The 139,947-nt window shown below is 53.4% G+C and overlaps 6 protein-coding genes across 10 annotated transcripts in view; 2 read left to right on the forward strand and 4 right to left on the reverse strand.

The window, feature by feature from the left end:
• Positions 1–6,085: 6,085 nt before the first annotated feature.
• KCNT1 (potassium sodium-activated channel subfamily T member 1) lies at positions 6,086–83,769 on the reverse strand. 4 transcript variants are annotated; one of them, XM_086625079.1, is made up of 32 exons: positions 83,624–83,769; positions 68,813–68,992; positions 27,584–27,663; positions 26,318–26,417; positions 25,119–25,175; positions 24,708–24,756; positions 24,216–24,275; positions 23,308–23,382; positions 22,867–22,950; positions 22,278–22,372; positions 21,391–21,571; positions 21,137–21,301; positions 20,209–20,345; positions 19,911–19,974; positions 19,397–19,505; positions 19,102–19,210; positions 18,821–18,970; positions 18,424–18,662; positions 17,069–17,285; positions 16,054–16,159; positions 15,785–15,957; positions 15,175–15,246; positions 14,755–14,889; positions 14,379–14,490; positions 13,714–13,815; positions 13,511–13,594; positions 12,988–13,116; positions 12,633–12,653; positions 11,617–11,920; positions 9,638–9,700; positions 6,635–6,719; positions 6,086–6,206 (listed from the first exon to the last, which is right to left on the reverse strand). In XM_086625079.1, the coding sequence occupies exons 1-32, from the start codon at positions 83,767–83,769 to the stop codon at positions 6,086–6,088; spliced, it is 3,804 nt and encodes a 1,267-aa protein (XP_086481205.1). The 4 variants fall into 4 exon arrangements, with proteins under 4 accessions (XP_086481205.1, XP_086481206.1, XP_086481207.1 ...); XM_086625080.1 differs by lacking the exons at positions 9,638–9,700; positions 83,624–83,769 and having other exon boundaries at positions 68,813–68,907; XM_086625081.1 differs by lacking the exons at positions 9,638–9,700; positions 12,633–12,653; positions 25,119–25,175; positions 83,624–83,769 and having other exon boundaries at positions 68,813–68,907.
• A 9,312-nt stretch (positions 83,770–93,081) lies between these two features.
• Positions 93,082–94,667, forward strand: B3GALT9 (beta-1,3-galactosyltransferase 9). The gene is made up of 2 exons (XM_009985240.2): positions 93,082–93,087; positions 93,567–94,667. Exons 1-2 carry the CDS (start codon positions 93,082–93,084, stop codon positions 94,665–94,667), a joined length of 1,107 nt encoding a protein of 368 aa, XP_009983542.2.
• A 1,433-nt stretch (positions 94,668–96,100) lies between these two features.
• On the reverse strand, positions 96,101–104,427 carry PSMD5 (proteasome 26S subunit, non-ATPase 5). Its single transcript, XM_086625069.1, has 10 exons — positions 104,240–104,427; positions 103,908–104,052; positions 103,127–103,240; positions 102,542–102,670; positions 101,689–101,798; positions 101,097–101,239; positions 100,430–100,621; positions 99,491–99,600; positions 98,676–98,816; positions 96,101–98,175 (listed from the first exon to the last, which is right to left on the reverse strand). Exons 1-10 carry the CDS (start codon positions 104,410–104,412, stop codon positions 97,918–97,920), a joined length of 1,515 nt encoding a protein of 504 aa, XP_086481195.1. The 5' UTR covers positions 104,413–104,427; the 3' UTR covers positions 96,101–97,917.
• Positions 104,428–106,074: 1,647 nt separating this feature from the next.
• On the forward strand, positions 106,075–114,377 carry CUTA (cutA divalent cation tolerance homolog). The gene is made up of 6 exons (XM_086625329.1): positions 106,075–106,155; positions 108,725–108,873; positions 111,980–112,039; positions 113,268–113,313; positions 113,678–113,727; positions 114,275–114,377. The coding sequence occupies exons 1-6, from the start codon at positions 106,075–106,077 to the stop codon at positions 114,375–114,377; spliced, it is 489 nt and encodes a 162-aa protein (XP_086481455.1).
• A 4,048-nt stretch (positions 114,378–118,425) lies between these two features.
• PHF19 (PHD finger protein 19) lies at positions 118,426–123,940 on the reverse strand. 2 transcript variants are annotated; one of them, XM_086625125.1, is made up of 14 exons: positions 123,749–123,940; positions 123,375–123,456; positions 123,166–123,261; positions 122,991–123,091; positions 122,727–122,875; positions 122,312–122,407; positions 121,971–122,039; positions 120,940–121,060; positions 120,288–120,355; positions 119,871–120,041; positions 119,690–119,777; positions 119,316–119,401; positions 119,096–119,191; positions 118,426–118,777 (listed from the first exon to the last, which is right to left on the reverse strand). In XM_086625125.1, the coding sequence occupies exons 1-14, from the start codon at positions 123,938–123,940 to the stop codon at positions 118,426–118,428; spliced, it is 1,767 nt and encodes a 588-aa protein (XP_086481251.1). The 2 variants fall into 2 exon arrangements, with proteins under 2 accessions (XP_086481251.1, XP_086481253.1); XM_086625127.1 differs by lacking the exons at positions 122,727–122,875; positions 122,991–123,091; positions 123,166–123,261; positions 123,375–123,456; positions 123,749–123,940 and having other exon boundaries at positions 118,426–118,772; positions 119,094–119,191; positions 122,312–122,394.
• A 9,626-nt stretch (positions 123,941–133,566) lies between these two features.
• Positions 133,567–139,947, reverse strand: part of TRAF1 (TNF receptor associated factor 1) — a 16,197-nt gene continuing 9,816 nt past the window's right edge. The window contains exons 5-10 of the mRNA XM_086625254.1: positions 138,566–138,637; positions 137,593–137,658; positions 136,422–136,859; positions 135,747–135,924; positions 135,003–135,151; positions 133,567–133,855 (exon numbers count right to left, since the gene is read on the reverse strand). Coding sequence (XP_086481380.1) covers positions 133,640–133,855; positions 135,003–135,151; positions 135,747–135,924; positions 136,422–136,859; positions 137,593–137,658; positions 138,566–138,637 — 1,119 coding nt within the window. The 3' untranslated portion in view covers positions 133,567–133,639. The remainder of the gene's footprint in view (positions 133,856–135,002; positions 135,152–135,746; positions 135,925–136,421; positions 136,860–137,592; positions 137,659–138,565; positions 138,638–139,947) is intronic.

Here is a 139,947-nt window from a genome sequence, read left to right on the forward strand (position 1 = left end):
CCTTTCTTATAATTCTGGTCTGTATGTAACCAATTGTTCAGTACTTAGATTAGAATTGGGAAAATTTTGCTATTAAAAAAAAATAAGCTTGTGCATTCGTACCAAGAGCTTAACTTTTCATGTTCGTGTTCACGTTTCACAATCCGGCCGGGACGTCTTTAGTCTCTTGTCTTTAAAACTGTCGGGACATTAAATCCTGCTACATGAAAAGAAACGATCTGGCTGTGTTCATGCAAGCATGTCTTTGCCTTGTTCCCTGGATTTCCCAGGAAGCCTGACCTCGGATGGAATTCTTGCAACCAAGACTGGAGTTTCCAATCCTACCGCCCTCCGAGCCCTCGTCTGCCGCCCGCCACGAGCCTCCCTCCAGCAAACACCGGCGTCGTGGGAACGGAGCGTGGAACCTTCCCTCCTCCAGAACCCCGACAAAGCTCAGTTTGCATCAAAACGACTCGACTGGAATTTCTGCTTCGTGGCTTTCCGAGCGGGAACGGTCAGAAAACTCTTTGGTAGCTCAGAATGTCGTTCAGGACGTGAATGTGTTCAGTGGAAGATCGCCAACAGTGACACTACAGTCCAAGGAACTATGGATGTCATCTTCAGGATTTGGGATTCTTCTGCTGGATAATAAATAGTGCAAGTTCAGTTTTCTGAAATGAACAGGAAACACGAAGTAACTTCAGATAATGAAAATTCACAAGAGTTACAGAACATTTTATAACAGTGCTTATGATCGATCTGAACACTATAAAGATTTGGGTATTACAGACATTCCAACTTCATTTATAATTTTATATGTTGATGCCTCATGTAATTTTAAATGATTTCTGATGATGTTACTGTGTACAGCACTGCCATTGCCACTACAGATGGCAATATATTCTAGATAGGGTATCACAGACCTGCTTCCATACGTAGTGTATTTCCCAGGATAATATTGAGCGTAAGAGGAGGATGTGACTGAGCTTATACTGTAAAAAGCACAGCAAAATGCCTGGGTTTTGTTTTAAATTGAGAGATTGACTGTCAAAAGTCCATAATATAAAGTCATCCAAAGAGAACTGCTGTTGTAACTCTGGATCTTCATATGAAGGAAATGGAATTGTCCCTTCTGCATGAAGGTCAAATTAACTGAAAAGATTAGATAATTAAAATGCTGCTTTTTTTTTTTTTTCAATTCATAAATGATCTCAAATCTTATGATTAGCTATTCTTGTCCTCTAGAATGCAGAGAGAAAATTGCTTAATGCTTGGATAGAATAAATGACAAAAATAGGCTAATATTTTGGTAGTTGAACTGCATTAAATACAGAACGTGTGGCAAAAGGATAAACTTCAGAAATCCAAAGATTCATTATGAATGAAATGTGTGATGAAAATTGAGTTACCTTTAGCCTGTTCCCCTGCAAGGTGATACTGGGTTGTCTTAAACCATACTTAGCCATTTAAGTGAGAGATTAGAATTGTAGAATCACAGAATCCTAGAATGGTTGGGTTGGAAGGGACCTTAAAGATCATCCAGTTCCAACCCCCCTGCCATGGGCAGGGACACCTTCCACTACACCAGGTTGCCCAAAGCCTCATCCAACCTGGCCTTGAACACTGCCAGGGATGGGGCATCCACTGGGATTGTTCCAGTGATCTGCTTTCTGGTTTCCCAGAGCTGCTGGATGCTTCCCTCCTGGAAAGGCTCTCGTCGTACATCTCAAAGCTCACCAGCAGCGAAAGGAATGGCTCTTGGGAACGTTTCTGACTTTCAGCTGTCCTCGGGAAGATGCTACTGCTCAGGCAGATTCCGTGAAGGTTTAGTACATTATTTCTTACTGCATTTTTGTGCCCACCAGGATGGCTGTGATATTTGATGCACCTTCCTTCACTCCCCAGCCTGCCTTTTCAGGGGAATGCTGGTGTGGGCAATGAAGGCTGGAGCCCATCATGTTTCTGTTGCAAAATTACACGATGGATTTATTTGCTTGTCTGTGCTAAATATAAATGTACTTTCAAATTACATCTTGGTACTGAAATGCTGTCATAGTTTTCTGATACATCTGTCTGGACTGGTTCAGAAATAACATATATTTATTATACTGGAGGGAAGAATCTCCAGGGAAAGCTTCTTAAACTGATGTGTGCAGCAGGGATGATTAAATATTCAATATACAGCGTTTGTTAAAATTCAAATGAGGCACTTGAAAGAATGGTTTGAAGCAACAAAACCCCCAGAATTACCATGGCATTACATGGAAACCTTATCAAAGAAAAAACTTCTTTTGAATGTATGTCTTTCAGGGAATAACAATAAAAACTGAATTTACAGTAAAATTAAAAAATCTTTTATGGTTTTGGCTTCCTTCCATCCTGATCCTTCCAAATCAATACTCTTCTTTTTTTTTTTTTTCCTTCTATTGTATATTTTGGTGCTCTAGATTTTTCTCTTCTAAAAGAAATTTTCAGTGTTAGAAGCTAATTTTTCTCAACTGGGGCAAAGTTTTAAATGAATTTTGGTTCCCTTTGCAGTATTATTTCCTCCTCTTCTACTGCTTCTCAGTGAAAAATTCTGGAGTAGAATTTGGAGGTAGAAGAACACGAACTGAATCCTGGCTCAACATCAGTAAAACAAAAAATTCCATTAAATAGTCACAAAATTGAAGGCATTTTTTGAATCACAGAAAATAAGGATCAAATAAATGAATTAACCTTTAAATACCATGTTGGAGTTGTACTGCTACTGTAACAGTACTACATTCATACACAAAGAATTTTGAAAGCTGAGGTTAAAAAAAAAAAGTTTTCATGTGTCCCAGCTTTGGAGGAGATGACTTAAGCCTTACAAGCCCATGTTTTGGGACTTTGACACCAAAGCCACGTCTTGCAGTGGATTTTAAAATAAAAGTTTACACCCAGAAAAAATCAAGGCAGCAGGCTTTTATTTTCATTTTTCTTTACAGAAATGTGGAGCATCTTCACAATAATTGTACAAAACCATCTCCAGTTGGCTGTCTGCAGCGCATCCCAGCAGAACATGTCCCAAAAGTGGGTCTCGGAGAGGGAAAGACGGGAGGCTCAGCTGCTGCTGCGATACAAACCCAGGCTGGAGCTGACCTTGGGAGGTGACGGTCGCTCACTCGGGGGAAAGAAAACCATCGTGTCCTGGACAGATTGAAGTAAAAAGGGGTATAATGGGAAATAAATATACTCTAACATTTGTTTGGTTATTTGGTTTTACTTTAATGCACGATACGAACTAAATCCATCTATTCAGTGCACGAAGCCATCAGTGGGCACGTGACATGCGATGGAGCCGTTTGCTGGTAAACCCAAAACTACGGCAGCCCCCGGGGCACGTCACCTCCCTGCGTGGAAACGCAACCGGTTCCTTCAGAAAAATGTATTTTTTCAAAGTTTACTGTCAGGAGTTGGAAGCAATTGCTTTCCTCTCCCCCTGCGAAGAGCAGGGCAGGGTTGCACCTGCCCCAGGCAGCTCCCGGGGAGAGTCCTCCTTGTCCCCGCTCCACGACAGCCCTTTCAGAAGCAGAAATAACTCTTTTTTGGTGCATCAACGTTTCCAGGACCGTTACAAAAATAAAATACTTTTGTTTTTACATTAGTATTGTAACCGAGCTTATAGAATTAGAAAATTTAAATGTTTGTTCTTAGACTTGCATTGACCACAGGTTAAGTATCTACAGTATTTATTTCAACATCCCAGTAGAATGTCTGCTATAAATTTACACCAGAGAAAGAACGTACGCAAAACGGGGATGGTTTATACACACAGCCTTCTTTTTAAATACATAGATTTATACATGAAACAAACAGAAGCGTTGTCAAAACACAGTAATATGGAGGATTGTTTTTTTAATAGTATCACAAACTGTGTGTAATCTGTTACTTCTTTTGCTACGTGTTTCCTCTTGCATTAATTATCCCCTCGAATTAAGGGAACGCTGCGGCGTTTGGCACGTCGTGCTCAGGGGCTGGGGGGGGGGGGTTGAGCTGAGAAACATGGCTCTGTGCTTGCTGACCCACTGCTGACCGAGTCCCTTAGCCCAGCAGCCAGGCAAATGCAAAAAAAAAAAAAAATACTAAAAAGTTAAGTTCTGAGTAGTTAAACACATGTGGATAATCACATCACCCCCACCGCTTGGGTTTTGGTCTCTTTAATTTAATTTTTGTTTAACCTCTGACACTGCTTTGTTGCACTCTCTCTTGAAAGCTCAGTGGGGATTGGAAAATCACCTGTCTGAAATCTAGAAAAATCAAATATATTAACACTTGATGAGGCATTTCTGGAGTTGTCTGAGCATCTCGAGGCTCTGAAGAGGCACAGACCCAACGTGTGCTTTGGTACCTCAACAGCACCCGCTCTTTAGCCTACAAGAAGGTCTCTCTTTTATTCTTTTAAATGATACTTTTGGCATGCTAAGTTACAAATGGAAATAAACAAAACATGTATCTGCCTTAACCAAACAGATAAAAAGTTAATAATTTAAAAAAATCCCCAAACAACCCAAAAAAAAAAGCCTCAGAGATGGTTCTGTTTGTGCCCACATGGAAGGGTCGGGCTGCGGTTGTAGCCCGTGACGTACAGTTGGCTGATGGTGCCCGGTGTGGGTCACCCAGGGGACCAGCACAAGGAAAAAATAACAATAAAAATAAAAACCAGAGTGGCCCCAAACCCCATCCAGGCACAGAAGGTCTTTCCCAACACCCCCCCTCTGCCCTGGGGGATCCTCCTTCCTCGCACACACCTTTCTCCCCATCACTGCTCTTCCCACGGAGTGGGACAGGCTGGGGCAGCCCCGGGGCACCTCATCAGCTGTTTAAAACTGCCATTTTAAACAGCTCTTTTTTATTTTTTTTTTATTTTTTTTATGTAAACAACTTTTGTTGGGGGTGTCATGGGGAACGAACGGGGAATGTCAATGGCAATAAACCGTTCAGCGGCAGCAAGTCCGGGGTGGCTGATGGGATTTCACGGCGACGTTGTGCTTTACAGGCTTCTCATTAAAAAAAAAAAAAAAAAAAAAAAAATCACATTGTAGTTTAAATATATGAATGTAAAAGTATATAAAGTTATCAACTCGGTTATTCACTTGGCAGTCAAAGAAAACCTTTACACGTCAATGTCGTAAAGTGTGCAAAAATAGATGGAAAATACATCTCGTGTTTCGGCTATCGCAAGGTCTCTACTGGCCGGTGGCCACGGAGTGGCACGGGGCCACGTACAGCTGAGTGAGGATGGACAGAGCTGCTGGGGGGCACAGGGACCCCCAAGTCCCTCATCACCCCCGGGCAGCTCCGACAGCAGCGATGGGGGACGCGCTCGGCAGGGACACAAACCCGGGGGCACCTGGAGCTGACACGTGTGACGGCAGAGTTTGGGGTGTTTTGGTTGGTGAGGTGGTGAGACACGCTGGAGGCAACACAGCTCGTGCCCTGGAATGTGAGGGCTGCACCGCCCCATCCCATCCGTCCCATCCACCTCGTTGGTCCCACGGCCACCGGCACGTCCGTCCCCACCTCCCGGCGCAGCTCCGAGCGCTCCTCGCGTCGCCGCCCGTAACAGAAAACCAACAGAGGATGAAGAACATGAGTTGCGTGAAAGAGCAGAAGTTTGGGTACCCCGGGGGATACCTGGCGAGGGAGGAGGAGGAGGAGGAAGGTTTCGGTGCAGTTTTGCTCCTGTAGTGACAAGCCCCATCAAACGCCATGACCCGCATCATCTGGGGACGCGTTTTGACGCGGCGCCGCTCACCCAGGGGCACTTCTCGTCGGGGCTCAGCCACGTCCCACCAGCACCAGCGAAGACTTTCTCACTAGTTGCGGTATTCGTATAAAAAGTTAAAAGCCACAAGGCATACGACCACCAGCTGTCAGTCTGTCCGGCTGTCCCGTCCCTCCGGGGGGGGCCGGGCATCCCTCCCGCAGCACAAAGCCAGGCCGGTCATCGCCTCCCCCTGGGGCAACGGGCACCGGCGGGTGGCAGCAGCCTTCCCCTCCAGCTGGCCATCCTCTTCTTCATCGCCTCCCCCCGGAGCCCGTCGGCCCCGGCGGGGATGCGGGGTGGGGGGGGGGTCACCGCTCACAGCTGGGTCTCGTCGCGCGTTTCGGGGTTGCAGGGGCCCAGCTTGTTGCTGCAGCTGCTCTTGCGGCTGTGGCCATCGTTGGCCACGTGGGCCAGTGGGTCGGAGCGGATCAGGTACCTGCGGAGCAGAGCCCGGTTACGCCACTGGCATCTCTCCCCCACCTCAGTCCCCCCCATGGCAAGAGGGAGCTGGACAAACCCTAAAATGGGATAAAAATTATTGTGATTATTTCTCCCGGCGCTGCGCAGCAGCAAAAGCCACGGGAAAAACTCCGGGCTGCCTGTCGGAGCAGGGATGAGCGAAGCTGATGCCGGGGCGGGGGGTTTGGGCACCACTCAGGAACACGGGGAGGGGGATCGGCCTCAAAAGGCGGCAAAAACCACAGCTCATTAGGAGAAATCATGGACAGTAACACGCCGGGGGCAGCCCACGGCGATGGGGCAGGGCTGGGGGCACCCGGAGCGCTCCTGCCCAGGGCAGGGGGAAGCTCAGCCGAGCGGCTCCATGTCCCGGGGGCCATGGGTGGGTGGGGGGGCAGCACCTACACAATGTCGTTGAGCTCCAGCCGTGTGTCCGGAGGGGGATTGATCAGGACGTAGGACAAGGTGTTCTGGTGGTCATTCATCTCATCTGCGAGAGGGGGGGAAGGGGCTGGTGAGGGACATCCCAACGGACACCCCAGTGACCCTCACTCCCGCAGCCCCACTGCAGTGTCCCCCAGCACCCAAGTGAATCCCTTTATGGGAGGAGGCCACAGGCAATGGTGTTGCCACTGGGAGAGCACTGACAGCACCACCGCCACCTCCCTCCGTGCCTCCCCAGCTGCTCGCCCACCGTGCCACAGCCCATGGGACTGGCAGACATTAACTCTTCAAAGTCCCCACGCCCCTCCTCCCCAAAAAAGTAAGCTGTCTTACCTTGGTTTAATGCAAAAAAGGGAACAGGTTAGTCTTGTCATGTTAGGTACAGCACGACGACTCCAACCACGGGCTCAGGGCAGCCAAACCCGCCCCGGGCCGCTTGAACGCTCTGCCCACCTCTCCCCGTCTTCAATGACTTAATTTAGCATCATCCAGCAACAGGATTTAGCTCCTTTCTCCTGCCCGAGGGAAACCACATCCGCGGAGTTTCCGAGCCGTTGACGCCATTCGGAGACGGCTCTAAACTACGGCGACCTCCCGGGAGAGGGGGCTCGGGGCCACCGAGAGCTGCACCCACGGGTGCCACGCCGGGCGACCTGGCAGCCTCGAGGCCAGGGGGGGCCCTTTGCTTTCCGAAATAGTTGAGAACAAGATCATGGGTGGAATGAATGGGAGTGCGAGGCTGCGGGCGGCCGGGGAGGGGGTGGAAGCGGCGACAAGTAACACCATCACAGACTGAGCGAGCGGCTGCGGATGGACAGGATGGAGGGGACGGACAGACGGACGGCGGGGCAGCGGGACGAGCGCGGCGGGACACCAGCTCGCTGCAAGGCTTCTCACTGGGACACCTCCCCGGGCTCTCGGAAAGCAGCACCAGTGCACAGCGGCTGTTTGCCAATGTGGGACAAACGGAGCGCGGTTTGGCGGGGAGCGGGATGGGGGAGTGGGAACGAGGGAGTGGGACAGGGAAGCGGCTGCTGGAACAGGCTTTAACTCAGGGCTTCTCCCTGCAGCCTGTCCTGACCCAGCTGCCCCCGGGCCATGGCCATGAGCCAGAGGCTGCCCTGGCACACAGCAGGACACGGGCTGAGTCTCCTGCCATAGCAGTGCCCACGGGCGCACGATTGCCCTGGGCACGAGGTGGATGGTCAAGCCAGCCCATGGACAAGGAGTACCCTTGCTCTTCGGCCTGGGGAGGAGGGTGAAACCTCTGAATTGGGGCTTTTCTCCAGCTGTGAGATGAGCCACAGCAGCTCAAGCCACTGCAGCCACCTGGCTTGGCACCCTGGCAGGGTTAGCGAACAGGACCCCTGGGCAGCACAGAGGTGCTGGTGAGGGGACACAGCCCCTTGGCTTGTTGCTCAGACACCTCCCTGGCACCTCTGAGGCCGCAGAAGGTGCCGCAGCCAGTGGAAGACTGGGACCACCCGTGGGCAGATGCTGTGCGGGTCCCCCCCCCATGCTGGGGTGCCCAGCCCCAGGCACGGCTGGTGCCTCGAGCTGCCGGAGCGTTCGGGCCATCCCAGTGCTCAGCCTTACAGCGAGGCGGGGACAGGGTGGCGATGCTGGGGCGCGGGTGGCACACAGACTTGTGGACACGAGGTTTGCCATGACGGGGGAGGCGGGGAAGGACCCTGGCTCGCAGCAGGTTTCCCTGCTCCATGGAAGCACCTTTTCCTGACCCCCCATGCAGCCGAGCTGGGTGCTGCCGAACCCACCAAGTATATTGCCACTCCATCCCCAGTGGCACGGCCACAGGGCTCAGCCCAGCACCACCCTCCACGAATTTTTTTTTTTTTTTTTGGGGGGGAAGCCAGTGCTGAGCTCCAGCGCCAGCCCCCACGCAGCCCCTGGCAGCGATGCCACCACGTCAGCTGTTCATCCATGGGGTCTCCTGGCTTAGCGGGTGGCCAGGGCGCGTTCCCGGTGCCGGGCGCATCCCTGGTGCTGGGCCCATCCGCGGCAGGACACGGGCTCTCGCTCAGCCCCAGCTCTTCTGCAGGAGGGAGAGATACCAGTGAGGTCTGAGCTCTGCCCAGCACCCGCCAACCAGCTGGCAATATACTCTGCCGGTGTGGGGCTTCCATGAGCCCCAGCTGGGGCTGCTTCTCTGATGGAGGACACACTTGGTAGGAAAATGCCAACTTTTCACCTTAAGTGTGGGCTAGTGAAGCCTAAAACACAGCTAGGGTGGGCTATCACTGATCTCTAGGCTGCTGCAGTAAAAAGGGGCTTTTCCAGCGCACTTTACATCCCTGCATAAAGGTGTAAATGGTGCAAGAACCCTGAAACCCCCCCCGAGGATGCCAACGTGGTGCCCTGGGGCTGCGGGCAGCACTTGGGGTGGTGGCTGCTGCCCCATGCCCAGCCTGGCACTGTCCCGCTGAGCAAACAGGGTCTGCTGATGCCAGAGAGGTGCCCGCTGACACAAAGCAGGGATTGGGAAGGGCTTTCCGAGCACCGCCCGGGCTCTGAGCTACGGTGACCCACCTGCGGTGGGGGGCGAAGGGGCCGGGGCTGGAGCTCCAGCATTGCCCAGCAGCACCCACAGCCCTGCTGCGCTCGGCCTCCCGTGAAGCCCCCTCCTCCAATTGCCACTGGCTTTACACACCAAAATCAAAGCAAAGGAGGGAGGTTTGGGGTTTCTTTTAACAGCAGGGCTGTGATTTCCCTGCAAGAATTCAGCTGGAAAAGGGTCCCTCAGGTGTTTCTCTCCATGGCTCTGCGTTTGCACCACCGTCGCAGGACGGTCTTTTGGTTTCCAACGCCACCCAACAAATGAGTGCTCGAGAGGCTCGGGTATCTAAGGTGAAAACTGGCAAGGGTGCGGGTCGGGCTGAGCTGGCATGATCTTGTTGTACGCTGCACGCCGTGAGTCACGCGGGACTCCCAGGGAGAGGGAATTACCTTGCAAATATCCCAGGTTTACCCGATTCATCACATCACTGGCTGTTAAATTTGCTACATCCTCTACAGAACATACAGGGAAAGGCACAGACATAAACAGAGAGAGAGAGAGAGGTCAGCAAGCCAGGATTCAGCAAATATCAGAGACGAGCTCCTGCACTGCAGCAATAAAATGAGCAAAAGCAAAAGGAAAGGGGGAGAAGGCAGAGCGATGTGTTCTTCCAAAACACCATGGGGGTCCAGACACTGACGGTGACACACAGTGACAACACGCTGTCCCGGGCACCGCCGGCCGCGGACGTGCTGCAGGGGCCAGGGAGCTGCTGGTCCCCCCAGTCCCAGCCAGGCATTGCCCTCCCGCCCCGGTGGGTCCCGCACCCCCCCGCTGCCTCTTCACTTGCCAAACCTCCGGCGGTTTTCTCCAGCCAAAATGTGCCAGCTCAGCCAGGAGAAGGACGCAGATTGATACCAACTCTGCCCACGGTGCCCTCAGCATCCCGGCAGGCTGGCAGTAGAGCAGCCCCTTGGGACCCCCGGCCGGGGCCGCGCAGGCAGGGAAACCACCTCTGCCTCAACCTCTGCCCCTGTCGAGGCTTTGCCGGGACATCACCCGGCAGCTCTTGCTTTGGGTGCATCCCGTTTCCCCGCTTCCCGTGCCTGGCAGCTGTGTAAAACAGCTGGTTTTAAGGCAGCGAATGCCACCAGCCGCACTCCGGACTCCACAACACAGCTACGGGGAGCTGGAACCCCCCAGGAGAACCAGCAAAAATTTTTAGGACTAGGAATGTGGAAAAGAAGAGAGGAGGATTCTGCACCGCAGCAAGCCCTTGCCCTGCGTGCCCTGTGCCCCCTCCATCCCTGGGGAGACCGGCCGGTGGCTGCAGCCGGCTCGTTGGCCCTCCAGCTCCAAGGCCCTGAAGGGCTGCGAGGGAAAAGCCAAGATGGGAGAGATGCAATTCCCCCCCCCACTCCCACTGTCTCCCAAAATCAGCTCCCGTCCCAGCCGGGGCACGGTGTCAGCCTGTGTGTGGGCAGGGGCCGGTGTGGGATGGACGGACGGACGGACGCTCTTTGAGGATGGAGCAAACAGGCAGCAGCACAGGATGGCTTAAAAGAAAGAAAGAAAAAAAAAAAAAAAAACCAAAAAAAAAACCCCAAAACAGCAAACAAACCAAGGAAGCTGTGAGCTACAGACAGCATCGTACCCAAGGGCTGGGAATTGTCCGGGGAGGACACAGATGCCAGCACCGACGGGCGCGGAAGAAGCTTCACGAGAAACACGGCTGCACGGAGGGACCCTGAGCGCTGCGGGCACCCCGGGCTCATCCCGGCCAGAGATGCCAGTTCCACACGCAATGAAGCAAACACTCAGCCCTGCAGCTACCGAAGTGTTTTCCAGGGAAGAGTTTTACGAAGGATTAAAGCCTGTCACAAAAGGGGTCTGTGCCAGCTGACGGGGCTTTACCTCTCCCTGCCATGCTACGGGGGGGCTCTCGGGCAGAAGGGCTTCGCTGGAGTCAGTGTGTCCTGACCCACCGCTTCTGCATGGCCAGAAAGCGGGGGGCAAGTGGGGCATCGCACCCAGGGCTGCATGGTGGCACTCAGTCCCGCCGCGGGCAGACGGGCGAGAGGTACTCTGCCTCTGCCAACTCCTGTCCGGACCCATCCCAGAGCCCCGAAATGGGGATGGCTGCCTGGAGCTGGGCGGGGGGGTGCAGGCAAGGGGGCTCTGTGCCGCGGGCCCCCAGCCTTGGACGCGCTCGTCTGCAGAAGCACAAGCAAGCCGGGGCACCAGGCGCTGCTCGGGGCCAGGCCTGGCAGCGCCTGCGGGGTTAGGCTTGGCACGGCGTTAGGCTTGGCACAGGGTTAGGCTCGGCACGGGGTTAGGCTTGGCATGGGTTAGGCTCGGCAGGGGGTTACCTGGGGAGCCCGCGAGCGAGATGCACCACCGCAGAGAAGCGCAACCGAACGGCACTTACCGTACCCGGTGGTGGGCAAGCCCAGGTGCTTCATACGGTTTTTGACGAGCTCGGAAAGCTCCTGCCTCTCGGAGCGGCGGTACAGGCTGAGGCGCTGCTGGCTGATCCACTCGGCCGTCTTGCCCGAGTGCTTGTTGCCCTTCCGGCTCAGCCGGCGTGCCCACTGCATGCTCTTGCGCCGCAGCAGCGGGTGCTCGGACTGGTCGCTGGAGCAGGAGTTCCTGTGGTGGCCGGTCTTGATGCCCCAGTGCTCCTTGACATCCTTCGTGTCCTCGCAGTCCTCCACGTTGATTGAGATCTGTGACTGGAAGCCCAGCAGGTCACGGGGGGCGAGGGAGGGGGATGCCTGTCCTGTCTCTGACGGGTGGGATCTCTCCCACGGGATGGGATCCTTCCTCCGATCCCCATGCGCTCTCCCAAAACATCATCTCCACCCTGCTAAAGCCACTGGACCAGCAGATTTGGGACAAGCCCTGTTGGGTAGAGTCTAACGGTGCCTGACATCTGCTCTGACACCGCCGTCCCCGGGCTGCCCCAGGCCCCGCGTGCCCCCGTCCCCCTCTCTCATCTCACCGCGTCTCCAGTACGGCAATCCCACTGGGGAGTGGGAATTCATCAACAAAGTGGTTTAAAGCATCTCTAAGAAAGAGGTGGATGGCATTTAATTAAATGGCAACTTTCAGCTCCCTGCAGCTCCTTCCTACAAAGCTGAAAACTTTAGAATGGAGCCCGGCTCCCCCCACTCCATATCCCAGTTTGTGACACTCAGGGCACCGCGGGCACCACGGGCTTTTGCCCTCCCCGGCTGCAGAAGCTCAGCCACCATCGCCCTTCCATGGGGACTGGCAGTGTTGGCACCAGGGTGACAGCCGGCACACGGTGGCTCACAGCGGCTGGAGGAGCCGCTGGCACAAGCCAGCCCAGGGGGAGCTGGGGGGTGCTGGAGGCAGCGCTGGCAGCCAGGGTAATGCCCAATCCCAGCAAGCGCCGGGCAGCTGGATGCGAGCGGCACTCACCTGCGCTCTGATGTCGTGAGGCTGCAGCGGGGGAAAAGGAAGGAAAAATCAAGCGTCAGCCCAGCGAACGGGCAGCCCTGCTGTGCCACGTCCCCCACCTCCCCGGGGACCCGGTGTCACGCGGCACTGCGGAGCTGTGCCCAGGAAATGCCCCCGCCTGCCAGGCCGCTGCCCAGAGACATGGGCGTTGACACCCTGGGAACCAGGACACGGGCACCGGAACGCAAAGCGGAGGCAGAGCTTCCCCTCCCCACCGCTGCTGCAACCAGCTCCGAGGGGCCTCCCGGACCCGTCAGCCCCACAGACCATGTCTCTGCCAGGTAGATGCCCGGCTGCGACCACCAGCAGCCCCTACCTCGGAGGTTGCGAACATGTGTGACTCCGTCCTGTAAATCCCGATGGGAATCTCCGCGCTGGAGGAGCAGAGCTTCTGGAAGAGGCGGCCGTACGTCCGGATCCACAGGTCATCTTCAGTGATCTTCATCTGAGCAACAGAGGATGAACATCAACCACCCTGCACCATGCAGAGCCCGCGGAGGAGCTGAGCACCTCGGGGCTGCTCCTGAGCTTCACCCAGCTCAGCCACGTTGATCCCACAAGCTGGAGGGACTTCACAAAAAGACCAGGGGCAATTTCTGACCCCGGTCTTCAGAAGGGAGACTTTGGTCCTTGGTAGCTCTTGGGCTCTTGGTAGTGCTGAGGCTCCCCGCGCACAATGCAGAGGAGCGATGATCTGGCACGTTCTACCCCACATTGCCTCCCCATCCCAATTCCCCAGAAGTGGAGAATCCTTTACCCCATGAGCTGGGTGACAAGATCCCACCAGTTCCATGATGACTTGACCCAATGGTTTCAACCCAGAGGGACTTGGCACCTACCGCGCAGAGGTAGCCGGAGCCCGGCGTGGTGTCGAGACCCAGCAGCAACCGCGTGATGGTGATCATGTAGTCCTTCACGAACGACTGCGGGGAGACATTTGGGCAGGAATTCAGAGAAAAGGTTTGCCCCGTTATTCACTGGGAGATGCAAAGGGGCGGCCGCAGCTGAGGGGGGCTTCGCCCAGAGCCCGTCGGGCTCTCACCTGGTAGAGCAGTGTGTCCAGCATGCTGATGCTGAAGACCCTCCCGGCCGCGAAGGGCAGCCGGAACATGAAGGCCAGATTGGAGCCGTTCTCTCGCTCTTTCTGGAAGAGGAAGGGGAGATGTGAGCTCCTGCGGGCAAACACCGTTGGCAGGGGCTTGTTCACGTCCTTCCAGGGCACTTAGAAAAGCAAAACCACGCAGTCTCCCCCACACGCCGGCTGCACAGGAACTAGGTGACTCATGAAAATGGGACGACACCAGGGTAGCGTTCCTGGTGGGTGTGCTGGGAGGGAACCAGGGCAGCATCCTTACACCAGGTGAAAGAGGGTTTCTTCTCCATGGAAATGTGTGAGACATGGTTGGGTTTTTTTGACATGGGCTGGATGGGGCCCGTTCGCATGCCCCAGTGTATGGTTCAGGGGCACTTTCCCCCTGGTCAGAAGATCTGGCTCAGCACAGGGAGGTAGATCTGTCTCAGAGGGAGGTAGCCAGTCCAAAGATTGCCGATCCACACATCCGTTTGCTGCAGGCGATCTCAGGTCGATGCACACTAACTATGGGAGCTGCAGCACGCAGAAGAGCACAGGACCTTCAGGAGCCCAAATGCAGCCACTCTCAGCATTGACCTCCCAAGCCCCACGTGCAGGGGAAGACCTTCTCTTACCTTTTCTAGCTTGGAAAGGGCTAAGGAGTAACTGTCCTTTGCTCTGAACTGCATGAACCTCATGTTGGAGGGGTGGGTCAGCTCTGTGATAATGCTGAGGCTGGGGAAGAGCCTGCAACAGAAAGAGACCTGTTGTCCTGCAGCTCACTCAGAAGTGAAGGCACTCCCTGCATTTAAGGTCTGAGGAAGACCAAAACCATCCTTGTGCCTGTCTGAGGTCAGAAGCAGCCTATTCGATGGGCTTGCTCTAGGAAACAGCAATCACATATGTGTCCCACTGCCCACAGCCACCACCACAGCCACTGGCATCCCTCCTGGTCTTGTCTCCAGCAGAGGTAAGTGGCCATGATGGAGCCGAGGCAGCGGCCACTCTCACCTGAACATGGTCTGGACATTGACAATCGTCTTTGCATCTGCCATGTAGTCCTCCTCGGCGCTCATCGTGCTCTCCTTGTCCACAACCACCAGGTTGTCCGCATAGATGATGCCGCACTGCAGCAAGCTGTCCAGGCTGGGCAGTTCCCAAAGAGAAGAGCGCAGGGTCAGCCCTTGGAAACGACACAGGGAAGCAGCACGCTGCGACGTGCAGCGCTACAGCAAGCCCAGGCTGCTCCCAACCACCGGCTCTTCACTTGCTCCCGTCTACCAGGGGGGTTCGACAACTCGAGAAGCCAAGGGTGGGCTCAGTTCTACGGTACCAACCCTGGGGCTTCTCATGGGATGACCCAAAAGTCTGGGCTGGGGCAAACGCAACACAATTAGGCATCACTGTACAGCCACACGCGGAAACACCTACTTGTCAATCGTGCCCTCCATGTAGTAAACCATGGGGAAACAACAGATGGCTTCCAGAAAGTGGTGCTCGGGCCTGGAGGAAGAGCAACAGAGAGCGAGGGGGTTCACAAAGTCCGTGGGGCAAAGACAGACACAAAACCCACACAGGAGTCCCCAGGGCCAACAACAGCTGAGGTACCCAACAGTGGCACTGACATTCCTTGTAGGAGGCCTACAAGAAAGCTGGAGAGGGACTTTTGGCAAGGGCATGTAGTGACAGGACAAGGGGCAATGGCTTTAAACTGAAAGAGGGCAGATTTTGATTAGATCTAAGAAGAAATTCTTCCCTCTGAGGGTGGTGAGGCACTGGAACAGGTTGCCCAGAGAAGTTGCGGCTGTCTCATCCCTGGCAGTGTTCAAGGCCAGGTTGGATGAGGCTTTGAGCAACCTGGTGTAGTGGAGGGTGTCCCTGCCCATGGCGGGGGGGTTGGAACAAGATGATCTTGAAGGTCCCTTCCAACCCAAACCATTCCATGATTTCCCCCCCACTCCCATCCCCACAGCACGAGATGCCCATGAAAACACAGGGGAGGGCTCGGCGCGATGGGAAACACCCGCAGAAAAGTACTTGCTTGTTGTCCAGCAGCAACACAATTGGGTTCAACTCTTTGCGGGACCGATAGTAGGCACGAAGGGGCACAATGAAGTTGTACAGCCCGTTCCCGGCCGTCTCCGCCGAAACGATAATCAGTTTGTTCTTAAACCCGTAGGCTTTGGCGTCTTCAAAGCTGTTGTGCTTGCAGCCCTGCGCGGTGGAAGGCAGCGCAGGGGCTCAGCGCGGCGATCGGTCGCCCACCCCCATCCCGCAGCCCCCGGGCAGCCCCCGGTGTCCCCGCCGTACCTTGTCCAGCCTCAGGCAGCAGAACGGGGCTTTCTCGGGTAAAAGGTGGCACAGAGTCGGGGAGCTGCCAATGTAGGGGGAGTTGGGTGGGTAGCCCTTCACGTACCTGCGGCGGAGAGAAAATCCAGCAGCGTGAGGACCCGGGCAGAGCCTTCCACAGACACAACGCTCGGGCGCTGCGAGGCAGAGGCAGGGCTCGAGCACATCCCTGGCAGATGCTTTGCAAAACTCTCCCACAGCAGTTGGAAATTTCACAGAACTGACATATTTAGGAATCGATTTTGCTACGCAAAAAGGGTCAGGAGACTGCAAACACGCAGTGTGCCCAGCGCGGGTGGAGAAGGCAGCAGGACCACTGAGCACAGCTGAAGGGAGACGGGGCAGTGAGCTCCAGGAGCGGGAGGTGATGCTGAGCCATATAAAGCAGCAAAAAACCTCATGGTCCAGTTTTAGAGTTTGTTTTGGTGAATAGATATTTAAAAAAAATGACCATTTGTGTTTTTGATGGAATCAGAAGCCAAAATTGTCATTTAAGAGCAGCTACAAGTGGGCGTAAATTAAAAGCCAATTTGTGAGTTTGCAGACACCCGGTGAGCTCCTCACGTCGCAAACAGGTAACAGTGAAGCGAGTGCTTATCTGGCGTCATAAACCAACAGCTTTAAAGCTGCAGTAAACATCTATTCTGCACTTTTTATTTATGTGCAATGGAGAAGAGGTTCCTCTCCACGTGGGTGAGTGAAGAGAGGCGAGAGGACCGACCAGACAACCCTGCCAGTCCCAAAGTGCTGTCTGGGGACACCAACTTCGCTGATACCCAGAGGAGACTTCTCCAAAGCAGCCCACGAGGCTTATGGCCAAGCAGTGGTTGCCCGTGTTACAGATGCCAGTGTGCTCAGAAAAAGCTAGGAGGGGCCCAGGCTGGGCATCTCCTGGGCACCACCGCTCGCCCATCCTTTACGAGGCTCCCCGTCTCTCTGAGACGAGGGACGGCTCGACCGAAGGCGGGTGACTCACTCCGCAACCGCTGACCCCTCCTCATCCGACTGCGTCATCTCGTCTTCCGACTGGTCGCTGAGCAGGTCGCAGGGCAGCAGGGACGAGGTGTCAGCCAGCTCGAGGACGGGCGCGATGCTGGGCCGGCGGTTGCCCGAGCCGTTCTCGGCTGGCAGCGACAGCTTGCTGCTGTTCGCGGGGCGGCACTCCGTGTTCTGCAGGTCCATGGCCACTGTACCTGGACACGGCGGGAGGGAAGCACAGCAAACACGCTATAAGGAGGTGCAGAGAGCTGTGTCGGAAAAGCGTCATGGAAAGGAATCATGCCCAGGTGGTCCAGCACGGGGACGAGGTGGAGCAGGCAGGACGGGGCATCGTGCCTGTTGAACACAACCCGTACGAAGCTAACCCGTTCGTGGGCATGGGGAGCGCTGACACAGCCCTCACCAGTGATCTCCACCTGGGCAGCACTGCGTGGAGCATCTTCCCAGGGCACGGCTCGGGCTGCTCCCATGGAGGGGGGTGTGGGCTGCCGGCCCCAGCAGCATCACCGTGCCCCTGCCGTGGCCACCTCCTGAGGGTCTCATCTGAGCCTCGGCCAAACAGTCAGTTTTAGACTTTGAGGACAGCACGGAGCTTCCCAGCAAGCCAAGGCCGGGCGCTGGGCTCACCGAGCACCACTGCCCTGCACCCGCGCCGTTCCTCTCCCTCTCGTTACTCTTGGCCAACGGTCCCTCTGCGAACCGGCCGCGTAACGAGAACACTGACAAATGCTGTTGAGCAAAGCGCTCTGCGGCTTGCTGGGGGATAATCTATGCAAATTGCAGCTCGTGAGTACAAACGCATAAATTATTTGCCTGAAACACAATCTGCTGGCGTAGCGCAGCCTCCCCAGGCGGCCCCAGAACTCGCCTTCCCCAGACACACGCTGGAAGTAATGACTCATGGTGGTTTTTACTGGTGGAAATGCACCGCTCGCTGCGGAGCGAACTCCGCTCCTCGTCGGGCTGTGAATCACAAACGTGATTTAGGATGCGGCCAACGGAGCTTATTCTTCCAGCCAGGGCTTGGGGGATTTATGCAAATACTGATAATGATAACGGATGTCACGAGCTTTAATAACGACACTTGAGGTTGCCGAGGGCAGGCAGGGTGCGAGGAGCAGTGTGGATTTTACTGGTGAGCCCACTGGGACAAGGGATGGGAAGGGATTTTCGGTGGCCCCCAGGGACAGCCATGTGGGGAACTGCCAAGGAGTTTGCAAAAGCAAATTAAAACCAAACCTGGGGATGGAGCCAGGCTGGTGTGTGCAGGATCCCACTCTGCCCTCCTGGGCAGTCCGGCTGTCCCCTGCCCCACCAGGCCCCCCGGCTCACCCATGCTGGCGATGATGCTGTGCACGGGCAGGCGGGACGGGCCATCGTAGGTGCCTCTTCCTGCAAAGCCCTTCTTCTTCTGCTTCTCCTCCTGCTTGAAGATGAAGGCAGAGTTCTCCTCCTTGGTGATGTTGATGTAGAAGCAGGTGTCGGACGCCGTCATGATGTGCCGCGGGCCAGGGTTCAGCAGGATGCTCTTGTTCTCCTCCCTCCGGATGCCGATCAGGCAGACGCCGTACCTGTGCCAGGAGCACAACGTGGGCATTCGCAGCCCCTTTGGGGCTTTGTCCCTGCACGAAGGACCTCCCAGGACCCTCCAGCCCTGGCCCTGACCCCTCAGGGATGCAGACTGGCAGATACGTCCTGCCCACCCCTGCCCGTCCCCCCCCGCCCTCACTTCTTGTGCGCGTGGAAGGCGGCGTAGGTGAAGCTCTTCCCCTCATACTCCATGAAGAACTTGCTGTCGCCCATCCGGATGTGGTAGACCTCGTTGCCCGAGCAGCGCCCGTACATCCGCTGCCACTGCTCCGGGGACTCCTGGCCCTCCCTGCAATGGCAGCAGTAGCATGATGGAACAGGACCCCCCCATGGTGCTGGGACCCCCCCATGGTGGTGGGACGGGATCCTGGTTCTGCTGTCCCTCCACGCTCAGGCAGGGGCAGGCAGGGCAGCACTCACTGGCCGCGGGAGGTGTGCACCAGCAGCGTGATGAGGGTGGAGGTGGCGGGGCAGACGCAGTTCAGCGCCAGCATGGCGTATTTGCACTCCTCTTCACAGACGACGTGATCTGAAAGGCAGAGGGGACCGTCACAGCACGGAGTGGGATGGATGGGCCCCCCGGCCGGTAGTGCCTGAGGATGGGATAATTTTGGGTCTCCAAGATGGAAACACCACTGGAAACATCTGTGGCAGCAGGTAGGACAGTCTGGAGCAGCAACATGAGCAGAGCTGCCACACAGCCCCGCTGACTCACCGGCAAACTTGACATGAAATTTGTTTTCAGGCTTTAAGATCTGAACGTAGAGAGGACAGTTCGGAGCAAAATCCTTCACAGCCCAGGCTCTCAGGATGGTCTGGTGGTCCTGGTCAAGGAGAAGAGCAAGAGGGACTTGTCTGATGCCTTATTTTCCCCAAAGTTTCTACCCCCAGGTTGAAGAGCAAAGCACTTGGCCACCGTGGAGATGTACAGCACCGGCCGGCAGTGCGGGCTGTCACCGCTGCCACCCCGTCCCTCTGCCAGGGCTCCCAAACTGAGACCTTCCCAGCAAAGTCAGGCCAGGATAAGATGGCACTGGATGAGGTTTTGGGGTGAGCTGCCCCAGGGCACGCGAGGCACACAGCCTGCGCAGGCATCCAGAGGAGCGAGCTCAGCTCCCACGCTGGTGCCCTCCTGTGCCGTGCGGAGGCGAGATGCAGCAATTGCCCCCGTCCCCTCCTGCTCGATACACAGATAATCTCCCCTCGTGCCACCCCTCGGCCCGGCTCACCGCCGCGGTGCGGTCCACCTCATTCCGGCTGCTGAGAATGAAGCAGGCTTCTCCATTGTCCATCCTGCAAACAGAGAGCAGCGACCCCGTGAATCGTACGGGCCAGCAAAGTCAGGTGGGCATCTGCCCGTACCAGCCCCCTCCAACAGCCCAGCAAAGGCATGCGGGGATGCCCATCCTCCTGCATCTGGGCTGCCATTACTAGGGACCCTCCTCCGCAGCTCCGAGGCCCACGGGTGCCTCAGCACCACAGCAGGACCTGCCTCACCGCGGGCACGTGGCACATCCCTCTGCTCACTTGGCTCTCATGAGGTCCTGGTCCTTCAGTGCGGAGCCCTGGAGGTAGATCACCCGCTGCGACCACAGAGGGATCTGCAGGACCCGCCGCACCTGGATATCCATCTCTGTCGGGCAAAGTATCACCACGTAGTAATCCTGAAAAAGAGAGGCTGGCGTGGGTGGGGGGCCGTGCCCGGCTGCCACAGCGAGCTGAGACACGGGGGTTTGGTGCCTCCTCTGGGGCTTCTGTGTGACACCCCCTGCCCCAGCACCAGAGTCCTGGGAAACACATTGGCAGCTTCTCCGCCCCGTTCTGCATAACGAAGCCAACGGAGCATATCTGACTATGGAATTAGGGAATTGCCGCGTGCCCACAGCAAAGCGGAGCCCCGTGCAGTTACTGCCACGAGCAGGATTTTAAAGCTTGACTGCGTGGAGTCAAGGCTGGGCAGTGGTAACGAAGTGTATGTGAGCGGTGGAAGGAAATGCAAATCTGAGACACGTCTGTGGTGGTCTCGTCCTGGGGAGATGGGATGGCACAGTCACCTGCGAGATCACGCATTGCGTGGGGATACTCCAGTCAGAGCTGGGTAAATCCCACCGAGGTTCAGCAATTACACATTTGTCTCTGTTTGAGAGTCTTCATTTAGCAAAGACATCCTTACACTTGGCAAAGTCCCTCTGGTCCCTCTCCATGTGTTCACACGGTGCTCTAGGAGGTGGCAAAGTGAGGTGGCCTCAGGGTACCACCCATCACCTCTCCTTGGCCAGTGCAGCACGCGCTTCCCAGCGCTGGGCTGGATGGTTTTGACCTTATTCTTTGCCACATCCACCGTAGCTGGGCAGAGCGCTCACCACCACAGCGACCTGGCCGTGCCCAGCAAGGCTGCGAGGGTGGCAAGGACACGTGTTGACCGAGCCCAGCGTGGAACACGCCTGGTCCTCACCTGCAGGCGCGGGTGGGCGTAAAACTCGTTGAGAAAGTCCATGAGGAGGTCGATCTTGAGGGAGCTGACACAAAGGACGACGTGTTTCTCCGTCTGGGCACGGTGACGGCTGTAATTGCCTCCCGACTTCTGCCGCTCCATCCACAGGTAGACAAGCTCCTCAAACTGCAAACAGAGAGCGGATGTCCCCATCAGCAGGGCTGCGCGGGGTCGGGCCCTGCACCCTTCTCCATCCTTGACCGCGCAGGTCTAACCTGGAGCGGCAGCACCACCAAGGCGACACAAATCATTATCACGACAAGGAGCTGGGAAGGCCAGATCTTCGGTGTCACGTCGCCGTAGCCCACGGTGGAAAAGGTGACGATGCAGAAGTAGAAGGACTTGAAGAGGGAGAGCTTCTCACCTGCTCTTTCTAAATGCTGGATGCCACAGGTCCTGAAGGGAGAAAGCACACATCATTGTGGGTAAAGGGGGCTACAAGAAAGCTGGAGAGGGACTTTTGACAAGGGAGTGTAGTGACAGGACAAGGGACAATGGCATCACCCATCTCCCTCCGACAACGCCCTGGTCCTCACATGCGCCTGTTCAAAACTTTCTGTTAAAATCATATGATTTGGGGGGATAATTAGTTTCTACAATAGGAATCGATCTTCCCAGTGGTCAGTGTGCTTGGTGGTGGAGCAAGGCGGGGAGGAGCCTGGCGCCGGGGACTGGAGGTGGAGGGGGTCCTCCCAGACCTCCAGCAGACATGGCTGTGCCCCAGCCAAAGCCCATGAATGCATGTGGAAATTCGGGGCACAACCCCCACCATGGCTCCCCCAATTCCAAAACTCAGCCCAAGTGACCAAGACTTGTCCCGTTAGCCAAGGAAGGATGCCAAAGGCTCAGGAGGTCAACCTGATCAGCAGCCCTGAACAGTTACACTTTCTTCAGCGTGTACAAACCTGTCAGGCCGAAAAATCAAGCTAGAAGACACCACTTAAAGGCAGAACCTCCTCCAGCTTCCCAGATCACCCCATTAGGTCCTGGCAGTGCCACCCCACCACAGCTGGGAAGGTCTCACCCCAGCCACCCCTGGCCGTGCACAGCTGATTTCCTGAGATGAAGAAAGTGCTTTAGTGAAACGAAGAGCAACACTCACCCCGTGAAGACGAGACACAGGAGGGTGCAGATCAGAATGAGCACCTGGTTGAACATCGCAGACTGGGTCCTCTGTATGGCTCGGTGCAGGTCGTTCTGGGGAGAGAGGAGAGGACTCATCAACTCCTCCAAGTACCAACTGCTGTCCCGCTGGCTCCAGCAAGGCCCCCAGTGTCTCCCAGACAGAAGTCAGGCCAGAATTTGGCCCTTGAGAAGGGATGTGTGTTCCTGTGAGCAGGTCTGGGCTCTGCTGCCAGGAGAGGCAGCTCAAGGGGGCACGTGGGAACAGCTGGAATATCTCTTCCTGCTGTAACGCCACATCCTGGCACAACCAGTGGCCGTTCTGGTCCATACACAGCCAACGTGGCTCAGACACAGACAGGCTCCAGCGCCGTAGCAGGTCAGAGCCCAGCATCACCAGCTGGCAGAGCCTCACCTCCTGCCAGCCCTGGCACAGTCGCACACACCGAGCACCCAAAACCCACCCGCGAGCTGGCAGCGCGCAAGGGCCCAGCTCCCATCACACCGCCCTTGGCATCCCCAGGGCAGAGGAGCCGGGCAAAAGGGGTGGGATGTGTCTGGTCACTCACGATCATGTTCTCCAGGGCGTACTTGGCAAGCCAGCAGTTCAGAAACACAGGAATGAACAAATTCCGCAAAGGAGGCCAGAATATCTACAAAAGCAAGAGTTACTGGCAGAAAAATCCATGCTTTTTATCAAAAAAAAGCTATAAACAGCCAACTTGAGCCTTGTCAGGAAGGATCCATCTCCTCTGCAGAGGTTGCCACCGAAAGCGGCCCCGCTCCCCTGGCTGCAGCGGAGCGGCTGGAAAGGGAGGATGGAAAGGGAGGATGGTTTTTGGGATAATGCTCCAGAGAAAGTCATTATGTCAAAAAATATTGAAGAAAAAAATTTCCTGCCAGCTTTAAGTACTGCTTGGCCAGACATCCACTTTTCTTTACTTCACCACCAAAACTACAGTTCTTGTTAAACTTAAAGCTGCTTCAAAACGTCACCGGGAAACACTCACCGTGATAATAAAGGGCACCGTGTTGATCATCTCGAGGATGAACGAAATGCGAAAAATCTGTTCCCAGATGTTCCCCTGAGGAATTAAAACCAAATAATAATTAAATAAGCTTAAAAATCTGCCAAATGACAATTTAAAAGCTCCCACTCCGCCAACGGCCCCGCTAGCCGGGGGCAGAATGCCAGAGCAGCCAGCGATGCTCCGGTGCGCTGCGGGAGACGCAGAGCCAGCGGCAGACACGCTGCATCGCCAACACCTGCCCAAACTGCCCGGTCTTCTCCACAGCCACGATGTCCCCGTGTCCGTCACCGCTGCTGTCCAAAGCCAAAGGGGACAGCAACGCCTGGTGCAAGGACAGAGCACGGCAGTGACTGGTACAGATGGCTGGTGCCCGGACCAGGCGGGTGGCACAGGGTCTGAGCCTGTTCTGCCAACTCTCCCAGGGACCCCGAGAAGATGCCATTTGTTAAGGTCACTTTTCTTGGCTGTTTTAAGGGGCTTCAATCCAAAGGAGTGAGCCTGTGCCTCTCCCCGTCTGGCTTGGAGCAGTGCCTGCTACCTCTGGAGCAGCAGACCTGGGCACGAGCAGGGGTCCAGCTCCTCAACCTTAGGAAACAGCGTGTGTCAATCTGGTCCCTCCCAAAAAAAAACAGTGATCCTTTGTAGAACAGGTCTGAATTTAAAGGGAGGGCTGGAAAGAGAAGAGATCCCTCAGCTCCGCACTGCCAAACGCTTCTCCAGCAGCCCAAGGGGGAATGAGAAAGGAAAACAGCCGAGACACGGCTGAGACAAAGGTTCCCTCAGGCTGCTCCAGGCTTCAGACAGCTCAGAGATGGAGAAATGGATTCACGCCGGGGGGTCAGACCCAGCCTGTGCATCACTGTCCACCGCCCGCCCCGGGCACTTACCTTGTAGCTGAGATAGATGAGCAGCATCGTCTCCAGGAAGCTGATTAAAGCAATGCTGACCTGCGGAGACAGACGGGCAGAGGCTGCCCAGGGCTCCTTCCATGCGTTGCCCGGGGGCTGCGAGTGCCTCCCCCAGCCCCCACGCCCCGGGCGATGAGGAGCCCGTGGGCTCCATCGCAGACACAGCCCTGGTTGTTTGATTTCTCTGCACCCGTCAGCGATTCCCCAGGCAGCTGCCCCAGCCCCAAACCAGCCCGTCCCCGGTTCAGCTGCACCCAGACTGGGGAGGAGCCGAGCCAGCCTCAGGATTTCATCTTCCTACTGCCTTTCCTCTCCTATCGGTCCCTGGGATTTTCACCCAGGGCCATGTTGTTGCTCCCAGAAGCCCCAGCTTGTCTTCTGCTCCCCCCAGAGCAGAGGGTGCCCAGAGACCTGCGGGCGGCACAGCTCCAGCCCCAGCTCCCATTCCGTGCCCGAGGTCTGGGCACTCACCTGCACAGCCCACAGTGGCATTTTTCTATCCACCCAGAAGATGTGCGACCTGCAAAGAAAATTCAGAAGGGATCTAAACTGCAGTGCCCAGCTGGCAGTGCCATCGCCCCCCACCCAAAGCAAAATCTGAGGTGTCACTGGTGCAGGATCCAGCACAGGAGTGGTGCCAGTGTTCCTTACTGCACAGTTCATTCAAGCAGCCTCTGCACTGGGAATAAGCCATTCCCAAGGGTGCAGCCACAGGCACTTGTCCATTGATTTGATCCTGGGATGCTGATCCACATCCCTGGAGCAGCTCCATGACCAAGACGTGGCCACGGGCAGCTGCCGGCACCAGCCAGCTCCAGCACTGCGTTCCCACATCCTGGCAAAGCTGGGCTCCATCCAGCACCGCAGCAACTCTCAACTCACCAGTTTATCTTCGTGGACTGGTTGAACGCCGTGTAATTCTGCTTTTCACATTCCCAGCTAGGAGAAGAGAAAGAGAAAGCAGGGGAGAGCAGTCAGTGGGGGGGAAGGAGAAGGGGGACTGGTGGTGACTCCGTGGGCTCCGAGGGTGCCCTTGCTACTGTGTCCCGACGCTGGGGCAGGTCCCTGGACACCACTCCCATGGGTCCAAATGCACACTGGTCCCTGTAGCCAGGACTTTCCACAGGAGCCCATCTCACCCGGGCAGTTTTTATCATCTTATTGCTGGAGAATAAGACCCACCAGGTGCTTCAGCCTGTACCAGAGGTGCTGCAAAGAGCCAACACCCGCCGGGCACGGGGCTCCCTGTGCACAGCGCTCGGACGCAGGGCTGCAGCTGGAATTACCAGGTCACGATTAGCAAAAGCTGCTGAGCTTTGGCTTGTAGGAGCCCCTGTGCTGCGAGGGACACGCTCCCACCAGCCAGCCATGGTTTGGCCACACACCCTCAGGAAAGTGGATTTTCCCGAACTGCAGCCGTGCTAAACTTTTCCAGGATGTGCATCTGTGTCACACTTAATTCTTACAGATTTCCAACCACTTTTGGACAATGCAAACTTTACAAAGAGAAAATCAGATTGCTAATTCTCCTAGCTCTTGGGAAAAAAGCCCCACACTGTATGTGAGCTAAACAAAGCAAGGACATATTAAAAATAGGCTTATACCGAAACGCAGAGCAAAGCTGATGTATGTAATCAGCTGTCATCTCGGGGATCGAAATGGCAAAACATATTTCCTTCCCAAACATCTAAATGGGATTTAGCATAAGTGTCTTCAAGGGCGTTAGGATTCAGAAAACACTTGCACGGTGATGCCCTGTCAGCAGGAGCTCCTGCCCGTGTCTGAAGGCCACGCTGCACCCTGACCATCAGAGCCAGGCAGCGTTTGGAGACGAACGTGACGCTGAATTTTCGCAGCACTGTGCCCCGTGCGGGGCCAGCGGATGCCCACATGCCTGGCTGCAGGGCTGGAGCAGGGAGCAAAGCCCACCAGACCGGCGTGTTTGGCTAAACTATGGATTCAAACAGCTGGAGTGAGAAAACTCATTTGTCGTGCCCCGTCACACCCGCCCTGAGCGGCTGCTGCAGGGTCTGCGCCCCCCACTGCACTGGGCAGCGGGGCTCGGCGGCAGCGGCACTCACCAGCCGATGCCCTCCTCCGGGTTGTCGAGCAGGACGCGGACGATGTACAGGAGGCAGGTGAGCAGCTTCAGTGAGAAGTTGAAGAGCCGGATCCTAAGGCCTGCGGCAGAGGGGAGCACGGCGTGGGCCAGGCAGTGCACCACGGGCACCCCGGGTACCCTGGGTACACCATGCGCCCTGGGCATCCTGGGCACTCCATGCACCCCATGCACCCTGGGAACCCCATGCACCCCATGCACCCCGGGGTATCCCATGCACCCCACAGCCTCTTTAGTTCCCCACAAGCTTTGCAGAGCCCCTTGCACAGCAGGACCCCACCGAGCCCCGGGGAGCTGCAGGAGCCCCAGGGCAGCACACATCAACATTGCTCACGCTTTGTGCATCCTACCCGGTGTCAAATATATAGGAGACTAACACAGAAATAAATAACGATGAGTCAGGTCCTTGCTGGCCCCAATAGATGTGAGTGAGAAAGGAGGGAGGAGCGGGAGCGTATCCCCCTCATTAGCGGGCACCCATTAAAAAGCATCTGACAGGCAGGGCCAGGGCCCCGCACCGCTCGCCACGCTGCCAGCAGCTGGGAGCGTGAGGGCTGGCGAGCAAAAGCTGCTGCTTTATCCACTCTCCCTCCCCAGCCAGTTCATCGGGTTATTACTCAAATTACAAGTGTGAAATTCATCACATTTTCATTAAAAACTTCCCCACGGGCACCCTGTTGTGCTGCACTCCAGCTTCTTAACAAGACGACAGGATGCGGGGAGGAAAAGAAAATGTGAATTTAAAAATTAACGGGCTGACTCCCTCCAGACAGCTAATGACATCTCAGAGAAAGAAAATAAAAACACCATTAGTCAAGTGGAGGCTAATCTGGCCAGCCGAAGCGGGCGCGGGTGACTGACAGCCTGCCTCGGCTGTCTCCATGGACCCCCCTGCAGCCATGGGGACCATCGTCAGCTCCACGATGGGCACATTTGCCCCCTGACTCCCCCAGCAGCTCCTGATGCCCACCCTGCTCCCAGCTGGTTTGCCCCAGGTGGTTCCTGCGCCGTTTGCCCCAGCAAGCAGCGGTGGCAGGCACCATCCCCTCCTCCCTGCGTGCCCGCGGCCCCCAGACCCCGTTGGCCAACACTCAACAGAATGGCCATCAGACAGCCAGTGCTGAGGACACACGGGGACAGCTGCCAGCAGCAGCAATGGCTTCTGGTCCCAGTGGGATGGAGCCCGGCGCAGCCGGGACAGCTCGGGCTCCACGCACGGAGCACTCACTCGATCGCTGGTTTTTGATGAAGAAGAGCTTCAGCCGCTCCTTGAAGGTGTTTTCATTCACGTAGAACTCGACCTGCACCCTGCGGGGAAGTGCCCAGAGGGGCCTGTCAGTGGGGTGGGAGGTCAGACCCGGAGCCCCCCAGGAGCTCCGTCCCCCCGTCCCGGCTGGGTGACCCCCAGAACAGCCCACAGCAGACCCCAGGCTCCAGCTGCTCCCACCATACCAAACCACCAGCCCCACCAGCACCAAGCCATGGCGCATCGACGACTCCCAGAGCAGCCGATGCGACGCACGGGGCCGGGTCTGGTTTGGGTTCAGGGCTTTGCTTTCATTGACGTGCAACCAGCTGACACCGGACTCGCAAACTTCTCCTTTCCCACCTGCTTTACAACGTTCAAAGCCTCTCAGAAAAGCGGTGGCCTTGCAGCAGTCTCCCCAGCAATGCCTTAGCTGCTCCAACCCGCTGTGGCTGCAGCAGAGCAGGAGCTGGTGAGGGCGATGGCCCCGGTATGCCCATGCCCCGGCTCTGCCAGGGCAGGAGCAACATTCAGCATCCAAGCTGTTAAAAACCAAATCTGATCTAAAAGGAGAAAAATTCCCTTTGTTGCTAAGCTACCACATTCGGCCATTCCAGAAAAAACCAGGAGCTGCCAACCAGCTCCGAACATCACTTGGCATTCAGAGCCGCTGGTGACTCGTGGCATGGGGACAAGGTGCCGTGGCACAGCCGCCCGCTGGGACACTTGGCAGAGACTGGCCTGGAGGAGCCGCCGGTGGAACTGAGAACAGCCCATCCGCCACAACCATCATGGGCCCTTCTTCACCTTCAGCTGCTCCAGGCCCCACTGCTGACCCCCACCCCAGCCCTCCCACCCGGCCCCATGTGCCGGCGGGACACTGAGGCTGGAGTTTCCTCCCCAAGGATGTCAGCAGGGTCTGGGATGAAGCACACCTGGATTAAGGGGCGCAGGAACAGAACTGGCTCCCACCCAGCTCATCCACCACCCGCCTCTTCGACCCCTTTGGAAGCGCCCGCAGCCCCGCACGAACCCCTCGTTCACTCCAGGGGGGTTATCAGTCACGCTCCCACCTAAGCGCAGCCTGAGCTGGATCGTTCCCCAGTGCCTCCGCTCCGGATGCTGAGCGAGACCAAGTCTGTTCATTATTGTCACAGCTGATAATGGAGTTAAGTGCAACAAATTGGCTGTTCCTCCTGTTCCACTGTGTTCAACAAGTCTTTTAAGTAAGTGCTACTATTATTACTCTTTTTTAACTGCCTGGAAGAGGACACGGAGATCTCATCAATCAGGTGTATCACCAAGCCAAGGCAGAGACCGAGGTGAGTGAACTCACTGGGACGGTCAATTAAACCCACCACCCCACTTTATTTCGCCTGCGCAGCCCCGGCGCGCACGCGGTGCCAGCTCAGCCGAGCGTGCCGCCCGGCACACGCCACCGACTGGCATTTATTGGGAAGCAGCTGCCGCTGGCTCTGACAGCGGAAGGGTAAACAAATATTTACCGAGCGTTAATGCCGAGCTGATCGGGCAGCAAATTGGGAAAGGGTTTTATGAGACCCTCGTTGCTCAGGAGTCCCTTGGCCTCATCCCCACTGGCATTTCACAGCCAGCCCGACTGCTTGTGGGGAAACTGTCTGGCACACAAAAGCCTGGCACACCCTTGAGAGCTCCTCTGGCTTCTTGTGGACTCCCACATCAGGTCAAAAAGTCAGATTTTTAATTTACAAGGTTCTTATGTACAAAAAATCAAATGCATAGAGGGAAAGCCAGCATCCCAGGCATGATAGCTGGGATACAATTTCATATGGGCTGTCAAACTTTGCACACTCCTGCCACAGGCTCTCTGGCTTAACGCCCCTTGGAATGACACAGTGGGAACTCACCGACAGCTGCCTGGTCCGGTGGGTGGCAGGGACCAGGTGAGAGGCTTGGGATGGTGGATCTGCTACGAGATCCCATCCTTCAACATCTCCCTACTGCTGCTGGAGCAGCACAGTCTGGACCTGGTGCAGCCCGGAGGGTGGGTGAGACACAGGTGCATCTGAGCCCCCCCAGCTCTGGAGCTGCTGCGGATAGAGCCAAGGGGCTCCACACTGCGGGGTCACCTCGCCCTCATCGATGTAGCCGGAGAAGAAAGAAATCAGGAGCCTTAACTGGGAAGCAAACACTGAGCACCCAATGCCCACCTGCAGGCATGTCCCCCACAGACCCCACACCCTGCTGGGGTCCCTCGGTGGGACGTCACGCATCGAGCAGCTCCGTAATGGCATGACTATAACCAACAGCCTCGGCGGGGCAGTCACCGAGCCTGTTAGGACATCTGTGCTGGTTACGATGCCCAGGGGAAGGATGCCAAGGCAGGGCTGGCAGCACCTGGCAAACCCGTTGGCAGCGAGCTGAGCGCAACGCTCAGTAGCATCAAGGGAAGAAAATGCTAAAACCCAAACGCACCCATGGTGACACCTGCACTGTTTCACCAAGAACAAACCTCACCTCAAACATGCCCAGGGCCGTGGCAGGGACAGGAGCTGAGCCTGCACTTTCCCAGGGGCCCTGGCACTGGCAGGGAGGGTGGCGGGGGGCGCCTGGCACCGAACCCGGAGCGTATCCACCAGCTGCACTCACCAGCACGAGAAGGGAGGGGGCAGGCGGGTGGGCAACCACAACCACTGCTGCGGGGATGGTGAGCGCTGGGGAGCGAGCAGGGGACCTGACCCGATGCCTTGGCAGCACGCGGCCGTGAACGCGGAGCTTTGTGAGCACAGCTGCAACGCGGGCTACGATTAATCGTTTCCAACGCCAGACTTGGCAAATCATTTATCTGTGCCAGGGCATAAATCAGCAGCCACAACCGCTCACGACACCTCACGCTCAAGCTAATTGCTCCTTCTCCGTATTAAAAATGCCCAGGAAGTGCCTGGAACTGGCTGCCGGCTCCATCATGAGCGCCGGGCACCCCATTTATCAGAGTCCCCGAGGATTGAGCGCATGGAGGAGAGGAAAACTTCAGGGAGCGTGATTCCTCTCCCAGACGTTCGCCTCCGTACCGAAGAAACAAACAGCACTATAAATCTCTGTTGCCAGACAGATGGTTCGCTGATCTGTAGCTTTGCAGCCCACCTCGAGACTATGAATATAAATGCTGATGGATAAAAGAATCGAATGATGAGGAGATATCTAACTTTTTATGACAAAGTAGCCCATGAATTCATCCGTCATAACGGGCACAGGAAGAAGAAACACTTGGAAATAAACTGAATCGGGTCTCAGGGGGGAAAGGGGGTGTTTATCACTGCGAAGAGATGAAGAAATAAAAGCGTGTAGAAAGAACATGTTCCTGCGGAGACAACCTGCCCCTGCTGCTGCCTGGGCTGCGTCCCTGGAGCCGTACGGAACCCCGCAGCCACGGCCCTGCCGATGCCCCGGCTGAGCCCATGGGGTGACCGTCCCACCAACCGAGCAAGGGCCCGGCACAACGGGGACCAGGACATGACCCATGGCTGAACAAGGGATGGCTTTTACCAGGCAGCAGCAAACATCCAAAAGTATCAATGCTCCTACCTGGCTTCCAGCTGAGGGAAGGAGATGATGTCATCTAAACCGTACCCTTTGATTTTGGTGTCAAGAAGTTAACTTCAAATAAAAATCAAGTTATTAACTGCCCCGAAACACACACCCCGACGGGCTCTGCCTTTGCAACAGCTCAGCCAAGGTGGTCCATTCAAACCACCCCCTCCCTGCTGCCATGGCCAGGCATCCTTCCCGCCAGCCAGGCATCCCTCCTGCCAGCCCGGCATCCCTCCCGCCAGCCCAGGCTGGGCATCCCGGCGGGGCAAGGGCTCTGCAGGAAGGGAGCAGGCAGCACCCCCTGTTCCCACACCGCCCTGGGTGAAGCTCCCGGGCAGCGCGGATCATCCTCACGGTACAAGTTCAGTTACCAACCCTCTGCTTGGAAGCCTAATTATGGCTATTATGCACTTCATAATGGCTGAGCAATTTCATTTTCTCTGCTCGGTTATTTATTGTACTTTATTAATCTAAGATTAGAGGTAATTTGTTGGGAGATGACGAGCTCCCAAAAAAAGACACAATAGTTTGTTCGGAAAAGTGCAGGATGCAAGACTGGGACGAGCACAGCCCGGCTCGCTGGCGCTAAAATAGGCACCGAGGAGCAGAGCCCTGGCTCCACACTTGGGCCATCCCCAGGGAGCGGGGGATGAACACACTCCACTAAAGACAAGGAAACCACGAAAACCACCAACCCACGGGCAGTGCCAGGGGACAGAGGGCACCCCAGCTCCGCATCCCTGGGACACTTCCATGGGCAGTCGGAGGCTGGCAGCTCCCCTCCACTCCCCGCAGCATGTGGCAGCCACCAGGCATGGTCCCAAAACTGGGATGGCTCCGGAATCCGCTGGCCCACCAAGGGCAGGAGCTGCCACCCCCCGCGCCAGGACGCTGCCCAGAGCTGCCTTCTGCTTTCCAAAGAAGGGCTGAAGTGCCCAAGAGCTTTTCCTCTATTTCACAGCAATTGCACTATTTTGCTGTGAGAAGTGTCTCTTCAAATGAACAAATTTTCGCTGTAAAAATGAGAAAAAATCCCTCAGCACCCCTGCACAGCCCCAGCCCGCGCTCTCATGCTCCGGCTGGGTGGGAAATGCTGCTCTCGTCCCAGGAAATTTCTCGAGAGATGTTCCCCATCACACAGCGGGATACAAATGAGACTCTGCAGAGATTTTTTTGGGAAAAAAACAAACAAACAACAAAAACTCCATAAACCTCTGCAATCTGGTGGCTGCCAACACCCACCTCTGCCAAGGCAGTGTCATCTCCAGTGAGACCCAGCTTCATCCCCTGGCTCTGGCTGAGCCCGGGACACAGCTCTGCCTCCTCCGTGCAGAACCACACGGGTCAAATACACAAGAAACATGGCTGTGGCCAAGGCTGGAATTAAAGAACCATGCTGCTGGCACGGCGAGCGGCTCCTGGCACACGGCTTCGAGATGGAAAGTGGGAATAGGTGCACGGCTGCGTGCGAACGGGAAACCTGGGCGCCTGCCAAGGCGAGGAGCAGGGACCGGGCGGCCCCCGCGCTCCATCGGCTGTAATTGAACAATTGCTCAAAGGAGGAAGGTTGTGGGTTTCAACAAGAGTCAGCACCAGCGAGCCAGGAGCTTTCCTCCAGGGATATCTCAGCTTCTCCAGGGGTTATCACACCAACATCCCAAACATCTCTCGCTCCAGCAGCTCCTTCAATAAACCTCTGGCACGTTTTCAAACCAGAAAGCACAAAGCAGCCAGGGAAGGACTGAGAGCCGGGGTATCGCCTGCCACTCCCCACTTCGGGGGGCAGAGACCTCCCAGCCAATGCCGCCCACCCACGGAGGGAAGCAGAGAGGCCCAGGACCAGCCCCAGGACTGTCTCAATAACTTTTTTCTCAAAGATTTCATGCATTTACCATGGGAATAAATTGGACAAAAAGCGTCTCCCGTTTTATTATGGAGTGCAATTTTTGCCCAAGGAAAAGGAGAGATATTGCCAACCGCTCTGCAGCAAATTAAGCCCAGCTGGATGCAGGTAATGTCATCCCAGCTCCAGCACTAACACCACAATTTCATCTTTCAGGGATGCAGAGCAAGCTCCAAGCAGCCACTTCTGGAAAAACTCTGTCCAAGACGAGGTTGGCTCCACACGCGGGTCCCCACGGCCACTCATCCCTGCTCCGGGACACGAACCTGTCCCGAGCTAATCGCACAAGCACTCCTTGATTCCCAGGGGCAGCTGTAATCCCTCTCCAACCATACTCAGTGGAGCTCATTTTCAGGCCCCAAACAAAGCACTGAAGGCAGCAGGGATGGACTCGGGGATTGGAGCTGAAGATCTCTCCATGCAAGTACCCTCAGTACCAAAGGGCAGGGGTGGGGATGCACAGCGTGCCCAACCATGGGCTCTGGGCAAGGACACGCTCATCCTCCGAGTCATCTTCCCGCTGTGTCTCTCACCCAAGGTCTTGGCAGCCCCGTGGGTGGCCGGAGCAGCCCCAGCCCTGGCCCACGCTGCTCGCAGCCGGGCAGCGGCACCACTTGCTCTTAATGAAACAATAAAAAAGATTAAAAACCAGAAAGAGAAGAAGCCACGGAATAACACGCGGCGCTTTGTTTGGCTTATTTGTTTTGCAACATTAGAGATTGACACTCATGAGTCTGCTCCGATAATTGCTTCTGCTGATGAATCCGGATTGTTTAATTAGAGTCTGCGCATGGAGCTCATCGCTAACGAGTAATCACCAATCTGCTGCCAAGGATATCGCTTCTTCCCCAAGAAACCTGTCTGTCTGAGCACAGCCAGTCCTCCCCATGGCAGGACCAGTGCTCTTTCTGGGTTTGCTGGTCCCAGGCACAACTCCTCAGTGCCAAGAGAGAGGAAAAGGACCAACCTCGTCCTTACCAGCTCCGTTAAAAGCCGAATAATCTACCACTAACAAAGTCAAGGCTAACCACTGCTCTCAGCAGCAGGTACCACCCAAAACACGTGGCTCAAGAGACACCATGCACACATGCACCCCGCACACCCCCCAAATCACGAGGGGTTTTGCTCTCTGGAGAAGGTGGTTGACTTTTCCCCAACGGAAGAGCGATGTCCCCGGGGCCAGCAGTGCCACGGCGGCCCTCGCCCCCTCCCCGCGGCGCCGGCGCGGGGGAACGCATGCGGTGCACTTACTGCGAGAAGGAGGAATCCACGCTGAAGTCCTCGGCGTGAGGCCTACAGAGCAAGAGCATCGCCGGAGGTGAGGGGAAGGGACGGGCAGAGAGCAGAGCGACAGCCGTGGCCGTGCCGGGCAACGTCGGCACCGGAGGGACAGAGCCACCCGAGCGCTCGGCCAGGGGCTGCGCCACGCTGGGCACGTGTCCCTGCTGAGGTGCCCAGGGTGGGGACACTGGGGACCCCGAGATGCTCTGGTGGCTTTGCCAGTGTATGGCCCCTTTAAGGACTCAGGTCCACTGGTAAAGACATTTTTTTAAGGCTTTTTTTTTGGTTGTTTTGTTTTTGTTTTTTTTTTATTAAAGAGTCTCACAAACTGCTTCGCTGCTCTGTCTCGAATCAGTGTCACGCTTTCTGCGGAAAAATTAGATTTTGAAAGGTGCTGGTTGGGGTGTTCTTAGGAGCCTGACGTTGTGTTTCTCCTACCCACACCTTCCCAGGGCTGACTTGGCAGACATTGGTGATGGCCACTGAAGGGAAAACAAAAAAAATCCAAAGGAACAGAAAGGAAGGATGGGGGTAACATAGGGATAAAGAAGAACATAAAGATGAACAAGGGTGGGCGGGAAGCGAAGGGACCGTGCTCGTGTACTGTACATCCCGCAGACAGACAGACAGACAGCAGCTCAGTGCTATGAAACAAAGCAACTGCAGCCTCAAAGGAAAATAATTCCCTTTGCAAAGAGGACGCTCTCCTCAAGACGTGCCCATCCCCATCGATGGCCACGCGTTCCCGTCCCCGTGTCCCCGGCCCCGGCTGAGCCGGAGCTGAGCTCTTCCCGGCCCGGCGGTGCCCAGCGCTGCCCTCCTTCCTCTCCTGATTTAACATGAGTCTGGGCAACCAAGAAATAGAACCAAAGCAAAGGGGGCAGCTGCAGCTCATAAAGGTTTTTCTTTTATTTTCCTTCATGCTTTATGAGCCCACAGCACTCCAGTGGAGTTCAAAGTAAATAAAAGCAATAAATTCCCATTTCAATTAAAATGTGAGTCTGAAGGAAAGCTAATTCATCCCGCAGCTACAAGGCTGGCACAGCAGCCTCCCTGCGACATGATTCAGTTTGTTCCTGCTCTTCTTGCACTATCTGGGTGAAGGCTGCAGGAGCAGCTCATCGCCCCGAGCCGAAACGCCTGCGGAGAGCCGGGGCTGAGCCACCCGGAGTGACCATCCCAGGTGACACCGACAGTGACGTCCCACCATGTCAGACACAGGAGACCATGGGAGATGCTCGAGTTTGGGAGAGCTGCTCAATTTGGGACAGACGCTGGGGGCCTGGAGCAGAGGGCGCCGGGGCCAAGGGGGTGCTCTGTCCGGCCAAGCAGCTCCCACACAGCTCAGCCCCGCTCCTGCCAAATTGATTTATCCCACATTAGCAGCAGGGGCTGTTCAAGTCTCTCCACTTGTGTCTGGTTCTGCACAGGAGCCTTTTATGCCTCGGAGAGATGTTTATGGGAAAGAAACAGCAAATGATTTGGTTTTCTCTTCATCTACACTGCCAGCTGGCAAGCGGGAGGGCTGTACGCGCAGGGGCTCGTTGCAGCCACAGCTCCCCAAGGCAGAAGGACGCTCCTGGAAACCGAACAGCCGTGGCATGTGGAATCACACAGCTCGGTGGGGTCCTGCAGACCCCGAAGGTCTGGTGTCACCGGGGGTCCTGGAGCACTGGGATGAGCTGGTGCGATTCCCAGGACACCCTCCCCAGGCAAGCCACGGGCTCGCCGGGTGAACAAACATCTTGCTCATAAAAAGGCACCACGAATAAAAGGGACTCCAAAGTGATGGACAGACCATCGTCCAGCTGTGGCTTTGGTCACTCTGTGCCGTGGTCAGGGCACGTGTGAGAAAATAGTAATAAAAAGGTGCTCTCAGCTTCCAAACAAGTGAACTGCTTCACAGGGAGAGGAAGCGACCTGGAGATGTCAAATGAAACCTCTGCTTCTCCCACCAGGCACCAAAATTCTAACAAACAAACTAATTGCTGAGAAAATATGGGATTTTTTAAAAGAAAACTAAAAATCACCCCGACTCTCATCTGCAAAACAGTTGTTTTCCAGACCCCAAAAACTTTTTTAAAGTTTCAGCTTGGAGAGTTTGGTTTATGCTGGAAAGGCCACATTTTCTGCAGGGAGAGGAAGGACGGACGGACCCATGGGATGCCCAGTGCTGCCCCGCAGCTCCTCCCAGGCTGCACCCCAGTCATTGCAGACTGGTCCATGGTGTCACTCATCTGACAGTTAATCTGGGATAACTGCCAGTGGGATTAGCAGAGTGGCAGGAGCCCTTTTGCTGCTACGGAGACAAGTCTGTCACCGCGTTTCAAACTGCAGCCCCGTACAAAATGGAAGGGTTTTCTTTGGAAGGTGACGAGACAATGGCGTACCTATTCTTAGAACAAAAGGCGACTCACAAACCTTGCTTATGTACAAGAGAGAGCAATCACCTGCCCACCCACGCTGCACAGCAGCTCCTCGGCTCAGCACCCAACTCTTCCATCTCGTCCTGCCTCCTCGGCCCCGGCTCCTGGAAGTGTTCAAGGCCAGGTTGGATGAGGCTTTGAGCAACCTGACCTAGTGGAAGGTGTCCCTGCCCATGGCAGAGGAGTTGGAACTAGATGATCTTTGAGGTCCCTTCCAACCCAAACCATTTCATGATTCTATGGAAGCACAGCAGCAGCTCCCTCCCAGCAAACTCTGCACCTTCACCACCACCTCCTGATTTTACCAGGAGGTATTTTTGTTAAACTAAGGAGTATTAAAAATTCACTTCTGCTCCTGCAGTTCCTATTCAATTTATGGCCACCACTTCTAAGTGAAAAAAAAAATAAAAAAATCCTGCCTTGACTCAAGGCTCCTGGAAGTTATGAAGACACAAGTCATGACCTGCCCAGCACCACACTTGGCTTTGGGCTGCTTAATAACCACTTCAAGAGGTGTTTTGAGACCAGGGGGGCTAAAGGGCAATAAATCTGACAGCTCTCTCCTCCAGCCGTCAGATTTATCACTCTTTAGCCCCCCGGTCTTGAAATGCCTCCAAGACATGGGCAAGACAAAGGGGGTTAAGATGAACCAAGCGAGGCAACTGCTTGGGAAGGTTTGCCGAAGCAGCGTTCATCCTCTTAAGACATGAGATGCACCACCGGTTCCTACCATATTGACAGTGAGAAACTCATCTCCCCCAAAAATAGCCTGACGTGAGAAAGACAGATGGGAGGAGATCAAAAAAAGAAAGGAAAGAGGGGGAGAAGGAACAAAGAAGGAAGAACAAACCCTCCCGCCACCGGCCGCACAGCGTGCCGCGCAGGCAGGACGCGGGCACCTGCCTTCTCCCCTTCTTTAATCACAGAAATAGTTTTTTTTCTCGACGTTCTTCTGCAAAACCTACGTCGCAAGTGAAACACCTGAAGTGTAGAAACAAATAAGGCAAGGCACCAAAAAAAATCCAGCATTCTGCAGCCAGATGAGCCGTTCTCAGCCCAACACCCGGCAGCTCCTGGCACTGCCTCCAATCACCTTCCAGAAAGTTTTGGCTCTCCCGGAGGGGTGGGTGCTGCCAAGCCCGGGCACCGGGCTCTGGCCACTACAGATGCCAAGGCTGCTCTAACGCACCCCCACACCTTTCCTAAGGGGCTAAACGGGTCCCTGTGGTCCCATCAAGCGGCTGAGCCGCATGGAGGAAGGACTGGGCGGGAGCTTGGAGGGGGACTGAAAGACCCCCGATCTGTCAAGTCCGTCACAACCCCGACAGCCAGGCTGGCAGCTCGTGCCCGCTCCGAGGGGTGGCCATGGCTGGCATCACGCTCTCACCACCAGCAGGAAAGTCTCCTCTGGAGGAGGAACGTGCTAATCCCTGCGCCCTGATGAGACCTGATTGGGAATGAGGGACCTAAAATAAACAGAGAAAAAGCCCAAGTGCGTGTCCCGAGCGTGGGCACCCCTAGTTAGGCACCTCGTCTGCATGTCAGCGCCTATATAGGGCACCGAGACTCCCAGCTGCCGTGGGAGGAGCACTCAGCGCTTCCAAAACCCGCCTGGTCCCCGCAGGCACCCAGCTGCAGGGCTGCCCACTCGGGGGTCAGCGTCGCCCCGCGCCCAGGGGGCAAACGTGTCCAGGAACAGGGATCTGAGCGACGGGGGACCACAAACACAGGACCAGCCACTGAGACACATCTGAAACCCGCAGGAGGGCTCAGAGCTGAGCCCTGGCTGGGACACGGTGATGTGGATCGTGTCCCCGCACGGAGCAGCGGGTACAGAACGGGGAGGACGGGCAGAGCTCGAGGTCGTTCCAGGCTCTGGGACTGGCACAAGAAACAGCCGGGCTCAGCCCTGCACCGAACCCCGGGACAAAATCCCGGGCTGTGCTTACGAAGGGCTCTGTTTAGTGCGAAGGATGGCAGCTGTCAGCTCGCCGTGCTGGCAGCCGGGATCTGGGACCGCTTCCCGTTCATCGGGATCAAGCAGCGTGTTTGCACATTGCTCCATAACAGAGCACAGCCACCGAGCACCCTGCCCGCTTCGGCAGTGGTCCCACACTGCAAACACACTCAGCAGCCCCCAGCAATGCCCCAACAGCAAACAGCCATGTGGCACGGCGAGCCCTGATGTGGGTTCTCTTCGTATGGAAACACCCACTGCCAGAAATATGCCCCCGCAAGGGGCTGCCCAGCCCAGCCAGAGGGCAAGTGGCTCAAGGCCAAAGCACTTTGTAAGCAAACCCCCCCCGGAGTCCCCAGGCTCTCTATCAGGTTCCCCTTGGCCTCAGGGACACATGGCAGCATCACCTTTGCAAAGCAGCCCAGACAGTCCTGGCTCAGCCAGGAGAAGTGCAGGAGCCAGGTCTGGCACCGCCGCAGAAATCCTCCCGTAACCACACCGCCCCGATACCCTCCACCCCAACATTTCTCAGTTTCTGGTATAAAGCCTCAGCGAGCAGCCAAGGGAGCAGCAGCAGAAGAACCAAGGCTGGACCGTGCGTGTTGGCAGGGCCGGGGGGGCAAATCCTGCTCAGGGGACGTCCCTGCCCACCCCTCAGCCTTTCTCCTGCACAAAACCACCTCACCCAAAGCCGACGTGGCAAACCAGCAGATGCTGTTCACTGAAGACACAGCTACATCTCCAAAGGCTCTTTGTTGGAAGAAGCTTTTGTTGAAGAAAAACAAATTAGCTGTTCACTTATTGTCCCCCCAGGAGGGGATTCAGCAACGCGGCACAGCAACGGTCTGACAGCGGCGGAACTGCACCCAGGTGCTTGCTGCTGCAACCAGCTGCAGAGCCCATCACCGGGAAACCGGTTGCTGGGACAGCGTGGTTGTAATGGGTTTCATGGCTGGACTGGAGCTTTCCGCTGGTCTGCCTGCATGTGAGCATCAGGTGATGAAAACTCATGTAGCAAGACCCATTTGGTAATGCCTGGTTGCTCCTTGGGGGAACAAGCATGGATTGGTCAGAAATTAAATTTTCAGACGTGTTTGGGTGCCTTCCTCACCCTCCAAAGTGCTTCACCTCCAAGAAACGTTGCATTAAACTCACCCTAGCAGAGCGCTGCCGTTTCTCACCGAGTAGGGTCTGGCCACCTGGCTGACTGTAACATGGCTGAAGCAAAGTCCCATTTATTCCTGCCAAAATATCTCCAAGTGAGAGACTGCAGGAGGTGGGACTGCACAGCCTGAAGGAACGAAAGGGAAGGAAGGATCTAATTGCTGCCCACGGCTGCCCGACGGGTGGGGTGCGGGCAGCCTCCTCACGGATGCACGCAGGGCAAGGACAGGAGGGAACAGGCACAAGATGCAGCAAAGGAAAAATTTTTCCCCTAAGAGTGACCAAGCCCTGACCCAGGCACCCAGAGAAGCTGAGCAATCCCCAGCCTGGTAGATGTTGGATGCTGCCCACCAGCTCAGGTTGGATGAGGCTCTGAGCAACCTGGTGTAGTGGAGGGTGTCCCTGCCCATGGCAGGGGGGTTGGAACTGGATGATCTTTAAGGTCCCTTCCAACCCAAATGATTCCATGATTCTATGATGATTGGTCCTGAGCCAGTTGAGCCAACTGTAAAGTTAGTCCAGCCTTGAGAAGGGGTTGGACTAGAGCCCTCCAAAGGTCCTCTCTAACCTCAGCTCTGCTGCAATGCTCACTTTTGTCCCCAAACCTCCGTGCTTCAGATTTCAGCTGTCGGCAGGTCAGCAAACATGGCTCAAGGAGGTGAGGGTGGAAACACGGGCCAGGAGGGGACACGCAGCACTGCCCAGGGCTCAGGGCAGAGCTTCAAAGCCAGATGGCCTAAGGGTACGTTTGCCACCCCTTCAGAGCATCGGTGTGCCTCGGGACAGGCAGCGCTCAGTTTCCCACACTTCCAGCAGAGCTGCATAAACACGACACAATTATCTCATAAAAATGTGTATTTGTGGTTTTAAAACCACATCTCTGGTATTACAGAGAGATCACCAGCCCATGAAACGGGATCCAAATACAGATATTTACGGGTCGTCACGCCTGCCAGCAGCCTCCTCCCAAACACAGAGCTGCTCGATGGAGAGCACAGCCCAGATTCCGCCTTTCTGTAGCCTGGTTCCCCATCACACCTTTCCCTTTCAAACTCCCCCCAACATAAGCCATACAGAACCAACCTGCCTTGGGAAAAGCCCAGCTCGTGGGGGAAAGACTCAACCTTTGACGGCTCGCTCCAGCTGCAGGATTGCTGCGTGCTGGGAGAGCTCCTGTGCCCAGGTGGCAGGGCTGGCCGCAGACTTTGCCCTCCCCGCAGTGGTCCGGGCTGTATCCCCCTGGCAGAGCAGCCCCTGATGGACCGAGGTAGCTCCGACCATCTTCAGCTGGAGCTACTTCCACATGAGCAGCGGGGACCGGTCCCATCCCGCAGCTCTCCAACCACAGGACAGTGTCCCTGTCCTGGATGCCCAGGGCCAGCCCTGAACTCCCCTTTTTGTCTCCAGGTGTGGAACAACACACGGCTGTGGAGCGGTTCCTCTTCAGATGAATTCAAAACCTTTCTGCCCGTTTTGACTGAGAACCCCTAAAACCTTTGAGATGCTGCAACGACTAAGAGACAGACTAAGGAGGTAAATAAAGTAGGTGAGGCTCAGTTTCTCCGGCTTCGGTCACCTAGAGAATTCACTTGCATCCCTGAGAACATCCTGTCACAGCATCTTCTTCCACCATCACCTGGTAATTTCACTCCCAACTCCCAGTGACAATTGTCTCTAACTTGATAACACCGCTCCTGTCTGGCTTTGGAGGAGACGACGCACCTCGATCGCGCTGTTCATCATTTCCGAAGCAATCTTCCTGCCTCTGTCGCTTGCACAAATCTTAATCTTAATTACCAACTCAATTGTCGGGAAGCAGCGCACGGAGAAGGCGGCGAGCCCGGCAGCTGGGAACTCAGACGCTGCAAACCACATCTCACAGGGCTCTGCTCACTGCCAGAGGAGCATAAAAGTGTTGGCATCAACTTCCCTACCTCTCAGCAGCATCAGCTCCTTACAACAAGACTGCAGTAAAATGCTTAAAATTCCAGCGAAACCCAGGGAATTGGGTTCTTTCACAAAGCCCTGAGGCACCCCGGCGTGCTCCGCACCCGCAGCCTTCCGGTGAGACTCAACTAAAATGCTGTAGCTACACAATTCTTGGAACTGTTGCCCACCATCCCCCCCGGCTGCAATGATGTCCTGCAGCATCCCTCCCCTGTGCCATGCTCCACCCAGGAGACATGGACAGTCAGCCCTGGGATGGAGCTTTGGCTCCCTGGTCCTGGGTAGGGGCCCGCTGAGCCCCTGAGCACCGGAGAGGAGCAGCACATTGAACCACAGCTGATTAGCAGTGGTGGGGTTTGTAAGAGTCCCCCAGGGGCAACCATGAGTCGTCTTCTGGCCCCAGTGCATCTGGATTTGAAAGCCAGCACTGTTAGGAGGCGTAGAATGACAGTGCCTGAACGGGCACAGAGGGGACGCAAGCTCACTCCAAAGGCTTTGCCCACAGGAGTGCCCAGGATGTGCCTTCAGAGATGCTGGTGCCCCCACATCCACCTTTGATGCCTTTTTGAAGCAATGAAAGCAAAACACAAAACCAGGGCGAGAGCAGCCCGACCAACGCTGGGAGCCGGTTCAGATTGCTTGTCAAAACCTACTGGGACCACACAAGCTTCAGGGATTCAGTCCCAACACACCTGTGCGATGCCCCTTTGCAGATTTCTGCACGTGTAAGCCGCGGCCTCACGAGGTCAGAAGGCAATGACCCACCGGATCCCAGCATCTGCTCACCAGAGCACCGGCATCGGTGCCAGCCGGAGAGCTGATGCCCCACACGTCACACCGAGACAGGCACTCCCAGTTCTGCAGGTCCACCAGGACTCTGCCTCCCAGACCTGGAGACCACAGCGTGTGTCCAGCACAGCCCAGCACCGGGCAACGACCACACTAGCACTGGGCAACGACCACACCGGCACCGCGGAACAACCACACCGATGCTCCCGCAACACACACCCCCTCCTCAGCTTCCCCAGTGGGGACCACACCTGCTAATCCTGGCTTGTTGCCTCCTTCCCCCCAGCCCACCAGTGAGATACAGGAAGATCCTGAGGCTGAGGCGTTAATTCCTTCCCATCTAAAGCCAAACAAGTACGATTCTCCCGGAGCAGCAGTTTCCTACAGTGCTCCTTTGCACTGGGAACGGCACCAAATCACATCCCAGACGATATACAGTACACAGCCACAGGGGAGGCAATTTTTGCGGAGGAAGCAGACAGCATGGATGGGCTGAAGGGCTGGATAGATGGGAAAAATGAAACAGAAAATGGAACGAACAGCACAAGAACGGAATTACTGACATATGCATCCTCATCAAGTAGAGGACCTGGCTTCTTGAGAAACACTGTCATTCAAGTGCGATGCGAAGCATTTTTATCCTTCTGGAAACCAGCTCGTTTCTTTCCATACCCATCAGCCGGGTGCTTGCAGAAAGAGGCTGCAGCATTTTGTGTGGCAGCGGGTTGGGTTTTTTTGCAGTTGTAAATAAATTATTCCTCAGATGGGGAATGGAGCATCTCTTCTTCCATGCAAAAACGGTGCTTGTGCACAGTGCTTCTGTGGCCTTAGCAGTGTAAATAAGCTTCATCTTACACTGATAAGGCACAGAGCAAGTTATGGGTGCTGTGTGGCAGCCCCCTGCTCTCAGGGCTGCCGTTCAGACCCACCTCGGGCATATGAAAAACAAGAAGCACTTATAAAAAATTTAAAGAAACTGGCTTTCTTCTGCTCCAGCTACCTATTTCATAACACAACTTTGGAGCTGGTGTGGCTCTTTAAGGTAGCGATGAGAAGGGTTTGCTCCACCAGCCCTCCAGCCCATGCTGGCACTAATCCTTTCCCTCTCATTTAAAAGAGAAAAGGTGCTGCCTCCCCCCGCCCCCCCACCCCACGCCCCACTGCAGTCCTGCAATACCTTTGTCCGACATCACTCCCCAAGGATCCCATCCTCCGAGCCGGTAACAAGGGGCTCACCCCATGGACATCTTCTGTCGTCGCTGGTGGGACAGTTTTTACGTGGGAATTGCTCTCTGAAGGGGAATTCCTCAGCTTGGCTCTCGCCATCCTTCGAGCTCTGGCTGCCTCGCTGACTTCCTCCTCTTTCCCCCCTGAACTCTCCCGTACATCGCAATCCTCACTGCATCCAGTTTAGAGCTGTCGGCACGTACCATCTCCTGCCTTCTTCTCTCCCCACTCGCGGCTGCTCAGTGGAACAATCCTGCCCTGTATATTTATTTTGGTAGCGAGGGGAGTCGAGGCAAACTCTCCGGCCTTGCTGCTGCAACGAATTTGGTGCAAAACGACCGAGAAATCATCCCCAATGCAGAAATCTCTGAGATGGCTTTGTTTAGTAAATAATGTAATTGCCTTGGCTGCCTCCCTGAAAAAAAAGGATTGCATTGCTCTTATCACCACAAGCAGGGCAGGGGCTGAGGGATTATTTTTTCCCCCATCCCTATTTTCCAGTAGCAACGTTGAGGGGGAGGAAGCTATTTTATCTTACTCCTCTGTGTAAAGAGCAGCGTGTGGACTGCGTGCCAGGGAACAGACTCAGCCTGCTTGGCTCGCAGACATAAAGCAGCAGAGCAAGGTCCCCTCCTAAACACACCCGCTGCAAACTGGGCAGACTGGGACCCGCTGCTGCTCCCCTCCAAGCTGAGGACTGGATCACTGCTCAGCCCGTGCCTGCAGCAGGGCACGCTGCCCAGCCCAGAGCCCCCCACCTTTCCCTCTTCAGGTGAGAACAAAAGCTGCTGCTCCTCGAACACGCTTGGCACGGCTTTCTCAAGACATCAAACAGAAAAGGGAATTCACTCCGGCCGGGGAGCCCCGAGCGGCAGAGAAACCCCTGAGTCCCCCCAGGGCACAGGTGGGACTGGAAAGGGGGGATCCTGCATCCCGACCTCTCCTGGGGTGCCACCAGCCCGTGGCTGCTGCTGCTCGTGCTCGATGACAGCTCTCAGCGCAGGAGCATCTGCCAGGCACCGCGGGGCTGCCGCAGCGCGCGGGACCGCAGCCACTGCCTGGGGCCAGCGCTCAGCCCCACGGACAGCGGCTGCCCGGCACCGCCTCACCACCTCCCACTGGCACCGCTCCACGGCATGCCAACACTGCCCCATGGAATGCCATCACTGCCCCACGGCATGCTGACACCGCCCCACGGCATGCCGACACTGCCCCACGGCATGCCGACACTGCACACCAACACTACCCCACGGTGCACCAACGCTGCCCCATGATGTGCCAATGGTGCTTCCCTCCACACCGCTGTTGCACGGGAAGGCTGCCCCACCGCGTACCTTAACCAAAGCCAAAGTTCCCTGACCCATCACCAGCCAGCCATCGTGACATGAAACGCCAGTGCAAATAATTAAACCCCACAACAGGAATTTTTTAAAATGAACATTATGTACAAAGACTCAACCCGTTGATACCTGCAAGGGCATCCCCAAAGCCTGAGAAAGAGCAGCTGCGTGAGGGCTGTCTTTGAGGAAAGGGCAGAAATTGCCCTGAAATGGGAAATCTGGGATGCAAAGTAGTACATGTTCAGGATGAAAGGCTGACATTTCCCCTGGCACCAGCTGTGTGTCCAGACCACGCTGCCCGCTGCCATACCCCCACGAGGCTATTGCGGCACCAGACACCACCATCCTGCACCAAACTCTGGGAAGAAGAGGCCAATCCTTTCCTTCAGCTCTCTCCTCAGTGAGCTGTCAAGAGTGAGCTGGTCATGCTGGTCTTCCCCCTAAGGGTGACTTACCCCATGGCACAGAGGCTGTGCCTGGCTGATCTGTGAGGAGAAACCAAGTCCCCGCTTCCTGATAACCAAACCCTTGTTTCCCTACTCAGAGTATAATTTGTTAACAGGATTTCACCCCAAGACATGCTCTAATTTGGCATTTTGAAACGTAAAATGGATAAAAACCCACAGTCCATTTACTAATGCACCAGCTTTCAGCATACATTTAATTTCTCCTTCTGCCTCAAAACGATTCATTAGCTCAACGCATTCATTTTCTACCCGTCATTCCTTTCTGCTTCAGCCTCATCTCCAGTTTATTGCTCCACATCTCTACCTCAGGGTGCTGTTCTCGAGCCCCAAATACAATGGCTGCTGTTTGGCCTCTGCGTTGGGCTGTGCCCAGCTCGGGGCCTGATGAATCCTCCTGACAACAGGAGTCACCAGGACTGGGGCAGACAGGTCTCTCTTTTAGGGAGCTGTCTGGAAATTCTGCGCTGTATGGTATTCCTAACTCCAGAAGAACATTAATTTCAGGATTGAGGTTTGACGTGAAGAGTGGTTTACACTTCAGTTACAATCCCAGCACTAAGGCCATCAAGCAGCAGCACCAAACAGAAGAGGTGTGAGGGAAAGACCTGGGGAATTTTAACAGAAAATGGAAATTCTCCCTCCATACTTTTGCTGTATAGAAGGTGACAAAAACCACCTCAAGGAACCTTTTCAGAAACGCTGTTCCTGCCTGTGGGAGCTGCTACATGGAGACATCTTTTCTGTAAAGCGCTTACACAGAAGCCAAGACACAAAAACCAGTCGAGAAGGAAGCAACTCAACGCAGGGTCACAACAAACTGCAAACGGGGTGGCTGGTCTGAACAGCCGTTCCCCTTCCGAGGCAGAAAAGAGGTCGCTCAATGCCGAGGACAACCTCTCCCAGGCTCGATAGTCCCACAGAGCTACTCAGGCTGCTCAGATCTGCCTTGGGCTGCTGAAGCAATTCCTTCTGCTGTAGTTCTGTCAGAAAAATACTCCTCTCTCTGGCAACGCAATGTGTTCCATGCTTCACCTAAAGACCCACAGCCCTGGCAACGTTTCTGCTCCCCAGCCACCTCCCAGACAGGCACTGGGCACTGTTTGGTCAGTAAGAGCAGTCGAAGGAGGAGGAGTAAGGCAGGAACTTGGAGCAAAGGCAACCCAGAGCCATCTGGGTCGCTGAGCCACCAGCGACGCAGGGAAAGCAGCCTGGTCCTGCCAGCTGGGAGACATGGAGCTGGGGCGCCGCGGAGAAAAAAAGGAAAAATCACAGCAGTGCTGGGCTGTTGGTGGAGCACATCGCTGTCAAAGGGTAAGGGATGACACTGAAAGGGTAATGCTGCTTTCCTCTGACTCAGCAAGTGAAGGTCTGTTGCTTAGGAAAAGACACTTAAGACTAATCATAGAATCATTAAGGATGGAAAGGACCTCTAAGATCATCAAGTCCAACTGTCAACTCAGTATCACCACAGCCACTAAACCATGTCCTGAAGTGCTACATCTACATGTGTTTTGAACACTTCCAGGCATGGTGACTTGACTCCACCACTTCCCTGGGCAACCTGCTCCAATGTTTGACCACTCTTTCAGTAAAGAAATTTTTCCTGATATCTAATCTAAACCTTCCCTGGTGCAACTTGAGGCCATTTCCTCTCATCCTATAGCTAGTCACGTGAGAGAAGAGACCTCCTTTCAGGTAGTTGTAGAGAGTGATAAGGTCTCCCCTCAGCCTCCTTTTCTCCAGGCTACACAGCCCCAGTTCCCTCAGCCGCTCCTCATAAGACCTGTGCGCCAGACCCTTCACCAGCTTCATTGCCCTTCTGTGGACACGCTCCAGCACCTCAATGTCCTTCTTGTAGCGAGGGGCCCAAAACTGAACACAGGATTCAAGGTGTGGCCTCACCAGTGCCGAGTACGGGGGCACGATCACTGCCCTGGTCCTGCTGGCCACACTACTGCTGATACAGGCCACCTGGAAACACGGCTGGCTCATGTTCAGCTGGCTGTCAGCCAGCATCTCCAGGTCTTTGTCTGCTGAACTACAGGTCCCGTGTGCTGGTGATGCCCGTTGACGGCTGCCATATGCTTACCCAGAACCCAAATAGCGCAGCAGGCAGAACACTTCACTCGGTGCCTCCAGAAGAACGCTCGGTCTTGCTGGAAGACTGCATGTTCCCAGCAAGAGCCATGGCTGTTGGTGTGCCCCGAAGTACAGCTCGGTGACCCTGCTCCGCAGGGACACATTGTCTGCACGTCCACCCACGGTATATGAGGGTGATCTACACATCGAACACCTTGTTGGTACAGCATATTCTCCAAGGGAATCCAGGGATGAAAACTGACAAAACACAACCTCGGTAACACCAAAGCCCAAATAAGAATTCCTCCAGTCCAGAAATATTTGCCTGGCCAACTGAATGCCAACCATCTGACTGCAAGCCAGGAAATCGATGTTTAATTTTAGTTTGAGAGCCCATTACAAACTGCTGATTTCTCATTTCAGCGTCTGCATTATGCAGAGACCACTGCTGCGCCGGGGGCTGGAGTGATGGCTGGGAATTGCTAAGCAGCAGTTGCAGTGGTGAGAATATTTCTGAAAATAAGATACAGAAAGAAGAGGATTTTTCATTAGTCTTAATTGAATCTGCAGCAACTTCATTGTCAAACATTCTCCTTTTATCCAGGTAGCTTTCAGTCCCAACGGCCAAAACTCTTTTTACGCCTCTGTTCAACTTATTATTAATAAAGTATGACCCAGTCCATTATAGCTGGTTGATGAAACAGGAAGGGGTTGGGTTTTTTCCATATTCTTCTGGCCAACAAACCTGTTATGTTGAGATACAACCCCGAAGTGCCAGTGTGCAAAGCCTTCTGCAAGAAAAGCCAGTTCAATATATTTGGAAATCTTGAAAAGTCACCCTGAAAGGCACCGACCACGCAGAGATACTTCCTAAACTGCAAAAAGTAACTTCATTTGCTTCAGTTAAAATAACAAATTTGCCAAAAAGAAAAACATGCAAAAAATAATACGATGTTGATGCTCCATCCTTCTTCTTTGTGTAGGACTTGGCCCTTCCGTCCCCATGGGTGCCAGTGCTGCTCCTCTGCACAGGGATGTGGTGCAAGCACAGACACACTCGGGGACCCCCGAGGTCCCAGGAGCCCCTCTCCTGCTCTCCTGAGCCCCACACCGCACACAAGAGCGGCCCAAGTGACTCCTTTCCTAACAAGACGGGTCCTTCTGCCCATATTTTTGACTATTGATCAGCAGGTGGAGTTGCCGTTAACGAGAAGGTCAAATCCAAAGAGTTTCAGTCAAAACCACGATATCAATTCATTGATCACTTCAGATTGCAGAGACATTAGAATGTACAGGAGATGCTTGGGAATCCTCTCTGGACAGCAGAGATACGTGTATTTATTAATAAAAGTGCTTAGAAAATACTGTTTCTATTGATCCAGACTCAATTTAAAAACGTCTCTCCATCTTCTCTCCATTAGCCTGGAGAGGAAGGTCCTCCCTGGCCCACAGCCATCGGCACGGGAGCAGGACCTCAGTGCTCAGCTGCCGCAGAGAGCCAGCCAATTTCTCTTGGAGATGAGCTGTGCGACAAAAATCAGGGTCCAAAAGACCCAGATGACCGAATCCTTCCTGAAGGGGCTGGGGGAAAAGCAGGGAGGGGTGGTGAGTCCTACCTGCTGCTCACACAGACCCGCGCCCAGGTCACCCCGGGCCTTCCAAGAGGCCGCTCCCCATGAGAGACGTGGATCCCCAAAGACAACGGGAGGGTTTCCCAGGACTTCAGCTTTCTTCGAGGTGAATCCATGTCTTGGCATGTCCACAAACCCAACCAGTAATGGGCTGCACGCAGCAGGGCAGCGGCACGAGAAAGCATCTCAATGACCCTCCCACCTGCGCTCGCGGCGCACAGAGCTGTTATTGCTCACCGTGTGCATTACTGTCACACCAAGAGGTCGAGGTCCCAGCCAAAACAAGCCTCTGCTTCCCTGGGCTCAGCACCACAAGCAGCCCTTTCCCCCTGCAAGACACAGTCTGAAGAGGGGGATGTAGAGCAGGACAGAAAAGGAGGAAAAAGAGCCCAATCCTTGGCCACTTTGCAGGAGCGTGTTCAGAGGTTACAGCCCCTGAGCCCTTCGAACTAGAAACCACAATTATTTCGGTGTCATTTCTCCCTGCAATACACGGAGCACACCAAGACCCAGAGGATCTTCAGGAGCTGGGAGAGTCTTCCCGAGCCACGGGGCTCCGAGCGGCGAAGCGCAGCGGGAACAACGCCCCGGGACAAGGGCCACAGCCACTCTGCAGTGCCAGCTCACCCACATCCAGGGCACTGGCAAGGAAACGCTGTGCCCTGTCTTGCATTTATTCTCGTTGGCGTCTGCTCCCTCCGCGTGCTGCCTTTGCGGGGTTAATGCCTTCGCACTGCAGGCGCTGATGAGCTCCGCGAGCAGCAGATCAGGACGGATCTACACCCCTGTGAGTTCTCCTTTGTATCTGGGGCTCTTTCCCAACGTTTGTCTTTAAAAAGCAACACCATTCGTATGAAAAGTTGATTAATTCCACTTGTCATAATTATTCTCACAAAGAAAATTCAGTTATTTGCCCCCTGTGAACATGGGGGATAATGGTCCTTACCCTTCACGCTAAAGCATTTCAGTTCCAGGGGTGAGAAGCTCAGTACCAAGCGCTAAGTGTTGTTATTAAACCATCATTAAAAGCATTTCAGGAAAAGTTCACAAGCTGCAGGGATTTCTGCCATCGCAGTGGCGGGCTGAGACAGCAATCGGGCTGCGCGGTGACTGCCAAAGCCACTGTTGCACCGACCCCCTGGCTCCAGTCCGGAGTCCCCACTGGAGCACGTTTACAGCAGGCAAGGCCACCAGTGCCGCCACGTCCTCCTTTGGAGGGGACTCACCTCCAAGGATCTCCCTGGGGCACCACCTCGCGGCACCGCCTCCCACCGCGGCGAGCTTAGGGGGCCACCCCATCCCCACTGCGCTTCCGGAGGGTGCTCAGCACCACAGCAACCCAGAGAAACCCAACAGGAGCAAGCCTGGAGCGGGGGAACGCCAATATACACCGACACCATCACATGGCGGTGGAAATCTTGGCCAACCAGTGCCTCAGCAGCCACTCGAAGGCGTCTGGCAGATTTTCACGACACAGGAGGAAACACACGGGTTGCGGTTCGTTCCCTCATTTCCCCTGTTCAGTCCTGGCAGCCGAAGCAGGAGCCCAACGGAACAGCCCCTGGCAGCAGTTCGCTGCCCTGCCCAGCGTCCCCTCACCGGTTTGGGGGACTCCTCTAACAAACTGCAGCACTGGAGCTGCAGGGAAGAGGAAACGTTTCAGAGAACACAGAGGAGAGCAGATTTAGCAGCAGGAAGAGAGCTGGAAACAGAAGGGAGCCTTTGAGGAGCTGGGCTGATGGAGAGAGATGGAAAAATTATGTAAAGTAAGAAAATACATACGGAGCTTGCAGGCTGCAAGCCCGGAGGGGGACGATGTGTCTGATAGAAGAAGAGCCTTTGATTTCTCTCCTCTTCCCCAAGTTCTCCACATTAACATTTCAAATGTTAACAATTTCAAAACATTAGTGTTCTGAAGAGGGGAGAGCATCTCCCTTACAGACCCCAGACACTGCCCAGGAACAGGCAGCTGTGCCCCGCAGCTTCCCCTCGCCCCAGCAGTGCCCACGCCAGCCCCAGCCCCCCGCCGCTCCCACTGCCGGGGGGCTCAGCCAGTCCCCCCACAGCTACCCCCCGGTCCCCACGGATGGATGGGATGGCTGGTCCCCTTCTCCAAGTAACTCCCCAACTACTCGGAGAGTTGGCGAGAGCCTTTATGTAACTGCGACGCAGGAGCCTCGCGCACCGAATCCCAGAACTGTCATCGCAGCCTTTGCAAACCCATTTTTACCTCCCTAAGTGTGGCTCATCAGCGGCGAACACGAAAGCTGCAAACCCACTATGTTAACTTGGGACTGCTTAGCAGGGAGAAGCAGAAGTAGAGCAGACCCGAGCAGACGCTGAACAAACATCCCGACAAAGCCACAGGACCGACGACGACGACGACGACAGCTTCAGATGCTTGCAAGCAGAGCAGCGAGGCCCTGAAGCTGTACGGTGACTCGTAATCTCGTCCCACTTCTTAACGAAGCTGACGACAGGTGAAAATGGCTGGAGGAAAAAGGGAAAGTATCTGTACACCTGTCACAGCTGCTCAAGCCAGCGAGGAAATTAAAAGCCCTTGGGTAAAATCTAAATATATATCTGCAAGGGAAGCACGAAAAGTCTTCGGGCAGAGCACAGCAATCAGGCAGGGCCCAGTCACTTTTCCAGGTGAGTACATAACAGGGTCACCAGCCGCTTCCCAGGATTTAATGAGTCCGGCGCCAGGGTCCCCAGCCAGGCAGAGCTGGCAGCCGGTGCCAGCAGTGCTGCCCAGAGCGTGAGTCAGCCCTGGCGCTGCGCAGGGAGGCAGAGCCATGCGGTGAGCGGGGAGGAAGGCAGCGATGCTGAGGGAAGCCAGCCAGGAGGAGCAGGGGGCTCCTGGGACCCCCTGGGCACCGGGCTCAGGGCAGGCACAGCTGCTTCCCTGGGCACAAGCAGGACAGGTGACCACCATCACTGCCAGTAGCTGCAATTTGCTGCCTCCTACTCATAATGATTGTCACACTATAGATGTTTATTACTCCAAGTATTTGTGCAGAACTTTCCCCCAGGAATCTGCAAACACCTTGTGCACACCCCTGGGGACCAGTCGCAGGAGGAGCGGGGACGGAGAGGTCCCACACCCCAGCTCTCAGGCAGGAGGAGGCACTGCGCCCATGTCACATTGGCATCATTCCTGGGGTAGTTCTGTAACTCCCCTCCAGCCTTTCCGAAGGACGGAGTGCCGCGGATGCCCTCCGAGGGCAGGACCTCCTCGTGCTCCCTCCTGCTGCGGGTGGCTGAGCCGAGGCCCCAAGAATCATAGAATCATAGAATGGTTAGGGCTGGAAGGGACCTTCAAAGGTCATCTAGTCCAACCCCCCTGCAAGGAACAGGGATATCTCCAACTAGATCAGGTTGCTCAGGGCCTTGTCCAACCTGGCCTTGAACGTCTCCAGGGATGGAGCATCCACCACCTCTCCGGGCAACCTGTTCCAGTGTTCTACAACTCTCATGGTAAAAAATTTTTTCCTAATATCCAATCTGAATCTACCTCCCTCTATTTTAAAACCATTACCCCTTGTCCTATCACAACTGGCCCTCCTGAACAGCCTCTCCCCATCTTTCTTGTAGGCCCCCTTGAGGTACTAGAAGACCACTATAAGGTCACCCTGGAGCCTCCTCTTCTCCAGGCTGAACAGCCTCAACTCTTTCAGCCTGTAAGAAAGGCGAGGGATGCTCCGAGCAGCCTCGGCCAGCGGCTCAGGGCAGGACGGACAACAGCAGCACACTCAACCCTGGCTCCTGCGGCACATCATCCAACAACACTCCGCTCCGCGGGACACTCGCTCCCCCGGGACTCATCCCAGCTTTTCCCAGGGGATACGAGAGGCAACAAGAGCTGAAAAGGCACCTCGTGCCTCCCCACGCACCCTTCGAGCGCTCGCTATTTCCAGCCCGGCGGCGAAGTGCCTCCAGGAGCCGGTGACGCTCCGGACGGAGACATCCGACGGCGGTTGCGGAGGTGGGAGGCGCAGGCAGGTCGTTTGCTGCTGCAAACCGCCGCGCAAAGCTCTCTGGCAGAGCTCGCCAGGAAGCAATGGCACAGAGGCTTCCAAAATGCCAGAGGGATCCCTACTTTGTAGTTTCAGAGGACTCCGAGCCTTTTCTGCACGACGTTTTTGTGGCAACTTCTGTACTAAAGTATTAGAATTCTAATGAAATGATCTGTTAAACTGCAAAGCAGTGCTTACTTATTAAATGGTTCTAAGAGTTTGTGCTTAAAATGCGGAGAATTTTAGCAGCTAAAAACCTTAAAACATTTTTTTCTTTTTTTTTTTTTTTTTTAAAGATGAACCTTCAAAGAAGAAACTTAGGCTTTAGGGCTCTCCATCAGCTCTGCCAACTGTGTCTCATGGTAATAAAATTTTCTTCCCTCCCCAGGGTCACTGGTACCATTTGCCATATATTTTCCGTTTCTGTCACTGTTCATTTTATAATACATTATATAAGACAGAGAAAATGGCACGGCTGTATAAAGAGAACTTCACAATGTGCTGCAGAAATGAGACATGAACTCCATGGAGTCTATGACAGCCTCATCATGTGTGGGAAGGACTAGAACAAGGGGTTGTACCCGACCATTGATCTTTAAGTACGTTTCTTATTTTAACTTGAATGAGAAGAATTTGCTTACCAATCAATAGCGTGCTGCAGCCGAAAGTTCTGCCGTGCAAGAGGAGCCCCTGCCAGCCCGGGATGTGCAATGGCCAAGTCACAGCTCCAGCTGTGCCCGGATGCTGTCAGGGATCTGACGAACAGGGTCTCTCTGTTTCCACACTCAGCCAAAAGCAGGGCTCAGAACCAAGAAGCTCAAAGGAGAAGAATGCTTTCCCATGCAACGCTGAGGCCATGTGAACCACCATCACGAACAGGCACCGTGTTCCTAAAAACCATCAACACAGCGTTTAGGCGATGGCGAAGGTCTTTCACAATGTCGGGTATCCACACACTGTGTGTACTCTGAAAGGAAGGAGTACAACACGCAGATGACAGCGTTAAACCCAGTGTAAGAGGTCCCAGGGGCCTCTTCTGCACACAAAAAAAAGCCCTGAAATTCTCCCCAAAGGAGATGAGCGCTGCTGTACGCGTGCAAGAGCTGCGCTGCCTTCTGCTGAGCACGCCGGCCGAGAGAAAGGTGAGCTAAAGCCATGGAAAGGGATTTTTAAGCCAGGTTATTACACAACAACGGTCTTATCTGCTTGTCAGCTTCTGGTTTGACTCCCATGACCAAATCATCTGCAGGGAAGGGAATATCCGCCCCAGGAGTCGGTCGTCTGACAGCAGGTGCTATTTCACGGCTGCCGGGTCTCGACTGCCTCAGACGTTTAAAGGAAAAAGCACACTTCAAAAAAAAAAAGTCTTGGCCTGGTCTCCTTTCTCAGATAAGGACACGCAAAAATAAAAAGAAACAGGCTCCAATTTTTTACACAGTGCCTCCTTGAAGACCAAACTGCAAACACCATCTCCATTTATATTCATTCTGGCCAGGCAGAAGCTTTTAGGAAGAAAGATTGTTTAATAAACAGACATTTAGAAGTGTCTGATCTTGGAGCCTCGTCATCTGGAGAAGAGTCCATTAAACCAAGTGAGAAACTCTCTGATCATTAAGGGTACTTAATGGGATCAAGATTAAATTATATCATGATTGTGTTAATAACTGCACCAGTAGGTTCAGTTGTACTCCCTTCTCTCCCTAAGATCTGGTAGTGGGAAACAGGGAAGCTTAGAGGGGGAAAAAAGGCCTTAAAGGCTGGAATAATTGTTCCAGCTCTCAAAGGTTGCTCAAGAAAAGCAGCCATCGGACACCAAAGTGGATCTCAGTGTTCAACCTGCACGTTGCAGCCAGAGCAGAAGACACTTTCCCTCCTCTACGTACCATCACAGGGCATTAGGCAGGCACATGGCCTTGCTGTGCCAACGATGGTTTTGGATTGACTTAATTAACCTTTTGGGCTAAACCTGAACCAGCAGCACAGCTCTGCCAGCTGGGACTCCTTCATGAAGCTCTACAAGGCACGTCCCCAGCACTGGAGAACAAGCTTTGGGGTTTGATAGTTGGGCTTTGCTCTTTTTCATATTGTTTGGTTGGGTTTTCAACTCGCACCGTTGGGAAGGCATCCATCCCTCATACATGTGAAATGTGTCTTGGGCACGTCTGTAAGCAGAAATATTTGTACTGCTGAACCCTGGAAGGCTGAACATTTCTTAGCCACAGAGCACTGTATCCGGCAATAAAACGCATTTACAAGTTCTTAGCAAGAAAGAAATATCACCCATTAGAGACCATAACAAGAGCTGACTAGAAATTGTTTTTCCTCTCGATTTTAGCACAATAGCTGCTGGCCATAAACCTCTTCAGCAGCACCGGGCAGTTCTAAGTGCAGATACTGTGTGGGAAGAATCCAAACAGAGTGACAATATTGAGCTTTAAAAGCACTTTGGAGAAAAGACGAAAAGGAACAATTGTTGAATGTCAGCTCTGGAAGAGTCCGATGGGACGTAATGGCTCTTCGTGTCACCGTCTCTTCACCATGTAACACTTCCAGTGACCCAAGAGATGACTAACTCCTGCAGTAGAGCCTTCCAGCCCATGGCAATCCCTGTATAACAGCTCTGAGATGGCAACTTGAGAGATCTCCACCCTGGAATTAGACTATAAAGTCTTTCTCCACATGGGAAAACCCAATTTACCAAGCTGGAACTGATGCCATGTGTACAGGTCTTGAGGAACTTCAGACAAGTGGGGATGAAAGGGTATATGGAGAAGACAAACGTCCCCTTTCTCGCTTGCATGCCGGCACGTGGGCGAGCACACTCATGCACGTCTGTGCGTGTGAGCGCCTCGGGAAGGGTATGTCCCTATGCCAGAGAGGTGGAGCTGCTCCGGATGACTAGAAAGACCAATCTCAAGTCATCTGAAGTGGGAACTGAAGTGTCAGAGAAGGCCTTCGCTCTCCGCAGTGTGGGTGTTATTGCATCAAACTGTAATGAAGCAAATCCATCTCCAAAATCCAAGCTCAAGAACAGTGACTAAATAGCTTCCTCGAATAAATGTCTTTCCAGAGACCAGCTGTAACTTCTTGCTGAGAAATACGGTCACCACCTAATACCCGATTCTGTCCTTGAACAAACAACATGACTGTGCATTAGAAATACCAAACTAAATTAGCACACTGGTATCCATGCCAATTATTTCAATTAATCCCTCTTCTAATAACCATTTACTACCCGTTTTATTAAATTAGAAATTTTTCAAACAATACTCCCATACGGAGCTATTAGCCCAGATGTAATTACGCACTTCACACGTTGACGTGTGGACACCGGGCAAATGAGTTTCATTCGGTCTCTGCAGCTCTCCCCAGCCCCAGCCATGCAATCACACCCGTAGTTGGTCTGAAAGGAAAAGTTTTAGACTGTGTTTTAGCTTTGAAACAACTGCCTTTAGCACCCATCTGCAGGAAACCTTTCTGCTCAAGCTTTTTTTGCTCGCATACAAAATTGCACACTGCACGCAGTAAGAAGGCCACTTCCAAATTAAATAGCTCCAGGGGATTAATTAAGGTTTTCAAAATAATGCAGCGCGGCTTGGCCAGATGCTTCTGTCCTAACGGTAACAGCTACAAGACCAACTCAGCTGAACCAGCAGAAGACTTGAGACAATCTCTAAACCGAGAGCGTTGGCTTCCTCTGTGCCCGCAGCGGAGCACAAGCTGCCCGATCTCTCCGGTAAAAACAGAGTCACCGCGTCGGGAGCAGCGACGAACGGCAGCGCTGGCTGAGCCCCAGCTACCCCAGCGCTGGGAAAAATGAAGTCACCGGAGCTGGGCGGCCAAGCCGCGCTCATCAGACGGTGGCATCTGCGTCTCGCTGGAGCTGCTCGTCTGGCATCGCCCCTGCCCGGTCCCGGCTCAGCGCAGAGGGGAAGGAGGTGAGACCCTCCCACCGCCTGCAGAGCAAGGCTCTGGGTTCCCGAGCCGCGCGGGGTGAGGTTCAGCGGCTGCTTCTTGCTAAAACCCGGAGAGAAGTCAAGGGAGCAAAAAAAAAACCCCAAAGAGAAGGCAGAGGTGGTGGCTCAGGTGTGGGCAGAGGCTGGCATCCCCCCGCCCAGGAGGGTCGGTGATGCCCTGCCCACCCCATGCCCACGGCTCCCGCCTGCAGCTCCGTGCATGCCGGAGCGGGATGCCGGCTGCTCCGAGGAGCCCTCCTTCCATGAGGCTCAGGGGGGGAAAAACACCCACTTTTGGCAAAGGCCTGCCTGGCTCGTAAACATTTCGCTGGTGGATTTTTTTGCTGCTTTCTGACAGGATAACACATTCCTCTGCGATGTCACTCCTGCCCACGGGATGGCAAGGTCTCAAGCTGACATTTGCTAAACATCTCCGCCACCTGCTCCCCAGAAACGTTCCTCTCTCCTAGACAGAGGAGACATTTTTCCTGACGGCTCCTGCCACCAGGGAGCCGACGCGTGCCCTGCCACCAACCCGCCGCGTCTGTGCTTCGTGCTCTCGCTGCTGCCTGGCACCCAGCAGCGGTGCGGGGCTCGCAGGGCACTGACCCACAGCCAGGGCTGGCAGAGGGCTGGTCAGAGCAAAGCACGGCATTTGGAAAGTCCAATTCCCGAATAAATCCGCTTGTCTCGATCCGAAGTCAGAAACCGATTGCAGCAAAGCTCAACCCAAGCAACGGCTTCGCTCCCAGTCACCACCGGCGTACCGGGAACGGATAGGAACCATGCGGAAAGGCTCGATGACTCTACCCACAGCCCAACAAGTAACTGCTCCCTGCCGAAAGGTAGCTGCTAAATTTGTAAAGCAGCACTCCCGTGGGAGCCTGCGTGGGCTGCAGGAAGCGCGGCACAGTCACTAATCCAAACACAGCCGCCGGAGCACCGGCGCTCGCTCCGCAGCCTCCCCACCGCACTCCCCCGCGGGTCCTTCCCGAAGGCGCCACGGAGCTGCTGCCGCAATGGGGTTGTTCAGCCCAGCGTGAGGGACTCGCCACAGCCCCCGGCAAACCGGGACCAGGAGACACCCAAAGGAGCAATCGGCACACAAGGAGGGGGGGGATGCCACCTGCAGATCCACAGTTAACTCCAAGAGTCTCAGGACCTGCAGAGAAGAGGATGACAGCACCTTCCTCAAGACCCTCGCAGGTCCCCAGGCAGGATCAGGCCGTGAGGAGGATGTCAGCCTTCAGCCTCAGCTGAGCTGCTGCCAGGACAGGAGACACGGACATACCCACACAGGCAGCGCGTCCGGCAGCTCACGTGCAAACTCGCCACACCAGCTTCATGCACAGCTACAACCAAAAGCCAGAAGACAGGTGACAGCGAAGAGTCTGGGAGAGACCAATAAAATCACAATTTTGCCCTGGGCTTGGGGAGTTTTGCTGGGCAGGAGTCATGTTGGTGGTGTCCTCAAGAGGGCTCTACCACTGTGCTATGAGAGCAGCTGCAAAAATCATCGGAGACAAAGAAAATGTTGACAGCAGTAGACATGAAATCTGGCTCAGTAAACCGACGGCAGCGGGCACGGAGCGAGGGGTGGGCACAGAGTGAGGGGTGGGCATGCAGTGAGGGTCAGACACAGAGCGGAGGGTAGACACAGAGCGGGGGTCAGACACCGGGCAGCGCCACGTGGGTCAGGGGAGTGATGCCACAGGGATGAGAAAGCAGCTTGTGTCCGAGATGGACACCCCCAAGCAACAGAATGGGGTTTGCATCAGCCACAGCAACACCTGCGCTCTTCTCCATCAGTCCCCTGCAACGCCCAACACCCCGTCCAGGGACACCAGTCCCTCCCCAGGCAGCAGAAGGCTGCGCCGTGACTCCACTTCCCAACAAAGGTCTATCTTTAGGAAGAAGACATAAGCAAGATGATGCAGTTGTGGCCCTGGTGCAAGTCCAAAGAGGCAAAGCCCACTCGAAGCTCCTGGAGTTCTTCCAGAAAGCCGTGGATGGCCCTTGCAGAGCACATGTGCCCTCTGCACCAAATGTCTGATGGAGTTTTACAACAGAACATAACTCTTTAAAATGCTTGCAGACTAACGTAACGGTTGCAAAGCATTGCTTCACCCACCATTACAGGTTTCCTGCTTGAAGGGACAAGTTTTCAGAGCTTGAGAGATTTGGAAAACATGCCATTTTTTTTACTTTAATCTACTAATAACGTGCTAACATCCACAACCTATCTGTTCCACCAAGACTTAAGCCCTGAATTTCAGCTCTTTCACCATGAACTCCTTCCTTATCAATTATTTATTGTCTAGAATAATTGAAGAGGGGATGCTGAAGCCTAGCCAGGGAACCCACAACCCTGGAAACCTCCTCCCAGCCCTCTGGCTATGCAAGAGAGATTTTAAGACACTCACAATAAGGTTGCTGGGACAGGACAGGAGAGCAGAGACTGCTGTTCCCCACAGACCTTCACCCCCAGGGACCTGTGTTCTCCAGCACGTTGGACCTTGATCATCTCCCCGCAGTAAAACAGCCAGCCGTGAATTTGCTAAAATGGCAACTAAATGCTCCACAAAGAAAGGAAATAAGGTCATGATGGCAGATGAAATTCAACAGTATCGTTTTATACCAAGCGTCATGAAGCAATGTCATGAAAACTCTGAACTCTCTGAAAGATAAACACTGGAAGGTAAAATTATTTTTATTGCAGCAATGCAGCAAATTAATAGGCTGATAATAGAAGAAATCTCCAGGTTCAGGGACTCGGATGCTGGTGTGGCTTAGCCTTGTGCTGCCCAGCGATCTGCCCTGCCAACCCTTCCTGGGCAAACCGTGGCCAGCACAGCTCTGCAGGGAGCTGGCAAGAGTTGTACAGGGCCCGTATGACCCATCGACTGAGCTGTCAGTCAGGAGGAAGAGGAGGTATTTTCTTTGCAAATTAATACCTGTGCCTTTGCTGCGGATCCAAGCAAGTGCCAGCGGAGCAGAAGCAAAGGCAGCACGGCAAGGAAAGCCGCACTGGCTGGAGGGCTTCAGCAGGCAACGTGTCCACGTTTGTCTTGATAAGCAGAGTTGAAAACAGCAGACAATAAAGAATTAATTCTCTCTATCAGTGGAACTTCTCAGAAACAGAGATGTTTTGATTCAAATTTCAGGCCTTTTATTCCTCTCTAAACCCCTGCTGCAGACTCTAGCATGGAATGATGTCTCTGAGACACTATGCCCTACAGGAGAACGTATGGCGGGGATTTACCAACCGATTTATTTAAGCTCTGCTTGTGATCTCTTTACCATGACCACACAGGGGCTGTGAGTGAGCAGCTCACACCCAACCGGAGTCGGCGTCAGGACAGGACCAGCTGCCTAAGGCAGCGATGGCACAGCAGGACTCGAGTCCCACCTCCCCCGAGGGAGCGAGCAGGAGAAGCCTGAGCTCCGACGCTCCCTACACGCCGTCAGCCACTGAACAGGCTGTGCAGAGGGAAAGGCATGAGCACCACCTTCAGAACAGCAATAAATTATTTCCCTCGGGTACAAAGATGCAACTGCGATGAGATAAAGCAGTGGGAAAACATAGCAGAAAAATTTAATGCATTCTCTGCAATTACAGCTACAGCTGCCAAGTTGTTTCTCATACTGTCACCACGGCGGCGGTGACAGCTCCGGTCTCAGCCTGACCTTCCACCCGCGCCGAAGCCAACAGTGATGCTCCCATCGACTTCTGCAGACACAGGGCTTTGCTGCCATGACAAGTATCACCGTTTCTTCACCAGATCTGCGGCACAGATTCACATTCACGATCCTTCTCTGGTGCAAAAGGGACCCACGTCCCTTGTAGATCTGTGCCAACATCTTACATGCAACCAAGCTCCTTCCACTGGCTCGCAGGTCATTTCTGTTCTCTGCTCTTTACCAGCTAATTTAAGCAGTGTCCATTCGAGCACAGAAGCTCCAAGAAGCCCCAGGCAGAAAGGTGCACCAGGCCCACACACAGCTGGAGCAACTGGCAATGACCCCACCAGGCTTCAGTCTTGCGCCAAGGACATGGGGAAGGAGATTCGCCCTGGTTAACCATGGCAGGATCCAAGACTCCAACATTTTTCATGCCAGCTGCGCTCTGTTTCATAGAATCATAGACTGGTTTGGGTTGGAAGGGACCTTAAAAATCATCTAGTTCCAACACCCCTGCCATGGGCAGGGACACCTTCCACTACACCAGGTTGCTCCAAGCCTCATCCAACCTGGCCTTGAACACTTCCAGGGATGGGGCAGTCACAAATTCTTGGGCAACCTGTTCCAGTGCCTCACCACTCTCATTGCAAAAAATTTCTTCCTTAGATCTAATTGAAATCTCCCCTCTTTCAGTTTAAAGCCATTGTCCCTTGTCCTGTCTCTACACGCCTTTGTCAGAAGTCCCTCTCCAGCTTTCCTGTAGCCCCTTTAAGCACTGGAAGGCTGCAATAAGATCACCCCAGAGCCTTCTCTTCTCCAGGCTGAACAGCCCCAACTCTCTCAGTCTGTCTTCATAGCAGAGGTGCTCCAGCCCTCGCATCATCTTCGTGGTCTCCTCTGGAGGAAAATTTACAATTAAGATATTCCATGTATCCTGTACAACTGCTCAAGAGGAGTAAAAACGTTTGTTTTGCCAGCGTGTTCATTCTTCCTTCAGTAAGGTTAACATTCACCACCGAGGAGCTCCCCTGACAGCGTCCCCACCTCACAGAGCACTGGAGACCCAGCACTCGCTGTTGGGCTGTGGGGGCTGTCGCTCCTGCCCATGGCCCTGCCCTTCCCCATTGCTCTCACACACAACATGAGCCAGAAACACGGATCCTCAGCTGGTGTAAGGCTCTGCTGGGACTACTCCCACCGCTCAGCAGGGACATGGCCCTCTGCCACCCTTGCTCACGCCTTCCCCTCCACTTGGACACGCACTCTCAGGTAACTCGAGATGCTACATCTTCCCTTCCAAGCCCATCCTCCCAATAAACTGAACAGAAAACAAAGTGAAAGTAAATAAACAAAAAAAATACACCAGGGAAGGATGGGAATTTGAGCCCATGGTGTTAAATTGCACTAAATAACTGAAAATCAATGTTGTTCTTCCTTTTCATCAGGGCACAGCTGAACATACTGCAGCACCCCAGGGACACCTCCACTCGTTCCACCAGACTGCTCCGCGCATTTGCTTTTATTACTAGCAAGGGTCCGTTACTGACCGTAAAAGCAATATCCCTGAAAAGAGTAATGACCTTTTTTTATAAAATAATATATATAATTACAAGAGAAGTGCATTTCTTCTCTTAACTCTATTACTTTCATAACTTTCCTAATATTCCTGCTGATGTCCAGGGGTTCCTGCCTTAAGATGAATACTCAAAAACACACCAACAGCTAGCAGGAAATATCCATTAAAAAAACTCCAAACAGCACTTCAATTAAGACACCACGTTAGCGATCATCACTGCAGCCTTTCAGAACAACTGAAAAAGCAAATCGCAATTAAGAACGCTATCTAGCATTAAAAGAAAAAAAATCTACAAACGCAAGAAAACCCAAATCCTTTTCATAAAGCTGCCCCAGGCTTCCAACACGCTCTTCACTCCGGTGTGTCCCGTCTGGAGCCGGGCTAAGGAATCCAGTGGCAATGTATGTTGATTTTGCCTCTGTTGAGGGAGAGGTCCTGCTGCAGCCACCCTTGCTGGAGAGGACCCGGCCACCCAGGACAAGAAGCACGACACAAGAAGCAGGACACCCAAGCAAGAAGCTTGCGCTCTGTCGTTACTCCTCCCTGTGAGGCAGCAAACGGGACCGGCGGCAGATTTAAGTAGAGCAACACCCTGCCCCAGGTGCTTTATCCCTACACTACTATATGATCTGCTAGTCCAGACCTAAGGCATCGTGCTCCAGAAGAGCCATGTCGGATGTCTGGTGGCCTGGGATGCCCCTGCCCACTCATTCAGAGAGCTGGAATAAGTCCCGTTGGAGGAGTGCAGTGTGTCCGGTCTGCCCCCCGCAAGCTCTGGTGCTCCTGGCCGGCAGCTTCTCCAACAACTTAAATGGCACCCAGGGACTGAATTCGGTCTTGTCCACAGCCTTGGCTGACACAGCGGAGCTGTGGGCATCTCCTTTGGAATGAGCTACACCAGCACATGTCACCTGCCCGACTTGCCGTGCTGCCTGACTCAGGAGCAGGAACCCACGCGGAGCAGCCGTCGCTCCAACCAGGAGCAGGGTCACTGCCACAGGCTGGTGAGCAGTCAGGAGCAGACACTTGTGTACCCTCAGACAGAAACCTTCTGACAAAGCATTGACTCAGGAAAACAGCCTAATCCAACTAATAAATGTTTTGATTTTGCTTTGCCAGGTGGCAAAAGCAGAGGAGGAGCGATTCAATTGAAGCGGTCACACGGGCCCTCCTAAGCTTCTGTTTGAGATCCCACCAGCTTCACCAGCGTTATTTATTACCGAGTTTGGAGCTGGGCTCAGGCACTGCAACTGAGACTGAGTCAGCCCTTGAGACATTCTGCAGGCAGGGCTGGTGGGAGGCTGGGTCTCAATGCTCTTGTTGAGGGAACGGGTATTAGACAATAAATACCTTCATTCTGCCTTCACAAGCAAGAGATCAAACCCTGGGAGATGAAGAGTCTTCACCAGAGGAATTCTGTGGCACACGGGATCTCCTAAATCCAGGTACAAACCTTCACAAGCACAGACGGTACAGCCTGACCAGACATGGTAGTCCAGAACCTAAAGTATTGGCCACTACCTCACCATCACAGAAATAAATGGCTCTAACTTCTGGGTACAAACTGGAATTTTCTAATTAGCATCTACATCTTCCAAACAAAATGAGAGAAATTGCCCATTAAATCAAATGGCAATGAAGTGGGGATTCAGCCGCAGACGTATTCAAGGAACCTGACACAGGGACACAAAACTGCTCAGATCCATTAATGTAACGATGCATTTGACGAGGAAGTCACTTGGGGCATGTTAGCACGAAAGCTGCAAGGACGAGATCCTACAAGCCTGATATTTCAGCACTCCAGTTTGCTTGCGCCACGTATAATCCAGCCTATGATTTAGAGCCATCTCCTAGTGACAAATTGAAGTGACAAAGACCAGATAGATACAGAAGTTTTCAAAATCTATTTAACCTGTAAGTAGAAACTTAAAAGAGCTCGCCCCAGTTGTTGAAAGCCTCTCTTTTCTCGGTTATGCAACATCTGAAAAAATCTTTGATCTGAAACAGGAGATGTTAAAATTTTTATAGAGATGTTGCTGAATTCTTCTGCACAAGCAGCTTTTCCAAACAGCCTCATCCATCAAAATGATTCTTTGCTGATAATTAGCCTCAGAAAAATACACTTAATCAAAGTGACATCCGTTACTTCTTGCTACTGTAAATAGGACTGTGGCTTCTGACAACGATTTTCTGGAAAGTATTCAGACTATTTAAATTAGGCAACAACCAAGCTCCTAATGGCACTTCTCTGAGATACAGTTTAATTTTACTGATGGGCTTTTTTTACACATGCCCCAACCCAGTTGTCAGCACTGCCCGAGAAAAGAGAATGCAGGAGATCAAAAACTGCCAGTCAGGACAGCAAAGATCAAAGGGCTGCCACAGCTCACAGTATAAAACAATATTTATCAATTCAGCAGATGTGCTTTCTCAGCTGCCTTTAGTCACCAAATACTAGTATCAGTTTAGAACAGAAGCATTCCTTCCCCAGCCCACGCCTGCCACACCATGGGATGCTGCACTCAGCTCCTCTCCGGTCCACCAGCACCCCTCGCCCTGATCCTGCACGCAGGTGCCATCACACGGAGCATCCCCAGCCCCGGAGCAGCCACATGCCAAGCATGCCAACGGGCAGCCAGGCACAGGCAGGATCCGTGCCCCCGGTTCTTCACCTTCTTTTTGTTACAGGCTCAACATCTTAAACTCTGCCTTCAGTGTTCTATTCAGCAGCTCTGAATACTTTCCCGACAACAAAACATCAGTGAGATAAGGAATGCAATACTGCCAGAAGAGAGAACAGATCTCTTTTTCTTCTGATATTGACATTGACAGAACCTTCCAAAGAGAGGGAAAGAAACTTCTGAACCAGACAGGACTTATGCCAAACAACTGAGGCAATTTCCATGTTCCCAAAATGAATTTCCTCTCCCCAAGGGAAGAATTACCTCCCGGTCCCCAGAAGTCAGATTCATGCCCTGAGACAGCAGTTTGTACTCTCCGGAAATTCAGAGCTGAATGACAGTTAATCCTGTTTCTATAACCTAAAGACCTGCCTTGCAAAGCTGTCAAGCGTGGTATTTAAATACAGTTGCACCGCGTTCAGACACAGCTAAACCCAAAGTCTTCCAGATGCCTTGTGGCAGTGGGTTCCAAAGACGAGTAAGGTGATGCTGGAAGGAGCACGTCCATTTGACAACACCAGATTTGCCTGTCATTAGGCTTTTCTCTCTCTGTTGCACAAATCCATTTACCTCCCCCATTCCTCTTCAAGTCGGTCTTTTCCTATTTGCTTCCTGGCTGATTTATTACCATCCTCCACACAACATTCCAAGTATTATTTTAATTCTCCTGCCAGTCAGTCTACCCTCCAAAGAGTAAGCCCTGCTTACTTACACTGACTGTCTTCACCTTCCGCATTCTAAAAAGAAAAGTAAACTGGGAGCAGCCCATTTTACCTGTTCCACCCCATAGTCACTGATTAGTTCTTTCAGTTCCATGGATTATCTGGACACGCTCTCCTCCTGCCACACCACAGCTCTCTAATTATCTACTTGCTCCAGCGAGCTCTCATCTCCTCAAGCTCCAGCATGATCTCATTCTCTTACCTGAGTCCAGTGGTGGTGTCTCCTCAGCATCCTCGGTGATGAGGATGGTTTAATACATCTCTAACAAAAGTGGTCCTTATTCCCCAGAAGTACCAAAATGTGGATTCCCCTCCAGCCTCACATCCTTTCAGTCTGCTGCTGACCCCAGAAACCTCTCCACTTTCCGCAGCACACTACCATTCCAGGGCAGTTTTTCAAAGCAGATATTTGAGACGCTAATGCTTTTAGCATTGCTTTTGCAAATAAATGAGATATTTAGTGCAGTGTGTGTGTTCCTTCACTGTTACTTCCGTGAGCCCAACGAGCTCTATTTTACCATTCACAGTTCCCCATACTGTTGACGTGGGGGAATTTTCCTCAGCACATCCCTGTCAGTGCTGTAACAAACCACTTCAAAGTACATCCCTGAGCTGCTTAGTATTTATAAAGACAGCAAAACCAAAAAGGCTTTCTGCTTTTCTTCTGCTACCCTAAATCAGCTCCTTCTTCAGTTGGTTTGGAACTGACTAATCTATTGGCTGTAATTACTCCAGAGACCTTCCTTCATCTGTAACGTCCCAGTATCATGGATGACTCGGACTGAAACTGAGGCCTAACAGCAACGTTTTCAGAAGCCTACGGCAGTGGCTCACCTCAGCTCCCAGTGAAGTCAGAGGACTACACGTGAATAGCAGACGTGCTCATAGATTTGCATTCCCAAACACACTGTGAAGTTTTCAATATTTTCTAGATGAAGGAGAAAGTCAAACAACTAAAGATAGCGGCACAGAAAGCCAATGAAACTAAGGTATCGTGATAAATAAGGCTAATGAATTTGCCAAAATAATCCAGAGTATCTCCACACTAAAATCAAAGAGAAATTCTGAATCAGAAACACTCGACTCTAGATGAAGACGAAGATTAAGTGGTATATTGGTGAGATGCAGAAAAAACACACGATCTGCAGTTGTCATCTTCTGTATTTCAGATCCGTTCAAATACTTCAATACAAAAACTACTACAACTCTGAGCTCCAAACTTATCCAAACGAGCCATATCATAACCATTCTGAAATCCAGACATTTTCTGCATTGGAATTTCCAATCAGGCTCCCAGCTAATGCCATAAAACGACATTAATGTTTAAGTGCCTGTTAAGGAAAATTGAGCTTTAAAATCTTGAGGATCACAGACTCATTTTTGAGAAAGATCAATTCTTCTGCAGCTATAAAAGTTAGGAACACTTATTTAGAACATTTATAAATCCCACATTCTCAAACCCAGATTCCCCTATTTTTCTGTATGACGCTTGTACACGTGAAAAAAAAAGGAAACTATCTTTTAACACAGATGCACAAAAGCCTTGATGGAGGTGTACCAAATACACAGCAGCTACCAAAAGCCTAACTCACCAGCAACTGAAGGGTTTTTTCAACACAAGTTACAGTTCTCTCTGTTTACATCACACAATTAATTGGTAGGAAAAGATGACAATCTTACTGACTCCTCATTAGCACTGTAGCTCCTTGATTTTTATTGTATGAACAGAGCTGAGGGGAAGGTTGTTCTTGTTCCTCTTCATTTAACTGCTCTGCTCATGGAACTCACTTGCTGTTCATGGCATTCCTCCTTTTGCTTTACCTCACTCAATCTGGTAATAAATTCCTGCCAGTCAGACAGGAATAGCAGGCTTGGCGCTCAACCCATACAGGCCATTTCTCTAGACAGCCCAAGAAAGAGAGAGTTGTGCCTCATCCACAGTGGCTCTTTAGAGTCACTCTGCTCCCATCAGCATCCCCAGCTGCAAAGACAGCCTCTGAGAACAGTGCCCCCGGGTGAGCCTTACCTCCTAAATAAAGGTATGTGCTCAGCCCAAACACTGCATATGGCTTAACAGGGGGTTTCACCAGCTCCTCACCTCACCAACTGTATCTCCCACAGCTCCCAGACAGTGGTTCCTTTTCCTCCTCGCCCCCCTCTGATGGGACTCCCAGACACGGCAAGCCGCCCTACATACCCCCACATCTCAATGCCTGCTGGCCCAGTATACCCGCAGCTCCCAAAACCCAGCAGCGTTGGCATGTCCACCAGCCCCCACATTCCCGGTGCCCACTGTTCGAGCCATACCCGCACACGTCCCCACGGTCTCCACCCCAGCATAGCCACACACGTCCCAGTGCCCCCTCGCCCGGGCATGCCCACCGGTTCCCAGTGCCCGCGGACTCCGACTGCTCCCGCATCCCAGTGCCCGCACCCATCCCCGCCCGCCGAGGCCGCCGCGACAGGAACGGGCCGCCAGCACCGCGGACAGCTCCGCGCCCCGCGGCGATCAGCACCGCGGACAGCTCCGCGCCGGGCGATCAGCACCGCGGACAGCTCCGCGCCGGGCGGGGCTCGGCACCGCGGAGCGCTCCGCGCCCCCCCCGCGTGGGTGTCCCACTCGCAAGGGGGTGCGTGTGTGTGTGCCCCAAGTGTGTGTCCCCAAGCCCAGGTCTGTGTCCCTATCCCCGAGGGGTGTGTGTCTCCGGGTCCATATCCTCCTCCCGACCCCCCTCCCGGGGGGTGTGTGTCCCCGTGCCCCCCCCGCCCCGCCGCCTCCCCGGTGCGCCCCGAACCTGTCGTCGCTCTGGAAGGACTGGTCCCCCAGCAGCAGATCGCGGAAGCGGTACCGAGGCGGCAGGGGCAGCACCTCGGACTCCAGCTCCGTCATCTTCAGGGCGGCGATGTCCAGAATGACCCCGCTCTTGCGGCTCCCGCCGCTGTCCCCGCCGCCGCAGCCGCGGGGCGACGAAAGCCTGCGGGAGAGAAGGGGGCAGCGGCAATGGGGGGGGGGCGGGGGGGGGCCGCCCTGCCTTGCCCTGCCCGCCCCCGCCGCCCGCCCGCCCCCGCCCCAGCACCTCCCTCCGGGGCCGGCCCCGCGCAACCCGCACCCCGGCACGCACCGCCCGGTGCTGCCCCGAACCGCCGCCCCCCGCGCCGGGAGAGGCCGGTAGCCCGGCGGCTGCAATTACATTGCGGGGCAGGCGGCGGTGCCCCCCCTGCAGAGCGCTCCCCCCGGGGGCATGGGTGGCGAGGGGCTCCGGTGAGCTCAGGCGAGGGGCCGGCGGCGTGGGCACGGCGCGGGTCCCCCGGAGCGCCCCGCAGCCCGCTGCGCAGGGCAGCGCTGGGCACAGGACATTTGTTCCTCAGCAGGCAAACGAGAGAGAGCGAGAGGAGCCAACGGAAAAGCCCAATCGCCGGGAGGAAATAAAAGCGCTCGCAAGATAGATCTACAGCTGACAAGCAAAGGCAGATCCACCCCCAGCCTCCCCCCGCAAAGAAAAGTAGGGATGGGAGGCAGACGAGGCGATGGCTCCACACCGTGCTGGAAGCAGAAGCGCAACCTCCTCTCTGGACCGCCGGCACTTAAATCATCTGAACAGCCCCAGTATTAAACGAGAAACCGCGAACACTGATGAGTCAGTCATCTGTCCAGCTGCCAAGTGTCGTGGCCGGGAGGATGTATCACCCGTCCCTTGGCACGCTGGTGTCTCTGATCAAGGCGGGGTGTGGGGGGAGAGACCCAAGGTGATGGCTCAGGCAGAGCTGTGCATGGCCAGCCACACGCAGCCTGCCCTGCCGCACAGAAAGAGATGAAACCCAGCCAGCTCTCAAACTGTCCTTCCAGGGTGCTAAGAGCTTGTCTTTGGTCTCCTTTTGCAAACCACATTTACTAATCTGAACATGGGTACGACACTGCTCCCCATGTCAGCTACAGCTACTAATTATAGCAGATCCGGGTTAAGCTGAAACTTCACAAGGCAACAAAGCCACTCAGAGCTGTAAAGCCAGTGGACAGACACAAAAGGCAAGATCACACGTCCCGATCCTTTGGGTTCTGGCTTCATCAGTGAAATTTATCCGTGCTAGGACAGGAACTCCAGTTTCATAGACCCTTTGTGCAAAGTGGGAAGGAGACAGAGAGCTTGGAAGAGCAGACGTGGTGCCTCCACAGTGGGCTGATTTCTTTGTCCCTCACATGTAACTTTGGAGTGTGAGGCAGGCAAATAGCTGAAAGGCTCCAACTCCTGTCAGCTGTACTTCCAAGGGTCTCACCCAAAGCCTCTCCAACCCCCTCCTGCCACCTTCCCACAGCTTTGCCTCCAGTACATACTGCACAAGTTATACACAGGCAACAGAGCTTCAAACAGCTGACCACCAAATTGGCAATAAGCAGACATCCAGGGGTTTTGCAGAGATGTGATCTGAGGCTCCTCAGACTGTCTTCTACCTTTAACAACTCAAACCCCTGTAAATAAGTTCCCAGCTGAGTCGTTTCCAAAGTCCTGATCAGCTGTTGTTGCTGAGTTTCTGGAAGAGCAACCACCATGCAAAATTTCTGCTGAACGCAGCCCCAGAAGACAATGCAGCTCACTCACTCTCAGCGCTTCCGATGATTTTCACTGATGTTATTTGCCACTTATTTCTATACCCCCAGAGCTTTTCAATTCCTTTAGCTGCCATATGCACACTGCAGCCAAGGCTCAGCACTGAGTAACGCATCCGTGCAGGGCCTTGGGCATCAGGGAGGTTATTCAATGACAGACATTGATCCAACACTTGGTCTTTAAGAGGAATCAAGCCAAACTCCCGTCAATTCAAAGACTCCCCCTGGACTGACCAATATAAGCACAGAAGTTAGCTGACCATCTCTAGCTCACATTACAAAGAAGGATCTAACATTAATCTAATCACAAAAAAAGCCACAATTAAGTCTCTCTTCTTGGAGCTTAACTATGACAACTCATGCCAAAAGCATACCTTCTCCGGGCCACCTCCAGCAAAGCTCGAGCCCAGCTGAGATTTCATATTGCTGTGAGGCCAGGACAGTATCCCAAAACTGGATTTTCAGGGAGAGAAAAAGTACATTTTAAAAATCATCCACTCCCTCATTATAATGCACGCTTTAAAGTGGGCAGCCGGGTGCCAAACTCCAAACGTGGGCGGCTATAATTGCCTTTGAAGGAGACTCACACTCAGTAATCTCCATTGGCTACTAAGTGCCTGTTGAAAGGAGCCCATTGTTTCCTTTCCCGCGGGAGAGGCCAGTGCTCCGGCTGCACAGCCACGGGCACACGGATTGCCATGTGGAAAGGGCACCTTCTCAGAGCCACCACCCAAGCATCTGGCAGGCAAGTCCACCATTACCCTGCCCCCACGGGAGGCTAAGGACACTCAGATCTAGACACAACCATCCTATTCAAACATCAAATGTCTTTTGGGTTTTGGGTGGTGTTGGTGGTTTTTTAAATTCCACGTGGTTCTTTTCAAACCCAATTAATCCACCTCTCTCAGCCTCAGATCATGTGTGATTAATGAAACAAAGCAAATATTTACCCCATCCTCTATTAGTGTTAAGAAATCGTAGTAAAATCCAACTATATCAGTATCTCTGGAAACAAAATTTCTGCTATGTGTTTCCTATCTGAGTTTCTTCTCCCATCTGCAGTAGCAGCTACATTTTGAATATATTCTCTCTTATTCTTGCATATAAAATCATTCATAGTTTTAAAAATTTGCCACATTTATTCTGGATGAAGGTTCAGTAAGACAAATATTACAAGAACCTATTTGATAAAGATGCCTTTATGGATTACCCAGTGACTTTAGGATATTTTGCACATCTGTGTCTTAGAAAAAAGAGCTTCTGCTCTGCTCACAGATCTCCTGACATCGGCACAGAGAATTTGCAACCCTCGTCTCCACCCAAACATAGGGATTCTGAGCTATAGACATGCCACAGCAGCCTGGCTACTTCTTCAAAGCAGTAGTGGTATAAAATAAAAAATTCATGAACAAGCTTGTTTATTGCCTAGCCTTCAAATACTACTGAAAAAAAAATATTAAAAAAAAAAGCCCAAAGCGGTTTATAGCTAAATACAGGACTGCAGCTTTATTTTTATCTTCCTTTTCCTTCCTTCCTCCAGAACCATGTTCCACTACAAACGCACGCTGTAATCAGCATATGGAAACCTCAACACTATTGCACTCGCTCGCTACGACACCGTCTCTCCCCCAGCTTGGCCGGCTCCCCGGCAGCGATCGGCACGCCGGGAGGGGGACACCCAACCGCTCAGCCTCTTGGGAACACGGGAACTGGGATCGAGCCGAGTGGGATCCAAACCCGCTCTCCCTGTGGATCTCTCCTACCGTTAAACCGCAGCTAGGCACAACAGCTGTCCCAGCGCGGCGAACACGCCGCCCCTGGGAGCACGCTCCAGCAGGAGCCTCAGAGCTGCACCAGCCTTGGGTTTCTCTAACAAGATCTCTCACGCGTGGGCTGGTTGCAAGCCCCTTCTTCCCTCGCTGTGTTTTCACCCGGAGCACATGGGAAAGCTACGCTGCTGACAGCACCGTCCCCTCGGACTGGAAATGCCAGCAAAGACCAGCGAGAGCCCCACACACCCTCCTGTGCCAGCGGGGGCTGTGCCTGGTCCCGGGGACCCTGCAGAGCTCGTCACAGGCTGTTTGGGGTCCCACCATCCAAGAGGCAGCTTTGTCTCAGAGGAAACACCACGGGCTGGGGGCTTGTTGTGATGTATTTTAGGATTTTTTGTTACTATTTGTGACTATATATGTCAAAGAAGAGGAAGGACGCAACGCAAGTTCCTCTTCTGCTTCCTTGCATGCTATGCACCACAGAAACCACAGAGCATCCTCCTGCTTCCCACCACAAATCAATCCCAAACTGTGCAGGGTCATCAACAGATCCCCTAATCCTACATTCTGGTACCCTCACGATGCAACTGCCCAAACCTGCCAGGCTCCCTCAGGAGCTCCAGAGCTCGCAGGGACACCCCCTGCTCTGTCGACACCAAAAGTCACTGAAGACCCTCCCAGAAACCCTCCCCTCCTCTCCTCCTTCTAGGGGCTGGGATACCCAAACAGAAGAAACAGCTGAACCTACATTTGAGGCAAACTCTTGCATAACCTACAGCCTAAATATCTCCTCTCCCACTACTCCATGTTGTAAAAGGAGCCAGAGGCACAAGATCCAGCTGGCAGCCGTCTGTCCCAACTCCATCCTTTCCCCAGAAGGATGGTCGGGGAGTCTGGATGCAAGGAAAGCAAGTACCTCATGTTCAATCTCAAAACCCTCTCTTCAGGCAAAGCCACTTCTCCTCATGCTTCGGTACTCAGCACATACTGCAACGCCGCGGCCAGCTGCTGCTGTGCCTCCTGTCACCTCCAGCAGGACGGAAAGGAAAACCCATGGCTGAGAGCAATGGTGGAGCAAGAGTCATACACGGGGACTGACCTTTCTCTTCCCGTTGGCAGAGACATGGGGCTGCAGCCAGAGAGGCAGAGCCAACCTGGCCGCCACTGTGGCCAGGCTAAACCCAGGCTTTTGGGCAGCAAACAGGCGCTGGTGGGGCCCATTTGCTGCCCAGCTCCAGCTGCTCTTTGCTGGCCTAAACCCATTGCAGGGCAGCAGTGTCTAGATTGCACTCAAGGGATGGAAAATGTCTCAGGAGGGCTCTCAGAGCCAGGCTGCCCCAGGACATCAAGGACCCCACTGTGTCCTCTCCTCCCTGCCACAGCGTTTCCCCAGCTGTGGCTGCAGAGCCCAGCCCGGCGTCCTTGGTCCATCAGGGAAGGCAAGCACCAGCCAGGCTCTGAGAGCCTCTCCGCTGAACGAAGCCGTACAGGAAATTCTGCCCTTTCTTTTTCTGTATTTATTAAAATATATACAATCATCTTCTATTTGCTTCTCCTCCCACAGCTCTTATGGTTACTGGGTTACAGTTGTTCCCCCCTCTCTTTTTGTTTTTTAGCTTCTGAGTGACATCCCTGTGGGGTCTCCTAATGGCCTGAGTGCGTGGGGAGACGCATGCTCGGTCTCCAGAGCCGGGCTGGAAGGCAGCAGCCCCCTCCTGCACCTGCTGCAGGCGTTGGCATCGCTCTCCTGGCGAGGAGGGGCCCCAGGCTGGCACAGCAGCACAAGGCAGGAGCAGAGGGCAAAGACCACGCAGGGAAGGAAAGCAGCAGATCTGCACACACGTGGACAAACACAGGTGTGGGCTGGGTCCCACAACCACACGTGCCTTGCACACCTGCCCGGCATCGCTCTTTCCCGGATGCCAACCCCAGCAGCTTCCAGGTCAGGATTTCCCTGCAGGGACATCCCCGTGGAGGAGTCGCAGTGCTCGTTTCAGGCCCAGAGCTGCTCTTCCCAGCATGGCCTGATGGACTTGCAAACTCACTCTCTGATAATGTATGAAAAATTCCTAGAAAAACCAGCACTGAAGCCCAGGCACTAACGTCTTCAGCTTGATACAGAAAAGGAGAATCAGGGAAAGATAGGAGGTCTCTTTCCTTCAACAAGATCATTTTCTCTACTTCCCAAACACTTCTGTGTCCACAAGCAACTGTCTTCCACTTCATTTAATTGTTTTGTCAGCGTCTTGCTACTCGTACGGTGGTCATGGACTTTACACTTTTTTGATTCAAAAATTTTGAAGTGCTCCAATACATACACTCAATATACAAAGTGCTCGGTCTCCCAGATTCAACTCCTGCATCCAAATTTGCACCTCCATGGACAGTTGGACTGTCCACGTCAGGGGCTGCTGTTGCTCAAAACTTCCACAGAGCTGCTGAGCCCGGTGACAAATCCATCCATCGCTTCGCTTTCAATGCGCGGAGGCAATTTAGCACCACAGGCCTCGCGGAAAAATTAGCATTTTGTGTATTTCACATTGAAAACGAACAGGAAGCGTGAGTCAGTGCACAGCTCCACACGCCTTCCCCCTGCTGCCAATGCTATTTTCTAGAAGATAAAAGTAGAAATTGTACCTTCCAGGTCCAGAGCCGTTTTTTCTTATCAGACAACCCTGTATTAGCAGCTCAGCCCCACGTCTCCCCACTCTCTTCTGGCCTGATGCACACGTACGTGTTGTACAACAGGGTAAAACTCACGGAAGGCAAAGCCCCGCTGAGAAACCTTTTCACTCTTCTTTGATCCCAGCAGCAGCACGTCGAGGAGGCCGACGAAGCCATCCGTCCGTGTCCCTGCTCCGCGGGATCAGAGCATCCCGCGGCGGTTCAGGCTGAGCTTCCAACAGAGGCAAAGGTAAACAGGTCCCGCTGATGTCCCGGTGACTGCAAAGCCCAAATGGCATCTGGGGAAAGGAGGGAGGGGAGGCACATCCCACACTCCCTTGGCAGGGCTGCTGGAGGTGAGGGGACCAGCTGCCTCCCCTCAAGCCTGGGCTGGGGCTGCCCCGTTGGTGAAGTGAGTCGGCGACACACCGCCAGGTCTCATCTCTTGCCGTGCCCCTCGTTCTGCAGCCACTGACTTGGTCCAGCGCCATCCCGGCCCCATCCTTCAGTGAGACTGTATGGCAGCCTGCTACAAACCAAAAAACAGCCCCCGACTTCTGGCAGCAAAGAGGTTTCAGCCTCTCCCAAAGAGCCTCCTGGAAGGAAAAGGCGCATATCTCCTCATCTTTGCTCAGCAATATCAAATAGTACCAAAACAAAAAGCTAAGAAAGCATTTGCAGTGGCCAGTGCAGGGAACCAGCCTGGGCTCCAGTGCCCAACGAGCAGCTTCCAGCCATCGCTGCATTCTCTGGGTTTTTGGTTCTGTGAGCACTGTGTCCGTCACGCGCAGACCCCTGCCGTGTCCGTCACCCAGACTCCCGCTGCATCAAACACCAGGGACATGAGCACCAGCATCTGCCTGGGAAGGCCATCAACCCAAGACTAGAAAGAGGAATCCAAGGAGTGCACAAACAGAGCAGTGCCAGGAACAGGCCCTCAATCGACACCCAGGGCAGAGCCAGACCTTTGCAATCGGTTTAGTCTACCATGTAGACATGCAAATAGAGTGCAAATTAGCTCAGATGATCACTTACAGCACAATACACCAACCCCTGCTTTCCTGAGGCCACAGTTCTGCTCCCCATCCCATCGCCCTTGGGCAAGGGTCTCCACAGGTCTCACTCCCACAGCAGGGATGGCTCCTGCCGCAGGAGGACAGGCAGGACCTCACTCACTCTCCTTCCTCCAGAGGTGAAGATTCCACTCCTCACAGGAAGCAAACTATTTCCACCAGCGATCTGCACCCAAGGACAGGATGGACACAACGCTCCGGCCAAGCTCTGCCCGCAGTCACCCATCCAGCCCAGCCCTTCCCACCAGGGACAGGCTCAGGAGCACCCACAACGCTCTTCCCAGCATCTCGGCCACGAACAACCTTGGAAGGAGGGGCAAATCCAAAACACACTCAGCCTGCTGAGCCAAGGTCACTAACCCTGCCGGGAAATTCCTGACCCAGCGATCTCCAGGGCTATTTATGGATTACAACATCAAACTATATCTTCGTTGTAGGAGCTATATGCTGAGCAGCAGGTTCCCCGGAGCACCCAGCCCTGCTCCAGCAAGGACATGACTCTTTTTTCCTTATCACGGTGCTGGCTTCACAAGGCAGCCTGGGAGCACACGCAAGTTTGTGTAAAAGCAGAATCATCCCCGATGCTCAAGAAATCGAGCAACAAGGACTCACGCTGCTGGAAGAAAGACGCCATCCCTCGCTGCGCGGCCCCATCAGCCCCGCTGCGGATTTCGGGGGCTGTGCACACCAGGCTCCCCTGGGAAATCACCCTGCCTTTAATGACAGGGTGCTGTCGCACACAGGGATAACACCAGGCTCATAATTCGTGCCAATCAACCGCGAAAAATCTTAAACCTAAACAGATGATTAAACTGAAAAGAGAGTAATTCACTTGTCACAGCCTCCAGCTCTGTTTCTGGAGTCAGTAGCCAACCCTCCACTATTGCCTGCTTAAGAAGGGCAACAGAATTCCTGTCGACACCACAGCAAGTCTCTACCCCTCGGCAACCCCTCTGCTCCCAGCCAGCAGTTACTGCTCAGCCCGGCACAGCTACGCTCACCGCCCAGCCTCACCCCTCAGCTGTCCCACCCGTCCCTGCTCCAGCAGCTGGCATCCTCAGGAAGGCCAGAAAGCCAAGTGGGTCTTGGCCAGTTATAATTCTCCCACAAGGACCTTTCTTGGCCCCTGCAAATCCTAACACTCCATCACAATCCCACTCCTACCAGTGCATCCTTCTGCAGGCAGCAGCAGCCCTCCTTGCTCTGGGCTAGGAGACCACAAAGCTCACCTCTAGCTAAAGCAAGGCTTAAAAGTCCTTTGTCCTCTTGCTGTTGCCCAATCTGTATTTTTCCTGGGGCTTCCCCTCCCACCTGGAGATCACCTGGGACCCGCTCCACCTTGGGAACCAGTCAAAACCCTCATCTTGGGAGACGATGGTTTGCACACAGGACAATATTGTCCGTGCCCAGCTCTGATCAGAGTGAGCAGCGAGATGCTCCCAAAGTAGAGCTCATTCCTCTCCAGAATCATTATTGACAGGAGCCTATCTGGTATCCCACAGCACGTCAGCCTGGTGGTGTCTCACCCCAAGCTGTTATACCCTCTACCAAATTTGCCGACTTCTGGTATTTTTCAGGCTCACATTAGGAAAAAAAAAAAAAAAGGCTGCAAGATCAGGAAAGTGCTAATTCTGGCAAATGATCTGCTGGGAAAATTCTCCCTTCTGCAAAGCCCCAAACTGCTCTAAGGAGCCAGGGATAAAGCATGGAGAAGAAACTTCTCCGTGCTCCAGACTCCTGCAGAACATTCCCTTCTACTGAAAGTAGAAAATAATAGGGAGACGTGGGAGGAGGAAGAGTCTTTAGCACTGCTCAAGGACACAAAAACTTAGAGAAGCAAAGCCCAAGAGGCAGGCTTGTCAACCTGCCTGCCAGACCACGGATGCGATGGGACAAAGGGAGGGATGTCTCATGGATTATAAAACAGGAGCCAAATGGCAGGGAAACACTGAAGCAAACATATTCTGTGGGGTCCCACAGGGTTCCCTGCTAGTCCGTGGATTCAGAAGTGATGGTGACAACTGCAAATTATCGAGTATGGTCAAACCTAAACCTGACTGTAAAGAATTGCAGAAGGATCTTGCAGCACTGAGTGGTCCCATGATAAAATGCCAGATAAAAATCAGCATCGATAAATGTCAACTAATCCAAAAGGGGAGAGGGGGGCGGAAATCACTTCTTGCACAGACACTAGAAGGTCTCTGCAAATTAGCACTCAGAAAAGAGCCAAAGTCCCACTAGATAACCCAACAAAGCCAATAGTGGACTGTCAGTGGCGGTCAGAGCCCAAAACATTAGGAGAGGCTGTACCACAGCTGAACCCACCGCGGAGCCACACGCAGTTGTGGTTCCCCTCCTCAGAGATGGTACAGCACAGAGAAGGGCAGCGGAGATAACTACGGGGATGCAAAGCATTTGGTTCAGGAAGAGACTAAACAGTCAGGAGGAGTCCTGAGCCTGGTAAGAGACACGATGAAAGGCAGGTGACATCAGAGCAGATGACCAGCGGGCAAGCGCATCACAAGAGCTGCAGGAACTCAAAGGAAAAGCAGCGTGTTTTCTCACAGAGCAGCTGAATCAGAGAAGTCACATCCTCTCGCGGAGGCAGAAAGTACCAACAGGTTCAAGAAGGACTGGGCAAACCCCAGAGGAGGCCTCCATCCACATCTTGGAAGCTCAACTGCTGGGTACAACCTCCAGCTCAGGATCCCGATTTGACAGGCTGCAGTTCAGCCCAGGAGGGGCTGCTCTGCCCCTGGCCCTGTCCCTGGCCACTGCCAAAGGACACGAGGCCAGAGGCACCTGTGCTCAGACCTACTATGGCTCTTTGCCTGTTTTTATTCATGAGAAGGATGAATGAGATGTTCCACGCTCCAGCCTGGTTTGGCATGGATGCAAAAGAAACGCTAACAGGCTCCAAAACAAATTGTGTGCAGCACTTGGGAACCAGGCGTGGAGGTCAGGAACAGGTCGCTGATGGAGAATTGGGAGGATTCAAATAGATGCTGTAAATATTTTTGCAGAGCAGAAAGAGCCTTGAGCACAGGCAATGACCTACTTTGCTGCTCTCCAGCGAAGGGCAACACGCAGCCATGCCAGAACCCAAAGGCAGTTTCTAAGGCGGACGTTCAGCATGTTGGGGGGTCCTTCGTTAAATGCAATAGCAGGGGGGGCCCAAAACCTCTTCCCACTGACCCAGGTGTGCTGGCGGGCGCTCTCCTGCAGCGGTTTCTGCAGCATCACCTGCTGACAGCCCTGTCGAGCCCCGGATTTCAGACTCCTGCCAGAGCAGCATGGTTCCCTTTCCTCATCAGCTGAGGAAAACAAGAGCTGAGCTCCGTCTTATCTCTGCTACACAAACACTCTGAAAACACAGGCTGTTTGGCCCTGTAGTTTTATGGCTCCCTATTGCAATTTCTCCTGGAACAACGAGGCCAGGATCCCCACGGGCAGCTGGAGCAACAGTTGTTGCAATCCACTAGGCTGACTTTTTGGAAGCTGATAAATGTCTAAGCTGGTAATCTTGCCTCGAGGAACTGGTTATTAATTAGCTACAGAGTCTGGTTCAGTGCGAGCTCTGCCAAAGAATTATCTTCCCATTCACTTCCAGAAAATGGAAGACTTCAGAGATGACAAGCAGCTCTCAGCTGCAGGGACCATCCTTGTGCTGAACTGAGACAGCTCGTCTGATGCACTCGAAGTGCAGCAGGAGAGGCCATGGGAGAGTCAACCTGAGTCTGGACGAGAGTGTTCACGCTGAGCAAGAATCTGGTTTAATCAATGCTTTTTTCTTTTTTTTTTTTTTCCCCATTCATATCCTTCCTGGATTCAGATCAACTTTCCCAGGCTCTCTCCTAGAGACACAGTCCTGGGAACCCACCGACCACCTCGGGTTCAGCCAGGACAGCAGGCAAACGTCTGGCTTTGGGCTCACACAGAGGCTTTGACCAGAGCAGCAGAAGGTGCCTGCGGGTATTTTCTACCTTCCTGCCACTGCTCCCAATCTTGCTGTGATTTCCAGGGCCAGAAATTACAATCTGTCCTGGCTGCCCAGTCAGGTGGGACTGAGGACAGACCTCACCATAGCACAGCCCCCATCACGCCAAGCCCTCTCCAGCAGGCACTCCGTCCGCATATCCAGAACTGCCATGCCAGCAGTGCCCCCAGGTCTCTCTGGCCACTACTTTCCAGCCCCAAACCTCAGCTTCTCAAGCACCTGCAGTGGAGCAGCTGCTCCAGCTGGGACCCACCTTCCCCCCACATCCTGCTGCCAAACCCATCGCAGGGTACCCAAACCCGCCCCGTTTGGCACAGGGCATCTACTGTTTGCTCCAGGTATAAACAGCAGCACTGAACCTACGCAGAGCGGTGCAGTCTAGCAGCCAGACAGACCTCCCGTAAGAGACATTAAAAGCAGATATGAGAAAAGTCACATACGTCTAATGCGAAGACGTGACCTTCCTAAACAGCTTTCCCAGGTGTCCTCGAGCGTGTCGTCTTCTTTCACCTTTTTCTTCCCAAACAAGCCATAGCAGCAGGAGATAGTGGATGGAAAAACCAAGTCTCCTCTTGCACGTCCCTGCTTCTCGCCCAGGCCCCCTTACTTGCGCAGGATATTTTTGCGTGAGTCCTTCCATATGGCCGCTCATCCATCACTGCGTCTTCCCGGAGTGCCCTTACATGGGCACGGCAGGGGAAGCAGAGCTGCTCGCCCGAGGAAATCCTGTATTCCCCTAAATGACGGACTAGCTCCTTGTACAAACATTTACCCAGATTTCCCACGAGGTAGGAAAGTAAAATTTAGGCTGTTCGTACCCTCTGGGTGACAGAAATGTGTATTTGCTCTCCAAATATAATTTCAAGTGCTTTTACCGTTAACTCCTTGCTTTCTGACTGGAAGGGACTTTCAGGACAGTTGTCCCCTTTTAAAGAGGGCCAGGAGAAAGCACACGGGCATTTACACCCACGGCTCCACACTCAGGCAACTGAGAAGATGGAATTTCTCTTCAACAGCTTTTAAGCCATCTAGATTTGCTAAGCAAGGGGATAATGGAGGCTTCCATTTATGTTAACAGGGCCAGCCCAGCCGTGGTACCCTCGAACGCTCGGCAGAAGGTACATGGAACGTGTAACACACCTTTGCTTCTCAGACATATCCTGGCTCTCACATCCTTCACACACACCTCTGGTGACGGGTCTCCTTGTCTGCCATCACACCGACAGCTACGGGTGTATGCCTGGAAGCACGGAGCAGAGCCAAGCCCAGGAGTCTGTGCAGGACTCCCCAGCCCTGGTCTCCCCGGGGACGGCGCACCCATCAGACACAAACCCCACGTCAGACACGGGCAGGGCGCTGCCTTCATGGTCCTGCCATCCAAACAAAGGTAAAACCACAGGAGATGAGGAAGAAACTCTTGTAGCAGGCACTGGCTGAGTGCCAGCAGGTTGTTAAACGTGGACGATCATCCACTGAAAGGGGATGTGCACCCCCAGTCCAAGCTGCGGAAGAGGAAACCAAACAGTAGATTAGCCAGTGGGCCCCTGCGGTCATCTAATGGGGGAGACGGTGCTTATTGCTCGGCCTCCTCCTGCTCTTTTCTCTTTAGCCTGTTCACAACAACCGTTTTCTGCTTCTTCAGCTGAACAGCACTGAAAAAACTACATTAGAGACGCAGGCTGCTCCGTGCTGGGGAAACAGGCAGCTAGGAGCAAAGCTGCCGAGTCCTGAGGGCTCCAACCAGCTTGTCCAATATCTCTGGAAGGGCAGCAAAGGGGCTGAACGCAGGCGCAGGCAAGACAAGGCACAGAAAGCAACGGCATTTCAACCTCTCCAGAGCCAGAGGGGGTTAGAAACACATTGAGCTGTGTAATAATAATTAGAAAACAAAGCTCTATTCAGATTGAAAGAGACAGAGGAGAAGACCTTTGGACAAGGATTTTGTTGTTGTGCGTTAGATGAGGATAACTGACCCCGAGCAGTACTGCAGTGCAAGTAACAAGGAGCAATAGCTGCTGTCTGAGCCGAGCAGCTCATCACTCTCCCATGACGCTGGAGTCCGAACCCACCGCAGGCTGCCGTCTCCAGCCTGATCTCTGATCTCCCCCCGCACCAGACACATTTGATAACCTCCTCAAGGACATCATTTCTGCAAACACACCAAGTACAGCTGCAAGATGAGGAAATTGGGTTGGGTGAAGGCACTGTGGCTTCACAGCTCCCCTGGCATGCCCAAGGCAACCAAACCGTGTTCTCAGGAGTCAGATGGTCCTGGTTCCTGAGGCACCACAGTGCCTTGGACGCAGTGGACATCGTGCCTCTGACAGAGAGGGCAGTGGGGGAAATGGTCAGGGACTTCATCACAAACACGAATATTCAAGGATTTTACCAATTACCCAGTCAGTGGCAACGTACTGAAAGTTAGAGACTTCACTAAACAGGCTGTTCCTTCTTTTTCTATCCAGGCTTTTAGGAATAAAAGATGGTGTCCCTAAATGATAGTGAACAGATGTCAACATAGAAAACCCCAGGTGACCAGCCCAGGGCACAAACCCGGCCAAGGTCCTTATCTGCCAAGAATGAATCGACACATACGCTTCGTTTGCTCATTTCAGCTGACATTTGATGAGCGTGACAGTCTGAAGAGCCACACTAGCAAATATAGTCAGATCAATGATAACATAAAGGAGCCATCAGGAAAAGCTGGGATACTTCAGCAACAAGCACTCAGCCCCTTGTGAGACAGGTCTGCTGCTGCCCGGGCACAGAGGCCAGTGGCATCAGGTCCCTGCGATCCCCTCTGAGTAGCTCTTCACTTCTACACCGCAGCCCCTCCCTCATACTGGGCATTATAACTTTGACATAAAAGCGGCCTAAAGCTGGAGCGTGGGCTCCCAGGGAAATGTAGCCTTTTTGCCCACGTTCATTTTAGTCCTCTGGCTTTGGGGTCCCTTCAGGGCGCAGCCAACCCAGCTCTAAAGCACTACCTGACCCACACGCCGCGGAGCATAGCCTCAGTCCGTGCCAGCCACGGCGGAGGGGCAGCATCGACCCCTCTTCCATGGCTGGGAACAAAGAGCTCGGGGATCTCTTGAGCAGCCCCTGCTCAGGCATTTCCATCCTCCCACCACCCCGCTCCCAAGGGGATGCTGCTATGAGGGGCGTCGCGGGGGGGGACCCCAGCCAGGCCTGGAAGTGTTGTGGAAACTTTCTTCCATGGGAAGGGCGGTGGGAATGGCGGGGAGAGGGGCCCGGCAGGGGGGGCACGGCTTCCCCCCGGGGTCCCAGTGGCGGCGTGGCCCCTTTGGGCGCGGCCGTCGGGGAGGGAAGGGGCTCCCCTCGGCTCTGCTCCCCCCCGGCTCCCAGCGACGGCGGCACAGGCAGTCCCCGGGGACAGCCCCCCCACCCTCCCACCGACCCCCCCAATCCCGACCCCCTCGGACTGACCCCCGCCCGCAGCCCCCGTCCCCCCGCCGCGTCCCGCCGCCGGGTACCTGTGGGCGCTGCCATCGTCGTAGACGAAGGAGCGGTTGGTGTAGCACTCGGTACAGACGGCCGCCCCGCCGGCCGCCCTGCCCTCCGCCGGCCCCGCCGGCTTGTAGATCCCCTGCAGGCTCCGCTCCTCGCCCGAGAAAGGCATCGGCGAAGCGGCGCGGGTGCCCGGAGAGGCGAGGCGGAGCAGAGCATGGGCGCCCCGCGCTGCCGAAGGCGCCGGCCGGGGGCTGCCGGCCGCGGGCAGAGCCACCGCCGCCGTCCCGCTCCCGCTCCCGGCCGCCCATCACGGCTCGCCCCGCCGCCGCCGCAGCAGCCCGCGGGCCGGCCGGGCGCTCCGCATGCCGGGGGCGAGCCCGGCGGGGCGCGGGCAGCAACAGGTGCCGGAAAGTTGCGGTGCACGGGGCGGCGGGGGCGGGCGGTGGTGATGCACCGGGCGGGGGCGGCGCGGGGGCGGGGGTCCTGCCCTACGCGCACCGGCGGAGCGGCGCCGCGGCGGCCCCGCTGCCCACCTCCCGCTGGCCCCTGCGGCGCTGCCCGCCGAGGAAGCCCATGGCGCGGAGCGGCGGGGCCGGAGCCGCCACCTCGCTGCTCCCTCCGCCGCCACCGGGGCCCGGCCGGGCCCCCCCCGGCCCCGCCGCTGCACCACGGCGCCCCCTGCCGCCCGCGCCGGCACCTGCCGCCGCCCCCCGCCCCGCGCCCCCCGCCCCGCCCGGGCTGCGGGCACCCGTCGATGCGCCCACCCCTGGCACTGCACCGGGTGCCCCGGGAACGTCCCTGTCGCCCTCCCCGCACGCCTCCCCTGAGGGGGCACTTGGCTTCTTTTTTTTTCCCTTTTTAATTAATTCTTTTTTTTTTTTTTTTAATTTTGTATTTATTTATGTTATTTTCTGCCAGGCCTATAAATATTTGTGTTGAGCGCTGCTGCGCCTCAGGGTTGTGCCGAAAGCAAACAGGCCGGCAATTCCTGTGCCGTGCTGCGCGCCCGGGCCACGGAGCGTTGATCTTCCAGGGGGGCCCTGCTGCAATAACAGGGCCCCGCTGCGGGCACACCCCCACCCCGGGGAGGGCAGGGGCAGCCTGGAAACGAGCCAGCCACCTCCAGGAAAGGGTTAATGGGATGGAATCCAAGATGCCTTCTCTTCCCTCAAAGTTCAGTGCCATGGATGCCCCATGCCAGGAGTCAGGAGGTGCCATCCGTGATAATGTGGCCAAGACAAAAGCGCCCCAAAGCCGCGTCCCCGCTCCAGGCGCTGGATGCAAACCACTGCTCACAGGCTCCTGCTGTGCACCCACAACCCATGCTGGCCCAGGGCCACGGAGGGGAGCAAGCCGGCCCCGCAGCAGGGGCGGCCATGCAGCCCGCGGGGCAGCAGAGCCCCGGGGGGACAGTTCTGCCCAGCTCTGGCACGCTCCTCTCCTTTTTCACTTCTTTTTTTAGCTCTTGTAGAGACCACACTGTTGCACCAGTGCAGGGGAGTCAACCGTGGTGCCAATCTCTGGGGTCCCAGGGCTGCGCAGGTGAGCAGAGATCCCCAACAAGAACCAGTTATTACGAAGGAATCACTCCCACAGCAACACAGTGGCCAGGCAGCCCCCTGTCACCTCCGTCACCCAAAACACCAAAGCTCACTTCAGTCAGACCCCAGGGGAGGGTGATGCCATCCGGGCCAGGAGCTCACTGCTTCCACAGCAATGGTTTCTCACCCACAGTCCCCAGCCGCTGCTCCCGGGAGCCCTGGCCCTTGTGTGATGCATCAGCACATGGTGCCCGTTGGCTGCCGCAGCCTCCAGCTCCAGAGGAAGGTGCCCACTCAGATGTGCTGGGGTTTACGCTTCTCTCTAGGACCGGAGACTTTGTTTCTCCCGCAGCGTCTCTTCCTCCTCCTCTCTCTCCATATGGACTCTCCTACACCAGGAGTCATTTGAGAGAAAGGCAATTAATACTCCCCGTGCAACCCATCCGTGTGATGCTTCCCGACCCGTCATGCTTTCAAGCAGGAAAGTTATTCTTCATTCACTAATTGCCTCACATTATCGGGTGCAAAATGTTAACGTGCAGCTCTGTGAGGAGAGGGGTGGGTGGCACAGCAGCGTATTGACATGCCGGGTGATAACACAGGCGTGGAGGAGGAATTAGTTAAAACAGTTATGGTGGGGGTGGGGACAGTGAGAAAGAGAAATGAAAAATGAAAGAGAAAGAGCCAGAAGAAGAGAACATCCCCATCCAAATGCTGCAGCTTGAGCAGCGAGGTCAGCCTGGTCCCACCCCCCGCCGCCCTGGTGCTGCCAGCGGCGATGGACCCACCATGGAAGGGTGCTGGTGCCTCCCCAGTCCTGCCACGGAGCAGGGGGGATGCTGAGGCAGAGACCCAGCCGCTGGGCACAGGGACAAGCTGTCCCAGTGATGGCATTTGCTGGGATCCTACCTGCGAAAGGAGAGCCCCTGCCTGGGCACGGCTCCCAGCTCCAGCACGGATCAGCCACGCTGGACTTGCAGCCTTCGCGTCCTCTCCTGACAAACAGGTACAAGAGGATCCTCTGTGACAAACCACTTTACAACCTGTAGTTAACAGAATAAAAAGAAAAATATTTTCCTTCCTTCCCCACTGGTTATTTTTTTCTTGCCCTGCTATTACTTAACTCCAGAGAGCGTTTCAGGGCATAGTGTGAACTGTGAAACAGAAGGACCAGGGATGGGGGTTAGTCACGCTCTGGCATTGACCATCGGGGCAGCAGTGTCGGCCCCTGGTTTGAGCTCACTTGTTCTTCCTCTGCCCTTTGGCAGAGCGCAGTCCGGTTTTGTCCTAAACTCCAGGTAGGAGCCCCAGGTGGTTGGAGGTGTTTGGGAGCTGGGCGCCTTCGGGAAAGGTGGACAACCAGGCCAGGGTCCGTGTTGGATTTCTACTCCCTCACGGTGCTGGTCAAGACCATTTCACTCTCTCCCTGTCAGAGGGTAACTGGCTGTGCGGAGCCTGGAGGGGCTGATCCGGTCCTCTCATCCCTTCCCTGGCACATGGAGGCAGTGGCATCACACCCCGGCCAGTCCTGGCACAGTCTGACCTCCAGGGAGGCATTTGTGGGTGCTGGGATCACCGCATCTCCCTCCCTCGGTACTTACTTGCCGTGGCTTCCCCACGCGCCGCCTCACTCGTTAGTCAGCCGCATCCCCTCCTCCTAACGAGGACTCGTCTGCCTGTGGTTCCCAGCCGCAGCACAGCTGCCTCTTCCCACCACATCCACTCTGCTTTTCTCCTGCCTTTTCTCCTGTGAAAACATGCTGCAACAGAACACCTCTTCCTTTTCGTCATGAAAAGCGAGGCAGGCTGAGCGCTCTCCCTCCTCCCCAGGGCATTTTCTCTGGCCTTTGGGTAATTTTGGGGGCTCTCACCACACTCTCCCCTTTCCACCTGCTCATTTGAGCACTGACCAGAGATGCTGCCCTTCCCCTCTGCCCCTGCCCTTCCGAGATCAATACCAGTAACATGCACTTCTCTTTGGAAATTCTTGTAGATCTCTCAGGTCCCAGCTAGCACTGCCTTGGGACATCCTAGATGCTGTGATTTATCAGCTTCAATCATTAATATATTGCAGGTGTTCAACCCCTCCTCAGCCCCTTGGATGCCACAGGGTGCTGTGTGTACCTGCCCCAGGCTCCCAAAGCCACGGGGGGAAGGCAGGAGGGGGGAAGGCAGGGAGGGGGAAGGCAGGGAGGGGGAAGGCAGGGAGGGGGAAGGCAGGGAGGGGGAAGGCAGGGATGAAGGAAAGCAGGGCAACGCTCTCAGCAAAGGCACCATTCAGCATCTCGGGGGCACAGGTCTGGCTGAGCGGGTCTTCCCCACCTTCGGCTGCAACGCTCACCAAAACGCCATCGATGCTACAAGTCCTCGTTTCCCGACAGTCGTCTTATTAACAAAAGTCACATTAACCAGGATTTCATGGAACTACTGCAACACTGTGCCTCTTGGTCTTACCAACACCTCTCAACTCCCTCAGCCCCCGCGGCTCTGCTGGGACCCCCTCCAGCATCCCGGCATTCTCCTCCACATCCTGGAGCAAGTGAGCACATGGGCCGAGGGGCTGTGTCCCACCTGGGCAGGGAGTGTGCAGCACCAGGAATGGAGCCATCCAGGGCCACCAAGTGCCACTTGCACGGCCTCGGACTGCACGTGCATGCACAGGAGTTCTCCAAAGCAGAGCCAGGCTCGGGGAGCAGCATGGGGCTCCCAGGAGAGGCAAACCCCAACTCTGCGACCCGCCAAGGGCCGAGCATGGGGGAAGGCACAGCTGCCCCCAGCAGATCAAGGCCCCAGCTGCCCAAGGAGGGGCCTGGCACAGAGAGAAGAGACTCAACTCTGCTGTTTCTGTGTCTGGGAGAGCAATAAATAAATCTGTGAGAGACAATGGTGTGGATGAGTCAGAGGCAAGAGGGAGAGAAAGTCATCTCCTGAGGAACACGTCACCCAAGCCCAGCACGCCGTGGTGCTCCGGAGTCAAGTGAGGATTTGCGTCGGGGGGTGTCCTTGTCCTGCCTGAGCTCCCTGATAATTCCCTGCCAGCAGGGCGATGGGGGATGACCCTGCCAGCAGGAGCCTTGGGCATGGCTGGGGCATCACACGAGCCCCAGGACCTGCCCTCAGCTCCCGTTTCCCTCCACGACCTTGGGCAAGGTTTGCATTTTTGGGTCCATGGCACTCAGACAGATGTGCACGCCCACCAACCCCAGGGCAAGAGTTCCCCAGGCAGAAGGAACGCCCCAGCCTGCTGCCTGGCATCACTGCAGCTACAGAGCAGCTGTGGGGTCAGGCACAGCAACGCCCAATCTGCTGCCCATGGCAAATATTGTCAGAGCATGGACTGAATTTAGTGAAAGTGGAGCTTAACTCAAGGCTCAAACACTTCGGATGCTGCACGTGTCAAATGAATTTCACATGAGATCTGGATTTGCCAGGCACAAATACAGCCTGTGTCTAACTTCAGGGAACAAAAGGGCAAGAACCACCTCTTGGGAACCAGCTTGACCCGAGGGCTGGGGCCCTGTGGCCTCGTAACTCGACATTTTTCACAAGCTCATGCTCTCCCCTTTCAGCTCACATCTAGCTCGGTATTTCTGGGGCGGAACGCAGCACTTGCAGAATGCACAGAGGGTTTAAGCTGCTTTTATCAAGAAATCTAGCAGTAGCTAGTTGTCAAAGCTGTCGTTAAACTCAAGAAGAAGTAATAATCAAACACACCCATACAAAAAGATTGAGCTCTGTAACTCCGAGACTGACGTATGCAAAGGAAAAATGAATGCTAGGAGCTTGGCTACAAAAACATGGTTTTAACCTTGTCAGCCGAGCCGTTACACAGGAAGAAAAGAAATGCTTATTTGGGTACCAGGAGCGGTTAATCTGTGTGTCTCATGTGTCAGCACCCCAGTTTGTCAGCTTGTTTTCAAGTTTTCTGCTTATGTTTAACACCTGAAGGGATGTAAAACATCAAAACCCAAACGAAACACGCACTGTGCAACTCTTACAAAGCCTCTGCCATTGCCTCCCAAGCCTCATGGAGAACTTCAGGTGAAGAGCTGCCTGCAAGAGCTGAATCATGTCTTTAAAGCAAAAACATCGCTATTAGGTGACTAAGACCAAAACAATTGTCTCTATTTATTGCAACTGATGCTGTTATTAAAAACCAGACAAGTCCCTTCCCATCCCCTCGCGCTATCGGGTCTCTGCTCTGGTGAAACGCTGCAAAAGGCGGGTGGTAAACAGAGGGACCCTTTGGGCAGGGTCCGAAACGTGGGGAAGGTGCTCCGTGCTCCCGGGAGCATCCCAGCTGGGGCCTGGTGGGGCTGCCGGAGGATGCTCTGTGCAGGGGTCATCTCCAACCCTTAAAATAAGACAAGGGGCCACACGAGGACGCAGGGAATGCCTCGTGGAAAGAGGCTGTTGTGCGAAAAAAAACCACCTGCCTACAGGCAGGGTCCACAGATGGGGTCTGGCACGTCCCTGGAGCAGGAGCAGCTGAGCCATGTGGAAACCTGCCTGTAGGAATCAACCCGGCTTTTGGGAAGAATCTGGGAGCCGGGGGACCATGGTGGGGATGGAGAGGGGTGTTCACCCTGCCGGGATGGATAACGCACGGCACAGAGCAACCGCACAGACACCTGGAGCAGGCAGAGCTCGGGCTGTTGTATTGGAGCAAATTTATACTGGAAAAAACAATTTTCACTGGTTTTCCCCAACAAACACCATCTACCCATCCTCACCTGCATCATTGCCTAAGATCAGTGCACCGTCTAAAGCCTTCACGTTTTCATGAAGCAGAGTCCAGCACAACTGAAACAAGCCAGGCTCTGCTCCCCCCTTCCAAATGTTCACAGCACTGGGATAGAGCCAGGAAACTTTTTCAGAGACATTTTAAGAAGCTGTGGGTACAGCTGCCACCCTGCAGCATGTTGCACCACAGCTGCCCACCCCGGGCTTGCCCTGCTCAACAGCATCTCCCACCACCCCATGGGCATCTCTGCTTTTATCTCGGGACATCATGGGAGTTCAGGGCCCTGTCCTCTCCAAAACCCCAAACCCAAACTCCAAACGTCCTTCAGTCTGGACACTCACTGTTCATATGGTAGGTCCAGCTGTCTACAGCGTTGTTGGTACATCCCTGCTCCCACTGTGAGGTTTGCCTGGACATAAAATTTAAGGAGAATGTGAAAACATCTCACATAAAGCAAATTATAGCCCCATGGCTCAGGAAAACCTGCTTTCCCAGTTGTTTCCCTAAGTTACACCCACAAGATTTTAAGTTTAAGTGAAGCTGTAGGAACAACTCTCCTTTCCCCAGACTGACCTGACCTCAGCCACTCTGGAGGATGCTGAATTCACTCTGGAAACTCTTGGATCTCACTGGGAGTGAGGTTTTCCCCGGAACATGTTTGACTTTACTCATCTGAAAAGCGAAATAAGGTCACACACAATCTGCTGTGCCTGAAGCCTGGGTTTCTAAAGGCGATGGAGGGATGGCCCCAGGCAAACCCCCCAAAGCTGAGGGTTCGTGGCCCTCCAGGTCACTCATTTGACCCTTCAGCAGTCATTTCACATCTACTCCTCCTCAGCTTTCCCTGGCAGGACTCAGCCAGGCTCTTTGGATAAAGAAAACCCCACGTCCAGGAGCCGCCCGCGCCCCGGCTGGATGGCGTTGGTCGTATAGACGCGATATCGGCGACCGTTTGAAGTCCCTGCTGCCACCACGAAGCAGTGCTAAAGAAATGACTTCAGAAGTACTGCAAGCACCACGCTGCGCGTAACTGCAACAGGGATGACACACATGTGGGTTTTATTATTATTCTAAAAAGGCACGATCGGGAAAGCCAATATTTTTAATGGAAGCGGTTTCAAATGCTAGTATTTGTTTGCTTATTAAACGGTTTCGCTGGAGACAGAGCATCTTCAAAGGAGGAATTTTTTCCCAGAACGGGTATCTGGGGCTATAGTGCTGTATTATGGTACATGAAAAATATTTCCTTATTAGCTTTTTATTTCAGAGAACACATTTAACTGACACTTCCCATGCTGACGGCTTGCCACCCCTCTCGGCACAATCTCTGCGAGGATTACGACGATTGTGAGGCTGACCCAGATGAAGCTGTAGCCCAGCTGACTCACAAGCCCCATGAAAGGAGTTTTTCCAGTTTTTGGGAGAGCCTAAAGCCCAGGTCCACGTTGGGACACACGCACTTGTGTGTTTGGGCCATCTTTTTGGGGGGATGAGGCACGTCCAAGCTGTGTCCATGTTCTGGGGACCTGGTTTCTTCTGTAATTCCAGCCACTTCCTACAGCAATGAGGATTTCTGAGCACTGCAGGAACAATCTCCCCACAACTGCCCAGACCCAGAGGCCGGTGCTGGGAGAGGCGAGGGGCCCAGTCAGAGCTGGGGGATTAACCCTTGATCACCCCCAAGCCAGAACTCAAAACTCTCCTCCATCTCCCTAGGACGCTAGGCTGATGCCGGGTCCCCAAAGGATGCTTCAGGGAGGATTGCAACGGTCAGAGCATCACGCCCGAGCCCTCGCAAGTCGCATGGCTAAGGCAAACCGCAGCAACACTGCATCCTCTTGTGCTCTGTCACCCAAGGGTGCAGAAACAGCAATGCACCTTTACCTACAAAAAAATCTTTTCAAAATAAAAAAAACAAATCATGATCTCTGTTCTCACAGAGGCTGGAGTTCCCGCACTTGTACTGCTGAAGGCTGACACCTCCTGCAACAATTTGCTCAACCAGCATCAGTCCTGCCGTCCACCCCCCCCGTCCCTCCTCGGGGGCTGCTGGGGACCTACAAGCCCCTCTCCCCCCCTCGGTGCTCTACAGGCCCCACAGCTTGTGGACCTGCTGCCAAAGCCAACCCTTTCCCCTGCTGACACCTCCATCCTGCTCATGGTGTCTTTGGCACTTCCCCCTCCAGCACTTCCAGCCCCCTGCGGCTCCTGGCCCCGTCAGCCCCAGCGCAGCCCGGAGCTGTGCCAACATCAACACGTGGAGCCAACGGCACAGCCGAGGCCACCGCCGAAGGCAGGAGCCTGTCCGGGGTGGATCACCGCAGCTCTTCACCAGGACGTGCAACCACCACGACAGCGTGAATCCATGTGGTCATTTAAAACCACAGAACAACGTTATGTGGACAGAAAGACCATCCAACATCCCCACTTCAGCAAATGGATGCTGGAGGGGCAAGAGTTGGGGGACACACCAGCCTCCTGGCTGCTGAACACCGCAGCCCCCCGCGCACAGCCCCTTCTTTGTGCCTTGCTGCGAGGGGCCCTTTGGAAACACCTGGTACTAGACGATGCCATGTGCTTCTTCAGCTCCAGGAGCAATGGAGGCACCTTCCCTGGAGCGGGGCCACAGCTCCCGCAGCCATGACCCAGCACCGGGAGAGCCTCTTTGCTCCCCTCAGCCCACTCCGTGTGCTACGGCCAGCCTGGCCCAGCACCCACAGCCAGGGGTGTCCCCATGCCCACGGGGATCTCACACAAGGCAAACCCACAAGTTCACACACCTAATCTCCATCTCAGGAGACGCAGAGCGCTCACTGGACAGGGCAACCAACACCGGAATGGCAGAGCTGTAAAAACCCCAAACGGACAGACCTCACACAGCTCCGCGCGGTACCGGGGACCCACGTACCCAGTTAGCCCCAGCGGCTGCTTCGTTTCTTCATTTCTCAGAGACTCAACCCCGAGTCTCAGAAATTATCAAAGGGAAAGGCTGGAGTTTTGCTTGCTTTGTGTTTTGTGCAGCTGCAACACGATCAGTCCCTGGGATCACCTTTCCAGGTGGAAGCCGCCATCTCCGGGTGTTGGGCAGTAACTCGATCCCGCAGCCCCAGATCCAGACGCTGCCCCGTGAGGCTCTGCCGGGGAGAAATTGCCTCCACCGCAGACAGACCCCGCTGCAGGGAGAGCTCCCACCACCATGCAGGTAAGTGTTGGGGCACAGCATGAGGCTGTTCCCTCTGGGACAGCGGGATAACAGCTTTCCCTTTGGCTTCTTACCCTGCCAGCTTTCACAAGGTGTTGTCGGGCCAAGAACCAAAGGCTCTCCTTTGAGGACACACATTAACGTTACAGGTCCTCAGTAGCATTCTCAGGCCTTCAGTAACAGCTTAAAAACGGTCAGAAAATATTAATAGTGAGTTATTCCTCAGTATTTCCATGTATGGATGCACACAAAGGAGCCTTCTAAACTACGGTGTGGTAGTGCCCTTCTCAGCTTGGCATCTCGCTGTGCCACAAGCAGCAGGGTTGCTTGGTCTGCAGGAGAAAAGCCTTGTGCTAATAACACAAAGACCATGGTCTAAAAGTCGTGATTCCGTTTTGCATGAATACATCAGAAAAGGAAGGAAAGCCTTTCTGTTCTAGTAGCAAGGGAATTCAGTGTCTGTGTCTTCTCTTCCCCAGCTGACCCTCTGCAGGCTCCGGACTCACCAGTGGTGCTTCATTCTCTTTAATGTCTTGCTTTTCCACGTGCTGCTTTTTGGAGCAGATTTACTAGAGGAATACTTCCTGAGGTCGTTACCTCTTTCTTACACTGATGCAAAGACTCTGGAAATCAGGGAGAGGGCCAGGAAGCTAGATATGGATCTTCTAAAGGCCAATCTCTCCTACCCTGTCAGCGGCGCAGCAAAATGCTCTGACCAAGAGATATTTTTGCTCGTTCTTGTCTGCAGCAGCCCAGAAAACAGGACAAGGCGCAACGTGATCAGGCAGACGTGGGGCAACGTGACAGACGCCAGAGGTTATGCTGTCCTTACTCTGTTTGCTTTAGGAAAGCCAGCTTCAGCAACCACCCAGCTGGAGATCAATGAAGAGTCTCAAAAGCATGGAGACATTATCGAGGGCAGTTTCATTGATTCTCCCAAGACGCAGACACAGAAGATGCTGATGATCGTGGAGTGGACAGTGACTTTCTGTCCCCGGGCAAGGTATATTCTTAAAACAGATGAAGACATGTTTGTCGGTATTCCAGGTCTGGCTGGATACTTGCTTAGCTTAACACAACTAGAGGACATCTACATTGGGAGGGTCATTCATCAAGGAGTGCCCGACAGGGACCGCGAAAGCCCTGGCTTTGTTTCCATCCATCAATACTCAGAAGAGTTTTACCCAGATTACTGTGACGGGAGCGCTTTCGTCATGTCCCAGGACGTCGCTCGGAAGGTGTACGTGGCCGCCAAGGAGGTGCCAGTTTCGGTGCCCCCCGATGTCTTCATTGGAATCTGTGCTAAAAAAGCTGGCATCACTCCCTTTCACAGCTCTCGATTTTCTGGGCAGAAGCACATCAGCTACAATCGATGCTGCTATAAATTCATTTTCACCTCTTCCAACATGGAAGAGGACGAGTTATTTAAAGACTGGGAAGAAACAAGCGATGGAAAAGATTGCTCGTTACTGGAGACTTACTACAGTCTGGTGTCCTGCAAGGTTTTGACCTACATTGATAAGTTCAAACAGTTTGATGTAGAGAGAATTAAAAACGAGGTTCTTCATTTCGTCAATTAAGATTTAACGTTTGCGAAGAAAGTCTGAATTTTCTTTTAGCAGCTGCTTTATCCTGTTAACATTCAGTAACTATTTCCTCTCAAAGTTAACCCTCTTCCCTTCAACAGCAAATGAGTTCTCTCTATAGTGTTTCTGCAAGAGAACTGGATGTACTCTTAACTATTTAAGTACCTACAAGTGCATGCATGCATGTAAAAAAAAAAAAAAAAACAAAAAGTACTCCAGGAAGCTTTGTCTATATCCACTGTTTTCCAGACTTTTGAAGTCCTCTACCTTATGCCATAACTCCTCCTGCATTTTTTATCTGAGGCATCACCTAATTCTGAAGTATTTTGTAACAAAGGGGAACCTTTCCATCCACAAAAGGGAGCTACTTCTGAGCAGCCTGTTTCACAGCACCAGGGAAACTCGAACGGCTTGGAGCGGGAACAGACATCCAACTGCCATGGGAATTGCTTCAGTAAACAGCCTGGGGGGATTCTAGGCAAGAAATCGAACTTACCTGTTAAAGAACCTTGTGTTTCTGGCAGCCTTGGTGTCAGAGCAGCACTGACACAAGCAGCTCAACACCGTAACGTTGTGCTGGAGAACAGCAGCAGCAGCAAAGCCAGAACAAATTCCCCAGCAGCTGGTAACACCAACTTTATTCCCAAATTAGGAACCAGCCACCAAGCACAACCCCACCCATGCCTACCTCCTCCACATTAACTCTTCCATTTCAGCTCTTTCAGCAGCAAAGACGAGATGGACACATTTGTTCTACATCTGTGATGGACACACATGGGAACAGACATCCACGTGTGCCTTTGAGGGCACCATCTCCTCTTCCCGTTGCGACGGAAGGAATCGAAGGTGTGCTCCAAAGGATCAACAATTCTTCAGGATCCTTCTCCAAAGGATCTTTAATTCTACCAAGTTATGCTGTTTGTAAACCAGGGTCAAGTTATAAGTTTTAGTTTGTTTTTTTTTTTTTTTTGTTTGTGTTCTTTTTTTTTTTCAACCCAAGTTCATCAAGTTTAGCATGTTATCTTAATGCTTATTCACCATCATTCCATTTGTGTTTTTTCCTCAATTATCTCCATGTGTTACTTTACAGGAGGCAGGACAGGGACAACATGCTTAAATTTTTCCATTGTAAGCAAGATACACCAGCAGCAACATGTAAACCATATGGCAACAGACAGGATGGTAGGGAACCACATGCGAATAATAAGGGGTGTGAACTGGATCAGTGAACTGGAATGCTGAGCCCAAGGCTCAACAAAATAAAGCATATGTACATATATAAAAAAAAAATCCTCGTTTGGCATGTCCGTGTATTCTAAAATATTGTATTTGGCAAATGTACCATGCAAAGCAGATGCTAAAGACTTAGCACACAGAGTAGCCTTCAAAAGCAACAGCTGAAAACACACATGGAAGGGAGTCATGAATTGCAGAAAAGGTTTATATATGGATTTCTCTTACTGGGATTTTAGTATACGGCCCATACAGAGCTACCAGCGCACAAAGCCACCTAAAACAACAAAGCTGAATTGTCCAATACAAGCGCAAACTAAGGACTTCTACACTCCTTTTTGTTTCCTTTTCAGTGCTTTCATGTTTTTTCTGGATGCAGGATTCAAGAAGCTTCTGTGCTTTCCCCGTTCGCAAACGAGACACCGTGTGCTGCATTTCTCACTAGCAGATGTTTATTACGCACATCGAGGATGAAAACGTTAGCAGCAGGATAATGCTGGATGACAACTTTTGTACACATTACATCACAAGCAACAAGGCAGATCACCTGCATTCAGATAGCTCATTACACATCAAGGGACCTTTCCCAACTACCCTGCTCCTCTGAGCCCACTTGGATGCCTTGCCAGCAATTTTTGGCAGGCAATACCATCACCTCTGCTGCAGCTCAAAGCTACTACAAGCAAGGAAAGAGTTACAGCATGACTAGGTCATCCTGCTTCACTTGGCAGAGTAGGGACACAGGGCGCGTGCTTTCCATAGAGATATACCTGACTTGACACACTACTAAAATAAGCCTAGAAGTAGTAATTTTGTATTTTCTTATGCTCCCCCCAGCTACTCCTCAGATTTGTTTCTTTTGTCCTCAACAAAAAGAATATAAACCTTTTGTATAAAGTACATTGTGGTCTCTGTCTATGGACAAAGACATAGGACATGTCACTAGAGTGTCCAACTAGTCTTGCATCTCACCTGCAGCCAGTCGACCATCTTCAAAAGAAGATTACAACTTTGTAAGGTACTACATTTCCATACTCCTAATTCAGTTCATGCCCTTAAACATGAAAGCTTTATGTTCCTACTCCTTTTATTCTAACTCAGGCAACTAAAGCCATACATTTTGTTTAAATAACACTTAAAATTAAAAAATTCTCTCTGTTAAAAAATAGTGTAAACAATTTAAGATTTGGTTCTGAAGTAGACTCGTAGTGCTATAGCTCATGCTCCTTTTGAGCAAGTAAACTGAGCTGCCACACAAAGTCGCAGGTCAACAAGGGAGACAAAGCTCCCAATTTGGTTTCACACACTAGAGCATGCATTCATTTGTTTTCAAAAGGGCTAAAAAGCTTTTTTCCATCCTCAGCGTAAAATGTAAACAACATTTAGGATTATTTATTCAAGCAAGACTTGGACATCCAGAAAGTTGAAAACAGAAGAGAATCCAGTTGGTACTCCCTCATGTGGACAGAACATTACAAGCTTATTCTTGCCAACACAGGGTTTCTGGCAGCATAGGACTGGCTGAAACACTATGTTCCACGCAAGTGACAAGTTTGGCAGCTATAAAATAAAATTTAAAAAAGAGACAGAGAAACTACGGCAGCATCTGAGGGTACAAAACTCGAGGTGGTTTGGTGTTTGGTTTTGGGTTTTTTTTTTAATTGAACTGTGGTCTACTAAGAAAACACGACAGGAACTCGAAACCTGAGAGCAGTTTAACCAAACACCAATGGTTTCTGCAAACTAAAACACAGTCAGCAGTTGCTAGAGAGCTTACCTTTGTCTCACGACAGTGCACAGAGAACTTCTGCCGTGACACTCTATGGGAAATTATGCTGTGCCCTACAGGTTTTGATTTGCTCTTGTCCCATGTCAAACAGAGTCAAAGCCCTTCACATCCCTTTAAAGAGACAATCTGAGGAGACTCCAGTGCGAGGAGTCTTTACACCTTACACCTTAACACCGATTTCAGTAACATGGTTTGCAAGGAGGGGAACCAAGACATCAATGATTATTCTGCTCCTTCCACGGCTGTAGTAGAAACTGCCTTAACATAATAAGGGCCTTCACGCAAGTAGGCCCTCAGCCTCAAGTAATACTGATTCCCAAAGATTTCCGCGATTGTTTTAGAGTTTACAAGAGCCTTAACCAGTTCGTATTTGGCATCCTTCGAAGCTTTGTCAGGCTCCACAGACCTGTCCACGACGTACTCCACAAACCCCGGACTGTCAAGCATCAACTTCTGGGCCCACGGTTGATTTGCAATAGCCTAAACATGAAGACAAAAGAGCAGGGAGAGGGAAACATGTCATTTGAAAAACCCCAGGAACAGTCACACAGCAGGCTGTTAGCAAACAGCCGAGGAACACAAAAAATGCACCAGGATATTCATCCTACACAGTAGTTGCACAGCCCCCACTCAAACCAAGCAGCAGGGTTTAACACTGGAAAACAAGCACAGCTCAGTGCTTATCTTTAAAGTTTTAAGTGAATTATCACAGCAGTGCCTCTCATATCAAAGCAGCACCCGAGAGCAAAGCCACTGCCTTTTTTTTTTTTTAGTTCTCCAACTTATAAGAAAATAAGCATCACAGAGATAACATGTCTGCTGCATTATTTAAATGGTGAATGCAAGTGGGGAGCAATGGAAAAGGCCTTATTTCTGACTGCTTCTGGACTTCAACAAGAAGATTGTAGCATTCACTTACATTTTGAGACTGAACAGCAATACAGTTAGCTACCTGATCTTTAAAAACAAAAAGCACTTACAGTAAATACCCGTAAAGCCCCACAGTGGAGATCAGGGAATGGCTGAGTACTGATGCTCCTGAAGAGTTCCAGTGGCTGGCTAGACAAGGATGTGAACCAGGATTCAGTCATTCTTAAAAGGTCTTCTGTCTGCTGCTCTGGCTACACACATCAGAGAAACACACAGAAATGAAAGAGTTTGATCAGGATTACGAAAAGCTTTCAAGTTTTGAATAGTTAAGGAAGTTATTTACAACAAACCACCAGCAGATTAAACTGAATTAGCTTAAATTTTCAACTTATTTTCATGAATGAAAAAGTGGCCTTCTATATTTCATTTAGTTTGGAGGACAGATGTAAATAAATTGACTTTGATACACAAGATAAGTGCTGTGCTGGAGCGCAGTCCTGCAAGACAAATGAGAACGGCTTACTCGCTCATTTAGAGCTACGCTATAAAAACCAGATCACTGGATCCAAAGAACATACACAGGGATCAGAGCAGTTTGCCACTATCCCTTTAAAGCACAGGAATATTAAACTGTTTACTCTCATTCCCTTGCCAACGCTGTCTTGACTTCATGTTTTATAAACAGATTTCAGAACACCTGGCTTCTTACAAACTCAAACTTTAAGCAAACAAATAAATCAGGAATTTCAAAACAGTAAAGTTAATGACTCGGAATACCAGCAAGCCACCACTTCTACCTAAACTGGATGCTGCAAAAGGTCTTCACACAATTAGTCAGATGCACAAGAATTTCATTCTTGTAATTAAAAAAAAAAAAAAAAAAAAAAAATCAAACAAAACCCAATCAACTAAACCATGAACTCACAGGCAAGTAAAGAAGAGATGAAATCGCATCCAAGCATCGAAGTCGTAACTCCGTGGGGGCATTCTTTGCCTGATGGCCTATTCTGTTTAACAGATTTTGAAATCTACTTCCTTTGAAAAGAAAACCAAAGTGGTTTTAATTAATTCAGACAGACTTCTGCAGGAGTACAGAGTTACCTGTCAGTCACATTATACTATATTAACTGGTACAAATAAAGCCGAGAAAGGCTACTTCTTGATCTAATATAATAAAAGCAGTGTAAGATTCTCTTTGCTTCATATGGATCGAACACAGACAAATCCAAAGCTTTTATGTTAAATCTCCAGACTATCCAAACATTTCCAAAAAGGAAATGATGTCTCACAGGTAATTGAGCTACCTTGGGAAGTGTGGACCCGAGTACACTTGTCATTGGAAATCTTCCATGGCATTCTCCAGTGCTCCGACAGCTATCTGCTAATCCAGATTTTCACTTAAAAACCAAAGTCTGGACTAGCAGCCAGAAGCCTAGCACCTACTTTGAATCCTCTGAACAGTTTTATATTAAGAAAAACAGTGCAGTCTTCACAGAAAGCACAATTACATGAGAGTTCATATTTCTCTAATCCTGGTGAGAAGGTCAAGACACCGGTAGAAACAGAGTGCTCTAAAATAGCACAACTACTGATGATTCATATGATGCAGCTCCCTACAAAAGAATAATTCAAATCACACTTGCAATACCAGAAATCTGGCTGACAGGCATTTCACACTGCCACGCCTGGCAAGATGGTTAAAAACCACCTCATCTGCCCTACCACAGCTATTCAGACACCCTCGATTATGAGATAAATAAATACATTTTTCAATTCCTTTCTCTATGATACCAAACCAATTCACACTTGTATATTAGGACACACTAGGAAAGTTTTATTAAAGAAAAAAAATATATATACTAACTAGTTTTCTGTAAAACCTGTTTGCCTTCTACATTTGATCCCAGGATTCCTAGTGTGTCCACAGCCACTCCAATCATGGTCGGATCGTTACTTTCTGCCATTTCAAAGACTTTTTCCATAAAGACAGGGTATCGTTCACAGATTTGCTGTGGACTGTCTACAACAGCCAGATTTCCAAAAAATTTAACAAATCCTGAGGGAACAAGACAAAAAAAAAAAGTATTCAGAGTGGAGGAACAATAACTTTAGCAATGTCAAAATTAAATGCACATTAATGTAAGACTGTTTCCCTGCTGAACTAGTGTTATTAAGTCTGAATACTGTTTGTGAAAGGCAACAGAATAAGGACAGAACTAAGGAACAAGCCAATATTTTGGAATTTACTTCATTTACGATGTAACAGCTGTCTTCTTGAATTCATAAAAAAACAACTACCATAACACAAACTTCGAATCTACAGTTCAGTCTCTCGAGATCTGACCTGTACTGCTACTTCCTTATTCATGTGTCAGACTGTCCTTCAACATTTTTGTATACATCCAACATACGTGTTCTAATATTCAAAAATTCACATGAGCTTTCAAAACAGAGGCTTAACAGTCCTCTCAATTTAACTTATTAATAAAAGCAAACAGTAAACACTGGACACAAGAAATATGTGATCTAACCTGGTAAATAGAAGCCCGAGAAAGGATCCGACTCTGCACCAAGGATGATGTTTGAAATTTTATCAATAATTCCTTGTTGAGCAAGGTACTGACGCCCATGTGGAGTATGGGCCAGTGAGGTCACCATCTCTATACACGTAGCTCTGTAACAGATACACAGTTATTTTGGCCTATTTCAGATGCGTTTTTGAAGTACTCAACGATTAAGAAAAAACAGGTCTTCTACCCTTAAGACAAAATAAATAAAACAAACACAACAAAAACCAAACTACCCCAACCGTCCAACGCTCCTCCACGCTCACTCGGCTATCTTACTTTAGGTGTACAGCTGGAAAGAATTCTAAAACACTTACATTGCAGCCCAGCATTACAATTATCACAGCATACTGGGGAAACCTCACCTCGGTTCTCAAATTTAAGAATACAGTATTTTACACACATGGCTGTTTAAGAGGCGGCAGATAAAATGTTTCCCTGAACAGGTGCTCAAGAGAAACACACACAAATGTGTTCAAAGAGTGTTATTTTAAGACTGAACATCAGAGTTTCTTCAACGGCAGAAATCTAATTGGCAAACTCCCTACCAACATACCTGACCAGCACATCGTCTCCAGTCAGCTCTCCAATTAACTCTGAGATTAATCCACTGTTTGCACAGTAATTTAGTGAATCTGCTGACACTGAAGAAATCTCGACAATTAACTAAGAAAAGCAGAGGGAAAAATAAAAAGGATGGTTTATCAAAACATTATAGTGTTAACAATTCACAGTAATGGCCAAATACATCTTATAACGTTGACTAATCCTATATATATTAAATATAGAATTTCATTATGTTTTCTTAGTTAACCTAGATGTTTGCCTGAAACAAGCTCATAAGGAGTTCCAAGCTTAGGGCACATGCATTTGATTTCTATTCACAGTCACGTTTTCTTCAGAGGCTCATCACTGCTATCCCAATTAAGCTTCAGAACAGCTAAATTGTATTATTTTTCCTTTGCCATATACATCTAGACTGACACACTTGGCATCTCTCTCTCGGTGCCTTCTATCCTCCAGAAGTTTCAATGGCAAAACATCCAAATGTTGAGAGATTACAGTGGTTATCTTACTTTTACTTTCAGAGAAGCAAGTATTTTATTGTATCTTTAGTAACTCTGCGTAGCCCTTCCAATGCCCTAGAGATGACAAGTTAGAAAATAAAAGACATAAGCAGTACTTCACACCTTTGCACCATACCCTGAAAAGTTACATTATTTGAGCACCAACACTGCTGTACTCTTCCTGCTCCTTTCTTGTCTTGACAAAACACAGACATGAAGAAAAGTTTGCAGTGATGAATACTAATTTAAAAGCAAGCCATAAAATCCAGATTGTAATTCAGAACTACAGTCCAAGAGAACCACAGAATGTCATTCAAATGTCAACATTGATCACATTCCTACCTCATACACTCGGTATCGAACGACATCACTTGTTGCCATGACATTTTTCAAGTCACTCAACAAACTGCTCACAAATAAAGCCTCTAAGCCATCTTGCGTCTGTGCTATTCTTGAGAGAGATTTGATGGCCTGGAAACAAACCCAGCAATTTATAGTAAGAAAAAACACAAAGAGAAGAAAATTCGAGACAATATGACTTAGTTTCGCTGTTCTTTACTAACATACTAAATCATGTCACGGATCTAAAACATGAATTGTGATTCACTTTTCAATGAGAACTACCATATTGTTGACAAGAGCTAGTTATGGCTACTGTGATCCAAGTCTCTGGCATTAAATTCAGATTTACGAGTTCACTTTGGCATCAGCAGCTACCGGAAGATAACAGTTACAGGTATATTTTCTATTACATCTAAGTAACTTCTGGGCTTAGGGCACCTACATGCTTATGACATCTTTCAAGCAACATAAACTCTCTTTTTCTTCCAAGAAGAGCAGAGCTGTCATCTAAAACACAGTAAAAAAGGTATTTTGTGCAGTGCCTACATCAGTCTGTAGGGGAAGAAAAAAGAAAGCAACACTCACCTCTTTAGCCACTGCTATTTTCTCTCCACCAATGCAATTTATTACTTGCCGTAACAATTCAGGACTGTTGAGAACTTCTGTAACAGCATCTGAATTTTCAACGATCCTCCCAACCTAAAGACAGGATTAAATAATTATAGAAAATAACATCAAACCAAACTTCTTCCAGTGTAAGGATATTCAAGCACTGAAACAGCTACCCAGATAGAATCAACGCTTTCGGAGATACTCGAAATTCAACTGGACACTACCCTGAGGAGCTGCTGCAAGCTGACCACACTTTTGGCTAGGGGCTGGACCTGAAACATCTACAAGTCCATTCCAAAATACAACGTTCCACAATTCTCTTCTTACAAATTAATGCAACAAGTCTCAAGTTACTACAGCCTATTTCTCTTCAACGTTTCCACAACATTGTTCAAAGTATCCTGAATATCAAAACGTTGCTGTGCTTAATTCTTACGGCAGCTGCTGTCAGTGCTGGCTTCGAAAGCTTTATCCAGAACATGTGGCAGAAGATTAATTTATAAGTTAATTCAGTCAACGCATAACTTTATACATCACGTTTAACAGACACATCATAAAGTATTACACTACCAACACACTGCACAGTATCAATCCAAATTTGTACGAGTGCCCAGGAGCATGATTCCTGCAGATAACCCTGGATGTGGCGCTTTTGTCACAAATCAGGACACGAAGCAACGGTAGCACATTAGGAATAACCCAGCCTGGCTCGAGGCAGCGCTCTCTCCGCTCCTCCTGGAGGAAAACCCTGTACCTGAGAGATGGAGAGGATTTTCACGGAGTCGTCGGGGTGGAAAAGCCCTTTCTGAAGCTCTTCTCTGAGGTTCTGGATCACGTAGAGCGGGTCCAGGGCCGGCAGGAGCCTCTCCAGGATGGAAACGCACGCGGACACCTGCTCCCTGGGCAGGGACAGAGGGAAAACCCAGCCTTTCAGCAGCGGGAGTGCTCCCGGATCCCCGGCTGCGCCACCCCCGCCCTGGCGGAGGGCGAGAACGAGACGGGGCGGCAGCAGGAGCCGCAGCGCTCCGGGGAAAAGGGAGAGGCGAGACGGCGGGGCCGGGCCCGCGGGGCCGCGCCGCCACTCACCGGTCGCTGGCGCTGAGGAGGGCGAAGAGCGCTCCCAGGTGGTCGTCGCTGAGGCGGGCGCGGAGCGCTGCGGGCGGCACGGCCTGCACGGCGAGCCGCAGGGCGCGCAGCTCCTCCAGCGGCGCCTCCCGCCGCGCCGCCCGCTCCAGCAGCTCCGCCACCGCCTCCGCCATCTTGGCGCCGCCGGAAAGCAGCGCGAGAGCCGCCGCCCCTAGCAACCGCCGCCCCTAGCAACCGCCGCCCCTAGCAACCGCCGCCCCGTCGCCAGGGGCCGCTTCCGCGTCCGCCGCGCCGTGAGCAAAATGGCAGTCGCGCCCCGCCCTCTCTTGGCCCCGCCCTCCTCGCGCTCTGATTGGACGGTCACCAGAGGCGGTGCTGGGGTTGGGCGCGGCCGGCGCGGGGCGTGGCCCCGGCTGAGGGGCGGAGCGCGGGGCCTCGCGGCACCGCCCGGTTTAGCGGGAAGAAGGGGGGAAGTTGTGTCGGTGCGGGGCGGGAATGGGAAGCGCTTCAGTCGGGAGAGTCGGCGACATCCCGTGCGCACCGAGCGAGCCCGGGCAGCGCTCGCAGGCTCCGCCCCGCGCTGTGGGGAACGGGCAGTGCGCCTGGAGGGGTGGAGCGGTGTCACCCGTGGGGACATGGGATATGGGACATGGGACATGGGGTATGGGACATGGGATATGGGATATGGGATATGGGACATGGGATATGGGATATAGGACATGGGATATGGGATATGGGGACATGGCAGCTCAGCTGGGGGTGCTGAGGCGGCAGAGCTGTGCCCCGGGCAGGTCCCGCTGCTGGAGGGGGCTGCAGCGCTGGTCCCGCCATGCTGCCTCTCATCCCTGCATGTCCTCAGCCACTTCCCAGTGGGACGCGCTGCAAGAAAACACGGGGTTTGCGTCACACCGGCAGAGAAAAACACCGTTTTTTCAGCCCGTGGACAACAGGGGAGACAACGGAGCGTAGCAAACACGTGGCTGTTACCGGACTGCAGAGCTCGCAGATGTTTCCCGCCTCCCCGAGGCCTCCAGTGCCCGCCGGGGCAGCGTGCGGAGCCGCAGCCGTTGTGTCTAAACCAGAATGGGGCTGCTGCGCCCGGTGCTCCGCACTCTGCGGCTGACGGGGAATCTGTTCTCCCAACAGCTTATGAGAACCGACAGAAACGTAATAAAGTTTCGGTGCGAATCAGAGCGGAGCTCTGGTCCCCTGCGCTGGGTGGTTACGGGAGCGTTTTGGGCCCACACACCACAACGGGACTCACCAGCGTTATGGCAGTTTCTATCCAAAGAGTGCAGAGCCCCACCGATACTAAATCTGAGACAATAACTATTTATAGATGGCAAAGTTTAAGCAAAAAGTGCCAAATGCCATCAATAAGCGTCTCAGAGCACCTGAGATGGCACTGGGGGGACCCCAGTGCACCCCAGTGCTTACGCTGGAGGGAGAGGTTTCTCCGGCACGTTGGTGCCAACAGTTTCGGTAACAGCCCCGATACTACTGGGGCATGTGTCCCTGCTATGGCTTTGACCCCACTTCTAGGGGGGGCCAGGCCCCAGGTCTGCCCACCCCAGCTCTGCGGGTCGGGCAGCTGCCTGCGGGCAGGCGGAGAGGCGGGATGCTGAGGCTGGATGCTCGGGCTCGGGGAGGCTCGGTGGGGAGGCAGCAGTGCCCTGGGGACACCGTGCTGGCCCCAAGCGCATCCTCAGCCCCACGCCGGGGCGGGCAGGCGGGCACCAGCCTGCAGGGGAGGAAGAGGAGGAGGAGTTAGTGCTCGTTGCGGGCAGCCTTCCCAGGCAGCCTTCCCAGCTCGGGGCAGAGCAGGTGGAGGGGCGATGGAGTGGCTGAGCCAGCGCTGCCCGGGGCTGCCCGTCGCCCAGGGCTGCCCGCGGCCCGGCCGGGGCACCGTGCTGCTGGTAAGTGGGAGCCCTGGGGCGCTGCCGGGGCTGGCTCCGTGCCCGGGGCGGGGGGACGCGGGTGACCCGCTGGGGAGGGCGGTGTGTGCCCGAGTGACCGGGGAAATGCCTCTGTCTGTGCCTTTATATGGGAAGCGCCGGGAAAAAAAAAAAAAAAAAAAAAAAAAAAAAGACAATAAAAGATCCTGCAGGAGTAACGTGTTCTCAGGCTCTGCAAAGAGCGAAGCAAATTTCTCAGGAGTTTTTTTCCCACTTGCGCTGAGGACGCTCACAACGTACTCAGGATTGTCACAAGTTGGGTTTGGGTTGGGTTTGTTAGTTGTTTTTTTTTTGTACAGAACCTCATCGAAACTAGGCAAAAAGTTCTAACATGGTAATTTTAAACACTAAAGCTGTTGTTAGTTCACCAAAGCCAAAACAAATCTTGCAGAAATCTGAGTCTCTTTCAACTCTGTCATTTGACTGGCCAGTGTTTTTCAGTGAAATACTTAAAATCTCACAGCAGGTTTTTCAGATTTGTTCACTTCAACATTTTGGCACTCGTGAGGTTATTCATTGTATCAGGTAGGAATCCTGAAGTTTCACTCCTTCCTTTTGCACCATCCCTTGGCAAATACAACTATTCTGGAAAAAAAAAAAAAGGGGGCTTTTATTTTTCTTTTCAGAAAAAAAAAAGGGGGGGGGGGAAACATCCCCAAAACCAAGAGAGTGGTCACTCTTGTACTAATATTAAATCACAGTTTTTCATGGGAATTTCCTCATCACACGCACATATGTCTTCCAAGAAGATTAATGATCACTGTGCTGAACAGGTCGGATTTTTTTTCCTGAGCAGGGAGCATTATTACATTCTAATCTGGAAAAATAGATACACCAGCATATCTCTGTTTGGCTTGTAACTATCTGAGTAGCTTCTGGGATTTGTTGCGTAATATTTGTTAAATGGCTTATTGGAAAAAAGAGTACAGAAGCAGCTGTAAAAATTATTATAAGAAACCTTGTGATAACAAAGAATATTTCTTCAAATGGATTGGAAAAAAAAGAGACGAGTATAGTTAATGTGTCATTAAAAAAAATGACAACATCTGTCATTTTCCAAATGGAAAGGAGCTCCTGTCTTTGTGGTGACGAGATATTTTTTTAATTCAATCATTTAAAAAAAAAAAAAAACAACTCTGTCATTGGCCCTGTAATGGGAGGTTTTTCAGAGAACAAAGGAGGATGGAAATAAGGGAGAAAAAGAAATATATTCTTAGTCTTATAGGCATTTTTTAATCGCTGTAGTTGAATAAGGGCCAGATGCTGCTTATTTCAAAAACAAGACAAAAGACAAAGAGAAGAGCAGCTGTGCAGAGACAGTGAGTGCTGCAGCCCCGGGTACGGGCACCGTCCCTCGGCTGCTCCTCCGCACACCAAATTAACCTCGCTATTCCAGCAACATCCCCGCTGAGATAATTATATATTTTTACGTGACTGTGTTTATGCCATGTGAGTACAAAGAGCTGCTAAGGGGCTTGCCAGGAATAGCATCAAATGTGCAATAAAACCAACTTGTTGCCACTGCACTGCCAGTCCACGGAGAGAACGTTATTGTTTTTCTGCAGCCCAGTCGGACAGAGACAGCCCGTGTGTCCGTTAGGATTTCTGGGCCCGAAAGGATCCAATTTCACTGTCCTATTAGGTAATTGAGATGAAATGAACTTAAAACCTGCGTTTAAGTCTTACCCTCCCTTGCCTGCTCTGTGTGTATCACAGCCTGGGTGGGCTGCACAACATCTGGCAGCAGAAGGGAGTCTTCGTCCCGGGCTGACTGGGCAGGACGAAACCTCTCAGGGTCCTGGCACAGACAATATTGCCCCGGGCTTCCCAGGGCTCTGCTCCCGCATCAGGCTCCAGCCCAAATCTGTTTCCCATGGCCAGATCCCTACCCCTACCTGATGTACTGCTCTCCTCCTTTGCACACCCCCAGGGGAAGAGGCAGAGGGTCCCGTCCCGATTCCCAGAGGGCTGCATGTGCCTCACCCTGGGCACACAGCCAAAGGATGGCTGTAGGACGTGTCCTCAGCAGGAAAGATGTGCCTGGTGTGGGAGCCATGCCTGGTGGTTCCCTTCTTGCTCCTTTTTGCAATAGAAATGTATTTTAACAGAGACAATCAGTGACTTACCTCCTTATTCTTCTTTGGAAAACCCATCCTGGCTGCTGAAGCCGTGTGTTGGTGTCTGTACCCCCCCGTTATCCTGGGGCATGACCTCCCGCAGCAGAAGTCTGGGCACCTCTGGGCTGATACAGCCTCAAAAATAGACCCTTTCCTGCCCTGAACACTTGGCACGGTACTAGTGTGGAATCTAGTTAGATGAGTTCTGGATGAGTTAGATGGGTTCTAGATTAGAATCTAATTAGATGACTCTCCCTATGAGCATATTTTCACTTAAATTACAACTAGCATTACTGTAACGTTGAAAGAAAGAAGACTGGAGACTTCCCCTGAGCCACAGCTACCATAAACACTTAGTTTTACAAAATACAGTGTTTCACCTGACGTCATCATCCATATATTTTGCATTTTAGGTGCTGACACTGTCCTTGCTGATGTACCCGGTGCTGAGGAGTCTCGCGCTGCAGCTGCACTCTGCCATCACCGGCAGCTACGTCTCTGGGACCCACTCCATTGCCTTCATCAACTGTCTCAACGAGCAGATTGCCAAGGATATTGCGAGGTACGGAGACACTTTCCCTGCTTGTCTGCTTGAATTGTTTGAAAGCAGCTTCTTGTGGCAGAGAGCCTTTCCTGGTCTCTCGAGAGGAGCTGTACTTCTCTGCACTTTGCAATTCTATCCGAATGGTGCTCCTTTCACGCTCCCTCTCTCTCTCCCCGTATCACATATCCACTTACCAAGAGCTGTGCTTTCTAAAAGAAAGCTGACAATTGCCTCTGAAGTCGATGCTGCGGTAACATCAAGCCAATTCTCAATTTATTCCACTGCTTTTCATTTTCGAGACTCATTTTAAAGCCATGGCCCTAAATCTCTGGGTCCTCAGGTGGATTAAGCCCCAGCCCCATGTTCTCTGATGTGCCACTGTCATCTTTCTCCTCTGGAACAAGACAGATAAATTCCAGAAGCACTCATGGAGAGGGACAAAGCACAGTACGCTGCCATGGAAATAAATAAAAGACGGAAGTGTCCACAGCAAACACAGAACAGGCACTTGTGAGATACCACCTGGGAGCCTGCGCTCTGCTCACCGGACAAACTTCAGGGAATGAGGGCTTTACCTTGATATTTTTTTCCCCTCTTATTTAATACATGAGATACTTCGCATGATATTTTGCATGCAGAGTTTTTTTCAGGTATCCGTCAGTCCCTGACTCAATAGATGGTTTGTTCAAAGTACTGAAACCGTGTTGACTGGGGAAATGTTTATGATGGACCATTAAGTTTCCTGCAACACCTCCTGCGCTGTTTTCCCTGCTCCCCTGCTGCTTGCCAAAAACTCTCCTCGTCTTCTGTAAAGTCTTCCCAAACAGTTAGTCAGGAGCTGACGGGCTACTGAAAGGGATTTTGTGTCACCTTAAATACTGCAACTGTGTTAAGAAACTCAAATAGAATAATATCTGCGTTCCTTGATGTCTTCTGAAAAAGGAGTAACTGTACATGGCTGGTGAAAAGAGCCTCAGTTCCTGAAAATGCTTCATCTTAACAGCTTTGCAAATGTTTTCCATTCTTCGTTCCTCATCTTACAGGGAAGAGAGAGGAAATAAATCATTCCTCATTGCCAAGATATCTGTACTTTGGTTGTGTTTTTCCTGATGGACTAATTATTCCTTCATTCCAGAATTCGGATGAATGAGCCGTGGTTGTAGAGGATGACACAGGGCTTCTACACTCATTTTCCTGCACAGCTTTTTCCTGTGCTGTCGTGTTTATTCTTCCTTTACATTGCTCAGTGGAGCACTCACTTTGATGGATCAGACCGCAAGGAAATTTTCCGCTAGTTTTAAGGAAAAGGAGTTTGGAGTTTGTGAAAGCAGATAAGCTGCTGGTAGAATTCAGCATCTGGCTCATTTGTTGCATCAGTTCTAACCCAGTTTATCTGGATTACTATTAACTTAAAATCCTCAGAAGAAACCCCTGAGCCCACACAGGAGATGTGGCCTTTCCCCGTGCCTGCTGTGAGAATTTGACCCCTTTGGGCTGGATGATGTGGCCATTGCACCGCACATAACTCACCTAACACCGAAGCAGCTGGCAGCCTCTGGTTCTGCCTTAGATTTCTACATATTGTTTCCTTTGCTTTTCTGCTCATTAATATTTAATCTGTCTCAATTCAGAGCCTATTGTGAGACAGGGACAAAGAAACACACATTAAGTACCCAACCCAAAGATATCATGTATTATGCAGACATTTTCCACAGATCACGTTCAGCTTCTTACAACGTTTCCCGTTCCCATGGTGGCCGCCTGTTTCCACTCAGCTTGCTAGCACAAAGTTCAGGATCTCAGTCAGGATCACAGTTTATGGGGACAGAGTAGAAGCAATTAGAAGGTACTCACCCAAATCAAAAGTTTCCTGTGCTGAAGTGACTTGGAACTTGCAGGCAGCAAAACCAAAATGATTCATGCCATGTGTTTGACATGACAAACGCAGCGGGGAGATATCTGCTCATGCTGCTGCCATTCGTTGGTCTACAGATTAACTCAAGATGCTCTACAAGCATTAAATGCCTGGAACTGGCTGCCCATGGTGAGAGCAAACAATGCCGAGCACCCCGGCCGGGGAGTCTTTGGATCATTGCCATGGGGGAGGCACCTCTTGTGCTCCTTCTGCTCATCTTCAGGGCCACACTGGCCAGGTTTTGTAGTTGCCTCCAGTCTGTACCATGCCCCGGATGCAAGGACAATACATTTTTAACTTGCTCTGTGCCAGAAACATCCTGGGGAGTGTTTTGAATCAGAGCAGAAGTTAATCAGAATGTTTTTAATTCTTTTGCTCACTAAGGGTTAATTTTTACAGGTTGTTGAATCGAGCCTTCCAGTATCTAGTAACTCCTGCCTTCTCTCTCTGCAGTTCGAGGTCATCTAGAAGTTAAATGTTTGCACTGTCAAAACACTTGGTACAAAGTGGTGCCTGGCGACGCCAGCATTGAAGAAAACCGAGGGTGAAGTCACCAGTGCAGCGCCTTTACCAGAGGTGCCTGCGGGAGGGCAGTGCCCAGGCAGCTCTGCAGTAGCAAACCAGCCCACAGCTAAAGGAGGCAGCCGGAGGGAAGGAATTTATTTGGGTTTCACATTTCCAGGACGTTTTGGGTAGAAAAACCTTGATGTTGTTAATTTAACAAGATGCACATTTAGTCTGCTGTGCGAGGAAGAGGCACAGTTTGACAGCACAAATACATGACTGGGAGACAGACCCCTTGGCGTCCGTCCCAGCCCCGGTTCTCGTGGCCCCGTGGCTCAGCCTCTGCCCTGGTATACCCATGGCGGGATGGGCACAGGGCTGACGCTGGGCAGGAGCCTTGCACCATGCGAGGCACAGGTCCCACGTGCTGCTCCGGGCCAGGACTGACACCCAGCTGGGTGGGGGGGACAGCAGGGACAGTCCCAGAGCCATGCCAGGAGGACCTGAGCTAAAGAAGCTCCAGCTGGAGGTCACCTTTGCTTCTGCTTTCCCAGGGTGATAACTAATTCCAAATCCCACATCTCCAATGTCAAAGCCAGTGGTGGTGGTCGGGGGCAGCACAAGGGAATGTCCCCGTGGCTGAGGGCGAGCACCGAGCCGCAGCGCGCTGGAGACAGGCACTAACTCCCCTCCTGTCTCTCCCAGGGCCATCATGGACAAGAAGCTGGCTGCCTACGTGAACATCCTGCCAAAGAGCTCAGCCTTGTGAGTTGGGCTGAATATTCCCCCACGGAGGACGCAAACCCGGGCTGCCTGGGGCGGGAGGAGGAGGTGGACACCCCACGGCCCTGGGGAGAGGAGGCACTTTCCAGAAGGCTGCTGGGTCTGCTTGTTGTTGCAGATGGTAGAGATGATGCTCACCCCTGCGGTGTGCTCCTTGTGAAGGAGTGCAGCTGCTCCGACTGCCAGTGGGGACCATTTTATTTATCGGTTCCTTAGCTACACGGAGATCTAGCAAAGAGCAAGGTGATTTATGGTCCTTAGGACATGAAGCCTGGTTTTAGAGGATCTAAAAAGAAGCAGGACCAGGAATGGCCTTTACAATATTTAGCAGCACTTTCAGGAAGGAAGAACAGTATCTTTGACCTTGAACTACGGCCAGCCATGCTCTGCAGGTATCCTCAGCCGTCCACACAAAGGGATTGCACTTTTCAGAGAGGTTAAAGAACAAAGCCCCAAAACAGCCATTTGCTCATAGGAGCACCCTGGCCTGGCCCCGCTGGAAGTGGGGAGCGAGTCCCCCCATGGCAGCCTCCCCGCAGGAGGGGCTCCTCCCAGAGCACCCCCAGGCTCTCCCACAGACCTGAGGCTGTTGAAATAGGGCAAACCCAGTCGTATCCTTCTTCCCCTTACGCCTCGTTGCCTACGAGCCACAGCAGCCGGAGCCGGGGCGCTCACGTGCAGCCCTGCCTGCTTCAGCTGGTTGCTCCTCCGTGCCCTGCGCAGGAGGTGCCTCCGAATGCCTCCTCGTGCAGGAACAGAGGAAATCACGATGGCCTTCTGTCAACGTAAATGCTTTGAAAGGTCATATCTGACTCACGAGAAGTACATCTCCTCTCCTGCAGGGAAAGCGAGGAAAAAAGCGTGACGCTGCAGCGCGCAGCCTCCCATCTGCAGCCACGCCACCGTCCCTGCGGGCACTGTCCCCTGCCGCTGCTCGGAGTGGGGCCACCCCACAGCTCCTTTGCCCTGCCATCCTCTGGGCAGCTCTCTCAAGGCTGGCACAGCCCAGGAGGCTCTGGGTCTGTAAATCCAAGGCGCACAGTCGTGTGCACAGCAGAATTTAGGAGCCAGTGATGCTTCTTGAGCACCACTTTGTAAAGGAACGGCCACGTGCAGAAAGCACCAAGCAGGGAAACTAAACCCCCCAGGGGAATCGGCACGGCTGCAGCCAGAGCTGTATTTGCTGATGCTTCTTTTCTTTTAAGTCTAGGTATTTCTGGAAAGGGGAACTGGAAGAAGCCACTGAAATACTGCTGGTAAGTGACAAATCCCCCCATGTCACAAAAGTCCCCATCCCAGCCAGCCCCAGCCAAAAGGTTCTGCAGGGTGGTTTGGGGAGGGTGGCACCAACCTGCCCGACAGCTGAGATGGTACCCAGGGAACCCAGGCGCCTGCCCGCAGGCATGGCAGTGGTGGCTGGGGGTGGCAGCCTGGCTCAGCCCCTCGTCCTGCCAGCACTGGGGACATCCCCCAGGGAAGAGCCCAGGAAGGGCTCCTATCGTGCCGCTGAGCGCCAGCCGTGTGGGATGGGTGCAGTGGAACTGTTCATGCAGGATTGCTCCGTCCCCTTTACTTCTCCCCTGGTTTTTGGTTTGTTTTGTTTTTTCTTACTCTCCACAGTTAGTGAAAACAAGGACGTCCAAAATCAGCGAGTTGTCCAACTATGTCAGGTGAGGCTCCGGCTCCGTGGGAGCACTGGGTTTCCTCTCCAAGGCATGCTGCCATCTCCTGCTCAGGCTTTGGGAGTTGAGTTCCTCGAGCTCGTTCCCACCCAGGGAGGGTTTAAGTGCTCCTGATGTACCTGTGAGCCAGAAAAAAACAGATGGCATCAGCAAAATAAAAAGCTTGGCAAGAATATCAGCTGGTGGGCTTCGACCAGCCCCTCCGTATGGGTACAAGGAGGGATTCTCCTCCTAACACAGGTTATTCCCCAGTTGCCTTCTGGCAGGATTTCCTGCGTTTCCCGAGCACTGAGTGGTGAGCACAGCCAGCTTTGGGCCAGGGCCCTGGCACTCAGCTGTTGGCTGTGGTAAACCCCAAACTCAAAGCACAGTTCTCACATGGCAAAAAGGAGATGCGGGTGCTTAGGAGTCAGAGGAGAGCGTGGGGCAGGGCTGGCAGCGGGGACCTCTGCTCCCTGTGCCCGCAGCAGGAGCGGGTCTGTTCTGCCGCGGGGCTGTCGGTGACACTGTTCCTCTGCCTCTGTTTCCACTTTAGATCCATCCATCCCTTTGAAATTCCTGAAATCATCAGCCTGCCTATTGACCAAGGAAACCCTCTCTACCTCAAATGGATAGAGGAAAGTGTCCCACGGGACTAACTGTAAAGCACAGGAAGCACCTCACTTTTGGGGGGGACCAGGTGAAACATGCTGAGCTCCCTGTGCAGGCATGAGTTGTGCACACACGGGGAGGCAGCTTTTATCTTCACGGGTTTGCTGTAACACAGAAACTTGGGATTGGGAATGCCATTTGCACACCAAACATCACCTCCTTGGCCTGACCCTGTGCCCCAGGGAGCACCGAGCAGCCCGGAGGTGGTGGAGGCTGAAGCAGGAAGGGCTACGTGCACGGAGAGCTGTTGCAGCACTGCAGATGAGGATACAGAGATGCATGTGCATCCTATCATGCCAGCTGGTAGCCATGGCCTGGCAGCGCCCAGCAACCCCTCCAGCACCCTGCGTCCCCACAGCCAGCACCTGAAACCCTGCCTGGTCCCCTTGCTCCCCCACAGCAGCTGTCACAGCATCCTGCCCTGCTCTGCCTCCTGCTGCCCAGCCCAGAGGTAGCAGGATGTGGCCGGGCACCCTGCGATGCGCCAGCTCATGCCCTTTCCTGCTGTCACGCAACGTGCTGGTTCAAGTCACGCAAAATCCAAGGAAACAGCAAACTCGAGCAGACGCTGCAGGCATGCACCAGGAGCTGTGAGCGGTGTACGACCCTGCCCCTGCCCTGTGTGCCGAGCCAGGGATAGCCCAGCTGAGCCGGGCAGCATCCACTGCCCGTTCACAGAAACCATGTGCCAGCAGGACCAGGGCATCGCCCGGCTGCAGGGCAGCACAGCCCTGGCCCTGCGTCCCGTCCCCGTCCCCGAATGGTGCCTTTCTACCCGGGCCAAGTTTAACCCTGTAAAAAGATGCTCATGTTACTGTTTTAATGGGACATGACTTATGGAACAATATTGAGTTATTTATGTGACTGAGAAGGGAATAAACAGGAGCGTTCCCTACCTGGGCAGGCTCATGTCTTGTCGCAGCGAGCTGGGTAGGACGAAGGGTCTGTCGTGGGTTTGCAGCGACTCTTTCCAGCCCAATGCTGAGTGATGCTCGCTCGTCCCAGGCTCCTGGAGAAGTGGTGCAGGGCACTTTGCAGGCGTCGAGAGCTGCGGCCCCATTCACCCTCAGAGGTAGCGAGCGGAAGGCTCGCGGGCGCAGGAAAGAGAAGGTAAAACGGTCTGAGCTCCAAGAGCAGGAAACTTTTTGGTGCTAAATCCAAAGGAGCAAGCTCCCAGCTCAGCACCTTGACTGGCAAAAAGGAGGAAAGCCCACATAGGGAGCACCAGCACCCCCAGGCCAGGGCAGCACCGCACCCAAAGCTTTGCTGAGCCCCCGCAGGGCTACGTTGTGCAACATGCAAGTTCACCACTCGTGAGTGAGGGCAGCCCCTAATGAAACCATCGCTGCAAGGGGTGTCCCTGTCCCCCGCTGTCCCCGTAGCCCCCTGGGCTGCACCCACACTCACCTCAGCACATCTTTCTGCCGTTCTCATGCTTCACAGCATGGGCACACCTCGCCCTGGCATGGGGTAGGACCTAGCGGCACCAGCTGCATTACGGCGGGCACCGGGTGCTGACCCCCAGTGCCCAAACTTAATAATCCTGACACTACAAGGAACCAGTGATGTTAAAAAAAAGGAGACTTTTTAATTGTACATCGGACATATTAATTACAACTTGAGTATAACAAGAGTTGGTTATTACAAGCAGCAACCTGAACTCATAAATCTTTAGAAGGTGCACAGTCATTATAGTATCTATTCCAGCTAATGCAAAATAGACTCTGCAACAAAAATATTTTTAAAGGCTCCACATTCAATTCTCTGCAAAAGGCCAAGAGGAGAGGAGAGGGAGGAGAGGCAGAGGAGAGGGAGAGGAGAGGAACTGGGGCTATGCGGTGCTCCCATGAGTGCTGTGTCCATTGGCACATCCCACAGGAATAACCCCGCTCGGCCCTGGCACAGCTCTTGGCAGCCCCTGTCACCCCCAGGCACCAACTCTGACAATGACAAGGACTTCACAGGCGCTCCTGAAAGGGAAACACTAAGCGATGCTTTGGTGACAAGCCAAGGCAGGACGGAGAGGGACGCAGCTGGCTGCGGGAGCTGCACCCATCCCTGCCAGGGAGAGGGTCCTGGCAGCACACCCCGAAAGGACGGGGATCCGGCGGAGCTGAGATGCAGACCCCGAGGGTGCCAAGCACCTCTCCCCGTGCCATGGCTGGCCCTGCGCGGCTCAAACCATCTCATGGCTGGAGCTGGACTGAGCCTCCTCTCCCAGACCTCACGCTGCACAAGCGGCCAACAACTTCTGCCCCGGGCACAGCACTGGCTGCACGACACCAGGCAACTCATCCGAAAGGAGCTGAAGCGCTTTCACCCGTCGAGCCAGACACTGGCACTCCCAGCATGGGCACCACAGCAGCTTACGCCCGGCCCCGACCATGCGAGCATGTCCCAGGGCTGTGGATGAGCTGCTGCTCTGCACCATGGCCCAGCGAGAGGCATCAGCACCAGTACTGGCACGTCGCAGCACAGGCTTGGTGCCTGCTAGATGAACTAAACCAACTGGCAAACCCTCACTTCACGGGTGTCCCACAGCGTTATTTGAGCAGTAGCTGAAGCAGGAGTTTGTTTTTAAGGACCACGCTTTGGCCTCTGGCTCACAGACATCACCTGCTCCCTCGTGCCAATCCCGTCGATGAATTTTCTTAAGTAGTTTGTCAATAAAACCACCTTTTCAATTCACCCTCTGGCTGGCAGATCCCACAATCACATGTACAAACGGGGACTGGGCCATGGGCACGGGGTGTGCTGATAGAGCAGGACCCCACAGCCCCCCTGGCATCACCCCCCGCCGTCCCCACGGGACAGCCACCGTGGCGATGGGGGAGAGATAAGGACACGTTAAAAATATATATATATATATCTCTCTCTCTCTTAGAAAAAAAGAATATCTAACAAATATGTCTGATGATATTAGGGGTTTTTTTTAAAAAGACAACCCAGCAATATTGCTTTAGCTGAAGAAGGGGGCAGCTCCTTCTCTTCTGCAGACAAACTGACCCGATGCGCCCACAAACATCGACACGGTGACGTTACTGGGAAGAGAGCGCGCCTGCCCTGCGCGAGGCACAGTGCCAAGGCACGGGCACCCCGGTACGAGCCCTCCCGTGCCCCCGCGGTTCTCTCTGTCCGTTTTGGTTTGTCTGCTTGTTTGGCACGTTCCAGACGAGGATTCCTGCAGGAATAAAGGCCTCGGGCTGCAGCCTGTGAAACACCCACGGTGGTTTTAAGGCAAGGGCATGGCTTTTGGCTGATCTCTTCCAAGACCGTGATTGTCAGAAGAACAGGGGAACGAAGCTGGTGCATCCCCACGTGCCGGCCGGGAGCAACCACGTACGTGCCCCCACGGCCGTGCGTTCTCCCCTCGTTTAAAACAAACCACATTCCTTTAACGAATGGATTTATGAGGAGGAAAACCCCGTACGCCGGCTCCGGCAAGAGTTGCCCGCTGTCTCCTACGGGCACGGGCTGCGAGAGCAGGGGGCAGGGAGGGGCTTTTTGCCGTAGCAGCAGGACCCCCTCACGTCTGCTCCGTCAGGGTTGGACTGGGCACGGGTCAGGGTGCACCAGGCACTGGCACCACATCCGTCTGTGCCAGCGGGTTGGGGAGTGCCCCTTCCAGCAGTTTGTGAGGTGCCCCCTCGAAGGGGTTTCCCCCAGGGTGCCCAGCCATGCCAGGGGGACCCTTCTGGAAAGGCCAGACCCTCTCGTGACGGTGCCTCAGGCTCGGCCAAAGGCTCCATCAGGAAAGCGCAGCTGGGCCACGCTCCGCATACACACGGCCCATAAAATAAAAACTGTCAAAATAAAAAAACGCAGCGGCCAGGCTGTGGGTTCCATCCCTGGGCAGCACCACTGACGGCACTGGTGATGCTGGTGGTTCCCGGGGAGCCGGCCCCAGCCGGGACCCCCGAGCATGGAGGGGTCCCAGCCCTCCCCGCCGGCCAGCTCCGCTTCACGGCGAGGCTTTCCCCGTCACCCCCATCTCCTCTGGTTTGGCTCCGGGAGAGGTCGGGGGGTTGGCAGGGCTCAGTAGGGCGTCGTGCCTTCCCATTCCACCAGGTACTGCACCTTGCCCTCCAGCGTCACCCGCCGTGCCAGCACCTGGTACTTCTCGCCGCAGACCAGCCTGCCCGCCGCCCCGAAGTAGCTGCTGATGGAGGACTTGAGGTGGGAGAGCGAGGAGTCGTCCTCGCTGATGCTCTCGAAGGTGTGGCTGTCGATGCCGTCGTCGGGGCGGTCGGGGCCACAGGCCACCTCGCTGCCATCCAGGGTGCCCGCGGCCGGGCGCCCACCCACCTCCCCGCCTCTCCTCTTTGCCCCCGCCGAGGCGTACGCCGGGATGGCCAACTTGCGCTTGCGGCTGCCCACGGTCCTCCGGCTGCGAGGGAGAACAGAGGAGGGGTGAGGGCAGCACCCAAAAGGTGCCCCTCACCGTGCCGGCTGTGCCCACTGTCCTGCGAGCCTGGAGGGAGCGCGCCGGGAATTCGGGTGAGCCCAGCAAGGGTCGTCGGCTCCGACCCCACACCACTTTGGGAGCACCCGCCCGTTTTGGGAGGCAGGGAGGGAAGGGTCCCTGGCGCGGGACAGCTCTGTGCCAGGATACGAGGGTGCTGTGGTGGGAGAGGAGCAGCCCCTTGCCCCCCTGGCCGTGCCACCGGGACCCCTCTGGAAGGGGATGAGGGGGCACAGCCCTTACCTGGACTCATAGGAGAGGCTCGTGGTGGCCGAGCCTGAGGTGCTGGCAGCATCCGTGGAGTCCACGTCCGATAGGAAAGTCTGTCCCGAGCTGGCACTGGGGACAGGACACAGCGTCACCCCCAGCCTGGCACAAGGGGCACCGCGGCCACCCACCGCCTCCCTGGCCCTGCATTTCGTCGCCCCCTTGCCACCCTGTCCCCAGGCCCGGCCGCACGGACCTTTTCAGGCTCTGAATTTCATCCAGTGTGAAGTCGAAGATGCTGGCCAGGTGGTGGTTGGTGCTCCAGGCGGAGGTGAAATCACTCTGCGCCGAGGAAAACGAGCTCACGCGTCACCGCCGAGTGCAGCGGTGCTGCCCGCAGCACCAGTACCCTCTGCCCACGTGCCACCGCGCTCCCTCCCGTGGCCCTGCGGCTCCTGGGAAGCGGGCCTGGCACAGGACATTGGCAAACCCCAGGGCGAGGGATGGGGGCTCTCCCTGCCCGCAGGAAAGGGGGAACCTCACGGGAAGCCCCGGGGATGGGGCCAGGGGAGTCCCGCTCGGCCGCCAAATCCCGGGATGGTCACGCAGAGGAGATGGCGAAGGACTCACGCTGGGAATGGCGTCCTCCAGCAGGAACTTGGCCCTCTTGCGCCGCGCCGCTCGCAGCTTCTGCTGCTGCAGCTGCCGTGGCAGCAGGCTGCAAAGCAAAGGGGGGTGAGGCTGCCAGGCTGCCTCGGGGCAGCGCGGGCACAGGGTGCTGTGAGTGCCCGGGTGGAATTTGGCCACTCACCTGTCATTATGGACATATTTGCTTTTTCCCCTCTTCTTCAGCTCGCAGGAGCCGCTCTCGCCCACGCCGGGGGCTTTCTCCGGCAGCACCTTGCTGGGGGGGTTCGGTGGGACGCGGATCCGCAGGCGGAAGATGCATTTCTTCTTCTTGATTTCCTTCCCACACAGAAACCTGGGGGGCAGAGGGGAGGAAACAGCCCTCAGCCAGGGGGGCCACAGGAGCATCCCGCATCCGTCTGTCCCAGTCCCTCACCCAGGGGGGCCGCAGGAGCATCCTGCATCCATCCGCCCCATCCCTCACCCAGGGGGGCTGCAGGACCATCCCGCATCCATCCTTCCCCGTCCCTCGCCCGGGGGGGACACAGGAGCATCCTGCATTCGTCCATCCGGTCCCTCGCCCGCCACCCCAGGGGCTCACCTGCTCTTGTAGCTGTTGAGCGCGTTGAGGAGGTGGGGGCCCCGCTCGGAGACTGGGGTGCCCGTCAGCTGCGGAGAGACGGCGGAGGTCAGGCAGGGCACGGTGCCCGCTGCGGTTATGCAAAAACTAAACAGACGGGGGAACCCGAACTCCAGGTTTCGGCTCCTGCCCAAGGCCAGGGAGCGAGGGATGCTTTTGGTCATTCCGCCTCCGCCTGCCCCAGCCGCCCCCCCAGCCCCAGGAAAGGTTCCCCGGCTCTGCCGAGGGCCCGTGCCTGGTGGTCAGCACCACTTCCCAGCTCAGGGAGCAGCATCCTCCACCGCCGACGCTGCCCGCTGCAGACACCTCGCTCCGACATCAAACCCGGGGCGGGTGAACAGCATATGGGAGCTGCAGCGTGTTCCCAGCAGGTGCCAACACCCCAGGCCAGGTCCTTCTGCCCACCCACAGATACTAGGCAGGTGTTTTCAAGCGCCTTCCCCACGGAGGACCAGCCGGATCAGGCCACGGAGAGCAAGAGATCAAGCACAAGGCAGAGCTCACTGCCCCCATCTCACCATGGGCACCACCCTTCACCGGCCAATGTGCCCCAGCAGCACCTCTCCCTCCCCACGGCTGCTCTCCAGCCCCAACCCAGGCCATGTGCTTTTACCTTCCCGAGCTGCAGCGGATCCCAGTGGTGGTTCACGAAGGCCAGGATCTCCTCAAAGTCAAAGTACTTCTTCTTGCTCTGTACACCCAGGTTGTAAAGGGCAAGATGGACAACATCCACCCTGCGGGGGCAAAGGGGGTGAGAGGGTCGGCAGCCCACCCTCATCATCCCAGCAGGATGGTACCCACCACAGTGCTCTGCTCCACCAGCACGGCACCCAGCACAACCCTCCCAAAACCTTCTTGCTGGAAGCCGGGACCATTCCCCCACCCCACGGGGGAAGCAACCCTGGCCCAGACACACATCCCGGGGGACATCGTTATGCCCTGAGCTTTGGGGAGGGGTGGGACACTGCCCGCAGCTGGGGGGAATCCCAGATGCCAAGATCCCTGAGCCCAGGAGCTGGAGGACACATCGATTCCAGGTTAAACGCCCAGTTTTCCAGCTTTTTAATAAGCCCCAAGCACGTGCCCTCAGACCACCAAGGTACACTAGAAGGTGCCCCTTGCAAACTTGTAGTTAATCACAGAGTTTGGTGACTTGTCACCCGATGGCTTTTTGTGGTTACCTTCTGGCAAATGTGGACCTTGGCTCCTGGGCAAACCAAAACAGCTTCCCAGGAAACAGCTCCATGGGGCTGGGCAGCAGGAGCTGCACACCTGGGGCCCGCAGCTGAGCTTAGGACTGGGCTGCAGCACCCTGGGGACCGACTCCCTGCCTCCGCCGGTCCCACCACCTCCCTGGTGCGAGGGCCAGGCTCTGCTCCTGGTCTGCAGCCAAGGAGCCCTTTGGTGAGGCAGGCTGGGCTTGAGGAGAGCGGGGTCACGGAGACGTGAGCGGCCAGAAGCTCCACTCCCCACCCCGAGCTTTGTGCCGGCGCTGGGATGAGCAGGAGATGCTCCGTGAACTCGCACTGCAGAAACCCAGCTCGGGCTGGTCCCAAGGCGAGGGCTAAGAGCACCAGGCACCGGCCAGCCCAGCAGGTCGTGGCCACCCCAGCACATCCCACAGGAGCCACGGCCGCTTCTTACCATCTCAAGGGCAGGCGCTTGATGTATTCAGGTCCCTGGTTGCATACGGAGCAGAAAAACACGTAGAACCTGGAAAACAGCGGGAAGCGGAGCGCTGGGGGTGGGGGTCATCCCAGGTCGGGGTGAGGACAGTGCTGCAGGTGCTGATGGTGACAGCACTGCCAGGAGGAGCAGAGCTTCGCGGGATGAGGCCACCCGCCTGCCCCTGGGGCTGCCGATGTGCATCAGTGCCACAGCCCAGTTGGGGAGATACAGACCGGGGAGGCGTCTGGGCACGAGCTCCCCCAGGAAGCCAGCTCCGACGTCCAGCACCAGCCCAGCAAAGTCTGGAAGGGACGTACCGGTCTCCGAACATCATGGGGTCGCTGAGGCACTGGGTGCAGGCTTCGTGGAACCACTGCCGGCAGCGGTAGCACTGCAGCATCTTCAGGTACCACCTGGGGACAGAGAGGAGGGTGATGGCGAGGGCGGCGTGCGGCAGCCACTGCCCCGGTCCCCTCCCAGACACAATTCCCCCAGCTGGGGAGAGGACATCCAGCCCTAATGGGTATTTTCTGCAGCCACAGAGGTGGGTGCAAACGGCGCGTCTGGGAGCGAGCAGAGACCCGGATGGCAGAGGCTGGCAGGCGATGCCCTGCCAGCTGGGGACTTCCCTCCTGGGGGGAAAACTCAACCTGATCCCATCTGCCTTTTGCAAACGCTTTTCCCCACAAAACCAAACGCGACAACCCTCCCAGCAGGCGGGTGGGGGCTTACTCGCCGGGGCCCCCGCAGTAGCAGTAGCACTGCTGCTGGTTGGTGCGGTGCGGGGAGTCCCACTCGAGCAGGTCGGGGTTGTAGGACAGCACCATCTTGACGGCTTGCAGCGTCTTGGCAATGGCTCCCTTCTTCAGGGCACCCCCCTTCTGCAGGACCGAGCGGGACAGGGGTCAGTACAGCTGCCCGGGGGGCCGCATCCTGCGCTGTCACACTGAGGACGGGCGGCACACGGAGCCGGTGACCCCGGGCAGCCCCACTCACCCGCACGGCCAGGGCAAATATGCAGCGGCGGCAGAACCACGGCGTCCCCAGTGGGCCCTCGCCACCGCTCGCCACCGGGATGTGGCACTGCTGGTGGTAACCTGTGGGAGGGCTTGGCGTCAGCGGCGCTGGGCTGGCCAGACCCTCACCCTCAGGACAACGTGCCCGCACTCACCCAGCCCGCACTTCCCACAGATGAGGATTTCGTTCATGGGGCCCGACGTCTTTCCCAGGCAGATGTTGCACTTGGGCTCCTCCCCGGGGACGCCAGCTGCAGGATGGGGATGGCAGAGTCGGAGACGCGTGAGGCACAGCCAGCTCTCCGCAGCGCTGGGAAGGACCCCCCGGCACAGTGGTGGGAGGGGAGGATGCAGCAGCACTCACCATGCTGGATGTCCTTCCAGAGGACCCAGTACTTGGAGTTGTCCTCAAATGTGACGAGGCAGCTCTGCTTGGAGCCGCTCACCTGCCGAGAAAGAGCGGGAAGAACCGCTGAGCGTCAGCTCCCCTTCCCAGCACCTTCCCGTTTTCCCTGGTGACCGGCCTTCCCTCTTGGCACTGCGGGAAGTTGGGTTTGGGGTGAGATGCCTCGGGGCAGGACATCAACCCAAAACACCCTGCTGATCTAAGACACGTTGCAGCCCAGGCCAGCACCTCTCTGGGCCACAAGCCGTCCCAGGGAATAGTGCTAGCTACATTTTGCGTGCCCACATTGCCCTTTTGGGTGCCCATGTTACCCTTTTGGGTGCCCACGTTACCCTTTTGATCTTCCCAAGGTAATAGAGCCCATCGGTCCAGCGGCACAGCACGTACTGCCCCTCCATCAGCTTCACCATGAGCTCTCGGCAGCCGTTGCCCCTCCGCGCCGAGGCGGCGGCCGGCGCTTGCTGGACACGGCCAGCGGCCGCGTAGACATCCCGGATGATGGGGTTGAGCTTGGCGGGGTCCATCGGCAGAGCCTGGAGGGGACGCACACGCTGGTCACCCTGCCCTTGCGCCACGACAACGCAGCCTCAGCCGAGCGCACAGGATTTGCCACGGGGAATTTAGGTGAAACCAGAGGGAGCAGCCACAATATTTGCTACTCTTGAGCAAGGGTGAATTAACCCCTCGACTGCCTCAGCTCCCGCTACAGAGCCACCCGCCACGGGACACGGGACACTCCACAGGCCTGCATGGGCTCAGCCTCAGAAAGGGGCATCTTAGAGGTAACAGCTTTAAATTTACTGTGGCTTTTAACTCACAATTTCCCAGCACGAGGGGGGAAACGGCAGCGCCTGGCGCAGCGGGCGACACCGAGCAGCCGCGTTTGGCCACCGCGAAGGTTTCGGTGCGCAGGGCAGGGACCGTTCGCAGCCGCGATCCCCAACAGACACCACAAACACAACGTAAAAGTTACTTTCCCCCCCCGGTTTAGTTACTGCGCTGCCGTGACGCCAACACCCGTGACCTCCCACCGCGAGCACCCCCCGAACCCCCACCGTGCCGCGAGCAACGCGAAGTGCCTCCGCCCGGGCGGTTACAGCACTCCCGTTCCCCGACAGCACCCCGCCCGGGCAGCAGCAATTAAACTTACGGTAAACCGGGTGCGAGCGATAAAAAAAAAGCGCGCTCCTCCGGGAGCGGGGCCGGCCGGCCGGCGGCAGCGAGTCGCGACATGTCACCGAGCCGCGCGCGCCCGGGAGCGGTTATGAAAGCGAAGGCGGCTCGGCGCCCACCCGGCCCCGAGGGGGGGCACACAGCTCCCGCCGCTCGCCGCCGTCCCCGGTGGGAGCTCGCACGCCGTGCCGGGCAGCGGGACCCACCGGCAAGAGGCGGCCGGTGGGCACCGAGCCCCCCCCCCCCCGCCCCCGGCCGGAGCGGGCGCGGGCGGGCGGCGGGTCCGGCGGCACCTGCCGGGCGGGAGCGCCGCGGGCAGCCCCGGGAGCGGCGGCCGCGGGCCCCGCCGCCATTGGCTCATTCAAAGGCGCAGCGGCGCCGTCCCGCCCGCCCGCCCGTCCCGGCCCCGGTCCCGGCCCCAGCCCCGCCGCCCCGGGCGCTTCCCGCCGCCCCGCGCCCCCGCCGCCCCCGCGCTGCCGGGCCCGGGCTCCCGCGGCGCTGCCCTTACCGCCGCGCACCGCGCCGCCCCTCTGCCGCCGCCGCCGCCGGGTCAGCGCCCGCCCGCCCGGGGGCCGCGGCGGGGAGCGTGCGGCGGGGGCAGGGCGCGGGGCGCCATCTTCCCGCGCTTCCCCCCGCGCCTCCCGCGGGCATTGACGTCCCGCTTATGCAATTAGCGCGGGGCCGCCTCCGCCGCCTCCCACGGCTCGGATCGCATCGGCCTGGCACGGCGCGGCTCGGCACGGCCCCGGCCCCCGTGCCCCGGCGTGTGCGCGCAGCACCCCCGGTGCAAGGGCAGAGCGCAGCGGGGGCGTGGGGTACCGGCTGCAACCGCCGCCGGTGCCTGCTGCTGCCCCACGCAGGTACCATCGCACCCCAGAGCCCCCCCGGGCAGCATCACCCCACCCACCCGCCAGCCTCTGTCTGCACCCACGCATTTTGCGGTCCCCGGGGGCGCCCAGGGCTGGCCCCTGCACCCTCTGCCCGTGGTGAGGGCACCGTCAGCCTGTGCCACACACAGGGGACCTCCCTGCCTGTCCCCCTCCCCGACTGGTGGCTGCAGCCAGGTAGGGGCACCCCCGGTTCCCCCAGCATGGGGTGCGGGCAGAGGTGCCCCAGTGCACGGCATTGTCCAGCACAAGGGAACAACCTGTGCTCGTCGGGATTCCTAGAAACGGGGGGAGGCTTTCTCTGGATCTCAACAGAGAAAATCAATCACTGCAAAAACACTTAGGTCAGTGCCAAGAAGAAATCTCAAGGATTTGCTGTTTGTTGGAAAGTGCTGCCAAAAAAGCAACGTTTTCAGGCCTGCTCAGGCAGCAGAGAACGTGGTTCCCGGTGCAGGGTCTGGCCAAGCACAAGCAGAGTCGATGCAATTGATGATCTCTGTGCAGCTTCCCCGTGCCAGGGCTTGTAGCACACCTGCAAAGACCCTGCACTGCAACTGGGCAGCTCCCCGCGCACAGGAATGGGGAGCACAGCACTAACTGCCTTTTAAACACCTCTGTGTGGTTCTGTCATCTTAGAAATCACTTTAATTAATCAAACGTGTTCATAAAACGCTGGTGTCAGTGTCCCCTAGCCAGCAGCTGGCCCTTGGCGGCGTGTGGGCGATGCCACGCGTGTGACCCTGATGGGGAACGCAGTTCCCCGAGCGATGGGTGCCGTAAGGCTGTTCTTTCTCCTCTTTGCTTTGCAGGTCCCTGCGTGTACGGCAAAGCCCAGCGCAGTGCAAAGATGGTGGCGGGCGGGGGCCCGACATGCTGTGCCATGCCGTATCTTGCAGTGCCAGGCCCTGCCATGCTGTGCCTCTGCCCGACTGCCCAAGCTTGGGCCCATGTTTGCAGAGGTTTAAGCAGCTGAAAAAATGGCAGCTCATTCCCCCCTCGGTGTGAAACGCTGTCCTTCGCCTTCACGGGGAACCTGACACATCTTCAAAACAGCCAAGCGACCCAACTCTGCGGTGAGTCATGGTGCGCTCGCCGTGAGTCACTGCAGGACTAAAATAACTCTTGCACCATCACTCTGCCCCTGGACAAACTCCGCCGCTCGCTTGGCCGCGGCTGGTGGCGCTGGGTTTGACCGAAAGCGCAGCGGCGGCCGCTGTGCTTGCAGCAGCGCTGCCCTCCAGGCTGGCCCCGCGTCGTGCTGGCGGAGCAGCAAACGGGGACGTTCTTACACCCTCCTCCCAGCCACCACGGTTTACGTTTGCGGCATCGTGGTTCTCTGGCATGGGAATGCGGATGATGTGACACATAAATCAAACGCTGGATCAAGTTCACCACGGGTGCAAGCAGGGATAGCCTTACTGGAAACGCTCCAGTGCGGAGAGGGCACCCCAAACTCAGCACCTGCCAATGGAAAGGGCACAGAACGTCGCCGTGGAACGGAAAAAAAAAAAAAAGGAATTTGAGATGCATCCTCTATGTCCTAACACGAATGAAGTCACACAATCCCATTGAGCTCTGGTGCTTTGCAGGTGCTCCCACCGCACCATCCCATAGAGTGTGGCCTCAGCTCCCACTGCAGTGAGCTGCTGGGTACCACCTTCCTCCTCCTCTCCCTCCTTCTCTTCCTCCTCCTCCTCTTTTTCCTCCTCCTCCTCCTTTGCACACCCACCTGGCTTTTCCCGCACACCCCTGGGGAGTCGGGGGAGCTTCTGGAGATGCTGTTTCTTTGGCACCGCGTGAAGGCTGGTGGCTCCTGGCAGACACTGGTTTGGAGCTACTGGCAGCAATGGCTGGACACAGCTGAGCACCAGTTCAGCACTGGTGGGGCTCCAGGGACCTCAGAGGGATGACGCCTGACACACTCCGCTGCGGAAGGAGCACCCGCCCAGGCCCACGCCGACAGGAATATTTCTGTGCCTCTGTCCCATGCCCAGCTGAAGAGCCCTCGGTGCCCGGGCGTGCGGAGCTGGCAGGAGATGCTGACCTGCTCTCCGTGCCAGGTAAGCAGCGAAGCTGCTGTCTAAATCCAGTCAGTAGAAGCAAACGAACAGAAACGAATGAGCCCCCAAGCGATGGCGCAAAGCTGAGTGCCGGCGATCCGCTGCCATCCTCAGCCGGGCAGCGGGGCCAGCGCGGGCTCCCAGGGCACGTCACCCCGGCTCCTTCCCCGCTACCGAATTTCCCAACACAACCGTCATTTGCAAAGCCATTTGAATGAAGCCCCACGTACTCTGACACCCTCATTTTGTCCTTAAAAACATTTTGCTGCTCTGCCACCCCCTGCACTTGCAGAGGTGGGGAAGGTGCTTTCCTGCTCGCATGAGGATGGAGCACTGGAGAACCACAGCTCAGCCCGGCCGGGAGCTGGCAGCAGCCCTGGCCGGAGCAGAGCCTGCGGCTGTGCGCGGGGCGAGCAGCGGTCGGCGCTGCCTTTCCTCCTGCTTTGAAAACTGCCCCGCAATCGGGGAGCTGCTTTTCACAGTGTTTTTTCTTCTTTGAAAACAGGAGTGGGAGGAGGGGTTGTATGTTGGCTTGTAGTCTTGGAAACCGAAGCCAAGGAATATTGAATGGAAACCCAAACATGGAGCTGCCTGTGAGGTACAGGCCTGATGCACCGAGAGGAGCTGCAGAAAGGACTCCGGAGCCTCCTGCGGCCGAGCGACACGCGGCTGCGGCGCAGCGCCCACGGGAGCCGGTGCAGCACCCACGGGAGCCAGTGCAGCAATCCTTCCCGCGCTGTTCACAACAGCTCACAAGTGCCGTTTGGGTCTGGAGATTCAGCTGGTGAAATGGGACACATCCGTGCCAGAAGTAGTTACAGCCCAAGTAGCTCGAGGCTGTTGACGTGATTATCTCACTCTCCATCAATGCTTCCCTCTGCTCCACGGGTCTCAACCACCTTTTCACTGAAACCATCTCATTGACCAGCACAACCAGGTTAAGCTCAAAGCAACTGTGTACAAGGTTAGGAGCTCTCTTCCTGAGCTAAAGAGGGATTTATAAGCCTAAAAGTTTACTTGTTTTTTTTTTCAGCTTTATTAGTAGATTAAAAAAAATATCATCTTTCCCTACAAACCTTATCCTTGATTATTTTAGGCCATCATAGCTACAGAAGCACTACAACTCTTTGCCAACCTAACCATTAAACACGGAGCAACCAGTCCTGACTAAGCTCTCTAAAACTCTTTGGGTTTTCTGCATCATTTGATTTGGTCCAGACCAAAAAAAAATCCCTTTAGCTGCTCATTTCCACAACAGAAGTGATTTGTTGGATTAGAGAACACTTGATATTGCTCCGATTTCAGTTTCTTTCCCATCAAGTGTCCTCTGTTTCCTTATCAAGATGATTTTTGTGGCTGAAGGTCTTGGAGATGAAAATCAGGAGCCTGTTCCAGGAATACCAGAGCCCGGAGTGGAGCCCCGTGTTTGGGAAACGCCGCAGCTCAACGCATTCCACATGGACGTGGTAATGCTCCGGCGGTGCCGCGGCGCAGGGGCAGTCAGCTCTTGTTCGAGCCCTTTCAGAGCAAAGTGATGCACCGAAGGGCGTATTCGAACGAAGGTGTGCTTGTAATTAGGGTCAGAGCAGTTAAATCTGACAGTCAGCTGGTTTATGCCAGCAGTGCTTTTAAAAGGAAGAGCATGTAGGCATTGGGTTTCATGTCTTTTTATTGTTTATTTAGCATGAATTTAATCCATATCTTTTTTTTTTTTTTAAACTTCACTTTCTTTGTGTGCTTCTATGCGATTTGATAAGATACGAAGAGCTTGTAAGTGTTCTACAGCCGTGCAAGGTTTATATTAATGGAGCCCTTACATGATTTTGATACAGATATGTTATGTACACGTTTGCAGTTCCTGAGTATAGCTCAGAAAAGACATCCTCCCGCAAAAAAAAGACAAAAAGAGAGAAAGAAAAGAAAGAGAGAGAAAGAGAGAGAAAGAGAGAAAGCAAGAAAGGAGAGAGAGACAGAATGAGAAAGAGAGAGGAAGAGAGAAAGAAAAACCTATTTTGCTCCTGGGGAAAAGTGAGAATGGAGGGCGAAGATCTGTGTTTACTGGGGGGTGTTTGCGCTGCTCACCCAGCTGCAGAACTGTTGGCACAACTGTAACTGTCAGCGTTCAAGCAGCATTCAGGCTGTGTCTGTGCAGCACAATGCTGTGCAGATGGGGACCCCGCGTGCCACCGGGCACCCCTGGGCCAGGCCAGCTCTGGTAGCCCCTTGCTTGCCATGGGGGATTTCACTCCCCCTTCCCTCTAGCCAGGTGTTCCCAACCCGCACCCAGCCGGCAGCTCGGGAACGACAGGCTCCAGCTCTTTGCTTTTGCTCCTCGGGAGCCGAGGCGAGCCCCAGACCAGTCCTGCTCATCCAGCCCACGATGCTCCGGCACGGGCTCCATCCCCTGGCTTGAGCCTGTGGCTCCGGGCTGTCTCACTGCTGGTTTGGATTTGAGCAATCCCAAGACTCTTCCATCGATGGCACTCACACAGAGCCCACGATAAACGTGCTGTTTTCACAAGTTCCGCGGCAGTTCCGCTCGCCTCTGCTTCCTGCGAGCCTGGCTCCTACCTGATGTAAACGAGCGACGCTTCATCCACCTCCTGTCCCAGGGACGGCTTTACACCAACGAGCTGTTGGCCCCACAAGCACAGCTGGTAACGGATTTCCTCCCTTTGCAGACATGTGCCATCCAATCTGAGTCACCCCAAGAGCTGGCTCCACGTGGTGCTCCTCCAGTGATTCCATTTCAAAGTGGTCCAAGGACACATCTGCTCCAGCCCTGCGCTGTGGGACGGTGAGCACGGGGTCCTGCAAACTCCGCAGCCCTGCACCTTTCCTTCTGTTTTACTTCAGCGGTTTCCCTCTCTGGAGTCTGGCTGGAAAGAAAACTGGAACCAAAGGGCTTCCAGTGAACTTTTTAAATTGATTTTTACCAAGCGGGTCCCTTCTCCCATCGTCACCCCTGTCCTCCAAGGAGGGTGCCCCAGCGAGGGCTCCCCGGGACCCCCTGCAGAAAGGAGGTGCGGAGCGAGATCTCCAGCCCACCCCGTCCTTCCTGGCTCTTGCACGCGGGGCAGATCGGGTGCAAGCTGGTACCGGTCACAGTTTGGGTGATTCTGCTTCCCTGCAGCTTGTGCTGCTTCCGTGTGCTCTGACCCCCTGCCTGGAGCAGCACTGGGCTCCTGCCGTCAGCGAAATCCTGGCTGTGCACAGGAGTCGGAGAAAATCAGTGTAAACGTTCCTGTAAATCCCACTCGAGGAAAGCACCGAGGTGTATCTCTCAGCCTGCACACGCACACACACCCCCACACACACGTATTTTTGCTTCCCTCAGTGCAGACCCAGACACACCAGTATTCCCTCGCACACACGTGCTCGCATCTTCTCTCCCACACACTTTCTCTTTCCCCAGCTCTCACCCACACACAGTTCGACTCATTTCCCCCCACCTTCTCTCTGTCTCTCACACACAAGGAAAACCCTCCTAATTATTTTTAAAAGGTATCAGCTCTACGCAGCACAGGATTTTGCACAAAAACGTTAACAGCGGAGCAAAGAGGCGGCCGAGCTGCCCTGGGAAGTCAAAGCCCACTACAATAAAAGCAGCTAATTAAAAATCCCCAGTGGAAAAGCAGCTCCATTGCCAGCGAGGACCAAGGAGAGCTTGCACAGGTATGGGAGCACCGTGGGAGTCGGAGCTCACCCTTTATTCAATTTTCCAGGTCAAACCCCCATACGTTGGGTGCTACATCTTCCATCCAAACACCAACTTCCAGAGGCAATGAAAAGGTGACCCTGTCGTTATGGCATTGACAGGAGAGATGCTTTGGGGTTCATTCCCAAAGCTTCCACTGGTTTCCTGCAGGACCACAGGGAAGGGGCTCCATCCCGGGCGCCTCGGTTGGCTGTTGGCATTATCAGCTCTTCAGGACAGGGGATGGTTATTTCTCGGTCCCGCGCTGGGTAAACCCGCTTGGTGCTACCACAGTAGAAATAAGGGAGTGTTGCAGCACTGCTCAGCTGTTCCTATGGCCAACTGCTATCACAGCATCTCCAAGTCACTCAATTCCCGATTTTACAGTGAAAACAACACAAACTTTTTCAGAGTGAGTGAGCTTTATTTAGGAAATAAATAAAATTATAATAAGAATGATTGTAATAAATACAGCACTTGTCAAAATTACACAGCTATGAAAAGCGTAATATTTTTAGGCATGTTACTCCAGTGTGGTTACAGGGTCTGGCACATTACTGGAAAAATAACTTTCTGTCCCTGAAAGAACATTATAAACATGGAATAAAGAAGACGAGAGAGGGAGAGAGAGAGAGACTGTGTGTGTGATGGCAAAGAATACAAACAAGCTTTGATAGATATGTGTTTATGGAGTGGGGTTTATTTCGAAATTTGATACTTCATCACAACTAATTATTTTAAAGCATACTGTCAAGACAGAAACGAGAGATTTGCAAAAGCTCTTCCTATGCCAGGAGTCAGGCTGGAGGTTGGTCACAGCACATGACACTTCACCAGCTCTGCTGGACGGCTGCGGTTTCCATGGTTGGCAAAAATATAAGTGGACAAACAGTTTCTCCTCTCCCTTCTCACGCAGTGGGCACAATATTGTCTGTCAGCTTTGTGTTTTCAATTGAGACACGGGAAATATTGCAGAGGAAAAAGGAATAAAATAATTGCATAAAAGCTTTTCGCTTATAAATACACACCTGCCTCTGTCTGCCAGGTCAGCCCTTGGCTCTACTCACTGCTGTCCCCCCCTGTCCCGCGGAACAGCCCGGAGTCCCGGACAAGCGAGCGGTACCGTGGCACACAGATGCTGGAAGTTCAGAAACTGCTGCACCAAAACCCAACTCAACTCCACTGATTCTGGCAAACAGCTGTTAAGCCAGGAATGATGAGGGGGGGGGGCTTGCTGCTTTTTAGGGATCAGGTGTAGCATTTTAACTTTGCATGCATCCAGACATTTCCAAGCTTGACTTGCTTATAAAAAAAAATTATTCATTCCTTATCTCTATTTTTTTTAAAAAAAGACAAAAACATGCCTAGTAGTTACTTCTCTTTTAGCGTGTGAAAAGACCTATACATCAGAGCACATAAAAAGAATTAAGCAATAAAAAAACCCAATCAATATTTTCTAAAAAGTCACTTGCCTCAAAGGTTCAGGAAGTGACTGAAGACTTTGAACCAAAGCTACTGAGGGGTCTTTACCACTGCTTGGACTGGCAGCTCTGGACATCCCAGGGGTTAACAACCCTCAGAGCTCCACGTCTGAAATGGGAAAGTCAAGTGATTTCTTTGAAAACACAAGGGGTAATTTCCCCAAGACACAGGGTAATCTGGTCAGCGATTGCTGATGCAACAGAACATCTCTTTACAGGGCACATAAATACAGGCTTAAAATAAATAGCAAGAAATAAATCATCCAGTATAAGGAATTCAAGCTACTAATGCCATCCACGACTCGCTGCTTTCAAGGTCATCAACAAGCACAGAGACACCGGGTCGGTGCCTCAGGGGAAGGAATCTGCCCTTGTCCCTGGTGGGGGAGCAGCCAAAATCCCACACCAGGGCTACGAGCCAGCGCGGTCCGATGGGTGCTCGCTCCGAAAGGGAGCCACCGCGCTGCCGGAGGGTGGGGAAAGCTCAGCTTCACCCCTTGCACCCCAGGAACCTGTGAACCCCGGGGTGCTAGAGGGGAGCCCGGGACAGGTAGGCAGAACGACCCACACCTGGGCTGGGTGTGAGGAAGAACAGTGCCTCTTCCACAAGTGCATCTGCAGGGGAGTGACTGCAACCCATGTCTACACCAGGAGCATCAGCTGCTTCCATGAAACAATCACACCTCGTTTGCAGCAGCACGCTCCGTGGGGCGCTGGGCAAAGCACCCGGCGTGCTCAGCAGGAGCTCACTCGAGCAGGCAGATGTTCAGCTGATGTGAACTGAGGCAGTAAAGCACAGGCTGAGGCGCCCTGGATTTTGTGTGCACATGAAAACTAATGCAAGGTCTCAAGCTGGTGGGTTTTTTTCTTGTAAACTAATGAAATTCAGTGGGTGATTTACCAGGCACCCGTACTTCAGGATTTACTAATTTGTTTCTACAATGCACTTAAGGAAAAGCGTGTCTTCTTTCACGTAGGCATATTTAGGTGACTGTAGTTTGGCCAAAGGGAGGAACATGGGACAGCCACTTGCAACATTCATGTCACTCACTGGTCGCTGAAATGAAGCAGAAGTCAAGTCCGGACGAAACGCATCAATAACGTGTTCCCTGTTATTTTGGTCCAGTAACATAAACGTAACCTGAAAAACAGAACGCAGCCACGATGAGTTACTGAACTGGAAAACAAACCAGGAAATATCAGAGAAGTGCAAACACACTGCAAAAGCAGCTGGATGCTCTATCAGTAATTAAATACAAAATATAATTAATGTTTTGCAACCTGCAAGGTCAGTTAATGTGAACAAGGGAGATTGCAGCGGTTCCCAGATGACACATTTAAAACTTTGCCACCCGCAAAACAAAATTAAATACAGCAAAGCAAAGTAGGGAATTATTTCCTGGTAGAGAACTGCACAGTCCAAAGACTTTTTTCCTCTCTCATCTGACAACTTAACCAAAGCCCCAGTCTGGTTACAGTCATTACATTCATTCTGTTATTGTGGTTTGGAATCAAAAGAAACAGCTCGGTTGCCTGCACGCAAATATGTAGAAGACAAAACCTAAATATCTGTATAGAATCTCCCCATCTCGTTACCACTATTATTACCTCACTGTTCTTTAGCTTTAAATGTGAAATGTATGTAATTATTTTTTAACACAGTGAGGACTGGAGACTTTGATTTCTGTATTTTTTGGCTGCTAAATGGTAGTAAGGCTATTTATATGAAAGGCTTACAGAATTATTCCCACACGAAGGCACGTGCTGGAACAGAGACCAGAACCTTGCGCACACTTTCACTGCTCTTCTAACCATTGCTGCCGTTATCGGATCGCACTTAATGAGAAAAAACAAGATCAGGATCACGTAAGACACCTATGGCATGTTTGTAAGTAGACTCTAACCTCACGTTTCTAACACCTGTAGAGATTTCAGGCAGAAAATCATAATTCCCTCATAAACTGAGAGTATCTATGTACAGCAAGAGCCAGGAAAAAACGTCTCTGGCTTTAGCTCAGGTGGACACAGGTTGGGATCAGTGTTCTGGAGTTTGACAATCCTACAAGGCACAGTATGGAATCTCTGTGAGAGCAGCTTTACCTGTGTGTAAACCATTCCATTCAGAGACAAATTATTACCCAAGGTTACAGTATGGCTGGTAGCCATTGGAGAGGAAGATGGGAAAGCACTCCAACTTCTGCTAAACTCCAGAGGAAAAGTTCCCTTGTGTTCAGCAGGAGAAGCAGCAGGTTTCTACTGGATACATATGGAAAGGTTGTCCTTCTCACCTTGTGTCTGAACGGCCACGGGAGCAGAGCATCGTAGTCTCCTCTCATGACGACAAAGAACAGGGACACGTGGGTTCCTTTTCCCGTCCCATCCCCATTCAGGTAGACCCTCAGACAGACCTTGTAGCCATACTTTGCAGTGTAGAAAGCTGAAAATCACAACTCTTCATTAGTAAAGCCTCCTTTGAAAAAAAAAAGACCTAACGAGTGTTCTGACACACGGGACAAGGCAGTGTATGACGTGTTTTGCTCTCACAGAGAGGAGAACAGACACATCAGTACACCCTGGAGATTACAAGCAATGAAAATCCAGAGGTTGGAATCCTTTTAGTGCCTCAGGTCTCCGCGAAAATTACCTGTTATTAGCCACACAGGCATATTTTACCTAATCAAATTACTTCTCACATGGGAGACAACTGCTGCAGAAAGCTGTTTGGTACCACAGGCACCAAGCTGTGGGTTAGACAAGATGGATCAAGCAGATTTCACTGGAAGCAGCTGCGGCAGAGGGCAAATTGCAAAATGAAAGCCCAAAATAGAACACAACTCTGTGGAAGAGCGCATCACAGCTGCCCTGAATTACAGGCAGGAGAGCACGAGGTCTCCACCTAAACAGCATCTTAGTTTAAGGAGCTATTTTAAAGAACCTCCTGCCCACATGAGCAGAAAGCTGCACTATTCTAGAGAAATCAGTATTTTCTGAAGGACTGGGTGTTGCTAACACATGCATAGGTCATGTTTTACCTGGTGAATACAAACTGACTGTTCTTCCAGTCACAGAATCTTGTAACTTCCTGCCAACATCTGTTATTTTCCACAGAAAGACCCCATCATAGGAAGCTTGCTCAGAGAACAGAAGACTCTTATGAAGACTGCTCAGGCCTGCATCCTTCTGTGTCAGACACCGGTGCAACTCTGCAATCTAGAAAAAAACAAATCAGTTCTCAATCAACCCCCCCTCTCCAGGCTGCTGTGCTGCAGAAGTAGCAAATGGTTCTGGAGACCTCATCTTCTGGAGGGTCTCCTTTGATTTAAGTGACAGCTATGTATCAACACGAGGCAAACAACTGGCTAGATGGTTGTTTGGTCTTCCAGGCATAATGCTGCTTTAAGAGGATCCACCAATTAAACAACCATCTTGCTCGCTCACAGCCTGATCATGGCAAATTCTGAACATTCAAAACTCTCACGAAAATCTAACTACCTAAAGATGGATTTAGATAAGAGATATTAGAGATTCCCATCTGCAAATTCATGCAAAACAACAAAAGGATCCTGTAGATGTGTCCAGAACTTAACACTTGACAGCTCAGATTCCTGTGCCCGTCCCTGTCCTGATCTCTACACCACCTCTCTCTGACATGTGTATTTGTTATCCATGAAACGAGCAAACAGACAATACTTATCATCACTATTTACCTTCAGCTCAAGGCCTCGTATTATATTTTGATCGAGTTCACTCTGTCTCCGAAAAGCTGTGATTTCCAAGTTAGAGGTCTCCACCTCTTTATTGAGCACTGCCACGATATTCTCAAACACATGTAGCTTGTTTTCTAGCTCAGAAATCACTTTCTCCCTCACAAGTTGTTCCAAAAGAGATTCATCTTCAGAAACAGAAGATCGAGGAAAACAGTCTACTTCCAGACCCCCATTGATTTCCAGCCCCCTTGGGATTTGCAGATCAGAGATGCTTTTTCCTGCACCGTTCACGTTCAGCTCTGACTGCGGGACAAAACCATTTGCAGCTTTGGCAGCAGTGCACACACTTTCCTTTAGTTGCTTGATGTGCTGCAGTAGAAGCAGCATGTGGGCCCCAACTGCAGTTTTTTCATGCTCCTTTATCTTCTCTTTGCTTCCCTGTAAGAAGAAGACACTGTCAATACAACTTCTGCACAACTACCCTAACTGGCCCGGGGCCAAATCAAGCAACATTCCCTTTAAGTCCTGGGGAGAGACAGAGATGGAAGAACTGCAAGATACAAGTCCAGCTACATAGCAGCCAACTCTTGGAGGAGACGCAGAGGGAGGAAAACCAACAAGCCCTCCAATGATCAGTTTAGGTTATGTGTTCACGTGTGTACACATGCTACGTAACAAGAAAACAGTTGTCTGCAATTTCTTGATTGAACAGGATGCCAGGCAGAGTCCCAGCAAGATTCTCAAATGAGCCAATATTTAATACACATACTGTGCACAAAAGAAGAGACAAGCAACAGATGCAAACTAAAATGCAAAGAAGACCCGTTACTGTTTTAAAAGATGTCACCCTGAAGAGACTATCCAAAAGAGAGTAGAACATGATAAAGCAGCAGAACTGGAATCGACATCTACTTTTATCTGAAGTGAACGCACAGTGCAGGATACGGCGCATCACAGGCTGAAGTAAGGCTGCACCTTACACTGTGTAACCATGGCAGTTCCACCATCACTTCTGCTGGTCTACTAAAAGTGGGTAGACTTTCCCACTTTTCTTAAACAGATATTTCAATCAAGGCCTACTGCCTTGAACACGAAGGCAAGCTAGACCAAAGGCACGGTGCTGAGTGCCTGACACCATCTGAGACCTTCCGAAGGCAGCCGTTTCACTCACCCTAAACGAACAGCCCACTTCAGAAAAACGGCATCCATCCATGCTGATTAAGGGTGCAGGGCAGTTCTGTTGAAAAAAAAAAAACCAAACCCAAACCAAAATAATCAAATACCAGCTGAAAAGGATTATTTTATTGATCTACAAACAACTAGGCCACAATCCCAGCAGCTATAAATCAGTTAAATCACATTAATTCAAGTCAAGGTGACCGCAGCTTACAGTGTCCAACTGGCTTTGAAAATTCATCGGTCAATCAATCCAGAGTGTGGTCGATGGCAAGTTTCTTGCACACAGCCTGGCAGCTGAGTGTCCATCTAACATCCCATAATCATCTAACACAATCTAACAAACCACAGTGATCCCCTAGTAACAACTTCTCATAAATAAGATGCCAGTAAGCAAAGCAGCCCACCACAGTGGACAAGACCATGCACACAGCCACTCCAACCCTCTTCCTGCTCCTGGAGAATGCACAGATGAGCTGTGTTGTGCAGCACATCCTGGGAATGGATGGATCTATCAGACCAAAAGCTCCGACTGACGTTCAGATTTAGCCTCCTTCACAACCAAAAGCATGTTTCTTTAAATATGCTGCTATACAGCACACCCTTCTGCTCGAGTGGTTCTCCCTGAATATTGGAAAGGAAACAAGCATTTCGTCATTTTTGTGAGATTAATTGAGAAGATAATTGGACTGTGTCCCTGCCCATGGCAGGGGGGTTGGAACTAGATGATCTTGGAGGTCCCTTCCAACCCTAACCATTCTATGATTCTATGATTCTATAATTTAATCAAGTTAATCATGGGACCAGGGAAGAGAAGGTAGTCAGCAGATCTATACTGGGAGGTAAAACGTGCCTCCATACAACTGCCACATCTGCAGACACCCTCAGATGTCCATTTCATCTAATGGACAAGTGAGACTTTATGAACTGAAATAAAGCTGTATTGCATTCACTCATCTCTTACCCACCTTTTCCTTTGATGGTGCTTCCGTTTGTACACGTTTTTGTTCCTTACATAAATTGCCTTCACATGAATGTTCCTGTTATTAAAACAAGAAGAAAAGAATTCAGTATGTTATTAAAATCCTCGAGCATCTTTACTTACGAGTCTTTGAAAGAGCACTTGTATTTGGGAACGCTATTCCCATTTTACAGAAACTTGGGGGTTTGGGCGGCTTTTCTACAAGAAATTCTGTGTTATGGAGGAAAAAGTTGACAATAAATTTCTTACTTTCTTCCTGGAAGGTGTGGATTTAAGGAAGGGTAAAAGAAGGAAGGGTAACTTCCCAAGGAGCACTATGAGCTCCGCAACACATGGTGCAAAATCCTGTACCCCTGTCCAGAGTGCCCGCGCTGGGTCTTGCCATGCAACGGCTGCAGAGTTCTCTGGCTTCTTTTTAGAGGAAATAACACTCAGAAATTTGGGGTTAAAGCACATCTGCTAAAAGTGGGTTCTGCTGTCCCCTGTACAACAGACTGCAGACTCAGAGGTTTCTCAAGCTAAGCCTCTAAGCTGATCACTCTCCTTCCCAGCCTGGCAGGCGTGTTCCGCGACGGATTTCCAGATGCAATACCTGTTGAGTGAAAGTACAAAGTGCAATCTTTCGCCTATGGGCCCCAGAGCTTCTGGAAACTACTTACAGATGCTTTGTAAAGGCACCCTGGGGAATGTGATACAAGAGTGGCAGTGTGCAAGTCGTGCCCAGTTCAAACCATAGTTATATGCACACACACACACATATATGTACACACACAAATATATGCAATGACATGCAGGTGGATTACAGAACAGAAAGCAAATATACAGGAAACTCAAATATAAACTCTTCTTGCATTGACTTCATATAGTTTGCTTAATGTGCAGACCCTTCTTGCATCCTGCTTATTAACATTTTGAAGGCTGCAATCCAAATTTTCCATCGTGATGTGCTAATGCAAAAGGCATTACTGCTAATACGAGACTTCCTGCCATTTCTGGCTCCAAGAAGGGTAAAGTAATCCTCCTGCCATTGGTTCATACAACTGTAATACGTGTATTTAACACAGCAACTGTCAGCTTCCAATCCGTGCTGTTCAGGGGGTCTGTCTTTAATCCTTATAAACCCCTTTGCATGCCAGTACATTTCCTATAGCAGTCTAGAAATCTTTTGATAAAGCCATTCCAGCAATCTTCAAGTCTCCCTGACAAAAAGTCCTGAGGTTTCTCTTTCAATCCTCAGCCATAGGTTTTTCTCACTCTCTAACTCAATTTTGAATACTCTGTATCTTAGCTATTGCACAAAGTACACCTTAATTTTCTTCTTTTCTGCTGTTTGACTCCTTCAGATGGCTGATTTCTTGAGGGGGGAGA

The sequence above is a fragment of the Tauraco erythrolophus genome, chromosome 22 (genome assembly GCF_009769465.1).
Source record: "Tauraco erythrolophus isolate bTauEry1 chromosome 22, bTauEry1.pri, whole genome shotgun sequence".
NCBI lineage: Eukaryota > Metazoa > Chordata > Aves > Musophagiformes > Musophagidae > Tauraco > Tauraco erythrolophus.

Bases quoted from the DNA above. Each gene is read 5' to 3' on its own strand.
- KCNT1 (XM_086625079.1), bottom strand. From the start codon at position 83,769: ATGCCTTTCTCGGGCGAGGAGCGGAGCCTGCAGGGGATCTACAAGCCG. The intron at 26,418-27,583 runs GTGAGTGCTCCG...CCTCTGCCGCAG, and splicing joins CATCAAAAACCAGCGATCGA to GCCTTAGGATCCGGCTCTTC. The intron at 13,595-13,713 runs GTGAGAGCCCGA...GTCTCCCCGCAG, and splicing joins TGGACACACTGCTCTACCAG to TCGTTCGTGAAGGACTACAT.
- CUTA (XM_086625329.1), top strand. From the start codon at position 106,075: ATGGAGTGGCTGAGCCAGCGCTGCCCGGGGCTGCCCGTCGCCCAGGGC. The intron at 112,040-113,267 runs GTGAGTTGGGCT...TTTTAAGTCTAG, and splicing joins CTGCCAAAGAGCTCAGCCTT to GTATTTCTGGAAAGGGGAAC. The intron at 113,728-114,274 runs GTGAGGCTCCGG...TTTCCACTTTAG, and splicing joins GAGTTGTCCAACTATGTCAG to ATCCATCCATCCCTTTGAAA.
- PHF19 (XM_086625125.1), bottom strand. From the start codon at position 123,940: ATGGACCCCGCCAAGCTCAACCCCATCATCCGGGATGTCTACGCGGCC. The intron at 123,092-123,165 runs GTGAGTGCGGGC...GCCCTCCCACAG, and splicing joins CTGTGGGAAGTGCGGGCTGG to GTTACCACCAGCAGTGCCAC. The intron at 120,042-120,287 runs GTGAGCCCCTGG...TCTGCCCCCCAG, and splicing joins CTCAACAGCTACAAGAGCAG to GTTTCTGTGTGGGAAGGAAA.
- PSMD5 (XM_086625069.1), bottom strand. From the start codon at position 104,412: ATGGCGGAGGCGGTGGCGGAGCTGCTGGAGCGGGCGGCGCGGCGGGAG. The intron at 101,240-101,688 runs GTATGTTGGTAG...TATCTGTTACAG, and splicing joins GGAGACGATGTGCTGGTCAG to AGCTACGTGTATAGAGATGG. The intron at 98,817-99,490 runs GTGAGTTCATGG...TGATGTGTGTAG, and splicing joins CATCTCTTCTTTACTTGCCT to CCAGAGCAGCAGACAGAAGA.